This window comes from Pholis gunnellus, assembly GCF_910591455.1.
Source record: "Pholis gunnellus genome assembly, chromosome: 19".
NCBI lineage: Eukaryota > Metazoa > Chordata > Actinopteri > Perciformes > Pholidae > Pholis > Pholis gunnellus.
This window is the reverse complement of record NC_136546.1, coordinates 8,856,667-9,000,845: the sequence shown is the minus strand read 5'-3', so window position 1 is coordinate 9,000,845 and position 144,179 is coordinate 8,856,667. Positions and strand designations below refer to the sequence as shown.

The window sequence follows — 144,179 nt, the reverse complement described above, 5'->3', positions numbered from 1 at the left end:
CTCGTCAATTGTTCAGAGAGCATAAAGGGAAGCCTGCCGTTAAAAACCTAATGGTACCAAATATCTGTCAACAGCAAAATTTTACCAAAGGTGGCAACGATGAAAAGCTAATATTGGTCTTCTGTAACAGCTCTGTAATACAGGGTAATTCACTGACGTTCAGTGGTGGGTTTTTTTGGAATGAATAAGCGCAACAGAAGAACAACTATCCCACCACAGACGCTCAAACCCGACTGAGAAAGGCGGATGCTCACCGAGGATCCCAGTATCCCGTCCAGGCCAGTGGACTCCAGATGAGACGGTCTGACGGCTGTCGGGTGGCCCTGAAAGAGAGGCAGATCTTTTTTTTTTTATTAAGAATGATATTTTAAAAACAGCCTCATGCCTGCCCGCTACGCATCGGGGCATCAACACTGACACATATTAATATCACTCCTCTTCAGTGAACAAAACATTCAGGTGGCAGCTTCTGATTGTTAGCCCTCGCCGACCGTCTCTATCCCGTTTTAAAAAGACAAACGACTCCTGCTGCAGTTCATGTCAGTGGACCGAATGTTTTTGTAGTTCCCACAACTCCAACAGAGTGACGCATCTTCTCTCAAGCTGGTCATGTCGGGTGAACAACAGGAGTCACACTCTCCTCGTTAATCTTTCACTCAAATCATCTTAAGCTTATAAACTCAACCGTTTAGAACCAGGACCGTCATTATCTGGATACTGTGAGAAATAAGGAGTGGCAAACTTATGAGTATGTTCTGGATTAAACGTAATTTGAAAAGTAATTTTGTTTGTAAGATTGAGAAAGCTGACAAGACCTATAACTGTGTTGCTTTACCTATGACATCCTTAGACTTAGACAGGTACCTCGGTTTCGGTGATATCTCCTCCTTGAGGGATTAGTTTTTATCTGATACACTTATACAAAAAGCTAAAATCACACTGAGGACAAAGACCTGCTCACAACAGAGTCCTTAAAAATAAAAAAAGGAGACAGAGAACACAACATGCAAATGCAAATTCTGATACTGTGACCCGAGAAAAAGTGTGCATAAGCTAATGATAGCCTGCAAATAAACCCATTACAAAGTGTAGGAATGGCTGAAGGAGCTTTCCTGCTTTCAGCTAGTTAATAGCTTTAGAAGCCTCAGGGGAAACATTCATTTAATGGAGTACCTCACAATGGTAGAGGTGATCCAAGTTTAAGGACCATCACACTAACAAGACCTTAAAAATCATCGTGACTATAACGAGTCACAAGCCTTAATATTCACAGTCTGATAAAAGTCATCCATAAGAGTAGATACAGACGTCTGAATTTATGATGCTCAAAGCCAGCTTGTGTTGAGTGCAAAAGAAGAATCAGTAAACATGCTTCAAAACGTACACGTCTAGCATAATAGGTGACAAAGGTTAACAAGAGTGCAGTGTAGTCACAGCTCGACAAGTAATCTGGCAGTTGTTTTTAAAACACACACACACACACACACACACACACACATATTTCAATTCCTCTCTGTGGAGGTTGGCTGGATTTCCTGGAGAGCTGAGGAGGAAGCAGCAGCAGCCGGCGACTCTGCAGACTTAATATAAGTTCCATCTGTGTGGTCCCGTGAATTCATTTGATTTCGTGATTTGAACTCATGACAACCAACTTTAACGTTCCGCTTCCCACCAGATATCCCCGATCCAGTGATTACCGTGTCAGCCCCGACTTATAGCAACATGGTTCAGATCTGACAAACACAATCTGTGTGGACTTGACTTGACGGGAGTTCAACTGAACCAAGACAAATTCATATATAGAAAAATGACCTGGCTTAGAAGTTGTCACATAAACTGGCATACCGTGTTGTTTAAAGGAATAGCAAGGTAAACACTGACGTCTCTTGTAACCTGAAAGAAGATCTGATATCCAAGATAACGTGCAGCGTATTGTCTCATAACTGAGATTACATCACACTTGAGTTTCATATATTTGGTTTCAAGGATTTCCTCCCGGTTTTAACAGCTAGTCTGCTGAGTCATTGCCACATGTATTTCCAGTTGTATTCAACACCTGGTAGTGATTAGGGAGCGTGTTTAGCAGAGGTGGTAAGTGAAGTGAACATGCGATAAACCACTTACTGTCATCGGCTACAAGCGTAATGAGACCAACACTGACACGTCTCGTCTTGTGATCAGCTCGCTGGAGGATAGCAGTTTTCTCCATCATTACATCTAAAGCCTTTACAGGGATCCAGGGTCATGCTGCCACAGAACAAAATCTTGTATATATTTTTAATTAAATGCATCAATCTGGTGCACTTTGAGAGCAAAATTAAGAGGGTAGATCTGTTATCTTTGTTGAGCCGCCACAGCCTCGGTAATTCATGGGAAACACTGACGTGTCCACATTCAGTAAAAGTCAGGGGGGAAAGAAATGCATTTCTTCTATTTCTTCCTAACTTCTTATCATAATAAACAAACATATTCTTATATTCCACTCCTTTCCTCCAAACTTAAACAAATGTACTCCTCTGAGTAAACAGTCAGCTTCATCAGCATCCCTTTATGTGCCGCGCTATTAGCACAGACTGCTAACCTGGACCTTTGGATCGCTCCGTAGTCTGTTTCTGCCTGCTGGCATTCAGCCTAATGAGGCTTGCTAATGGTCCACGCATGTCCATATGGGGGAGACCTTCTCCTCTATGCAAACTGGAACACATGGACGCAGTTGCTCGGCACACACACACACACACACATACACACACAACCACGATGCACCGATGCTTAGTTGATGAAAGGACACGCATAACCCAAGCATGAGTCAACTTTATGCCAAACCTCTGTCTGGCATCCCATCACGCTGTATCACACACACACTCTCCATTCATCTTCCCCTGCTCGACAGATCTGCGCATGTTTTCTTGGGCTGGTGCAGCCGGCTTTAACCCCGTTACAGAACTACATTTTAGGTTTTCTGGCTTAGAAATCTGGAGTCTGTCTTAGGAAACAATAAGGAAATACGCAATGTGTAACGAGCATACAGACTGGAATGAGACATGCACTACAGTAATGAAGTGGAAAAGCTTTTGTTCCACTCTACCGCTTATCCTCGGTGGTGACTACTGCTGCAAGTCCTAACTTCCATTGAGTTCCCAAGGCCACACGCTCACGGGAACTTGTCCATTAGTCACGCTCTGTTAGTGTTACTAGTTAATGATTGGGAGTCCTGTTACAGCACATTTATAAAGCGAGGCCTCAGTCTGTTGGTTCACACGACACAGGGGGAGTTGGATGTGAAACCAAAAACACCGGTTTTGGACGGCTTTGTTTCAGAGATCAGGAGAAAATCCCAAATACTGTGTGTGATTCTGATAAGCGATGGCTGCTGAGCAGGCTAGAAAACATGGTGAAGCAAATTCAACTTAATCTAAATTATGTATTAAACATGACTAATTGCACGCAGATATTCATATAAAAAAATGCAATGGACTTAAGAGCTTTAAAAGAAAAACGGCATAACTCATTTAAGCTTGTCCGGGGAAGTACAGGACTGCAGAGAACTATGACCGATACTGTGACGGCTAGCTGGGAGACATCAAAATAGTTTTCGGGAAGGGCGGACAGATGAAGGCTCAGAAATGAGGAGGAGACGCAGGTTTTAGAGAGCGGAGGAAAAACGGAGAAAGGAAGAAAAAAAAGAGACGGTCAGAACAGGTCAGAGCTGGTGAAGCCATTGTGTGGGCTGGCAGGAGAGTTCATGTCTTAGGCCAAAGCCACAAGCTTCTCCGCATGCGTTTACACCGGCCCATGGAGCGACGCATAGGCCATCTTACTGCAACTTTGAAATTCGGAAATATCCTAAAAGATAGATCGATCTGGAAGTCTTTTGAACCGTGAGGCCTCCTCGAGAAGTTGCGATAAAGGCCGCATCGGCCACATCTTACCTTGGATTTAGAGACTATGTCCGCCAAGTAGAGTCAAGTACAAAATGTCAAATTCCAACTGTTCATTTCCTTCCTATTATGTATTCTCACTGTAGATTTGAAGCATGTTCCATCCATTAGCCATAAAACAATACCAAATATGACCAAAGAAAACGCAGTGATTAAGAAGAACGTGTACTTTGGCAACACGTTTTTTTTTAGGAGACAGCTTGACAATACAAATCATGCTGTCAGTGGTACACTGGGTTCAGACGGAGCATTGGCTCAAGTTGCAGGTCGTAAAAGAGACAGCGTCCAGATGTTTGGCAAGGACGCACGAGAACGCAGGAGAGGGTTTCAGGAGCGAGTTCTCTTCTCAGTCAGCTACTGACGGTCCTTATTGAGAACCACACTGGAAACACCAAATAATCTGAAGGGATTTGTTAGGCTGGCCTTGGATGTGCCATCATTTCACCGTACCAGTCTCTTCAAAAGAATGCTCCGAAGAGGCTCTGAGGAACAAAAGATGGCTGACACGAGAGACTGGAAATAATCTTCCTCACCGCGACAACCTTTTTTCCTGACTTGGTCTAATCATGGTGACTAATGAAAGTATGTGCCTCTGATGAGACGTGATGCAGACTGAGGAAGCATCCTCTATGAAGCCCCATGCAGGCGTTTGGGAGCGCTAGAACTTGCAGGAACTCAAAATTTCTCCGTGGATTCCATTTCGAAGCCACCGCGAGCCAGCTGAAGCAGCTTTGTTCCTTTGCCACCTATCCTCACTACATGCCCGTCCTAAACCTGTCTTTATTGTTCTGGCCACAGCTCTCCATCGAGTCTTAGCTGCCCTGCTTTTCACATTCCTCAGTCGTGGGGACGTAAGCTTCAGTTTTCCTCTCCCACACTCGTCAGCCCTTCAGAAAAACAGGGATCCGGGCTGGCGGAGCCGCTGTATCAAATCTATTTGTCGGTTAAACCTTCTTCAGAGTGGAGCCTGGATTAGGTCCGCTGCTGCTGCTATTCAGAGGAACCTGGCGTAAGCGCTCGCTCGCACTGAGGGCCAGCAAGCTCTGATGGGCCAAGCTATTCGTGAAGCTCTTGAATTTTGCCAGGAGGAGTTCACCCGACGACCACAGAAGCTTCAGATCTACTATCAGCGGGGTGATAGTGATTGGAAGTGTGTGGTTACGACTGCTTACTTGTGTCTATGCATCGTGTAATTTTCCGCAAGTCAACACACCGAGAGCCTATTGAGAGAGCTAATGTCAATCAAGAGTATTGAGGAGTTTAAGTGCTTTCTAAGCCAAGTATCAGTGCCATCCAGCCAAAAAAAAGACAAACTAGGATTAGGAACAAAGGAAAAAAGAAGAAAAGGAAGGAAAAGAAAAGAAAAAGGAGAAAGTTTGTGCGTGTCTGCAGAAGCCTGGGAATCATCTGTGCACAGAGGGAAATTGACAAAACGTGGTAAGGAAAAAAAGCATGACCAAAGTAGCAGATCCTCTGCTATGACTGTAAATCACAGCAGAACTGAAAGTCCACAAGCAGGGGATGGGGAGGGAGAGAAGGTGAGGTAATGAGAGGAAGAATAGAAAGTTATCCAGAAAAAACGAGCTAAAGCTGAGAAAAGAAGAGGGGTTAAGGGCCAAGAAGAGTGCTACAGAGGGAAATATAAAAAAGATAGAGTCCCACCTTGAGTTTACAAGTTCAACTGGAAAAAGCTTTCCATTCTCTACACTTCCCCCTCGCGAGCACACATATCAAAGATTCAGGTAGCCAAGAAAGTGTGTGTGTGTGTGTGTGTGTGTGTGTGTGTGTGTGTGTGTGTGTGTGTGTGTGTGTGTGTGTGTGTGTGTGTGTGTGTGTGTGTGTGTGTTGCGTCTCTAAAAGCCACCTGCACCTCACAGACCTGGAGCAGCGTTAATATTTAATCCTTGTGGTCAAAGCGGCTCCATAGACCAATTAAACTGTTCTGCACCTCCGTCTCGCCACAATCTGGCAAAGTACAAGCCTCGGCAGTTACCTCAAGTGGATGTGTAGGTCTGTGTGGCGTCTATTGGGAACCAACGGTGGGGTAGAACCTCCATAATGAAAGCTATGAATCACAGCTACAGTCTCCCCCAGCCACAAAGCTCATAAAACTCCAGCCCACAACAACAACAACACGCCGTTCTCTTGAGGTTCTTCTCTCTCCTAGCGTTTCACACAGTAAACAACAGCAGTGGCAAAGGGTTGCCATGGCCAAGCCGAGTCACCGTAAAGACTCTTGTTACGCCCCGCTACATTTCGCCTGCCACTTTGAGAAATATCTCCAAAAACTGAAAGTCTCAAGTCAGTGAAAGTGTATGAGATGAGGAGAGCGTATTGACTTTACAAGGCTGCTTCGAATGTACGGACTGGGAGGTATATACGTATAAACATAAATCATCCAATTGGAAAACAACAGCCATTTAAAATAAATAACGAAGAATGAATGAAGTGGAGCTGCTACTCAAAGACAACAATGCATGAGGGCATGGCGTCGAATACACAGTCGATGGCATGAACACACAGTGGACCATACAGCAGAGTAATGACCTAAATTGCCCTTTTCAAGTAATGAGACTCATAGATCCTCCCAATTCGAGCCCAAGGGGAACTGGAGGGTGGCTCGCTAATATCCGTAACATTGGAGAAAGTGCAGATAAATACTAGGAAATCCATCGGTCCTGATGGAACGGATGGGAATACTATACAAAAGTGCTGTGAAGCAGCTAAGCTATATATTCACTGAACTCTTTGAAGCATCACTGGACTTGTAAATACTTCCATGGTCATGGAAAGTGTCTAAAATAACTTACCTACCTAAAAAAGACAAATCCCTCTGAATTAAATGATTTAAGAATGATAATTTAACTTCTTAACTGAGATGTTTTGAGCAAATTCTTTTATCTTGTGTTAAATCTGAAACCCGCGGTCCGATGGATGCTTTATCATTTTCATATTTAGCAAAGAGAAGTGTGCAGGATGCAACAGTAACTGTTCTGAATCAAGTTCACAGACTCCTGGAGACCCCATCATCTCATGTGCGCATACTGTTTGCACATTTCTCATCTGCCTTTAATACTGTCCGGGCAGATCTATTGACAGTGGAGCCGAGTAGCATGGGTGTAAATCATACCCGCATAGGATGGATGTATAACTCCATCACTGAGAGGCAACAGTGTGTCCACGCCCATGGAGGACAGTCATCTGTCATCAGCACAGACAGGGTTGTGTCTCCACGCCTCTGCTTTTCATATTGTATACCAATGACTGTGTTAACCATCAGGACAATTGTACAACGATCAAATCTGCAGATGACGGCACTCTAATAGGCCTTTTAAGTGGCGCTGAGACGAGCTACAGAGCTCAGATCAATCACGTGTACAGCTGGTGTTCAGATCACTCATTGATTTTAAACATAAAGACGACAAAAGAAACGATCATTGATTTTAGCAGACACTCCTCTCTGTCCCCAGTGATCATGAATGACACCACCATTAAAAGTGTAGAGGAGTACAAGTACACGGGCACTACTATGGAGAGAAAACTGAAATGGAACGTTGTTCTCGAAATTTGACGAAGACTTCAAGATCTATCTACCAAAAAGGTGACAGGTTTGCAGCTATACATGCGTGTGTGTGCCTACATTAATGTTGCTTACTGATCTATGATATATATATAGTCTGCTGTATTTCGTCAAGAAGAACCACATGCTTTGTTTATTTGTCTATATGATAACAGATGAAACTGGTGGACAGCCCGTGTATCTAATTCTGTGTTTCTTAACAATATGATCTGATTCATATTGTATGATTCTCAATCAAATGCAGTGTTATTAACCTTAAGTGTGTTATTTCACAGGACATAAAGTCAGGAGGCAATGATAGTCAAGAGACGTGCGCCAACTTCCCAACCACACATATATACGCGTGGTGAGGAAGAGCCGCTCCTAAACAACACGTAGGAAAACGACAGCTCTGACATGGAGGTAAATAAGAGGGAGAGAGGGACGTGTGCATACGCCAAGGCTTTTAATCCTGACATCTGAAGACACAAGCAGAGTACTTAGCGGTTAGCCGAGCACTCTGTTCCCGCTCTTCTCTTTATTGTGTCGACAGTCTAAACAATCTTTTGTTGTGCGCTTAAAGGTGGTTCTTTTATTGACTCTTCATAACCATGTCTCACATCAATTTTGGCAAATATTCAGATGTTTTTTTAGATACTGTGTCGTTTGCTAGACCGTGCATGCACCATGAGACTAAACACCAGTGATCCCAAACCAGCTTAAGAGACCCACGTGTAATTTTTTTTGGTTTGATTGTATTCCAACAAAACTGTTGGCAGCTAATTAAAAAAGGTAAAATAATCTGTGCAGGATTTAACTATGTGTACACGTTTCTTAGAGGCCAACGGTTGGAGAGCAATGAGGTAGAAAATCTGCGCTTGTATTGATTAGGTCTAAACCGGCTGCGAGGCCATCGGTCAAAAGACGAGGGAGGCCCGATTGACAAGTGCATGTTTAATGGCCGTGAGAAACAGTGTGCAGGGGTTCCTGGGTAATCGCTGGTTTTAAGGGATGGAAGGAGGACAGGCGCTGCGGACAGCAAAGCCCTGTGACACTTTGACAGATGTGAGGCTTTGCACCTCCCAAAGGGGCAAAGCAGAGAAAAGGCCTTGGAAGAAAAGGCTTACTGCTAAGCTTTCTGTGCAGTGCCCTCAGCCCCACAGCTCAGAGCCAAAGGAAGGGTCAAGCCGTTGCTTGACTACAGGCATCTGGGGCTTTTCCTGGCAAAACAAAAACAATTAAGTGCGGGGGATGGATCTTCTTCTCCCTCGCATGCATCACTCTAAAACCCTCTACTGCTCGACCCTCTGCATTTACCCTCTTTTTCGTCTTCCTTCTATCTTCCTTCCCATTTCTCTCTACCCGTCTGCATCGTCTCTACCCGGTCCCGTTGCAAATTTGTGTGGCCATCTCACTCTCTCGCCCGGTCTCACTCCGTGCCCCACCTCCCTCACTTTATCCCACTCATTTGAGGGCTGAAACAGAGCTGCAGGAACTGCTTTGGCTGCAGATATACACAGAGGCAAAACGCTCCAGCAGGTCCAGAGAGGCCGGATCGGGGGGAAAACCAGCAGAAGTCCCTGTCGAGTGTTTTCAGGCGGTGCTGTTAACACAGTTTCATCCATCCATCCATCAATCACTCGAGGCCTGACTGTGTGTGGTCCCATTTCACCTTCAAAGAAAATTGTGCTTTTCTTTAGATTCCAATGAGTTGTGTTGCCATCGGCATAACAGAAATGTGATAATCAACCGGCAACTTTGAAAATGTTCACCTTTCCCCTATTACGTTTCCATCAATACAACAGGCACACCAGTAATAGATAGTATTAAACTCAAAGCTTTTCACTGAACATGCCCACCAAGCATCAAGAGTTGACCCTATTGATTTGGACATTTCCTTTGGCTATACAACACAAATAGATCACAGACGACAGTGCTGCTTTTCTTTCAGTGGTTATAGCGCCTCAATGACTAATGTGTATCAGGGAGCTTGAGTTTCAGTGTTTGTTCAAAACAAACTAAACACACTTGTATTTATTAAACGGTAAATAAAAGTGTGTCTGTGAGTCTCGCTCCAATGTCGTATCAGAGACACAGAGTCCAAGCTAAAGCGCGGACGCCTCTTCCTTTAATTACAGAGGTCTGAGAGAGCGGCATGATGAGCTTTTAATGATAGTGACTCCGATACCGGCTTTTTAAATAGAGCGTGCAAAGCGACGAGCCCCTTCCTGGAAGAGACACCTGCAGCGTATTATTCTGTTTTCAAGGTTTATATGTTACAGGCAGAGTCTGCTGAATGAAAAGCACCAGCCTCCTGGGGAAATTAACGGCAACGGAGTCTTCACAAGAGGTTCCTGTCCACAATCACCGTGTAACACATTGTCAACACAAAGGGGAGAAGATTGCACCAACTAGTGTAAGCTGCTGTTGTCTACAACACATGATGAAAGGGTGCATTGCGCCACTGAAGAGTGGCTGTAAAAGGGACAAGATAGCTTTAGATGTCAAAAAGAAAAAAATAAATAAAAAAGGCTTCTAATTACCGTTGTTAGAGCCCTGCATTATCGTTACACTCCAAGGTTCTGTCAACACAACAACCGTGCTGCCATGGCAACACAGAGGGGATGTCGGTGCTTCTGAATTTGCCTCTGATCCATACCGACTGCATGTGATCAGTGTCTTCGGGGGGGGGGGGGGGGGGGGGGGGGGTCAACCTGTTCATTGACCTGGACCCTGATCCTGATCCTGGACCCACGCTGGATGAGCGCAGGTGGACGCATCGGTCGGCTGGGCTGGCACCACTTCACCCATGGGCTGAACAACACAACACAGCTGGGTCCATCTGATGTTATGTAACGCAGCAGCAGCACCACCCCCGCAGGCCTCGTTCACACTACCCCCCCCCCCCCCCCCCCTTCCCCCTCCACCCACTCTGCCTCCCACTAGCGCAACATTGGCCGTTTTTGCAGGCTGAGGTGCGTTGTGATACTAGAGTGCTCCGGCTCCGACACAACCTGTGGGGATATTTGTGGAGGATTCAGCTTTGGAAAAAGAAAAAAAGAATATGAATATATATATATATGAAGCCCATGCATAGATGCATTGACTAGCAGCTTATTGTGTTCATGTTTTTCCAGCGATTCTGCCTTTACTTCTTGGACACACATTTTTGTTACTAAGCAATACTTGCTAAAAGTGGAATTGCACCCGTTGCCTGGCAACATTAGCTTATTGAATCTCGTGTCAGGAAGCGATGAGAACCCAGCGGTGCTTTTGAGCTACAACCCTCTGGATGCTCCTTTCATCCCCGGGTACAGATTGTGGCGTCCGAGTACAATCGGGCTATATTCAAGTCGTCTGATATCCCATTACATGTCTACACCTGGCCTCTCACAGTCATTGATGTAATCCAACACACAGCCATGTGTCCCCCCCCCCCCCCCCCCCCCCCCCCCGACTGTTCTCTTGCTCACTGACTGCAAAGTACAAGAAAAAGGCCATTTCTTTCAAACCGGTATGTCAGTGATGAGACCGTATAGTGCAGAGAACAAGAGAGGCGTGAGTGAAGTGAGTCCCTTATGAGATGTTAAAGGGCTTCAGGCAGTCTCTTCATTAAAAACAACCCTGTGGGCCCACATTGAAGATGCTTTACTCCTCAACCGGCCTGCTGTCGTTAGAATGAACCGCCCGGGCGGTCAACTCTCCTCCCGTGCGCCAGTTACTTCCTGATGAAAGAACCCCCGCTCGCTTCAGCTCACACGACTCGACACCCATAAACCAGCGATGGAGCCTTTCCTCCTCTCAGCTGGAGAGACCGGGCGGAGGCATGAGCTAGAAGTTGTCAGAACGCCACCGGAATGGATCAAAGCTCTGTGCCTTCGGTGACCCTTTAAAAAGCACTCTGACGCCATCGAGCTGCCCGCTCAATTTGAGTGGCTGGGTAATGAGGCAGCAGCAGATGCAGAGGAAACAGGTGTGTGAGGTTTTTCTGACAGACAAGGTGGCGATCACATGCTCCATCAGTCCAGACTGGGGGGTTGTTGTTGTTGTTTCAGCTGACAGAAGGTTAAAGAAATAAATCTGGGTTTGTGAACATTGGGATATTATGAAGTACACTTTGACACTTTTAAGGGCTGCGACTAACAATTAGTTTCATCATCACTTAGTCTAATTAGTTAATTAATGAACAGCCAACAGTGAAAAGTTTCCCATCATAATTTCTCAGAGCATAAAATGACATATTGCTATAAGGAGATAAAAGCTTGAAAGAAAACGTCTGAAATGATAAATCAGTTATCAAAATAGTTGGTTTGACTTAAAGATTAATTGACTAATTGTTTCAACTCTGTTAATCTAAAAGACAGAAATCACAGGCCGTCTTCACTGAGTGTGATTGGAAATAAGAGCACAAATTACATTTTCCCTCAGTTTACAGTAGGGCTGGGCAATATATCGATATTATGTGGATATTGTGATATGAGACTAGAAATCGGCTCATATTTTGGATATCGTAAGAAGTGTTTTTTCCTGGATTTAAAGGCTGCATTACAGTAAAGTGATGACATTTTACCAGAGTGCTCGAGCTATCCATCGAGTTCTATTATTTACCTTTATATCCACATCATCAGCAGCACCAATAGTCAACCCTACAACATCACTGCAGTGTCCGTATGGAGGTATTTGGTGAAATAGATGGCGATATGCGATTTCCTCCAGATCACCCATCAGGTCTCGTTTACAGGCCGTCTGAGCAGAAGCTCAGGAGGGTGAGCGAAGTTAGGTTTGCACTCACTAACCGACACCAGCAACACAGCCCATTGAAGCTGGCTTCTCTGTAACAACATACCACAGTGTGTGTAAGCCAACACACACTCCTGCCTGTCCAAATAATCATTAACCAGTTAAACCCTGAGTAAATATTTTAAGAACCTCTGTAAACTAGAAGGTAGATACACACCTCAGAGGTGGGGACGTAAACACACACACACATACATACGCAGTGTGTATGGGCACTGTGGCATGCAGAGTTCATTGTTCTTTATCATGTTGAGCTCGGATGAAGCTGAGAACAATGAGGTCGTCCCTATTGTGTACACGCAGCACTCTCTCACATTGTGCAGCATGCCGTTGAACACCCAGCTAAAAGCCTGCTGGGATGAACATAGAGGAAGGCCAAACACTTTACAAAGCCACCAACCTGAAATCTTTTAAACCAAACGATGGAAACTCGACTCGGGTTCTCGAGGCCGTCCCCTCTCAAAACACTCCCCTTCTTGGATGAGCACAGTGAGCAGAGAGGACCATGACAGGCCACTTTCCTGTTGTGCTTTCTGCTTCCCCCACCTGCAAGCCAGATGTTGAACGACTGGGCACTGTGAACTCATTTTTCTGGTTTAAAAAAGTTTATATAAAATCATCTGCAGGTCCACTTGAGTCCTAACTTCCAGTAGTTTATGTTTGTAGAATAGACACTGGAATCAGCGGAATAATTATATAATCTGCTTTTTGTTAGACCCATATGTAACTGAAATGCCTGTGAGTATTTGAACTATTGTTCAGACAAACACACAACATGAAGCCTACACTGTGAAAGCTATTTTTCAGTATTGTCAGTCCGGTCCCAAACATAGCCGAACAAGTGTCAGAGAGGAATTCCCTGCTGTCAGCATTCTCTCTGGCTTTGCGTCAGTACGTGGATCTGCAAAGCAGGAAAACTGTTGAGCGGTTCGGCCAAAAGCTGCTGCTCTCAGTACGTCAAGACGGATTTATGTGTTTACCTCTCTTGGCAAAATCCAAAGACCTCCTTGGAGCCCAGAACCCAAGCAAGATGACTTTCATTACGACGATACACCAGAGCTCTTTTTCTCTCTGGCACGCTGAGCGAGTGCTGGGGCTTTATTTTCTTAATGAAATGAAATTCTATGAAAATTCACTCAATGTGCCTCATTCTTCTTCAGCCGTTTACCAAATGCAACTTTTGTTGCATGCATACTTCAATCCAGATTCGTGCCATTTTGTACAATAATACTTATAAATAGTAGATGCACTGTTTACTGAACTGGAGGTTTCAAAACAAACAGAAAGAAGCTGGAAGACAGTCGGCACGAGAGTCGCTGTTAGCGAGCAAGCAACAAGAAACATCCATAAAACCATTCGCTGCTTCCTCTCTTCAAGGTTGTGAAGCCTTCACTGTGCTCTCAGCAAATATTCGGAGCATGCTGTAGTAAGTGAAAAGCACAATTTATACTGGGATACAATATATTAAAACTGATGTCAAACAAACGTGATCAAACCACGTTGACACAGTCTGGATGCGGCAGCTTAGCTTCATCAGTTAAACTCTTGATGAACAATAACAGATCACTCATCTGTAACAGCACAACATTGATCAACTATGGTAATTACAGCTGTTGTCAGCAATCTGTTTCTGTATTTTTAGTACTATACACAGGTGGTACATAATGACTCTGGTAGAGTTAATGAGGAGCATTGCTTATTAGGGAAAGCAGCAGTAGTACCAACAGACTGCCTTAAAACTCTTTCTTTGAAAAGCGTCACTTATAACTTATAACAGATTTCCTTTTCCTAATATCTTGAGCACAACACCACGTCTATGCCTAAAATGTGTGTTCCAGTGTCTGAACATAGTCCCTCCCTCCCAGGCAGCCGCATTACCAGAAACATCAACATGGCCACAAGATGATCCGTTTGGTTTGCTGTGGCTCGGCGGGGCCTTATAGCCGAGGACGAGACCTCAAACTGACAGTGTAATCGCAGAGGCTGTCAATTACAGCACACTTAATGAATCAATTCCAATGACGGGAAACCACTCTAACGCCACAAAAATAATCTCTCCGAGCCACTTATTCACGCTGTGGCGAATATGCAAAGTGTGGTACGACACACAACATTCCTCACATCTTCTTCTTCATCGTCGTCACATTAAAAAAAAAAGGCAGCCGCTTCAAAACTTACCGTCAACAGATGACAGCTTTCCCAAACGTCAAGTAGTTACGGTTTCCTTTAGATCAGAGAGGCGACTCCATCCAGCGGCGATGAACAATGACCCGGATGTGTTTTCCTTTCATCCTGTGCCTACTTGTGTGACTGTCGCCAGAAGAGGTTTTCCCTACAGCCACATGTGAGAAAAGCAAGTTAAGGAAATCAAAACATTTCACAAAGTCTGTTAAATACCTTAACATTTGTCAGAATCTAACTACTAATTGACTGAGTGAAAGACTGAATTGCAATGCCTGATTATACTAATCCTGCATGAATATCGCCTGTTTAAATACATCAACAATTCAAGAGGATGATCCTATTTCTGGAGCACACTTTTCGTTGGTAGTGCAGACTCACTGGCCAGCTTGGACCCACAAAAGGAGAGATGATCATAGGTTACAACAGCAAAACAATAACACGGATCATATAGAGTCTGTAGCATTCATCAATCATTCACATAGTCAGAGTGTACAGTACATGCAGAAGACAGAAGAGCTCTTTTCCCCAAACTGAACTGCATGCGTTATGTAATACAATTAACCATGCTCTTATTTTTCAGGCAACAAATTGAGTGGATGTCTCGTGCCAGCAGGATGCTTGGATGACAACACAGTCCCGTGAGGATGGGTCAAATGTTCCGGGGGGCATATGAGTGATGAGAAATAATTAGCCATGCTCCTTGGGTAACTGGATTGTTCTGGACAGCATGTTAGTCGGTGCAAAAAATGATTAAAACGTGATGAGTATTAATCCCCACTTTCCCAGGATAGTGTGTGTAAATGCATCAGCAGCAGGCTTGTTGAAAACAAGTAGCCTTTTTAAAAACACACAGCTACACAACGAACACAGCTTAGTGCCTATAATGTTAAATAAAATCTATCGGGTGAGCAGGATCTGCCTCTTCAAATACTTTGAGATCTGTTCCTGTTTACAAAATCTTTACTAAAATCTTTCATTGCACTCCACAGAACTCAGTTTACACTCAGAGCTGATGAAATAGCTCACAAATATCTTTCCAATCACAAGATGCCTAGTTGGCCTCGACTTAAACTATTTCAGTTAAAAGGTCCTCTAATCATAAAAACAAGAATGCCAAAAAACAGAGGGCATATATGGCTCCACTTCACGCAGAGATGGAGGGAGGAGACGGGAATAAAATCACAGTACATCTCTGAGAAAAACATAATCCCATGAGTTGCGAAAACGTGCAAAAACTCTCGAGGTTTGCTGCTCGAAGACCTATCCTGAACCTAACAGTCAAGGTCAAATCTTAACCATCTCGCGAGAGGTTCGCAATCCGTGGGTTACCTTCTAGACACGACCTGGGAGAGTTAGCAGCCATTGTCGTGGACACATGCAGCCACATCACCCGAAATGGTTACGCTCAAAAAGCACAAATAAATAACCATCAAACACTGAACAGAGTGCTTACCGTCGAGGCGGACGGTCTTAGTTTCTTGGGGAATTTAAGTCACAGAAATTGCTGATGTTTACCTGATAACATCTGAATAGAATGCGGGCTATCAGCGACATCAAAATATGTAGAAACCTATCAAGCTAAGCATGTCTTGTGATATCAATTACAATTCATTCTTGGGTGGAGACTAAGCGCAAGTTACCAAATATGAGTTCTATGTGAGCCAAAAAGGCCAAATCGTAGGAGAAATTCAACCTGGTTCCAGACTTACAATCAATGGAATCACATCTTCATCACATTGACACACACATCCCCAAAATGGCACAGGAGAAACAGCAACAATTAAAAAACCCAACAGGGTGAGAAAAGCCCTTCTGTCAGTAATACCAGCCAGGGCAGCCAACAGCAGCAACATCCTTCTACGCATCCAGCAAGACCGACATTCGAGAGCTCTGTCTGCTTGTAAACAGATGGCAAGGCAGTTGGTGGGATTTTCCGGCAATGTCCTCATACATGTTTGGGGATAAGATGTACAGTTGTCGTGCACAGTCGCGTTCTTGCGATGCCATCGCGGTGTGTGAGGGAGGAGAACATCCCGACACAAACACCCACTTCACACACAAACACACACCGCCTTGTGACCGTTCTGCAAACGATTCACAACAGATCACAACTAAATCACACTCACTGTATGAAAATTCCGAAGCAGACTTGTTGCAGGCATTTCGTTTTTTCTTAAATATAAAGTTAACACAACAACGTAGACTTTGCGTGTCAGAGCATCTTAGAGACCGAGAAGAGCAGCATGTACGGCTTAAAGGGCGAGAATAACAATCCTACATTTATTCAATAGCATAGTATTCTAATAAGTATTATAGCCGTTTTAGATTGAAATTCTGAGCCATCTAGGTACTTCTATCACCACTATCTTCAGGACTCATAATGGCTCGATACATCGAGTTGAGGTGTCGGAATCGGTATAGGAAAAGTTGGACCAGTACTTCTGTTGATGTTGTCCAAAATAGCTAAATATAGTTCGTAGTCTTTCCGTTGTAACGGTTGAGGTTGTAGCTGGTGATAAGGGTCCACTCTGGCTTATGCTATTGTAAGAATTAGGACTGCTAGCTAATGCGGAGTGTATTTAAGCGTGGCTCTCATACGATCCAGGCTGTTCTCTCTCTCTCTCTCTCTCTCTCTCGGGGCTCTCCATCTGTACAGTACGTTCCTTCTGTTTACTTCTGCATGGATTAGCCTGCCTAGTCATTGTTTCATGATGCTTTTATAGATTCGTTGCTCATCTGTCACAACTGAAATCTGGGCTTTGTTTTGTTTTTTATATAATCCATTCTGCTTTCACATGCTATAATCCAATTTTACAGCCCCAATTAAGAAGTTTCTTCATCAGACAAAGAGGAGAAATTTGAAAAAGAGAAAGGGATCCAATACAAGGAAGATTTAGCTTTTAAGTCCCCTCACCTTCGGTGGAACAGCTAAAATTAACCGGTGCTTATTGTGCCCTCTCATTCCTTCTCCGGCTGCTATGAAAGGCCCCGATGCAGCCGATGAAAGCCTCAACGGGGTTCCACGTTTATCCTCTGCAAAAGACTATGGATCAAACGAGATACGCAATTTCACATATCAGAGAGAACGCCACAATGGCTGCTAGTTGAAAGTGAAAACAATATGCCGGCTTGCACTTCATGTGTGTCAGAGCACACGGACCAATGTTTTCTAACGACGCCGCACTGGGGTCTTCCGGGATAAAATATTTAAAAATATAATTTGCAATCTTATCAATAAAACCACACATGCCCAACTGTCTGTTGAATCAATGGACTGCAGTGGTGTAACGGACCACTGTTGAGCCGTACGGATCCCCCCCCCACGGTTCAGGCACGCATGTGAACCACGGATCAATAACACAGTTTAACGTGAACCTTCACAGTGTGAAGTAAATGTTTTATAGACGATCGTTAACCGCCAACATTCAGCATAATAAACGATCAGGATATGTGTTCAAATGTAATCTGGTCAAATGTAGTGTTGGTGGGAAACTCCAGTAAATCCATTTTTTTGAGTTCAGTTGTTTTCACAAATAAAGAAATAGTCTGGAGCCTTGTAGAACAGCTGTATAATCAGACAACAAATCTGTATCAGGCATTATAGATCATCAATGATCGGCAATTAGTATCAGCAGCAAAAGAACATAACCAGGGATTTCTAAAAGTTATATTTACTCCCCTTTATCTTTTGTGCTGATCCGATCCGTGATCCGATCAGAACCGTGAGTTTTATGATCCGTCGCACCACTATTTAGCATGATAGAGTTCTAAATATTTATATGTTGCCGATAGCCCACAGTCTATTCAGATGTCATCAGGTGGCTGTATGAAATATAAATGCACAGCCAAAAACGTGGTGAAGCAGACTACAGGTGTTGATAATGTTCAGAGGTTGGCACAGATGGGAACTTTATCATTATCGGTGGAACTTTGCACCAACAGTGGCCTAAACAAAAACAAAACAGAAGCCGGTCAAAAGCCACAGAACAGCACGTCGCCCATTGCAATTAAACAGAATATATTCCAATGATATAATCCATCAAATCACACTTTATGATTAATAGTGATTCAATTCTGAGGGACAAAAACTGGTTTATTAAAAAACGGCGTATCCAAAAGTAGCAGGCGGAAGTAAAGCAGGTAATAAACACAGCTATCAGCTTTTTCCTGCCTTTAACAATCCACTATCGGTCTACTTTTAAATATGTTTGTATGATTGTAGTTTAATAAGTTTCATAAGCCAGCTTTGCTTTCACATTCATAGTGCAAATCAATATTTTCGCTCAAGCAAAAAGACCCAAAATAGGTGTATTTTCAACTTTCTATTCTCTTTTTTAAAGGCCTGCCTGGGAGCAAGGACCCTTGTTTTTGTCTTTGTTCCTGCATTTCTATCCTCCTGTTTTCAGCATCAGCCTTCACTGCAAAGCAACAGCCAATTTGTTCACAGCACAGTCGCCACTTGAGAGGGGAACTTGTTGATCCATAACAGCAGACTGTGACTCTCCCTTCCATCACCAGCCCCTTTTCTTAATGTATTCTGCCCGCCGTCAGACCTGACAAATAGACCACGTCCTGTTTGTAATGGGACTCGTGCTTATAATGGTCAGTACTATATCGCTGGCGTAGCATCCACGGGCCATCCTGGAGCGATTCTGCTTTTGCAATTGCAGTTGGCAGTGATGCATTACATCACTACATAACACTTTTCAAGAAGGTGTCATAATGTTCAAGTTAAGGTAGAAAAAAAAGAAAATGAAAAAGGCCACCTTTGAATTACCAGGACATGGTAGTTTTATTAAATCATTGTGCCGCACAGTGTGATCTATCCACTGTTAATAAGTATTTTCTTGATCTTGCATTTCTCATGAGACAGCCCACCCTAAGACCTTAAACAGAGGGAACTCACATTCCAAGGCAAGGCTAACGTGGGAGATCGTAAATCGTAAACAGGTAGAACCCTATTTTCCCGCAATGCATTGCACGTAGACAGCGAGCGTGCAAGCCGCCCAGCTTTGAGATTGAAATGTCCTCTTTTTGTTTTCCCTCACTTTGCCAGATTTATCTCGGTGCACGCTGCCAATAGCCTTGCCTGTTTCCAGATAGGCCCAGGCGACACATCAGAGGGCTTTTGAAAGAGTGACCACGTCCACGATCACAGTGCATCTGATGCAAATTCATCGCTGAAGATTTTTTTTGCTTGCAAGCACCGACTAAGGCCCTGGGAAAATCTCCCTTTGAAACTCCCAATCAGAGACCCTCACTGTGCTTACGCTGGAGAGGGTTGAAGCCGCTTCCCAAGACCAGTTTTCAGCTAACTCCAGGAAAACCAAACGGAAAGCTGCTCCACATCCAGAAAAAAAAAAAAAGAAGCCCTCTGATAAGCTTTTAGCTGCCCATCAGCAACCATGACAATTACTCCCTTTCCTCTTCTCCCACCTCCCCTTTAAAAATCGGCAGATATACGCATCTTACAAAAACACGTGCGCCTCCGCCTACACACTCCGTTTCAACAGCCTACTTAATGTTGTAAATGAAACACAGCCTCCAGATCTGCTCGGCCTTGGTATTCACAAGCAACCGCCAATGGAAGGGCACGAGAGATGTTCGACCGCAGTGATAACACACAAGAGGTTTCTTTGGGGGGGGGTTTCCAGGCACAAGGAGACAAAAGCAGTTGAAATGCCGTCTCTGGAGAGAATATGCCGTTGTGTTTCAGGTTGAGAATCTGACCCACCCTGGGCCGCCCCAATGAATAGAGATGAGATCTCTTTGACGTGTCCATTTAGGACTCGTCAAAGGAGGAAGCAGTGTGTGTGTGTGTGTGTGTGTGTGTGTGTGTGTGTGTGTGTGTGTGTGTGTGTGTGTGTGTGTGTGTGTGTGTGTGTGTGTGTGTGTGTGTGTGTGTGTGCCCCCTGGGAGGCTGAAGCTGGCAGCCTGGGGAAGGACTCCACAGGTTGAGATGGCAGAAGTAGTGAGACAGAGTAGCTGCAGGAGGGGGTGGAGAGGGGTACTTACAATAACAATCCCTCTCGGGGTGTCATTAGGGCAGAGGAGAGCTCAGACACATGGCCTCACCAACTTGCATGGAGTCTTAACTAATAGTGAGTGCTTTAACCTGAAGGATTACTGAGTTTCACCTCAAAGAATATAGTGCGTTCATTCTGTGGGACTTAGGCTTTATGGCACTTTTCATCACTTAAGTGTGGCACTGCTAGTCTACATAGACGGCCATTTTGATTAATGAGGCTGGTTTTGGCAGAGCACTGGGTAGAAATTACACCTTGACATTTGATTTCCTGCAAGTTCCCTCGGCAAGTGCACTGTTCTTCTTCTGTAGCAGATTAATGCACAATTAATAACATTTTAATAACCTAGAAGACTGGTTTGCAGAGAAACAATTTATAAACTTTCCCTGCAAGAAAAAGAAACAACAACACACGGTCGCACCTCTTCACAGATATCTGGTAAAACAGTCCAAATGTCCCAAAATCAACCCATGCGATGCATGACAACACATTGCACTGCAACAGTCGTGACTTTGCACGAAGAGCTCAACAGAGAAGAGCCGCTCCACCACAAGTGTCGTCGTTCACAAGTAAAAAAAAAAAAAAAGATGGACAGCGAGGTTGAGATGGACAGGAAGCAGCTAGCCATCCCAATTATACAGCAGTCACGCGGGGACTTAACCAAACAACAATTACCTTTATCCGATGGTCATTTCTTTGCAGAGTTTCCTGTTTCTTTAGGAGCCACGGTGTCTAACAATTCAAACTGTGTGCTGTCTTTGCAGAGAGGCATCGATGGTTGGTCGAAATCCAAATGTGTTAGCTAGCGACGTGGTTTGATGAAAGAGCTAGTTATAAAATACTGATATTAGCTGGAAAATACAGCGGTGCGTAAACTTTTTCTGGTGTAGTTTTCCCTCCCGAAGGTGTTACCTGAATATCCTCGTGTGGATCCCACGGACGTGTATTCGAAGTGAAACGCACAGACAGCGAATGAACCATGCACAACTCTGCTGTTCACCCCAAACTAACGGTGTTCATATCGCCTGTGTGTCAGTCGGGAGACCGACGGAGGAGAGAGAGAGAGAGAGCGCACTCACCTTTATTAATGTCCACCTTGTCGGCGCTTTGGAGAGGAAAAATAACGCTCTCGCTGGTCGGTCACCGGCATACACACACCGTCACGGCCGGTGAATATAAAAACGAACCGACATAAAGACTTCGTAGCAGAAAACCTGTGATTCTCTCCACCTCTGTGACTGTTGTTGTCCGTGCACTCTGCCGGACCGCCTCTCGGTTTGTTTCAAATCAGAAGTTCATCCAAAAGTTGCAGCGGTTCGCTCCGCCTCGCGACGACGATGAGGTCACCGCCTCTCTCTCTCTCTCTCTACAAACTCCTATGGGGTTATACTCTCGCGATACGAATCGCAGCGGTCTGATGAGTGCATGCGCGCAGTCTCGCGAGAGTGAAAGAAGAAAAAAAAAGGAAGCAGACGAGCGTGTAGCTGGTGAAGAGGATGGGGGAGAGAGAGAGTGAGAGAGAGGGAGAGCGTTGCTCTGGAAACAGAGTCGCACGGGCTTTTCTTCCTCGAGCAACTGGTGTTTGTGTGGCAGGTTGTGGTGTCGATGAACACAGCACGTGATGAAACCCCCGGTTTAGCTGCTATTGCATCATCTATTGCAGTCTGCATCCCCTTATAGGCTCTTGCAAAAAAAAAATACTGGACAGCCATCAGAAGTGACTAGCTGCAAGGTGTCCATTGACAAGATAACCCTGTTTCATGACGTCATAATAAGACACAGTTGTATTGCTTTGCACCCCCATGTAGCTGCGGAGTTTAGAGCAGTCCAATATTGAGCTTAAATGCTCATTCTTGACCTTGGAAACAGTAGTTTATGTCCAACAAGTTCAATATTTACTCACCTGTTTTGGTTTGCACCCACTCCACAAAGTGTATGTGACTTTAGCTGCTAGATGTTTGAATTCTTTACCCGCTATACTTGCTAACCTTCACTGCCATTTGATGCTGTGGATGTACCGCACAGTGGGTGAATCAGAATGCACTCACTGGGGCTGAAAATGTCACAAACTAATTAATTTTTAAAAGTCTTAATGAAGCGAATGGCGGTTAGAGATAGACAGCAACAATGACGCACGTATGTGAAAAGACTGATAAAAACTTCAATGCTGTAAGCCCGGCTTTGCAAATTCCAACTGCTTGCTTTCCTCACATACATTCATTATTTCAGCATTAATTTTTAATTAGATAAGAGAAAGAACAGTGGCCTAATTAAAGCAGCTCAGTAGGTACCAACATGAGGAGTGGGTGAATAGTATCAGAGTCAAAGGAATTCATCTTTCTCTCCCACATAATCACCTGCGAATAGTTGCAACCTTGTTATCTGCATTCTCTGTCTGCAAAGTCTGCCCGTCTTTTCTTCTCTATAATTATTAATTTTGGTCCCAGTGACGGTAGTTCATATTCTCTTCTTCGTTCAGTCTCTCCACATTCACCTCTCCTTTTATTTCTACTTTCCATCTATGCATCCATTATTCTAAAATGTCATCCAGGATTGCATAACAATCTAATAAAGACAAAGGAAAAAAGATTACCGTCATTAAAACCTCTCTATTCCTGTAGCTCTGTGGGTCCTAACACTACCCACCCCATTCTGTCATGGGGCGGATATTTGTGTGGGCGGTTTGAATTGTTCTCTGCTGAAAAACTGCTCCCGAAGGATTAGCTCAAGTAGTTTAATTGGGTTTAAATTCAGTATGGACTTAAAGCTATAGAAGACACCAACGATAAATGGCAGAGAAACTTTGCTGTTTGTCATGCCAATAAGAATATTGAGGCATCACTTACTTGGGGTGGCAGAAAATAATGTCAAATTCGAAACAACTTTATTCATCTACTGGTGGAATTATGAGGTTTATACTGCCTAAGAAGTGTCCTGTGTTTTTAATCTGTTTTTATTTATGAGAACAATATAACAGGATCTCTCTGAACACCCTCAACTACTACCACTTCATTATTAGATTAAAAGATGAATGGCACATTGATCCGCCATTCATAAGACTGTGCAAAGCAGAGGCAGATTATGCAGCCTCTTAAAATACTGATTTGTGATGCAGAGGAACGTCTGTGTGTGTCTGTGTGTGTGTGTGTGTGTGTGTGTGTGTGTCCTTCCTTATGTTTGCCAATGATGCAACAAACACTTTACTAGTCATGTCTTACTCTCAAAACTCACTTTCTCATTCATTTTCCCAGAGTGTTAAACTTATTAACTTGTTTTATCCAACCAACTAATGTATTAGCACATGGTATTATATGTACTATAGAGATGCTCCAATCCAATTTATTGTTGATTCTGACACCTTAACCTAAGGTATTTTCTGATGCGGAGTACCGATCTAATACGAAACTGATAATGGAGTCACTGACTTTTATTAACCAAAAAGAATCATGTTGAATTTTTATCGGTAATGTCATGGTCGATACTCCATCAGCTAATAATGTTAGTCAGGATACCGGTTTGGTGCATCCCCACCCATCCTCTTAGTTTACTTTTCTTTTCTTTGGCAGTTTGTGCACAACACAATCATTTCCTGATTTGACTATCAGGAAATGATAAAAGATACAAATCTGGAAATCAAACTCAATTCAAATTTGAAAACGTAACGATGAAATAGCCTCCATTTCCATTGTAGTGTCTTATCCAAATGTCACTTTGTTAGTGTGAATGTATAATATACTGCATACAAACTATTCTGTTACAATTTCTGTGTAGTTTGGAATTGGGACACAGGTCTTATCAAGCCAAACACTGTGTCCCAGTTCCATACTAATGTACTAGAAATTGGATTTCAATTAATTTTCAGTTTCAACAACGTATGAGTTGCTGTGACTTTTTCCTAATTTATTGTTTTTGCAGGTAGTATTACAAAACAGCAGTAAATTTCTGTTTTGTACCGCAAATTATACAACATGTGTCCTGATTCCTATTCATTCATTGATTATATCTTTGTTAGGTTTTCAGAATCTTCCTGGAGCTGTTTAACATGTTTTAAATATTTGTTTAATTATCCCTCCATTTCCTTTGTGCATTGCATTGTGGGGCAACAGCGTATATGTCAGTGTCTTTTCAACTAATTGTTACTTGAATATGCTTTTACAACATGGACATATTACATACTTAAAACTTGCTAAGTCTGTAGTAATTGCTATAAAAACAGAAGATAATGTTGCAGCTCCCACTTGTGGAGGCCTTTAATTGCATGAGTTACAGGGCCTGTCTTTGCACTACATCTTGGTCCGCACCTCCACTTTCATCTTTGATGCTCTCTCTTGGCGGTATGATGATGACTGATCCTTGGGGAAAGAAGGAATCTTAACAACGAGGGAGGCTGTTGTTGAAGCTCAGTCCTTGACCCCTACTTTTACGGCATGCCCTTTACATCACAGCATCGAACATTACGCCATCGCATCTGATGGTGACTCTGCAGCAGACGACTATTACATTACGCCTGAGACATATTAAGATGTCAAGTGGTGAAGGCAGACGTGGGGCGACCACCTATAGGATACATGACCGCAGTAACCCGGAGAGGGAGAGCGGTGGAATTCCTGGCTCTGTTGCCCCTGGAAGCAGCGGAATGAAAAGAATGGGCCCCATTCACGAAGTTCCACTCAAGCGGCGCTCCTACAATAATAGAGATTGACATGAAGAAAGGGGACAAGTTGTTTTCACGTACACTGGCTCTTTTGTCCCCTTTTCTGAGGGGCCATTATGCAGACAGTGTGCTCTTAAAATAGACAGAATTTGATGCGCTTGTTTTTCGTAAGTGGAGACCACGGTGCCTTGATTGGAGTGTGTGTGCAATTAGTGTTTTACGTTGTTATTGTGAGAGTAAACTGTCAGGCTTTATTCGCTATAGGCTGAGGAATTGGCAGACAGCGTCGGATGCACAGGAGGAGAGAGGCAACTGATGTTCAGTCCAATCGCCACTTAAAGAGAAAGCAAAAGCTCGGAGACGGACAACGTTTGCATCCTGTGAAAGACTGTGGGACGTTTTGAGCAAAGGAGATACTTTATGTGCCACGCATGCCTAAAAGATATCATCAAATGCAAAGATTGAACACGAAAAACACAAAAAACAGCAAAATCATCACTTGTATGTTTTAATTGCACCAAACACAAAGTACAGCTGAGGCTCATCATTATTTTTGCAGGTATTTCGTCATAATCCAAAGTATCGGACGAGCTATAGATTTGACCTGATGATGGCTCTAGATGAAACGATGGACGGATGATTGGTTGGAGGTGGCTTGTTATCAAAACAGCTCAGGATGTTTTTTCGTCTTACCCGTGAACGTTATTGAGTGTGAAGCCGGGGAACTGATGGGTGAGACGTTACTGGGTTTGAAGCAGTTAGAGCCAGACAAATAAACCACTCCATCACAAGCCCGACGCAATCTGCTTTATTTGAACACGCCTTCAAGTCTTGTCAGCCAAGTTGAATGCCAGTTGCTAAAACAAACATAGTAAAGACAAGACCAAGGAACTGTGAATCATCAATTATTTACTATGTGTATATTTTATGGGTGCAGCTTCAACTATACGCCAGAAGCATATTGAATCTGTTGAATAGGAGCAAGCAAAATAGAGAGGCAGACTTGTACCTTTATCCACAGTTTTGTTATTATTTTTTTGTTTTTTTTCATGAAATGTTGCTGGTTTCTTTCCTATGCAGCTGAAGCACCTTTGTAGAAGTCTTTCTCCAGCTCTTCACATGTTCAGTCTTTTGACGGCTGCAGTGACAGAGAGGTCTGTCTCATGGGAATGTGAGTTATATGCATGCTCCACGCAAACTCCATTACCAGATATGTATTACTTATTAGGAGACTTATATATTAAAGAAAGTGCACTGCTAGAGATGAATATGTATATATATATATATATATATATATATATATATATATTGTTCTCCATCTCCATCTTTGCATTTGGCAAAGACACAGGTGGTTTCTCAGAGGACTAACATCCAAGCTGCCTGTCAAAAGCTGCGCTGCACTTTCATCCTCGCGATCCCGGCCTCCCTTTGTAGAGTGCAAGAACTTACACAGAATTATTTTAAGATATGTTTGAAAAGGCGGAGGCATAGACAGAATTCATGTTCAAAATACCCCCCCCCCCCCCGATTTGGCACTGCAAACACACACACCTCCCCAAGAAGAACGCTGGAGCAGTGTGACTCACGCTGGTGTGAAAACACAGCGGAGAGGTGGGAGGATGACGTCACAGCACCCAGAAGAAGAACAAGTGCTCTGGAGTTGGACCATGTTCAAGCATGCACACAAGGGCACGTACACACACACACCTATATATATATATATATATATATGTATACACACTCCTCCTCTGCCACCTCCCAATCGCACCATCCGCCCCCGCCACACGTGGACACAAACGGTGAACATTTCCTGACAATAAATAACGTTGGATGTCCTTAGGAGACACTGGAGTTATGTTTTTGATTTCAGTTTTCGTATGATGAGGGGGGGGGGGGGGCAAGCAAGCCAATGGTTGGCCAGGATACGGACACGCTCTGATTGATTTTGGGGGCCGAGGTTGAAAAAAAATAGATTAAAAAGGAGAAGGTATACCATCCAACTCAGATGCTGTAAATCTCCACCAGTCTCTATGCGTCGATGTATACGTATGTGCATTCGGTATATGTTCAAACCCTGCTGCTTGGGCCCGGCTCCAGCGTCTGTGATGATAGCACAAGTAGAAAGGAAGTGTGATTAATTGTCAAACAGAAATCCCCCCTCATAAATACTGCATGCAAACGCACATGCTCAGTGTTTGTAACGCGATTGAAAGGAAGGAGGCAGGATTCAAGCTTGATCTGTGAGACAAGTTGCTGATGCTGTGATTCACCAACAAAAACACATTCCACCATGCTCCCGACAAGCTTTTTTGTCTTCCTTGGCTGATTAAAAATAGACGAAAACACGCTTGAGTCATGCAAAGATGGTCATGCAAAGACGATCTCAGCTCAAGTCAATTTCTGTTCTGGAGCTTTTAATCATATGGCATGGTCTTCATTAGCGGATAGGAAATTGCTTAGTAATCATGGAATTGTAGATGTTCAAAATCCCATAAAACCAAAACAATGATTTAGAGGATGCTCCAAAGCTCTTTAGAGAAAAGGGGCAATGCAGAGCTGAGTGGGGTCTATTGCTGTTAGAGACCCTTTTTACGTCGCACATTCACTGTTGATTTAAAATATTGATTAGAGCGGCTTTAAGAACTTTCTGGTTACCTGTGATGTGATGTAATCAGAGCAGTCAGGTGTGTTTCTTTGTGCATACTAAGGTGGGATGAGAGAAGTGATTCATTTGCATTGAACTGGCTCTGCTTTGCTCTAAAGTGCTCCTTGGAGTCCCCTGATTCTTAAATGTGTTAGTCTACATTAAAGGCCATATGGGCAGAAATAATAACACCATGGACCCTGGAGAGATTTGTTCACTTCTTGTGTTGGTGTCAATATCAAGCAGAAAAGATTTATTTTGGGCTGCAGTAGAAAAGTCAAAAGAAGAAAATGTATCATGTGATTTATATTTACAGTAATATTTATTAACACTTGGCACCTTTGTGCACAGGCCTAATATCACCAGTGGCGGGTCGTGGATTTTATATCTGGGCCTTCAGTGCTGTTCTACACTTCTAATAACCTCATTATGACGTCACATGCAGAGTGCAGATACATGAATGAACATAAGGTGAAATCTGATTGGATAAAAGCTCTACTTAGCTGCACTGGAAGCAGAGCAACTGAGGAGCACAGTAGCTGTGCAATGAGAAAATAAGATAATGGATAAAATATTTTTATAAATTATAATACATATAAGAAAAAATTAAATGTATTTAAGAAAAAATATTAAATTATAAAATAGCTATAACTTTGTGATTCTGTTTAGGCCAGCAGAGAAGGCTTTGCAGGCCCTGACGGCCCTCCACTGAATATCACCATATAAAGTTGATATGCCAAAATGTTAGCAAACAGTTAGCTGCAGTAGCCTATCATCCAGGAGACAGAGCCTCATTGGCATTCACTTGGACTCTTCTGTCTCTGATTTAGTCTCCACCAACTACTGAGAAAAATAATTGTCTCTTTAGCTACTATATATTATATGCTTAACTATGTTCATCAGCTTGTCGCTAACATTATGTGTCCAATACTTTGTCTTGGACAGGTAGCGCACAGAGCTTTTTGTCTGCTGAAAACAGCTGCCTGCTGGGTCTCCACGTCTCTCAAGGAAAGCACTGGATATGAACTGAAGAATTACACTTAAAGCTTTGATGACAACAAGAAAGTCGGGCGGATTGTTTGTTGATTTTGTAGGGAGATGTTTCTGAAGCAGGCAACCCCTTCCTACTCCTTTTGTTTTTCAGATATTGTTAAGGAGGATAGATGGAGGTGGTTCTCAAGAACACAAGTAGCTTTAAAAAAAGCACAGTGCAACCACAGGTGGCATGAGAAGATGGAGGACAACATGATTCAATGTAAGATCTGGCTGTACAAGAAACCTTCCACCTACACTGCTACATCTGAATGTGTGATTTTGGTTGGTTGGGTCTGGTTCTGGCTTGGCAGGGTGCTACAGCAGTTAATTAAAGCTGCCAGGCATCTCTTCATCAGGTGTCTCCTATATCTCTTCATCAGCTGTCTCATATGTCTCATCACCAGGTGTCTCATATGTCTCTTCATCAGATGTCTCATATATCTCTTCATCAGCTGTCTCATACGTCTCTTCATCAGATGTCTCATATGTCTCTTCATCAGATGTCTCATATGTCTCTTCATCAGCTGTCTCATATGTCTCTTCATCAGATGTCTCATATGTCTCTTCATCAGATGTCTCATATGTCTCTTCATCAGATGTCTCATATGTCTCTTCATCAGCTGTCTCATACGTCTCTTCATCAGATGTCTCATATGTCTCTTCATCAGATGTCTCATATGTCTCTTCATCAGCTGTCTCATATGTCTCTTCATCAGATGTCTCATATGTCTCTTCATCAGCTGTCTCATATGTCTCATCATCAGCTGTCTCATATGTTTCTTCATCAGATGTCTCATATGTCTCTTCATCAGATGTCTCATATGTCTCTTCATCAGATGTCTCATATGTCTCTTCATCAGATGTCTCATATGTCTCTTCATCAGATGTCACATATACAGTATGTGAATACCTGCAGGTGTTTCAGGATTTGGAGTGGGAGTGTAGAGAAGGCCTCTGGTGGTCTTCGCATGGAGTTGTCATCTTGTATGGACACTTCATTGTGCTGATTGTGACTCTAAATGTACTATGTTGTCATCTCAATAGGATTAATTTAATGATTTGTTACAATTGGACACTAAGCATTGACAATGTTATCTTGCTGCCCAGCAAAGCCCACATATATTTAGCGAACCATTATACTAATATGTGATTATTTCTCATGTTTAGATTTGCCTGTGGTCACAGATAATGTTGTCATTTCGACACAGCAGGATTATTTATCATCACAAAAGCATCCTTTCATGATCAAATATACATTTCATGAGCAGAGTGGTCTGTCATTATTCAAACAATGGCGATGACAGAATGATTTGTCATATCACGAGAAAACATCCATGAAGCCAAGAAAGCAACCTTATGACGATAGAAGGAACCGTATCGTGATCTTTAAAGCTGCACAATCAACATTTTTTATGTTAACAATGAATTAAATTAACAATTAAGCCTTTTTAGTCTCTTTTAGCTAATTGTTTTGGCCTGCTGATTTCACTCTCATCATACCTCCGGTACCTCCGGTTCTGAAAAGTGAAGCTGATGCGATGTGCCTTAAGCTTGCATTCTTTCTACTGTAGTGGATAGTAGTGGGTAATGGACAAACAACAGCTACGATCGGCTATGATTAATTCTTTCATTGAGTCGCAGAAGCTTGTGGCTGGCCTGGAGGTGATGTCAGGACTTTTGGATTTAAAGTTGCATTAAATTAACCTTACACAGGTATGTCTAATTATTTACTCTATGTGCCAGCTGGCCAGGGGACCTCCTTAATGACAGAACTGTACAAGCTAAAGCTTGTATGGCGTTAAGGTCAAGAGTATTATGTTGTGTGTACATAAAGGAACTCTCTTTACTGTAGTCTGTATTTGTCCTTATCAGAGAGCTTGTCTGTCTTTCTTCTTTTTTTCCCACTTTCCCACACACAGACACAGTTTTATCACCCTGACTCCCAAACAAACACTCCCATTCACTGACACACACACACACACGCACACACCATATGGCCGAATGTCAGACAGCTGCAAAACCTGGAGTATTGTGGCGGGGGATTGTGTTGCAGAAAATGATGATGGTGATGATGTGTGTGGGTGCTATGTGTCAGTGTGCGTTTTGACTTGTTATTCTGTACGTGTGTCCGTGTGTCACTCAGCCGTGTGACAGATACTGAGCTGTCATATCTGACAACCAGACAAACAGTTCAGCATGCATATTCATCATTATGCTAATTTCACCCAGAGAGATTTTAATGAGTTCACAACATTAACAACTCAGATGAGGTGATGAACAAAAGCTTTGCAGCTTTTTTTCCCTGTAATTCTCACTGAGAAAACACCACAACTGACGACTAATTACACATTTATATTACTATGAAGTTTCTGTGTGAACTTCATTGTGTGTGGGGTACTAAAACATTCCGTTTTTAAAGGGGTTTAGGAATAAAGTGGACCTTAGTTTATCTAAAGTATTGAAGTTATATTACTAAATGTGACCACCAGATGGCAATAGCATGATCTTGTGGTGACTAGTGGTTATTCTATAAGTGACTAATAATTCTCTCACTATGACACAAGTGCCTTACACTCTAAAAGCAGACTTTGACAAACAAAACAAAGATAACTGAGTGAATCTGTCATCTAGTGGTCAAATTAGGAAGTGACATAAAGGTTTCTGAAAAGTCCCCTCCCCATCCACCATATGATGATATTCATCCATAGGTTGGATGATAGGACACAAAATAGCCTACCATTGGGTTTGAGTTTGCCATGATGTTCAAACACTGGTTCAAAATGTATGCATGAATGTGGATGATATGCACAGCCTTTGTACTATAATGTGCTGATGTTATACAAAGGACATACTGTGTATCTACATCTCATATCAAGGGAGCACCGGCTCTCGACACAACCAGGACGACGGCTCTTATATCTGCAAGTATTTACTCATAAACATCTGACATCTTATCTCAGAGAATAACATGTTGCATTTTACATGTTGCATGTAATATATTTCCACAAATACAAGTTGAAGTAGTCTAAAAGAAAGAAAAGTAGTTCTCGAAAACAACACAGATACATTGTGTATCTAGAGCTTAGTCCAGAACATCATTCAGTACAACATACTGCCATTTCACACTGTGCACAGATTAACAACTGTTTTGAGTAGCATTTAGTATTATTAAGTTGCAAAAAAACTAAATGTAGCCAAATTTCATCAAGTGGTGGTGATTCTGTTTAAGTCTCAAACAGGCAACTCTGGTCAAATGCTATGCTTGTATGGTCAGTTGTCGATTAACTTCATTGAAGTTGCAATAAAAGAAAGGAAAGAAGAGCGGATCGCATGCAAAACCCTCGCTTGTCCCCTTTTGAAGTGTGGGGGGGGTAACTGGCATCTCTACTGGACTCTGTACAAAACAGCGAGAAAACTACAGAATGACCAAGACATTATTATCTTCACAGAGGGAATATTTCGGACCAGAATATCACTGTGGACTTTTTTATACAGCCCTCTAATAATACAATAAATTAATGTCGTACCATCATGATTCTACCAATCTACAATGCTTTGAAAAACCTGGTATGTACAATGCAATGAGCAGTTATCAAACTCTCTGTGCCATATGCTATTTTCTGGAATAAACAAAGACTATAAAATGAAAAATATCTTCAGTTTTGCTACAGGGAAATTGAATAATTTTGCTCTCAATATTTCCCTCAGTCAACGACTTGTACAGGCGTCATTATCATCAGAGTGTATGTGTGGTCTTACATGGATGATAATGCAAGCGGCAAAACGTATTTACTTAGCCAATATTTGCATAAAAGCAATAAAAGGAAAGAATAAAATTGCTGCATATATTTAGAATCCTTTCATCGCATTAAAAGGTAGTCATTGCAAGTGCAACTACAACCAAAAACAAACACACAAGGAAAAAGAGGTCAAAACATCATAATTTAACACAGGACAACTCTCCAGCGTGTGTGTTGTTTTCACAATGCACGTAGCACCCTCTTGTGGTCAAATGCTCACACTACATCTAATGCATTCAACAGTAGAAAGGCTGAAGGCTGTGTGTGCAGCGGCGCCGATTCCCACATAAAAGGAAAACACTGAAGCGGCGGATGAAGGCCAAATGGAATCAATCACATTGTTGATTTGCAAGGCAAGCGGCCCTATGATGAATATAAGAGACAGCGCTCGGAAAACAATGTGAAATACAACGTTGTGAAAAGTTTCAAGTCAGTGGTGGACGATTCCAAGTCATTCCCAAATCGTATACATCTGAACACTGTACAAATTCTGTAAGAAACGATGATACAATCTTATCTTTGTGTTAAGTCCTTTCAACTGTATGTCAATTGCAGAATTGGTAGAGGACATGGATTTGTATTTGGTTCCATCCAGGACACACTGAACTGAGCAGGAATTAGTGCTTTTAGACAATGAACATTCTGTCCCACTGAGGGAAACCTTGACATTTGGACCTTCAGTTGGTTAATCCACCACACACTTGGCACTCTGAGGCAAAATGTTTCCACCTTTGTCCTTGAAACTGCTCTCAAATGGCTCGTTGGCATTTTTGGCACGTGACACGGAGGAACATGGTTGGTTTAAAAAATTGCAGCTCAGTGTTCCTCTTTGTTCCAACTAACGACAAAAATAAACCCATTTTGCCTAGAGTGTGCAAAGTGTCTGGTGATAACAGACTATTCGATTTTAATTGTTTCTTTAACACCAGCAGCCTTTGCCTTGATCGCCCGCCGCACTGTCACAGAGTCCTTCCTCTTCCTCCAGAGCGGCAAGATTAATCTCGTCATTAGCAGACATCCGGAGAAGATCCAGGTCCTTTTTATTGGCTGCCAGCACCTGTTCAGCCAATCGTGTGAAAGTCTTGGAGGGAAACACAGACACAGGTTGAGAGAGATAAGATGCAGTCATTATTCAAGGTAAGGCCTTATGACTCAGTGGTTAGAAGACTGACACAAGGGTTGTGAGTTAAAGTCCTTCAAATTCATCGTCTCAGTGCAATGACATTGAATTTAATCAAATCTGATCAAGTCATTTCCTCCTATTATACAGCCATGACTGCATGCATTGCATTGATCGTGTTCCTACTCCGTACGTGGTCATAACATGTCGTGAGTTCAGATCACCTCACCTCTGTTATATTTTGGTTGGTGAAGGCACTTGTCTCAAAGAAGTCCATTCCGTAAGCCTTGGCCAGCTGCAAGATAGACAACAGTGACACATTCACTTTGGTCTTTTTTTAATTAGAAGCAGAGACAACCGACACGTTATTTCCTTTCGCACAGGTGCAGTGAGATCTGCTGGCTTCGATTTTCTCGACAAGCATTCACCCGATCGACTGAGTGAAGTTGTTTGGATGAGCGGTTCTTGAGGTTCTTTGATCGGGCACTGCACCAGTATGGATGAACTGTCGTTTGTAACAGCACATAACTTCTGTCTAAAACATGAAATTGTCTTCCATTTGCAGATCTAAATAAACAAGGTATAATGTGTTAATGCGTGAGCTTTAGAGGTGCTGGAGGGCATCATTTTGACATTTATAGAACTCAAACTGCACCTAATGGCTTCAAGCTTTCAGTGAACTAATTTAACTTCAAAAACTAATTGTTTTTCCAACCACGCCAAGGATCTAACACTCCATTATGTAACAGAGCCAGTGATTGACCCACCTTGATACCTTGCTCGGTGGCCACCTGCCTCTTGTCCACCTCATCCGACTTGTTCCCTACGAGGATCTTCCGGACCTTCTCGGGAGCGTACTGCAGGGGTTTGTCGTGTGAATATAAAGGAATAAAGAAAACAAAATGAAAGAGATAGGGAGAGAGAGAGAGAGAGAGAGAGAGAGAGAGAGAAAGATAGAGAGAGCGAGAGAGATTTCAAATGTCAAGAGAATGCAGAGGAGAGAAAACACAGCGCTCAGGAAATGAGACCTAGATTAAAAGTAAGCTGGAAGTGTGCCAAGATCAACAGAGTGTATATTCAGACAGACCCATAGAGGAAATTAGGTCCATCATGACTAAATTAATAGAATAAAATCATCTGGGAAACGACAAGGCAGACAAGATTGCTTCCTGAAGCCTTTGAAGCTGATAGAAAAATGTGACCGCGAGAGGAAAAAAAGGTTCTCCTTCCGATGACTACACAAAATATATGACGACAGATATTTGAAAATAAAGATGGAAGATCAACATAGCAGAGCGTAATCTGTCAGGCCAAAGCATTTGGTTTTTATCAGACCGTTTCAGGCAGCTGTTCTTTGTCAAGCTGAGGCCTCTGCACAGTAAGTAGTTGCTGCCTTTTCTGCTGCCTGTTGATCGTAAATCCCCAATCTCTGTGACTCACCTCATCCACATCACTGGCCCACTTCATGATGTGCTGGAAGGATCGCTCACTCGTGATGTCATACACCAGGAAGATTCCCTGAAGAGGATTTGAAAGGATTTTTTTTTTTTTAAACAGACGAGAAACGGTGCATTTTAAAGCATGCTTAAAAGGGTTCTCGGTTTCTTGATACTTAAAAGCAGCATTTAAAAAAATCAATATATGTGGAAAAATCAATACTGTATAGAAACCAGACCACCACTTAGAAAGTTGGAAGCCTCTTCCAACAATGTATTTTGTATTGTAAGCCACTGGTCCATCCTGCCAGTGCCAGTGGCATTTTTGTAACACAAAACAGGAACCGGACATAATTTCATTACCAGTTTCTGGTAAATGGACAATTCGATTTGTGCCAGTTTGACCTATTTAACAGCCAAAAGCAAATGCAACATTCATACAACAATGTCAGCGTGGAGGTGGTTGTGTTTGGCCTGGAGAGCTTCTCCCAACATCCTTTTAAAGCGGCTATGTAGCAACTTTGATCCATGAGAGCTCCCTTTAAAAGCATCTAAATGGTTCATTAAAGCACCTGAAGCGGTGCCAGGTATGAGGCATATATCAACATCTTGTAGCTCTAACTAATCTAATGTCAGAAATGAATTTGATTTCAATTTGTTTCGCTACCCTGTAGTAACAATGTTTCACTAGAGTAGAGGTCAGCTACCTGTGCTCGTCTGTAGTACTGCTTAGTGATGGTCTGGTATCTTTCTTGGCCTGCAGTGTCCCTGGAAAGACAACAAGCATATATGAACGTGAACACACACACAGATTATAATATCACAACATGATCAGGTAGGTAGGCAGGATTTTATAGAAATACTAAGGTCTGAAATTGACCTGACACCTAAAATGTTTAAGTATTTAGATGTTCTTGTCACTGTCCAATGTAAAGCCTGTATCTTGTTGAAGTGGTTCGTTTAGCCATGCTAGCGGCGGGGCTTTAGGGATGGCATTGTCGTCTTTTGGTCCAGACTGAGATATCTCGACAGCTAATGGTCAAATGGTTCATGACCAAAACTAATGACGTTCCCATCGGCCTCAGTACTGTGTTTTAGTTTAGTTTAGATGAGCAAACGTTAGCATGCTAACAGGCTAAATTGAATGTTGAACTTGGTGAAGCTCACCTGCTAAACATCGAAACGTAAGCATTGTCAGCAGTGAGCATGCTCAAATTCACCTCTTCATCTATCATTGCCTGACAAAGACATTATAATAGAATTCAGGAAAAGCCCACAGTTTAATGAAGCTAACGCTAGTAGCAGGTCCGTGGCGTGACACGAACTCCAGTCTCCTGCATGAAAGTACTATTATTTTATTCACCTAAAAAGTAGTTAAATGTAAACACACACAGTCTAAAAGTACTGGAATCAGTTTGCAAAATACTATCAATAGGAAAGTTTGTCATTGTAGAGTTTAAAATTCCTCCAGGCAGCAAAAGAAAAGCAGTGTTGGCAATGGTAGCTACAGCCCTGAACATGATCCTGATAGTGACGGCATACTTACAAATGAAAAATATCCCCTCGATCAGAGCTACTGTTGTGTAATATCTACCAACATTTTGTTAATCTCCTGCACAAGGCCTTCCAGCGAGGCATCCTATGCCACTGTCTTACCATATCTGTATCCGTACTTTGATACCATCTATTACTAGTGTCTTCATTTTGAAGTCGACTCCTGTAAGAGAGGAAAGATACGGTAAGGGAAACATAACATTCACAGAGTCTAAATGTATTCAGACTAAATGTTCTGGGTCTTCTCAAAAGGCCTTGCACTCAGTAGTTGACTGAAATCAATGAACCCGCCGTGTCTTTTACAGACAGAGGGTCAGCGGCATCTGCTGCAGCTTTGTAACATCATAGGGAGGATTAACGTCACGCCTGTATAATCAGCCTGTTAGGAGATTGGGCTAATGATGCAGCGAGCCGAGTCCTCGTTCAGTTCAGTTCTCTGCATCGATCACACAGGAGTTGGAATAAGGGAGAAGGGCAAAAAACAACACAGAGGAGGAGATGAGAGCAGAGCTGAGATGAGATGGGGAGGGGGTCACGCTCGCTTCAGGGATCTTTGATCTATTTCAGATGGTCGAGTGTGATATAGTGTATAGACAGAAAATCACAGGCAGCAGCGCCAATTTCTTATTTCTATCAAGACTCATCTTGTGTTCATTTCAAGGCCAGAAGAGATATTAATATACCTGAAGAGAGGTTGCAAATGCTTATTAGTTTGGGCTGATGCTGAAGTGTTTTAATGCTTTTATAACTAAATGTAAATCCATATGTTGATTACTAAACCCAGAAACGTATTTTGTCAAAAGACCATTGAACATTTTAAGTCTCTATACTACATAATCCTACAATTTATATTATAACAAGTACAATTCGTGCAGCACATCCCCACTTCTCTGAGAGATCTTTCTCGGCACACAAACCAAACTCTGCATCATTTATTACGTTAAAATAATAATTCAAGTTTTAAATGATTTGTTTGGTAAATGGCTTTGCCTTGTTGTGTCAAGTCTTCTCTACACTGCCAGGTATGTCATTCTGGTGGAGAATTCGTAATCCTTTTTAGTCACCTCTAAACAATCAAACTTCGAGATATTAGTAAAATAATAAAATAAAATAAAACATCAGATCAGAATATAATATCCAAATCGGCCTTAAAAACCTCAGTGTAGTTTTCAACCAACAGCAGCACTTTTAACTCTAAAGTTCTGCTTTTTAAAGCAGCATTTTGCTGAAAAGGTTAGACTTATGTTTAACCTTTTATATTTCTTTGGCCATGCAGGGCTCCATTGTATCATCATCCTTCCATACCGATGACATGACCGTGTTCTCCTCAACAGTATAGTTACCAACTATAATAAACATTAGCAATAATAAAACATATTCGTCTTCATGAGAGACACTCATAAATAAATAAAATATATCAGTTTGACCATTAACTCTGCCTCTACTGAATTCTTTAGATCTTGTCTTTTCTCCATGACGGTCTCCTCAGACTAATGCATCCAAGTCGTTAAAAAGCAAAACCACAGGCTTCTATAGACAAACACTAATCCCTGAGAAATCAATTAGCAGTTCATCCCAATTAACCTGACACTCAGCACCCATGTGTCACAAGCCGGCATCGCCCTCAGAGAAAGACCGACTTGAGTCCAATCGATTCCCATCAGAACTGCCGTTTGTGTTTGTTTTATAGCTGCGTTTCTGCAGAAACAGCTGACAGATGAGCTACAGGCTGGCCTGGTTGGTTTTAGTGTTTGTTCAAAAGGAGCTGGAGTCAAGGGGAGACTCCGCGGAGGCTGGAGCTGCACCGACTCGACACTCATTTAAGTCGTGAGGCGGCCTTTGCCTTTGACTCGAGAGCATTCAGACTAAGTGAAAGGTCAGCATAATAATCAGTGGCTTGCTTTGGCCGAGGCTTGAGACGAGATCATGAAAAAGAGGCCGACGAAGAGTCTTCCTGCGTCACTGTCCAGCTGTATTAGCGGTGTGTAAAGCTCCAGTCAGATGGCATCCACGCAAGCAACATGCTTTAAATAGAAAATGCAGATATGGACTAAAGGATTCTTCAGCTGTACAGTGTGTGTCTACAACAAGGGGGTGGACCAAATCTGCAAATTTAAGAAATAAATCAAGATGACTCCACAGGCAAGTCTTATGAGGATAAATAAAAAGCAGCAAGTCGCCATAATGAGCGTCTTTTCAGTTATATTTACAAAAAATAAAGCACTACAGCCCACATTGTCTGCTTCCTGCTGTTAAACAAATAAGGTTGTATGGGCACCCGTCTGATTGCTCCGCATTGTTTTATAGCAGTCGAGCAAAATGAGGCTCTTTTATAGAACCAGGTGCTCCTAACCATAGTGCAAACAATGACCGACCCAACAGGCTGCTATGGAGGTATACAAACATGTCTCTTTATTAGAGGTTTGATATTTAAATTGTTCTGCGTGTTCCCATCACAACAGCAGAAGTCCCACTTGCTGCACAATTTCTCAAACTGCATGAGAATTTGTGTAGAAAGTCCTAAATGTTACTGTTACAGGAAAGATTAGAGGTGTGTGTGTGTGTGTGTGTGTTTGCCAAAAATGTTTCATTCAAAAGCAGCTTTCCGTGTTATGGTGCCACTATCTGGAATCACTTAGACGGGTCTGCAAGGTAACAAACTCCTCTCAAACTAAACACTTAAATGTACTTTCACTGCAAACCAAACCTTACACCTCACACTGGCGGAAGTTCAAAGTGCCAAGTTTAAGAAATATGTCAGTCGTATTGGCTTTAATTAATAAATCACAAAGGCTTGCTTGAGAAAAAACCTCATTCGTCCCTCTCCTCTTCAGAGGGAACTGTGACAATGGAGACAAGCACAACGTGCAAGAAGAGACGTCAGTTAATTCAACGTGGCAGCCTTCCACAATCAGCAGTGTGAAAGCCATGTAAAAACTAATGGGTACACACCCAAAATTGACTTGACAAATTAGCAGGAGGACTGTGTTCCACGATACAAGACGGATTAGGCGGTGACACATGCCAGTGTGCTGTAGGTGATGGCGACAGGCTCACTAATGGATGGACGGACGGATGCTCTGTCACTGACACCAATTTACTGGGGAATGTTCCTGTCATCCATGACTATCATTACTAGCAGAGGACAGCCAACAGCTGTCAACAGCTGCTGTCTTTAGGGCACAGCAGGACAAGGGACAAACTTCTTTGTCAAGTGAAAAACTTGTGATCAACCTGGACTGAATAGTTAAGCCTTGTATTGACCTCCTGTATGAACTCATGTGTACAATGTTTACTGAGGTTATAAATCAAGTGAGGGTCATTTTCTCATACACGTTTGGCAACCAGAGGAGTCGCCACGTGCTTGTTATTCAAAAATAATGCCTGAATCTCTTCCCAAAGAATCACACAAAGTGAAAACTAAGGGGGGAAAACATACAACATACAAACTTGAGGCTTTACTTGAGCCTGACTGATGAGCCAGTCAGTACAGAAAGGCCAAAGATATGTCTAACAAAGACCTGATTTATCAGCTGTAAGACGTCCTGCACTGTGCACACCTTTAAAGATTGATTTAAAAGCATAGCAGATGAGAGGAAACGTGAGATCACGCCATTTATGTTTCTAGAAAGCCAGGAGGAAGTCAAGGCTAAGACAGCTGATTTCTTTGATAACTCTTTATGAGATGTGTGGTGGCTGTGTCCCAAATGCCCAGCCCTTTAGACTAATGACTAAGTGTTTGACCAGACCGAGACCACAACACCACTGGGATCACAACCAGGAGGACAGCTGCTTATTGAGCGGTGATATAGGGCAGGGGCTGGGCTCGCACTTCATAGGCGTTGTGACAGCCAGGAGCCTTCGAGGAGTCCGGCGACGACACCGCCGAGGTAAAGGTGAGGAAGATTAAACCCGGCAGAGTGACTGAACAGCATTAATAAATCATCTCTACAGCTGCTCTTTGCCAGAGATATGAGCACTCTCTGGCCCAGATGGAAGTCTTAACAGAGTGACCTGTTAAAATGAAGTCTCTGATACTTGCATGAGTGAGGGTGTATCATCAGAAAACCTGCTGCCAACGATTCTGGAATAATCCTACGTATAGCCAGGTGTATTTAATGTTATCTATATTTCAGAGTATCCTATTTATTGTCAAAGGGCCTTGGTGGATCAACAATGGTGGCTTTGCATGCAGGTCTCGCTCTGTGGGTTCGACTCTCTTTTGTGTGGGAAATTCTTTGATAGTCTGAATACGCCTGTAAAGACTATTTACCATATCAATTTAAAAAGCTGACCCATTGACCTGTGGTAGAATGCAAAAAAATCCGTACAGGCCGCGAGAAAGCTGCGTTTAACATAAACGCGAAAGGAACATAAAACTCTCAAAATGCTAGATTATAGCCCAGGACACAAACAACCCTGGAAAGAGTGGACAACCTTGTGCTGTCATAGTTTGAGCCGAGCACCTTAGTTGCAAATGAAGCAAAACCTTGATGCTACAGCATCCAATAATATTTTAGAGGATAATGTGCTTCAAACAGACCCTTTCCATAGAGAAAAGGTTTTTCTGAGTTTGGCGTGATGATCTGAAATGACGTTCTTGTGGCTGAGAGGGAGCCATATACATCATCACCCTGTTTGCTCAGCGTATGAATTGTTTGGGTTTATTTTCATCCATAACTGCAGGAGGTGCTGAATAAGACTCTTTTCATCCTCTGATATTTATGGATAAACTTGAATCAACCCCCCCTATGGGTGAGATGTCCCAGCAGTTCTCGAGATAATTAAGAGCAAAAACTGAGCAAGTGGACTGTAACAGAAACTGATGAATTATGGAGCTACCCGTGAGGGGGACATGGGAGAGAATTTATATCCCTCTGTGACCATGAAGGTTAGGAAATTATTTATTGATCCTCCGCAGGAGAGCACTGATGGTGGTCGCTTATGATCTCTCTGTCTCGTTGGACTTTGTTGGGCTTGTTTAGTCTGAGGAGAGGAGCTTGAACTATCACACGTCCGTTACAGTCTGCTACCCACAACTATTCGGCCGAATGCCAACATCTGGACTCCATTGCCTCGTGAGCGCTTACGCTGCAACAAAAGCACAAACAGATCACTACGTGCAGACAGGCTTGCAATTTAATGAACGCGACTCTACTGGGAGGAAGTGTCCTGTAGAGCACCATACAGGTGCACGACTTGAAATAGCGGTCTTCGGTCGAAGTAAGCGTTATGAGCATATATCATTACTGGTTGGAGCAGATAAAAAAGCCTTTTAAGTGCAGTGTGACGAGGCAGAAGAGTCTAAAACTTGAGTTTGAGCCTCATGCTGTGGATGCAGGGTGTTTGCAGGAGTTCACTGAGAGCTTGAACATCAGAAAGGCTTTGAATTCGCCATAAAAGCATCCACGCAAACACATTAGTGGGTTCAATTATTATGTTCAAATGTAAAATGTATAACCACAGCCTTTTTCTTGCAGCTTTTTTCGGGCAACATCTGTCTGCAAATCCCAGCCTGACCGCCAGCTTCATGATTTATTCCCTTGACCTTATTCAGACAACATATCTTTTCAACAAAAAGTCAGCTATCCATCAAAACCAGGAAGAACATTCCCTGACGTCAACTTCTCACATGGATATCTGTATTGCACCTTTCATCCAATTACTGTAATGTCATAAAGTAGGTGTTGCCGCAAAGAATAAAGGAGCTTACTGGGAGAAAACGTCTCTATTAACTAAACACACCCACAAGCATACACACACACGGCCGCCCAGTTGCCACAGAAGAAGAGATAAGAGACACAACTGTAGCAGATTAAAAATAAAAACAACGGCTTACTGTACATCCTTATTTCCATCACCTCAAAGTGAAGCCCGGTAATGCGCCTGTCATGCTCTGAATCCTAACTATGGAGGGAAACAGACTGCACATACAGCCCATATTAACTATGAGGAGAGAGGCCGGCTCAGCTTTGCTGAGTCAATAGTCATCTTCGGGTACGTGGCAAATCCATGACCAAAGGTAGGAAGAGGTGTTGGTTTGCTCTATATACACTCTGAATTTAAAGAAAGAGGAGCGGCATTTGTTTTCCTTTTTAGATTAGTCATTTGGTCAATGCAACGTCATAAAACATCAAATGTTTTTCTTGAAAACAAACTTAAATCGTTAAACCAATTGTCAAAATTTGGTTGCGGGTTCATTTTCTGACGAATCCACTCAAGTCATATATTTGTTTCATAATGGTTTAGCAGGAAGGACTTGAGTCTGAATCAGGGGTTCATCAATAATGATTTTTACAAACATCACGCCAAATAATTTGACTTTGTCTTTTTTTGTATAATGATTACAGTGAAACTGAACATGAGGTTGTACTAATTCTGCTTATTACAACGCACTGAAATAAAACTGTCAATCATTTTGATCAGGAGCCCCCGAACAGACCCAGAGGCCAGTTTGGTCAGATGCAAAACGCAACATATTCCCAATTATGAAAAGTGTCCCTTTGCTGTTATTTTTTTTTTATGGCACATGGTTGCACTGGCAGTGCCAAGTGCTGATAGTTGGTAAACTCATATGCATGGCTGCTAAGTGTTGGACCCTCCTCCTCAGAGCTACCCCAACCAATGCAATCACGCTGATCTTATAGTTAACACTCTTTATTCCGTGTGAATACACTACTCTGTTTGAATCTAGACAAAACCTCAATAATATACGCATCAAATCTATTCAGTGGAATTTAAACAGATAATTCAATGACCACAAAGAAAGGGTGATGCGCAAACGACATCAACAGAAAACGTTTTTTTTTTAAAAGACCGTGCAAACGAACGGGGTTGTTAATTAACGCAAGTGATTCATACAATTAAAATAATAACTCCTGGTGGTAAAGCAGAGTCTTACCGATGGTGGAGATGTGAGACGGGTGAAATTCGTTGTCCGTGAATCTGCATAACAAACATGTTTTCCCAACCCCAGAATCTCCGAGGAGCAGGAGTCGGAAGAGCACATCGTACTGCTTAGCCATGGTGTTGGATGTAGTGTTGAATAAAAAAAGAAAAGCCCCAGTCAGCTAACTCAGTGATGGATGACCGATCCCTCCCCGCCCGCATCCCATGTCTGCTCAAATGGTCAACATGAGGCTTTTGGCGACGCTTCTTTTTGTTCAGTGACGCTGGGTCGGTGGGTGACTAAACAGGGATGCTCCGGCTTCCCATGCAGCCTCCAGCTTCCAGTGGGTGCGGTGGACCATTGTCAAGTAAGACCCGATGAGGAAAGGAGACTTCCGGCGGTGCTTTCCAGCATAAAAGCCTTGGGTTCTTGAGAACATTTTAATTCTGTGGCACAAAAGAGGATTGGATAAATGTTTTGGTAGCAAATTCAGTAACAGCACGACGTATTTCTTTCCCGAAGTAATCCTTATGAAGATATAACTTCATGATTATCATTTGCAATATTAAACATGTAAACGTTTTACCCTATTCAGAGGTTTTAATTGTGGGAGAAGAGCATGCACATATTCACATATTTTATTTACATAATGTGGCGCGCAGAGTGTGGCAATGAGCTGGCAATATGTTCATTGCATCTGTGAATTTAATGTATATGCCTATATTTGGTAATTTACATGTCTACCAGTATCTAAGCGGTACTTTATTCATTCAAATGATAACTTACTTACTTACTTAGTTAATATTCTTTACTGTTTATTACATATTTATAATACTTGTTTTGATCTTGTTTTTACTATGTCTCTTGTTTGCACTATCCACTATGCTGCTGTAATCCTGTAAATTTCCCCGCTGCAGGACTAATAAAGGATTATCTTATTTTATCTTATCTTGACTATGTCCCATTTCTCATATCTATTCTAGTTGATAAAGGTCACAGCATATTTTTGTTACATCTGCTTATTGTAGGCCTACATATCATCCGCTTTTGACACAATGTTTAATTGCAGCATCTGTACTTTGCATCCAACTGATCAACACGACTATCAATTTATTTATTAAATTACACAATGGAAGCACAGTGTATAGTAGCATAGTAAAAGCCTTATAATTAGAATTTGACTGAGGGCCCCTCTACAAGATGGGACCTCGAGATTTGGTAGGCTACTGTTGCTGTCTCACATTTTTATTACTATTCAGTACACGCTCTCTCCAACATCAGATAGTGTTCTAGCTTTATCTCAGCTGGCAGCCAAACCCTCTTGCACCCTGCACATAGTTGTGTGCGTGTGTGTGTGTGTGTGTGCTTCCTATGAATCAAACCACATCTCAAACATCGACTCAGTGTGCAAACTGTGATGATTATGGTGCCAAATGTTATGTAATACGTTTTGTTTTTGAAGGACATATATTTTTTATACTTACAGGACATATTTCTTTCTGATGCATTAGAATTATGTTTATAGGTTAGTTTTGTATTTGCAAAACAAAATGCATTGGTTTGTTAATGCTTATTTACAAACCACACTGTTTGTTAGTGAATTGCAGGGCATTTGTAAAACATATTTTGTTTGTTTGCTAAGTTTTTGCAGGAAATTAGCTCTAAAGACTTTTGAATATATTTTTTTGAAGGCAAAGTCAAACCACTTCCGGTATTGTTTTGTTGATGCAAAACAGATTAACGGTAGAAATAAAGCGCGCGGTGGACAGGCTTCTTTCGACGTCGGTGACATAACACCGATTAAATACAACATGTACACAGTCATTAACATACTCGTTAACCCATATTTTATTATACACCTCACGTCGAACACGTTTACACGAGGCTGTGTGTATGAGTCGGGTATCAGTGAATGAGAGACGTTTGATCCCTTGGAGACGCCGTAGCGGGTGTGCGCGCAGCTTCCGCCCACTCCAACCCCAGCAGGAAGTGAGCAGAGCCAAACTGAGCGAACTACAAAACTAGCGGCATCGCTACACGTCCCACACCCCTTGCAGCCAACGGGTCCCACGATCACCATGGACGGGTTTCCGACGCCTTTGCGGTGCTTCAATGAGTGTCATTCCGCAGAAAAGTTTGTGGATGACGAGGTGGAAACTGTGACTTCAGTGGAGCAGGTGAGCGCAGGCACAGATTAGCTGCGTTAGGTAATGTGGCTAATGCTAACACTGCTGCTGGCCAGTCTGGATGGAGGCGCGTCTGGAAAAGTGACAGAAAATTCAACTCTCACACACTTTGGTTCCTATTGCCACGAATAATCTCACAGATTAGAAGAGTGATCGATACTTGTTAGCGTCCCGTTAGCTAGCTAGTTAGCAAACTAGAACTTTTAGTTAGCTAGCATTGTAATGTTACCTTAATGAGATTAGGTATTAATTAAATTAGCTGTTGGCTAAGCCTGAGACGACGGTCCATGTACATTAACGAGACTCAGAGGAGAAGCTCCAAGTCAATTAGATGTGTTATGGTCTTGAGTTAGTGTGGTTGAATTCAATCACGGCCCACTTAATTAAGAGACCCCAGAGAGAATAGCGACAATACACAGATTTATTGTAATCGGCATATTACTTTTTTATTCATAGGGGACAATGCATGTTTGTCGACATTGAGATTTTGAAGTAATGTTCAAGTGCTGAGGTTAACTTAATTTCCATCAAGTTGCATGTTCATGTAACGCTACAAGCGGTGTGGTCAGGTGGTCATGTCATTGTCGGACTCAGTCCCCTGTGGCTGTGTTTCAGCAGGACGCTGTCTCTGCACACCTGTCTGTAATGAACCTGCCCCACACCCACAGTGTCTTAAATAACTGTGCTCTTCTGGGAACACAGTTATTTAGAGGCAATGGCATACATCCAAATAGTTTGGAAGCACAACTACTTGAAGCCAACATTGTGTTCTCTGTCACCCACCCAAGTGCTCCGCTAACAGGTCGCCACATCACTCCTACGACGTCTCCCGCTCCGTGGTCCGCTCGCTCTGGCCGGTCCCGCTTCTGTCGGCCTAATTGGTTCCCCGCGCTTCCGTTCCGTTGTTCACGAGGTTCAACTCTGCAAATTCTCCCTTTGCTACCTCTAATGAGCATGTTACACTTGAAACACCTCGTGGCTTTAAGCCACATCAGGAGGGCTCGGTCTGTTACATTTAAACATCAGAGGCCTGCTCCCAAATATCGACTATAACCAAGTTTTGTTATATGAAACAACGTGGCCTTCGCCTTAAGATCCCAAGGCTGCCTCTCTGTCCACAAAATCATCTTTTGCTCAGAGCTCAAGAAACATGAACACGTTATGTTGGACATAAGTCTTAGTTGGGATATGCATGTGACACATTGCAAAGCTCTGGACACTGAATGCCTCCTCTGAGTCATTGATAATGGCGATCTTAACCCGGACCGGATCTCTGACATCTCTAATAAATTAAAAGCACAGTGCCTGAATACTCTTAGCGTGTCACATTTTTAAGTGGTATTGCTGGCAGACATGCCCCTTTTTATAATAAATAAATACAAACGGATACAGTCCTTGGTTCTCCCCACAACTCTTCAATGTCATCCACAACAACAGAGACAAAGCCTGGCCCAAGGCTAGATCCAGTGGCTCCTCTTAGGACTGGTTCACCTCTTGGCAACATAGAAGCATCTGCACCTGCACGATAAGGAAAAGGCTAAATCCAATGATTTTCAGCCGGCTCTCTCTGCCTGCGACAGTTCCACTGAAATTTCCGGCTCACTATTTCGTTGTTGGTATTTCTCGAGCTCACAAACGACCTTCGTCATGACTGTTGGTGTTAACGCGCTCCTCTCTTCTGCCCCTTTTTTTTTCTTTTTCACTAGGAAAAAGTGGAGCGCAGCATTGAAGAAGTCATCAGTGTTTACAAGCAAATACACAGCCTACCGCAGTAAGTATGCAGAGAGAACGGTATGTGTGCGGCACAGGCAGTGGTTGGGTCTGAAGAGTTTTGAGTTTTTTCTCAGATTATTTCCCCCCCTTGTTCACCTTGACCTTTACACACAGCGTTGTCTGAAGATAAATCCTTCTGTAATAAAACTTGTGCCCAAGCTACATGACATCATAGTGAATCATTTCTGTTCATTTTAGGTCCAAGTTGTTTTAATCTGATTCAATGTATGCATTATACAAAAGATCTAAACCAGTGTACCACTGGAAAAGTATTTAAAATCCTAAATATTCAGCATAAATTAATAAAATATTGCTTCGTTTAAAAAGGTGCATCCGTTTTAAAGCGGTCCACCAGGAGTTTGAGAATCCTCTAGGAGTGCAACGCCAAATCAAAAGATGAGTGGATCTGCATAACCTATATGTACACAGAGGAAAGTTGGGCTTCAGACATGTGACTGTGTGACATATGATCTCAGCATATCATGCAATATGAGCAACGATGATCACCTGTTCATAGGACTTGTAATGCTGTCGAAATACATTTACCGCCATTAGGAGAGACTTCTGCTCATTGGCTGTGGCTGTTTGGGACCACTACCGCCTGCTGTTTGCCTGTAGAGATGGCCGCAGGGAGATGCATGTTGTCTAAAAGGTGTGTCGATCAGCCCACACACACTTTGCTGTCAGCTGATCATCAGTCCCCTCTTAATGGGGGTGACTCATCTCATTTCTATGACAACTGCACGGACCTGAATGTCACGGCTGTAGCAGCCGATGAGGAGATGCTCTACAAGAGAAACTAATGGAGCGGTATTCACGCATTTATTTAGTAGCGATCACCTGTTTTTTTGGGCTGAACTCTCGAGTTCAACACAGCATCTTTTCGTTCTAACGAGAAGTCGTCTCGCACGAAAGGAAGGAGACCCGGCGTCGGGTTATGTTCTGGCCGGGTTGCTCGCCATCGTTTTAGCGGTTTAATCAGAAATGTGCTGAAGTGGGGGGTTTGTCTTTTGGAGTTGATGCTGATAAGTAATATTTTTCCACCCACATCTGCCAGATCAAATATTGATTTCTGTTAAAAATCGTACAAAACAAAGCACCTTGTAATTATGATTATTTTGTAATGTGACAGTGGTATTTAGTAGAGAGAGGTGAAGAGTAACAGCCTTTATATTTTATATTGGACTTCTTCACACTGCCATGGATCACTTCAGTGGAGAAAATCTCTCCTTTTTGTTTTACTGAAGCTTTTTAATTCAACCTAAAATCAGCCCCCGTTACAGCTCCTGACTCATTTAGCAGAGTCAGACACAATGTGTTTTAAAAGTCTAACGTGTGTGTGTGTGTGTGTGTGTGTGTGTGTGACAGTAGAACGTAAACTTCTCCTGAAACCAGAAACACAACCGAGGACACAACCGCGCCCCGAAACAACGTGGAATAAAGTTGAGAGGGTTGGACGTATTTATTGTTTAGCCTCAGGCAGTATTTGCTCTTTCTCTCTCTCTCCTGTTTTAAATGTTAGTTCTGCTGAATTTGACGGTGAAATTATGGTCTCTGACGGGGCACAGCCGGGGTGGGCGGACTGGCTTTTAGCTGCTGAGCGCCGGTCTTGTTCTCTCTTCCGATTTGTTGTCGTGTTGCAGGATCGCAGCTATGAATCCCTGGCCAGCGAGCTGTGACTAACCCTTTTAAAGGTAGAGCAAGTAATTACAATCGTCCCAGCAAACGGTGCGTGAAAAGGGCAGGCGGTGAATGGGACCGGGTGGGAGGGTCAACTGTCTTTGACTCACTGACACACATGCTGTCAAACACTGGTGTGTTTATTACATTACTGGTGCATTATAAGTGAAACTTGTATTACATTTGTAATCACATTTTCAGGAAATGTACATTTATTGATTTCATTATTTGGTGCTACGATACCGTACCGTTTAAATCAAGTACTAATGCAACATGCCGCAGCATTAGGAGCCCAAGCTAGTTTCCTGTTTCAGTCCCTGGATGGACCTTTTATGCGAATGCACAAAACTCACAAAAAAACAACAAGAATATACAAAGCAATGTAATATTCTGCATTGCAGTATCTTTTGAATTGGGTTTTATGTTCCTTTTTTCTTGGTTGTTCTTAATGAGGACAGACCAGAATATTTTCCTGCTAATAGAAAGTAAAAAGCCGAGGAGCCAAAAGATATAGACGGATAAATACAAGAAATGCTGACACCTGCGGAAATGGTTGTATTATTCTGCTTCTCTCAGATTTTGTGGAATAGTTTTCAAGTTTTGTTTTTTAAAAATATTCACACAATATAAAAAGGAAAGCCTTACATGTGAAGATTACCTGGTGGACAACCGACTGAATGTTGTGTTGTGACTTGAGGTATCGCTTGATATTCAGAATGTGTGGCCAAGAACCCGCCTCTCTACAAAGGCTGTGAAATGAGTGTTTCTGTTTCTCAGAGGTCTGTTTTTGACATTTACTTCCATGCTGCTGCTCTTTTTTTTTTTCTAATCGCTGCTTCTGTCCTGTGTTTGGTCTTCAGGCCAACATTGTTGCGGGAACAACACTACCAATATCTCAAGAAGGGCTTACGTCACCTATCGGATGCTTATGAGGTACGGTACCACACGGGAGTAAACATCTGTCACGGCCATCTTGCAGCCATATCGGCAATGGAAATTACAATCCGAGTCATATTTTATATATATATATATATATATATATATATATATATATATATATAAATATAAAATAAAAAGAGCACAAACGACGTCAAACTACTGTATTGTTTTGATTGTAAACAGTGAAAATAAGTGGTGTGATTATTTCTCTGCGTCTTTTATCGTTTTCCTCCTGAAGGCTGGGCCTCTGCTGCTCTGTTTACTGTCGTCTCCGTCTGACTGATCTCACTATCTCGTGTACTGCTGTAATTGGTCATCTGATGCCCATCTGATTATGTGCTGTGTGTGCTGTGTGTGCTGTGTGTCTATGTCCGGGTAGTGTCTGGATGCTAGCAGACCGTGGCTTTGCTTCTGGATTCTTCACAGTCTGGAGTTACTAGAGGAGCCCATTCCTGCTGCCGTCGCCTCAGAGTGAGTCACACACACACAGTACCACACACAGTACCACACACACAGTACCACACACATTACCACACACAGTACCACACACTCTACAACGAGACTCCTACCGAGGGGCACTGCCAAAGACTTTGTTTTATTTATTACACAGCTCTCATAATTACTAGAGCAGAGCAAATGTAGCTGCAACGAAAGATTGCCGATAATTAACTGAAGCAGCTGCACACAAACTGTCTTAATGGCAACAATAGCTGTAGGCTTATTGTGTCATATAATATAAGTATATATATATTACAAGTGATGTAATGTGAATTCTCTACCCACATGGGATTATAAGACACAATATTTACACCAATCCAAGGGAAGTTAAGGTGACAGTTATTTCCAACATGGCTCCAAGGTGTTAAAAGACATTTTTACTGGAATAAAATAAACCCTTAAATGATCATATAACGAGCAGTAGTCAATTTATTTTGTACATTAATATTAGTGAGGGTTGTGCCGTTAAATAATTTCTTGCCTTTGTAGTTTCGATAAATATCTTAATTCTCGTCTGTAATCAAGCACCCACTTAAATCAGTAGTGACGTTGATGTGAGAAGGAATTCAGGTTTTTTTCCTCCAGTCATCGTTATCTTTGTGACGACGCGAGTGTGCGTTATCTCAGACGAGTCTATGCAGCTGTAACTTCAAATCAGTGTTGCTTTTATTGTCGTCTGATTAAATTACTGGCCAGTCGGAAGTAACACTCGGCAAACCCCGTAGCGAGTAGCGATGCCAAGCTGCCAACCCACACACTCATTATTACCGCGAGGTCGTGCCAACACACCGGCTGGCACTGCCCAGCGCCAATGTAACGTTCTCTCTCTCACACACACACACACACACAGGAACACACACACACACACACACACACACACAGGAACACGAACACACACACAGGAACACACACAGGAACACAGGATTCATAACAATGTAACCTACAGCAGATTGCTTTCTCTGTCCCATGAAATGTTCACTGTTCTCAGGTCAGTATCGACACCGGGCGGACTGGTTGGCAAAGGGTTAATGTAGGCTTCTCCTTCCAGCGCAGTTCTCGTGGATCGAAACCGCTATCGTGTTTTCATGTGTGACAAAAAAAAAGCAGTAATTAAATATGTAAGAAGCACTTAAACATCCTCCGTTATTTGATATTAAAATATGAGTAGAGTGACATTCAACTGTCCATTACAGCGTCTGTGTGTCTGTGTATGTAGGATTCAAACAACTCTTCGGTCTTTAACTTCTTGGTCTTCTTCTCTCCAGCGTGTGTCAGTTTCTGTCTCGCTGTCAGAGCGCTGCAGGCGGTTTCTCCGGAGGACCGGGACAACACGCCCACCTCGCGCCCACCTACGCTGCCGTCAACGCCCTCTGCATCATCGGCACAGAGGAGGCCTTTAATGTTATAGACAGGTACGGCGTCCCGCAGCGCAACGTTACAGAACTCCGAAAAGTTTCAAATAGACTTAGTGGCCAATAGCTAGGTGATTGTTTTGATAGAAGACTCCTTCATACTTGTCTGGATGCTTCCTATGTTGATATTGTAATGTGAAAATGCAGCTTAGTGTCAAGACGGTAGGACAAAAAGTATAATCTGAGACTCTGACAAACGCCGTTAGTCTATAACAATCTGAACTTCTGGCTGATAAAATAATGTGCAGTATTTACAACGTCCCCTCCCCCTCTCTCCCCCCCCCTTTGATGTTTCTCTCGCCTCCCCTCCTGCTCTTCGTGTCTCCGTACATCGGCCGTCTCCAGGGAGAAGCTGTTAGAGTTCCTGATGTCGGTGAAGCAGCCAGATGGCTCGTTTGTGATGCACGTCGGAGGAGAGGTGGATGTCAGGTGAGAGAGCGCTACCTCCTCCACCCTCTGTTGTCTTTTGTTTGTTTCCCGCACCACACAGGAAGATCCATACATCACCAGAGTCTCCGTCACAATTAGGAGCACGTTTGGGATCCACAATGTTATTCCTTCTTGAGTTTTTGCAGCGCGGCAGGCGGCACATTTGGTGTTTTCACCGAAAAAGTAGGACATTTTTTTTAAAAGTATGTCTCCCTTTTTTATCTCTCTTTGCTTTGTGTTCCCCTTTGTTGTTGATAAAAGAGGAGAAATACCCACAGCTCTCTTGCGTAAGTGTGTGTGTGTGTGTGTGTGTGTGTGTGTATGTATGCATGTGTGTGTGCGTGTGTGTGTGTGTCTGTGTGTGTGTGTGTGTCTCTCTTTGAATCTGCTCTGTGTGGTGTTGGATTTTTTATTTTGTTTATTAAGCAGCTTTGAGGTATCGTCCTCGGTTTCAACAGAGAACTTCAAAAGCCAAAGTTACTGTTTCACTCTGTTATCTGCTGCCAACCAGTTAATGTTCTGCCGTCATTCTGTATTGTTGAAACTCTTTTCTTCTCAGACGGGTTTGCTCATCTGTCGCTGTTCTGTAAAAAAAACCCCAAAAAACAGTTATCGTAACCGATCAAGAACTATGAATAAACAGCCTCGTTTTAGCAGGATTTGCTCAAACCCACTGAACATTTAAGGACAGGTCCGGTGATATTCATATTATGAAATACCAAAACCAGCAATGAATGAATCGGACTAACGAGCATCGTCTGAGTTCAGATAACACAAGTGTATATTTCGTTTCATGGCCCTGAATGTGTCCTGCTAGCGAAGTCTGATACTCGGCTAAAATGACCAGTGTCTTTTATTTTTGAAAGAACTCGACTGTATTCCTGATCTCTGGAGAGAAGCTCCACGTCACTGAGCATGCTCAGAGGCGTGTTTCCAGGTTACCACTGGTCATGCTCGCAGGAATAAGCTGTCAGTCTTTGGACAGACGGACGAGACTTGTTGGATAAACTCACTGTCGTTTCTGGTGCCTTCAAGGAGTCTTATAATAAAGATATAAGTTAAAAGGCCAGGATGACAGATTACACACATAAAAAAAAAGATGTTCGTATTCGGCCTGCTGGCAGTCTAACAATAACAAAATGTGGATGATGACGTGCAAGTGTAGGAAGAGCAGACTTCCTGCTCTCTCTCTCTCCCTCTCTTGATCCATATCAGCCTGTGTTTTTCCCGTCTTTATAGGAGTGCTTATTGTGCCGCTTCCGTGGCGTCGCTCACAAACATCCTCATTCCCAAACTGTTTGAGGACACGCCCAACTGGATCCTCAGGTACAGCCCACCACAGCGGCTCTATTGTTGAGTGTATCAGAGAGCTGTTCCTCCGTAAACCCGGGGAATGTGTTTTTCTCACCCGTGTGGTTTCGTTTCCTTTGGCCTCCAGTTGTCAGAACTGGGAAGGAGGTCTGAGCGGAGTGCCGGGTCTGGAGGCCCACGGCGGCTACACCTTCTGTGGCACGGCTGCACTCGTCATCCTGGGCAAAGAGCACATGCTGGACCTCAAGGCGTTGCTGGTGAGGAGCTCCCATCACCTTTTGGGCCCGTTTTCTTTGCTTATTCATCAAAAAACAAATGAGTATTTAAAATGGCATCAAACAGGAGAACCTGAGGGGCTACTGGGCTCAGACGCTACCGAAATAAGATCGATGTGCTGAAGCAATATCCCTTCTGCAGGCTGCTCAAGCAGATAACACACAGCTGTGATTAAAGAAGAATACAATGTTATAACCCAGAGGCGGTCTGATAAAGCCAGCTGGAGACCCATTCTGTGCTGACATAGTGCAGCGCTTTGGTATTTATTTTGCTTATTTAGAAAAGGGTTTGTCCCGCAGCTTAGATCCAACATCTCCCGTCTTGCAGAACCTTTTAGAGACGTAGCTGTAGGCGTTCATTGTTTGTTTATGTTGCCGCCAGGCTCTTGGCATATTGGAAGTCAAAGTTTCCATCGGGATGCTGCGTTGATCCCTTCAGGGTAATTCTCTCTCGTCATGTGCCGGCTTCCAGAGAAGTAAGAGGGCAGAACCGCAGCCCTGGAGCTTTGGTTTGGCCTGAGTGTCGTTGTGCAGGGACTCTGCAGCAGGCCTCGGGCCTAATGACACGGAAGCTAAAGGGTTAATTGAACAGCTTGTGTTGGCTGCGTTGGTTTCTTTTTAGTCATCGTTCAGGAACACTTTTGTAGGATTTTAGGGGGATTTATAGAGAATATAAAACTCGTATCAACGTTTTCTTCGGTGTGTAATCACCTGAAACTAAGAATGGTTGTTCTCGTTGCCTCAAAGTGAGCCGTTTGTATCTTCAGCATTCATTTTTGTTGCAATCTGCGATCTCACTGCTAGATGCCACTAAAGTCTACACGCTGGTCCCCCCCCCCCCCCCCCTCCTCAAAGAGCTCACAGCTTTGTGACGTTGCATCCACTCGACACCCGGCCGGTTAACAGAGCCCGCCCTCTGAAGTATCCTCTCTTCCCTGGAAGTCCCAACCAGTTTAGGTGACGTACAGTCATGCAGCATTTGAGTGGGTGTGAACAAAAACAAAAGAAGCTTTTTTTTTTTTAATCGAGTGAAGCGGGATGAGTCACGCTGCATGAAACGGCTCCAGTTTCGTCCCTTGAGAGAATTTAATTTACTTTCAAAAACCTGTGAATGACGAGGCGAACGCCCCCGCTTTCATTAAACAAACGCCCGGTGCTTCATTTGAAATATGGGAAATTTCACCGGCATTGCCGAGAACAATATTACATGTCGCCCGTCAGGTACAGAGAGGAGAAAACAGAGCAGCATAGTTCCCACCGTGCAGCCGGGCCAATGAGTGATCGGCCTGTCTGTAAAAGCTAGAACATTTGGATATTTGCATGTTACAGCTGAGTAACTGGTGAAGTTGAAAGCATTCATTCCTACGTGGTTCACTGTGCGATTGTTTAAAGTGTGTGTTTGTCGCGTGTGCTCCTCAGCGGTGGGTGGTCAGCAGACAGATGCGATTCGAAGGAGGCTTCCAGGGCCGCTGTAACAAACTGGTGGACGGCTGCTACTCTTTCTGGCAGGCTGGACTCCTGCCGCTACTCCACAGAGCCTTATTCAAAGGAGGTACTGTGTCTCTGGTCATAGCAAAGTCTGAAAACACACGGACCGGACTCTAGAAAAAGTATAGCTACAAATGTAACCCTTGCTTATTAAAAAAAAGTGGAAAATAAACAGGATTTCTCTCCTGAGAGTCAACTCAAAATCAATAACAAAATGAGATTTTTGCTCACAATAAACCAAGAAAACCTCCTTATGCCGGTGTTCAGTGTAGTGTACACACGGAGGCCTCCCGTAGTGCGTCTCTCTTTGCCGACTTGTGTTTACTGTTGCTACACTGAACCGATGTTGTTGAGGTAATTATGGGCTGGTCATTTCCAGATTTACCGGTTTCTGCTCCCCAAAAAGGACATGGTCATGTTTTTTTTTAAAGACACTGATCATCACATTTGACTGTAAACGAGGTGTACTTGTAGCAAGCACTGCTCAGAAAGTGCATCGTACAGTAGAAAATACACGTGTCGTGTTTGTGGGCATCAGAGTAACAGAGTAGTGTTGAGTCTGGCTGAATTGTGTCTGTGCAGGAGAATCGGAGCTGAGTCGGCAGCGGTGGATGTTCGAGCAGCAGGCCTTGCAGGAGTACCTCCTCCTGTGCTGTCAGAACCCAACAGGGGGCCTTCTGGATAAGCCTGGCAAGTCAGTACTGCACCATCTGGACACACACACACACACACACACACATTAAGGGTTGGTGTTAGCTCTCCACAATGTGATTCACATGTTGTTCTTTTCTCACACACATCCTTTTACGCTGTCCGGCATCGTGTCCTCGTGTGTCCAGATCCAGAGATTTCTACCACACGTGTTACTGCCTGAGCGGCCTCTCCATAGCGCAGCACTTTGGAAACGTGGACCTCCATCATGAGATGATCCTCGGCAAGGAGGAGAACAGATTGGTGAGACTGCAGCGCGGCTGGGGGGGAGGGAGGGAGGGAGGGAGGGAGGGGGGGGGGGGGGAAACGCCTGAACCAGGGTGGAATTTATTCAGAAGTGGATTATTCACTATCAGGAATGGATTTGTTTTCATAGAAATAAATTAGACCTCGGTAACTGCTGAAGATATCGGCAGTTATGAATATTCTAATCAATATCTGCCTACAAAACCCCCCCCCCCCAAATGTTACACACTGTCCCTTTTAAGTTACTATTTTATATAGAAATGGATCGTGTTGGAATAATGTGGTGATTGTTGAACTGCTGGGCTGACTTTCTTTTTGCAGAGTTCTTCTTTCAAAAAAGTGTTCACGTTGATCTTCACCAGGAAAAGTGATCACAGTGGCCCAAAATTCATAATCATATTAGTCCAGCTCCTCGTAGACTTCTTTATCACCAAACAGCTTGATATGTTTAGAAGATGTAATGGTTGCAATAACAGAGTCTAATCTGCACGTCCTTAAAATATAAAGAAATTATTCCAAATTAAATTAACTCGACGCCTTTTTAAAAAGTCTCAGCTGCTCATTTTGCCTCTAATTCACCCTTTTATTGTCTCACCGTGTTGTACATTTTTTGATTTTTTTTTTTAATCTGCCATTTATTTGAGGTATGCAAAAGCATTTTTCAAAATGGATTGAGTCAAGAGAGCATGACGCGGTTCCTCATTATGCACCTTTGAATGCATGCCTTTCATTTTCAGTGCGTGACTTCACTTCCTGATCGGGGTACATGTTTATGCAAATGAGAAAGGCGACGCACTGACAGGGTTGTTGGTTGTGAGAGGGCATGTGGTTTTACTTTAAGATGTCAGTGGTGTTGGTTTCCTGTTGTATTCCTGGCAATGACAGTAAGCCTGCACCCCCCCCCCCCCAGACATACATATATCATCTCTTTAGATTATAATACAGAATCCAGGAGCCAACCAGTAACAGCAGTGGGTTTATCACATATTCAATAGAAGTGTGAGCATTATCTTCTTTCTTTTTTTTTTTAAAAACTCATCAGAGACGTGTTGATTCAACTCTGGAAAGTTTTGAGGCGGCGTTGCAATGTTGTGTCCCCTTACCACAAACTATAAATACAGTGCACCGTTTAAAGAAATTAGTTTTTGGCAGACTAGCTTCATTCTGAAGAAGTCAATGAAACGTCTCCGTGGATGGTGAACAGTTTACACTGTACTGTAATTAAAGACGTACATTGTGAGTAATACTCAAACTGTAATTACACTCCAGCCTGATGAGATAAAGCTGCTGGAAAATGAGGCCACTTTTGAGCCAAAGAAACGGATCATGAATAGGAGCAAACAGAAGACGTTATGGTACAGCTTGAGTTTTATTTGTCCCCTCGTTCTGTCTCGCAGGCTCCAACTCATCCAGTTTACAACATTTGTCCGGAGAAGGTGGCCAAGGCCCTGCAGCACTTTCACCGGCTGCCTGTCCCAGACGATGACGGAGTGTCGGACCCCGCCGCTGCCTCCAGATCAAGTGACCGTCAGTCCTAGTTAGTCGCCGCTGCGTGTGAAGCGGCTAACTGACTCAAAACAGCAGGCGGGGCTCACGTAGACGAGCCCCCAAAAACCTTCAGACGGTGGACCGTCAGTAGAAGTGAGGGCTGGACTTTAGGAGTTTTCCTGAGTAAAAGGTCAACAGCTGTGTGTGTATGTGTGTGGGGGCAGTTTAGCATTTAGCTGGATTTTTGCTTGCGATGCCGAATGTTTTCATTGCCTGAAAATAAAAGTGAAACGTTGAGTTTGACCTCAGTTAATAAACCTTTGTATAGAACTTTTCATGGTGTTATTAAATGCTTTACGACTTAACGGTCGACCGTTAAAAAGAAAATCTATTTAAATATCTTTTGAAAAAAACTTAACTGACTCCAGTATTTTAAGCTTCAGTATATTTAAATTTGATTATTTGTAGTTCAACAAAATAAAAGATTCAGTGCATCTACTAGATCCTTTTTATTTTCCATAATTTCTTAATAAAACAATTTCCTGAACTGAACCGTTTGTTTTTGCTTTGAAAAAATCTAATTCTGTCAAACTTCCCAATATCTTAACTTATCTTTTCGACGTTGGTTTCCAGACGAGTGGCTTTGGGGAACTGCTCCATTTAAACCAAACGTGCAGAACAGAATCTGCTCACTGAATTAAAAATTAAAACATTTGTCTTTTTTGAGGTCAGTGTGAGCTGTTAGCGGGAAACACAAACAATCTCTGAAATGAGTTATAGTTAAAAACTAAACCGGTGTAAGCGGAGAATTGTTACATAAAAGTGCTAAATAACCACAAGGAGCACGTTAAAGGATAAAATAGTTTATTTTATAGTCTCATAGTAAAGGTAGGCCTCAACTTGCAAGACAATTGTTGGCAGTATGTACAACATACTTGTAATTTCCATGGAATGGAACCGGACAAACAGACCTATTACACTAATTATATCCTAAATGGAAATAAAATGGAAACCATATACATACACACGTTTCCTAGACACGCAAAATGCTTCCTTTTTTTCCTTGGGGGGGAGATTCAGCAACATTGATTTTTACCGTGTAAAGCACAACACATCGACAGGGAATTACTCTGATTCCTTGCACTGCAAACGACGGGAGCTACCTTTTGACATTCAATACCTATTTCATACCCTTAAGGAAAACTACTATGTGACAAATTGGCATTTCTCCATGACTCGTGAGATTACTACAAAATGCATAACATACTTTAGAACTTGAAAACATCCAATCAATGCTCTTTATAATATATAAAACGAGATGCCTAATGTATTCAGCCACCTAAAGTCATTCACTACTTCAAGCTAGAGGACAAAATACGGTACGAGTTTAGGAATATTCTCCTTCAAAACATCAATTTCAACAAAGGAGTCATGTTTTCTTTTTTTCTGTTTTTTTTAATCTTGTGATCACAACAACGTGTCAGGCAGAAAACATCTGCGATCCAGTGGGCCTGAGGTGGGTATCACTAACGTTTGCTTCAAAGCGTCTTCACATTCTTTAGTGGAAAAAAAGTACGCTACAAATGTTTAACTTTAGTTTTTTAAAAAGGTAAACTTTTCTGGGACGATTTATCTAGGTGTGTGTGTGTGTAAATTCTAAACAGATTTTTTTTTAATCAAGAACAAAAAATAAAACCCAAAATATATAATATAGCAGTGCTTGGAGTACGCCAGGAGCACCCTTCCCCCCAAAAAAAACAACCCGGGGAGGAGGAGGGGCTTTATTGAGGGTACAAAAAAACGCATCACGTCCTTAAGTAGCCAAGCTGCCTCTTTTTGGGTTTGGGATTGTAGATGTTGTCGGGGGGGGGAATACCAATGACGGAGAACCAAAGAAAAGAGGAGGAGAGGGGTGGGAGGAGAAAAACCTGAAGCTCTCTACATGGGTTGAAGCAGTCATCTTCCTCCCTCCTGTTCTTGGAGATCAGGTGGAACGGGAGACAACTGTGGCGGCGGTGTCAGGAGGTTAGCGGGGTCATGAGTCTCCGGTGTGAGCCCACCCACATGAGGAGGGAGGACGAGGAGGGAGGCTGGAGGTGGTTGTTGATGGCATGAGAGGGGAGGCAGGATGGGTAGATGAGCCTCGAGAGCTTTTGAAGGCTGCGTTTCCTCTCATCGCCCTCTGTTGTTGTGCCCCCCCCCGCCTCCTCCGACCGTGACCAGGTGTTAACTGCCCCGCCCCCTCTAGCTGGCCTCCACGCGCAGCTTCTTCCTGTTGGGCGGCTCCTCGGCCTCCGACTCGGAGCTCGAGTCGGAGCCTCCGTCGAACGCCGACACGGCGCTGCCTTTGGGGTTGGTGTACAGGCTGCTGTCAGACGAGGAGTAGCTGGCCTGGAGCTGGGCGGAGCCTTTCACCTTCTCCAGAGCGCGGACTGCAGGGACACACAAGAACCAACGGGGAGGAAGACGAGGAGGAAGGATTTCAAAATGAGTCAGGGGAGGATACAGATGCAGATAATCTGGGAATCCAAAATGGATATTAGGCGTGTTGCCCCATCCATCTGAGATTTTCTCTTCACGTCCACAACCATAAACTACTACTCACCAAAATCAACAGATAACATGTGTGTGTAAAAACAATAGTCCAGGTTGGTTAGGCTTTAATTCAGTCCTGCATGGATCTTTAAGAGAAGACCAGTTCTAGAAGCTCTGCTAAGCTAAGGAGGGGCTAACCGTTAGCTTTCACTTTGTCTCATGTTGTGGCGGCACAAACAACTTGGATGTTGAGATTGTGACTCATGTTCGCAAGCCAGCCACCCACATGCTCTTGTATCACTACAATCACGACAACAAACTAAAACAAACAGTGAAGCATTTTCTATTCCCTCCTCGCTCTCCACTCTCGCCGGCTGGAGGAGGCTCACATTTGATTTGCTAAAACTCAAAAACCTCTTCCGATGAGGTCATCAGAGTCCCGGCCACTATCGGCAGGCTACAAATATTGAAACCTCACATCTGCCACACACTAGCGCAGATGTTCTGCAAAACAAAACGTGAGGTATCATCAGTCTAAACCCAAACTGAAGGACAGAGAGACTTGGTTACCTTGCTGCTCCAGCAGAGCGTTCTGCCTCTTCAGGTCGTCGATGTCCTGCTGGTGCGTGTGATTTTTTCGCCTCATGTATTGGATGTACTCTGTCGCTTTGTCTAGGATCTGAGCACGAGACGCCTGTTTGGCAGATTGCCGTTAGTGAAACATGCAAAGATTGCTGCAGCGACAACACGTATACACAGTCCTCGTCATCACACATCTTTCGTAGACATTCATGCTCCTATCGTTAAGCTGCAGACTGGAACAACTGGAGAAGAAACGTTACACGTCACTGTGACGTCACACTAAAGCACTCCTGCAGCCGGTTAACTAGCTGCAGATCACTTCTCATTTTCTATCAATGCCAATGTGCTATAAAGCTGCCCTCGTGTCCATGAGCAATTTGTGTTGGACTTAATATCAGCAGCAGTGCTCATTAGGGCTGGGTACCATCTGTATCAATAGTGTTTTATCTTCTAAAACAAAGTCCACCTCCTGCCATGTCATAAAGACGTATTTAAAAAAGCGTCAACTTTCCCAATATAAGAAGAGCAGAGACTCTGTGCAGGAGAGGGGGCGGAGCTTCTGGGCTCTGACCAGACATGGAACTCCAGCCTTCTTTTAAACTCACTGCTTCAGACACGTTTGAGTCTGTGTAAGTATTGAGCTTTGGTACCCAGCCCTAACATTCTCTCCTCAGTCTGTTCCCTAAACTACACTAGAGCTGTAATAGCAGTGTGGTCCTGGGAGGAGCGGTGGGGGTGAAGCACCGAGGCAGCTGTAACCCAACACTTCCTACAAATGATCAGCAAACATCCCTCACGTCATCTCTTAAAACCCCCCCCTCCCACACTGAGTCAGAGTCATGAGCTGGTCCTTTAGGGGAAAATAACACAGTGTGTGTGCCCAGTTACTGAACCAGCTCTCCAAAACGCTCTCAATGTCAAAACAGGAAGAGAGCAACAACATGTCCTCATAAGAACTTCCTGACGCTGGTCCAAGTATTTAGACCGTCTTGCTGCTTGCAGTCTGCACTCATCCACCATCTTTCCTCCTCCCAGTCCCTTCAACCATTTCTCTCTCTCTCTCACACACACACACACACACACACACACACATTATGAAGGAAGTAAAGACATCTGCATCTGTTTTAATCCAACAAGGAAAAAAAACATTAAAATGACATCAGGACAGAAATGCACTCATCCATGCACAACATTTGCAGTACAGTTCACACAACAACAGGTGATACGTCACCCATTAATAAAACATGTCAAAAGTTTCCTTACGTGAGAGCCGGAACATCGTGTGCCTGGAGGACTGGCAGGCTGAGCTTTGCCAACCTTTTCTCCCTGCAGGGCGGGGACAGAGTCCCGGAGGCTGTGAAAGCTGTCTTTGATGTGGTCCCTACGCTTGCGCTCCAGGGCATTGTGGTGTGCCCGTTTGTCTGCCTGCAATGACAAGAGCCACGCGGCCTTTAGACGGACAGCAGAGCAGTGTGGGTAGAGGACAGCGGGGGTGTCACAGGTCCGCCTACACAAACGGCTCTGCTGCCACAACAACAACAACTGGCTCTGTAGTCACTCAGTGTCACAAAAGAGGTCATCAGGGACCCGGCTACGGGTCATTTTCATTATTGATTAATCTGCAGACTATTTTTCTTGATGAATTGCTTAATCCAACAGATTTACTGAGGAATGTCTGAAGCCCAAAGTGACATCTTTATAATTGCTTGTTCTGTCCGACCATCAGTTCAAAACCCAAATATTTTATATTTACTATCAGAAAAAAAGACAATTTACGATGACACGACGGGAGAACATACAGGTCTAACTCTAGTTTATACCAGTTTAGCATAAACAAAAGCTCATCCTTAATGTAATGACTCTTGGCTGCATTCTGTTTTTACTTTTACATTAATGTTAAGATTGAAGTTTTGAAGCCTTAAACACTATATTAACATGAGTTCTTGTGTCAGTAGTTGATGGATGTTGTTATTTGGTGGAGACCTCGTAGTCCACGACACAATAGAGGAGGGAAATAACTACCGTGTAGAAGCTGGTTGTAGTCAGAAAATAGATTAAATTTAAATTTAAAAAACTGCACCGTTACAGCAGCAGATGTGTCTCAATTCACCAAAACGATGCAGATTATTGATGAATCAATGTGTTCGGAGGATGTTACCCGATTAATATAAGAGGCCAACGAACGGACCTGCCGTATATTTGATGTTAGCATTTTTAAATTGTCTCATTAAAAAAATATATTATGTTAAAATTGATTGAAAACTGACAAAGGGGAAACCCTAAACTAGCTGGCAAATAATCTGCACTCTCCAACAAGACTGCACACGACAACAAGACTATTGAGATTAATCCAACAATCTCACATCTGACTCAAAATACATGTAATGACAGACAATTGTGTAATTAATATGCCGCCTTTTTTTTTTTTAATTCACGTTAAGCGCAAGAGTTCACGTGAAAAACAAAACCCACAAACTACTCACATGCTCCTTGTCTTACTGTACTAACAGATAAACCCTCAGAAACTCATTTTAAACTCAACTTTCATCACTCCAAGTTCCTCCTTCTACTTGACCCCCCCGACCCCCTCCCACACTGCATTTCTGTCCCTCCTTCTCTGCAGGAGCTCACAGGAGTGGCCGTTCAGATTCATGTCCGGGCCAGAGTCAAGACACTCGAGTCATTAGAAGGGGTTAGAAGGTGGGCGGAGGAGAACAGCACATTCTGAAAGACTACATCGAATGATTTAAACAGTCGTAGTTTTGTAGTCCAAGATTAAAGGCTGCTAAGAGGAAGATGTTGGTTGATGTGCAGGATTCTCCAGTATGCTCTCTACATTACAGCGCTTTAATCATATTACCACAGCCAAATCAATCATATATGATTTCAGGCTGTTTCACATCAAAATGTCCAAGTTAAATAACCCAATCCTCATTTTAAACGTCCCCAATAAACACGCAAAGGCTCATATAACAGCGCCTAACAGGCTCAACATTTCCACCACACACAGTTTAATTGTAATTAGACTGTAAAGGCATAAGATGGCTGCCGTGATCACATGACCAGAGGCAGCCGGCAGATCAGTTTGCTGCCTGCCGTTCGACCTGTTTTTAGGCCAAACCACCGCGGCCTCCAATCACGCCCGACTCTGGCCTAATCCACGCTGTCGCCAGGCGGGGAGACGTCAAGTCTGGCGCCCAATCGAAGCCGGCACAAGCGCGACCGATCATCTCGCTTCATACGCCAACAAGGCAAGGCCCGATTTGTTTTATACCAGCAATGAAACGGCACGCCGGTGTGGTCACGACACAGGAGAAGTCACGTGACCTGCCGTCATCCGACTCCTTCAGTCCAACGATCACGACAAAAACTAACAAAAAGAAGTAGCCACAAGTGAGACAACACGCAGGTTAAGACAAGCCTGCAGTGTGTCATGTGTTTGGGGGGGGGAAGGCCAGCGTGTTACGTGTGACTCAGCTACCAAACATCTAACAAAGACAAGCTCCTGTTGAGCAACGTAATGCTAGAAAACCAACCATCAGACTAGATGACACGCATCTGAAACTGAAACCGTAATAAAAAACCAGCGTTATCAAAATTCACTGCATGTAACTGACAACTCCCTGCTTGTGATTAGTCGCGCTGGCATGGTGACAGCTGCTCCTGAGGCCTGTTGCACAAGAGCCACAAACCATCCAGGAGAGCCCAGTTCACTAGAACCACGTGCCGCCTCCTCCTCCTCCTCCTCCTCCTCCTCCTCCTCTTCCTAGCATACACAAAGCAAGAGAGGACGAGGCTCCACTCCCTCCATTAACCCCGGCACAAACAAGCACATGACTGGTATTGATGGCATGTGCAATTACAAGTCTGGCTGCCATTGTGATGTGCATGGTGTCAGTTTAAGGGTTAGAAAGAACCCGTGGCGTGATATCTAAAGAGCAACTGAAGACACTAAATTATAATAATATACAGAATACTCTTTAGACTTACGTTTTCAAGTAGTGTTGATCACATTCTGTGACACACACTAAACACTAAACACGCATTCGAGCATGTGATCGGCTGAAAACTAAGACTTGTTTTGACTCTTAAAACACACTTCTCACATCGAGCGCGGTACTTTATATCATTAATCTTCGTAATTAAGATCCAAGAATGTATTTAAGCACTCCCCCTCTGGAGCTGCTCTGTGTGCAATTACTTTGCAGTCATGGACATTAAGTGCCCCGGGTGATTTAACGTGAACACCGAAGACTACTTCTGAATATCACTTCTTTGAATATTTTCTAGGTGAATCACCCAATAATCTAGAATAACAATGTTCTACAAAGCGATAGCAACTTGCCATTTAAAACGTTCCTTTTCTTACAGAATTCAACTATTCTTGACGCAGTGTTTCATGAGATGTTCATGGAAGAGGGTTCACACAGCAGATGACACATGTATAAATGTGTGTGATAGGTGTGGCTGTTATGTAGGCCGTCATCTAAAACCGAATGGATTACAAGACTAGATGCATCCGGATCTGGGCGGTTTATCACCTCTACTTAAAAATTGTGTTATATGGATAAAATGCTTAATCATGGTATATTTAGTTATACACCAAAATAGCAATACATAGGCTACATTCTCTGATGGACGAACGTACCAATCAGACAGGAGGAACTTCATTAAAGAAAAATATCAGAATAATTACACGCCGAGAACTCACGTCAGCTAACTTCCCTTCTGATCTACTTCCAGCCTTACACATATAATCCAGACTGATGTAGCTTCTGTTTCATTGCACGAGAGGTTTATGAGCATCTCACTTTAGGATGAAGAACAAACAGGTTCACTGATATCAAATGACCTTCATAACTCCAGGTAATTCTACTACATGTTGTGGTGCCTTCTTAGCTAACTGGTATGAACTACGGGAGTTGTTAAGCACATCAGGCAGCACGAAAAACAGATGTCCAATTACCCAAGTTATCAGCCATCATAAAACCGATAGCTTTAGCCGGCTGCCTGAGAGGACACGCCGGCCGGCCGAGCGGCTCCCTCCGTTCTATTCAAACCCGACCACGACACTTTACATAACTGCTCCAGGTGGAAGAGCTTCCTGGGTACTGATGCCCGTCTCACACATAGAAGAAGTACGTGGAAAACCTTCCTTCACTAAAAACAACATGGTAAACACCAATAAAGCAGAAGCTGCAGCGGGGGGAATGACACCACTGGTGCAAAAAAATAAAAAAAACATAGCATAAAATCAACAGCATGTTCTGTGAAGCTAGACTCCAAATAGAGCTGCAACAACGGCTGGTTTCATTTTTGATTCGATTATTTTAATATTTTAGTCTATAAAATGCCGGCGAATAGTGTAAAATGTCCCTCACAGGTCCTGATAATCCACTGGGACTTATTTAAATCTTGTTTTGTTCAACCAACAGTTAGGAAGCCTAAGGATATTAAACTTACAGCAATGTCAACTCTCACATTTGAGAATGCAAACCTGTGAATTGTAGATGGCTCTGACGGTATTTAAGCGATTATATAAATTGTTGCCCGTTTTAGCTTTCCAGGACATAAAGCAGACTGTCGGTATCTTATCTCACAAACCCACTGACTGTGTAGGAAACATATTCAATATCTGCCACACCGTGCTCACAGATTTTATTTCAATGCTTGGCTGAATGATGCATCACTTTTTATCGAAATCGCAATTTGAAAAAAGTGCCATGAAATTTGAATTGTACCGCACACAGCCGACTCGACGGTGTCTTAACAAGCTGTAGCAAGTTTAAGTTGGCTGCCTTTGACGCTATTAAATATTTCCCCAAATAATTCAGCTCTATTTATATACCTGCAGATTTGAAAGCTCCTTGCACAAGACATGTAGCGATGGAGGCAACTGTCTGAGTCTGAGTGACACAAACAGCCATCGGGACATGCATATTTTATAGCTTCTGTAATCAAATGATACTAAGTGAACTGAAATCAGGTTTAGAGTTCCTCAAGTGGCTCCGTGACGACGCAAAAGCAACCGGCATAAGAAAAATAAATAAACTATTTCTATCTTAATATCGCTAATGTATATTCTAAAATGTAATCCTATTGATCCCTGAATGCCTTTCTGCACTCTAATGCTGGTAATCTGGAGGTAAGTCGTCGTGTTGTGCAGCCTGTGTGCATCAGTGGCGTCGTGCAGCAGGGTGGTGGAGGAGGAGGAGGTGGTGGTGGTGGTGTTTTTTTCCTCTCGCGCCGGTATGCGATGCAGCTATACGTCATTCATTTAGGCTGCCAGCCCTTTAGTGGGCCTGTAGAGAGAAGATGGCTCTAATCACTGGCTGCAACACAGGAAAACATCCCGCAGCACCTCCTTCCTGACACGGAGGCTCGTCCGAGATGCAGGCGCGGCTACACGCAACAAGCACCCCTCTCTTCATCATCACCCTCATCGTGAATGCGGCACGGATGCAAAACGGTCTCTCTCTTTACGGAGATGACCTAGATGTGTAATTTGCACACACACAAAAAAAAAAAATGATCACGAGCGGAACCCCCCCCCCCCCCCCCCCCCTCCCCCGTGGTGTGAGGTGAAGCACCGCGGGGGGGAAACGACTCGGAGAGACTAACCGACCGCCACCGCTCACAGAGAGATTTGTATTATACCAGGAAAATAATAAACATGCAACAATAAAGGCTTTGTAGCGGGATAAAGCTTTGGTCTATATATAGACGTCGTGTCACCGTCTCCCTATGGCCGCGGACGGGCACGGTGGGGGACACCCTGCAATGCACTACCGAGGAACAATCGCTACACGTAACGATATAAATGCACTGTAGTTCAGTGCCACAGAAGATTACGTGCACGAATATTAAATAAAAAAATGTAATGTGTCACAAGGCAGAAATAAGTACGTTTGAGCAACATCAACCTCCACAGAACGACCGTATCGGTCGATTAAATACCGGACAAAAATAAGCAGAATGTGATGGATAAATCAACTTTACAACAACAGTGAAACATTTCTTAAGATTGGAAGAAAAGAAAAATCCCCCAGCATTACGCACCACACAGTGATATCTCGGTGAGTCTTCCTGCAAAGAAACAGAACAAAAAGTACAATTGTAGCCAAATTCGTCCAGCAAATCTCACTGCCTCGCTGAAGTCACTACAAAGTTAAATTTAACAGGTTTATAACGCTCTGAAGCGAGAAAGGCTAGTGTTGCGTTTCAGTTAGCAAGAAGCCCGATAAAAACACACACACACACACTTATGAAGACAGAGGAGCTAGCAGGCTTACTGGGAGCTAACGCTAGCTGAGCTAGTTCAGCTACATCGCCAGCTAGCTACATAACATCCGTAAAAGGCTAAAAGTGGCCATACTCACGTCACTATCGACTTCGATATCATCGTTATCACTCATTCTTCGATAAAATGGGCTAGTTTAAAGGGACGCGTGGCTAAAAAAACAACATGAATCAGTTTAGCACCGACCGGCGCTCTAACAGACAAGACTGCTAAACGCTCACGTTCTGTTTGGACAGAACCGAGGTGGACTCTCCACGTGACTACACTCCACACACACAGGTACCACTGCGCAGCGCGGATGCGCAACATCCCGGGGGCGCGTGGGAAATGTAGTTTCTCGGGCAATTTTTTCCGTCTATCTTTTAAAAAATGTGCCATTTCTTAGTGATTTTTAAAGTAGATTCATTTGAAAAGAGAGATTAATTAAGCGATGAGTGGTTTTCACATTAGTACGTTCTTTGATAATATCAAGAGAGAAAGCAATGTTTATTCATAAACTACAATATCCAGGAGTCATTTAGTTTGCATGCAACGTCACAGCGTCTTTCCCTTCAGGGGCATTGTGGGAATTGTCGTTACAGACATATTTGTATGCCGAAAAAGCTAAATAAGGCCATGGCTGAGACACGTGGATTTTAAGAATGCACTCAAGAAACACACGCACGCACACACACACACGCACGCACGCGCGCACACACACACACACACACACACACACACACACACACACACACACACATACAACATGCAAATATGCACCTATCATGTGTTTTCTTTCTCTTTCCACCTATAATTCAGGTTTATTTACTGATATTTATTTTTTTATTCACATTTTTCTTTCTTTTTCAATCACAGTCCAAATCCATAGAGCTGTACTGCTACAATAACATGTGTTGATCTAAAACAGTTATCAATCAATTGATCAACTCAGCAACAGAAAACCAATTTGCTAATATTTTGAAAATGTATTAATTATTTAAGTAATTTTTTTGGGGGGTGAAAAAAACCAGCACTCTGGGAATCTTGATCAATATATTTTTACTATGACTATTTACTATTTATTTTTACTGATGTTTCATTGACCAAACAATTAATAGAGAAAATTATCCCCTACTAGGGTTCTTGCCCTAAACATCTGACATTTCGGCTGGTGATGCAGAACCTTTACACAAACACGTGCCTTTAAGATGATTTTATTTCCATGTAATGGTGGATAAAAAAAAAATGCCTTATTTAGTCTGGGGACTGGTCTCAGGACACATTGCGAATAATCTGCTCTGGTGCTTCCCTTCTCACAGAATTGTGCTGTAGATAAGGAGCTTACACTGTGGATTATTTTGCGCTGAAACAGTGGATCAGTAGTAGTAAAAAAAAAGCTGGGAGCAGCCTCATCTATTCCCCCAGCAGGTCAAGAGGCCACAGCAGCTGCAGGCGACACCCTGCCCTCCTTGCAGACACAGAGCTTTAGACCTGCACTGACCTTGATCCTACCATCTCTTCTCCCCTGCCAATTTCTCACCCCATCTACCATTTCATAGACTGCATGTCCTGCAGCAGCAGAGCCAAACGGGGTCACCCAGAAACGTGGTCTGGAGCAGTAAAGTCTACGTAAAGGACGACAACACAATAAAGGCCATGGCTTTTAATAATGCATCCGCTGCAGTGAAGCCTCTCCATCTCCACGCGATGACAGCGAGAAAGCATCTAGCCGTATTTGTGCTCTAACAAATCGCATTTGGAATTACCTCTAGGGATGGGTAATGTAACAGAACAAATATGGTAATGAGGCAAAGCAAAACAGAGACCAAGATTTTTCATGTTGGCCGTCTTGCCGCACCCTTAATGCTGTTCCACCCCCCCCCCCCCCCAAGGCCTGAGCTGAGTTATGAAGTGTTTTCAGTCAATAATATTCAAGCTGCAGGGAGCTAAGGCAATGATTAGCTGTGGCCGGGGCAGGGGCAGGGGGGGGGGGGGGGGGGGAATAGTAAAAATCCAGGTATGTTAATAAGCACTGGGCTGTAATTATAGCGAGGCTGATCAGTCCAGGTAGAGCCTTCCTCCCCTCCCCCTATGACCATTAACATGCCCTCCTTTTGTCCCCTTTCATCATATTTCAGACTACACTGGAAGGGCCAGTTTTTTTGTTTTGTTCTTGCCATTGTTGTCAGGGCATGACTTATGAAAGGGAGGGAAGGGGAGTCGGGGGGGGGGGGGGGGTGCACTGGCAGATATACCATCAGATTAAGGGTATAGAATACTTTCTCTCTGCACATAAAGTGCCTTGGGTGAGCATATAGTCTAAATGCAGTTCTGTCAATTACAACACATGCAGTCCAGGCAAACAAATTCACAAGAATTTAACTTCCAAGTGTTTGGTAAAAGTATCCGTTTCGCTTGCATAGAAATACAAACCGATGCGTTTAAGTGCCGTCACTATCACCGTTTTGTTGTATGACCGAAGGCTCTGATGAGGCGTAAACTACAATACTTCATCTATATATTTACAGTAAAACAGTAAATTCTCAGGAAATAAAAGTAGAGTTGTGAAAAGAACTTCTGCTACATTATTTCAAATACTTACTTGTGTGTAAGTTAAACCTCTTTTTTTCGTGTGATCTTTGTAGGCTGTTGTTGATGATGTGGTGGTGAACTTGACATAGATATCATTTTGTATGTATGGGAGATCTTAATTCATTGAATTGGATCTCTTGGGGTTTGGTGTTTTTAGATTCTAAAGAAGTATTCCTGCCTTCAAGAACGCTGCTGCTGTTTATGTGTTGGAACCAGTTTTACCAGTTTACTCAGACTATTCTTTATCCCATTGTTGCATCGAGGGATGACAGGCGCTGGGTTTATTTGTCACTAGGGTAGAGACTTATTTACACATTCAACTCTCTATGACTCAGGATTATTCACCAACAGGTCAACCTTGGTCAGACCTTGCAGTCCATGAAGTATTTCCACTACACCCTAGATCCCTTTGAGAGATTCGCTACATGTGGATGTGAAATTTTAGAAGATGTCAATCCCTGCTCCACCTCCTTTAACCCCTCACAACACCCCCTCCTACATCCTTGGCAATCTCATTGCATGGAGGTTAATTCTCTGAAACAAACAAATACATTTTGTGACAAGCTAAAGAATATATTGAATGTATATATATTATTTTAAACAATATGTTTCTTTGGCCTTGGCTATTAAGTCACATTGTGTCCCACAACACAATACACCTTTTGATCTGCTGAAAGCAGATATATTTTTCAACTTTTATGTGCTTTTATCCCCAATTCAGTTGTATCAGATCTGAGGAGTGAACGCTGTAAACCTCTCTCATGTAACGCTCAAGCTGCAGAAATCAACAGTTGCACTAGATGGCACCTGTGTACAACCAGTAGCCTCCATGTGTCATTTGTGACCAACAGAAAAGAGAGAACAACCACAGGCTGAGTAAATTCTGTTCCAGAGAGAGCAGTAGAGAAGAGTAGAGGAGCATCTGGCCCAACAGGTAACAACACAATACATGAAATATGAACAAATCGGTCAGTTTTACACTTCTAGCAGCTACGTGTTTGTTTGTCTGGTGAATCCTCTCAATCGCACACCTATATCTCCAAGAAAAGGTGTGCAATTCTCACCTTTGGAGCAGTCGAGAAGTCAGTATGCAGTTGAGTGACACATTTATGAAGCTGTGGGGTCTTATCTGTGTTTGTGTGTTGTATTTTTTATGGGTGCAAAATAGATGAGAAAAATACTGTGAAGGCAATTTACCTGCAGACAGCATGAGAGCATGCCAGTCGGGAGGATGTGGTTGGTTCTCTTGGCATCGAAGCACAAACGACGGGGAGGAAGAAAGCAAACGCCAGATTTGAGCGACTTGCTGCAGAAATATGTGTTTTTGGTTGGAAAGCAAAAATATAAAACAAGCATATTGTAAAAGTAAAAGTGTTTGCGTCTCTTATTCTGTTTGAAATGACACACATCTGGAAATGGCTCATCGTGATCACTTTAATTGGATATCTACAGCAGAACGCATGTTGTATATATTTGAAATGAAGTAAGATTACTGATGAAATCGTGTTATTGAAACATGCTTCAGGATTTCTTTCCAGACTTCTTCAATACTTTTAATATTGTCAGCCTGAGTGTGTTTTACTATTTCTCTGCTTTGCATTCCTCAGGGTAACAACAACGTGATAGCGACACATCTGTATATAAACTTTGAATAAATGGTTTATAACGCACTAAAATGTAGTTGTAAGCATTTTTTGATTATAAGACAATTACATTTATTTCTAATAATGTGAAGATCACACATATCTATCAAGTTATGTCTTTATAGGGTATTGAATTTGTAAGCTTCTTGATTATTTAACCAAAATATGAACACATTTGGAAATACAGGGTCGTAGCCATCAGTGAAAAAACTTGACTTCCTTTATAGTTGGAGTTTATATGTTCCAGACTGTACGGCTAAACTACATTCACTGTCTGGTGAAAGATTCTCCAGATCATAAAGTGTGTACTTTGAACTGAAAGATAACGCACGCACCGCAGAAAAGCACTGCTTTCTAACACAACAGCGACCCGTCTGCCTGTTCAAACACAAGGAACGCTTCACATAAAACAACGCAGAGCACACAGAAGTATGCAGAGTTATTTATTAAATCAATCAAAGTAGCTGACTTCAGGATCTCAATATTTCTGTAGAGGACAGAGTGCATGTTGCTTTTTCTTCTTATCTAAATGACCACAATGGTTGTAAGATTAAAAAGAATAGTTTGAGAGATTTGGCAGCACTTTCTATGACGTCTATATCTATAACGCATCGTAATATCATGTGTTATAATCTGCTTATAGCACAGTATAATGGTTATAAGCACTCACTCGCGTCGTAGGTATGTTTTTAATGCGTTATAAACATGGGCGCCGTAGAAAGTGCGACTGAAAATGAACTTTGGTGACTGATTTGGTCCGCTCTTTTTTATAAATGTGTTTAAACTATGAAGAAATGTAAAAATCGTTGTGGCCACTGGATCTATTACGTCTCTGTGTAACTTTGTCTCCAACACATTGTGCTTTAGGATTACATCTCACGAGCTGCTCCGACATGGAAGACTCCCTGGACGACACGTCGGATCTCTTCTCCGATCCGGATTTGTGGGGAAATCAAAGCTCCTCGTTCAACATGACGGCTGCCAACAAAAGCTCTGTTTTCGAGGCCGCCGTGTCGCCGGTGATGAATAGGACCATCAACGTGCTCATGCTAATCATTGTTTTCATCACGATGGTTTCGATGGGATGCACCATGGAGTTGTCCAAGTTGAAGGTGACTTCACAGATGTCCATCTGTGTTTCTGTGATTTACAGACAGGCTTTACCATCATGTCGAGATGTCTGTACTAAAGCGTCTTTTTCCTTCTTTCCAGCGTCACATAGTGAAACCTAAAGGGGTGGCGATAGCAGTGCTGGCACAGTATGGTGTCATGCCTCTCATAGCATTTTGCCTGGTTAAGGTTGGTGTTCCTTTATAATACAAAAAAAATACAGGAAGTGTGTGAGGCCTCCTGCAGTCTAAATGAGTGTACCTTATTATACTGATTTAAACAATATTAATGCCGTTAAATCTATTTGTTCTGATCTATTTTCTCACATCAAATGGCAAATGGTTATTAAGCGTACTCACCTGGTTATGTTTTTTGATTGTTTTAATCGTTTTTAATGATCATTTTGATCATAAATTGTCTATCCAGCCTCTCAATGTAGATTTGATCTGACGCTATCGTAAAATGTTTAGGTTTGCTGGTCAAACAAAACAAAATGTCACTACGGGCACTGAGAAATTGGGATGGTATTTATCTGGACATTTTGTAGACTAAATTGAGAAAATATTGATTAACCAACAGTGAATATATTTGACGATGAAGTATTAGTCCAAGTTACTTACCATTCATCTGTTCGATATTATACGTTTTTCTAACACCCTGCACAAAACCCCTCTCTTGCATTGCTGTTTCCTTTACTTCCACATATGTTCAGCCCAGGCATCACTATTACACATTGTTTTCAGTAACAGAGTCAGGCATCCAATCACTGTATGAATTCATGATATCGCTTCACTCCGTAGGGCTTCCAGCAGACTGGAATCACGGCTGTGGTGGTCATGATCTGTGGCTGCTGTCCTGGAGGAGTCCTCTCCAACATCATGGCCCTGGCTCTGCAGGGAGACATGAACCTCAGGTGCACGCCAACAACCTGTTTGGTAGAGCATAATTGTTCTGACCAACAAATATGCTCAGAATCAATATAAACTGAGGTGACGTCGGTGGCTCCTGAACCTTTTGTGGGCTCAGTAGTATCAAGTATACTTGAAATGATATCATATCACTGGATTATAAGCATTGATGCATTGATGTGTAAGCATGTGGCAGCTGGTAGAGGTGGGGTTAAACACCAACCACAACCTGTGTCCATGTGCTCGTGCCTGGTTTCATGGAGCTGCAGCAGTTCATGCTGGGTCAATCAGAGCAAACCCTGTGATTTAATACCGAGTGGCACGCTGAATGAGTTGAATGACCTGCAAGACATCACCGGCCTGATCATAAAACTGTGATATTATCACAATAAGGTGATGCCAAAACCCTTTACTGTCAACCGCTGGGCCGTTCACCCCATCAGACACCTTATTCATTGAGGACGACGCGTGTTGTTCAGGAAATGCCTGCTCTGATATCGGATGTGTGAGGGTCTTACCTGGCATACAGCTGTTCTGAAAGGACGGCTTGAGGCATTAATGAAGGCACCAACGATCAAACAGATTCCTGCAGACAGTGATAAATGTCTGCAAAAAAAAGCCTCACATGCACACCCTGGAGGCTTTAATGTGCACAACACCTCACATATCTGGCAACACACTGTCAAGTTTGCTGCAAAACGATGAGAACGAATTTAAAGTACTACGTCTCATTGCTTAGCGTGCAAACACTGGCAGGCGTTCTGTACATGACCACAGACAACGTAATCTAGTAGTTTGTAAGACAAAGCTTCAAAATGTGTGGAGAAAAACATTAAAATCTCTTACGCCTGAGTTAACCTCAGACCTTATGTCTAATCTAAACAAAAACACATTGACTTGGAGACGAGGGAACTGCAAAGACGCTGATTCATCTCCAGGTTGTAGGACTCATTCCTGCAGCACTTTACTGAACTCTACTGTACTCAATGTTAAATGGAATTACAGATGTTTTTGGGGACTTTCTTTTCCATGTTAGCAATCCGAGGTTCAAAGTTTATCCTTGACCCTGGAGTAGCTGTTCATATCAAAGGCTCTGGAGCATTTTAACCCAAACAAAAAGGTCATGGGTCACCAAACTAATAAGGACACACTGTGTGTTTCCCCTCAGCATTTTGATGACGTCCTGCTCCACGTTGCTGGCTTTTGGCATGATGCCTCTACTGCTCTCCCTCTACTGTCGGGGCTTCGACCTGCAGAACGTCGTACCCTACGTCGACATCACCATATCGCTGGTCATGATCCTCATACCCTGCGGCATCGGCATCCTCATCAACCACTACAGGCCGCAGTACACCAAGACCATCACAAGGGTTAGTCAGTGCATACACATAGAACTTCTGCACCGTGCGTGGCACTCAGTCACGAGCACTAAAGACATATATCTCAAAAACAGATCATAAATGTATCATTTCATTCTCATATTTTACACATTTTGTTAAATAAGCCACAGATCTCGAGTCCACGGTACTAAAGGAACATGTCAACACAGTGTTTCCAAAAGCTGTGGATGTCTGTGGAGCGGTGTGTCACACGTGGATTTCAATATAAACCAAATTAAAGGCAAATAAATCGAATGTGTCACCTGTTCTGCTGTTCTCAGGTGGGCTTCACTTTCATGGTAATTGCTGTGTTGGGGGTCTTCGTCCTTACCATCTTTGCAGTCGGAGGCTCAGTCCTGACGGTGCTGTCTCCTCCCCTCATGGCCAGCGGCGCTCTCATGCCCTTCATCGGCTACTCCTTCGGATACGTCATCTCCTGGATCTTCAGACTCAACCAATCGTGAGTCATTTGGTTGAAATATATATCGAGACGGGTGGTGTTAACCATGTCAGAGAATAAAGAGCCTTCCTTAATGTGTCCATGACTTATGAATCAGGGAGAGGAGGACCGTTTCGATGGAAACAGGCTGTCAGAACATCCAGGTGTGCTCCACCATTCTGAAACTGGCCTTTCCCGCGGAGGTGATCGGCCCTCTGTTCCTGTTCCCCATGGTCTACGGGGTCTTCCAGGTGGTGGAGGCGGGGCTGCTCATCCTGGTGTTCAGGTGTCACCAAAGATTCACACTCAAAGAGAAAGGTGAGACTGACCTCGGGCTTTTAACGGGTTCATTTAAAGGGGTACTGTGAGCACCACACAACGTGGTTTCGGTTCATTCCAAGTTATTTCTATATTCTGGTTGCAGCATCCCCAATGTGAGGATTTGCTGAATTCCTCTGTTTTTAAACAGTGTAATTAAAATATATTTGGGTTTTGAACAGTTGGTCTGATAAATCGAGCAGTTGTCACCTTGAGTTCTGAGAAACTTTCTTTTCAGACACCTTGGCACCACTGATTTTCTACACTAAATAATTAATTGGTTGGTTAAAAAAACGTGAGTGAGTAACACAGACTGATGCAGGATGAAGTCATACCACTGTATCCATGGACAAAATACAGTCACATCACTTGATGTAGAAACATTTGGAAAAGAGGAATATAGTTATTTAGAATAACAAATGAGGTTAGGAATAAAACTGTTAATCCTCAAACCAGTGAATTAAAGCTAATAAATACACAAATAAAATGTCTGATTATTACTAATAAGACGTTATAAGAGATGTACTGTCCTTAAACCACTGTATTAAGAGGAATACATAGAAAAAATAAATAGGGGAAACAATTCTTATCTAAGAAGAGGAGTCTACAGTACAGTCATGTTTAATTATCGCTAAGCACAGAGTGCAGTTGAGGCAGACGGGTATACAAACAGACATGTTGACTTATTCAAGGTGCTAGATGAAAAAGTTATTTCAGGCTATCATACAGTATGTGACCTCGATCAACATGATGCCAGAACAAACTGCGGGGCTTTCTCTACTGAAGGATCTGGGCATTGTGCAGACATCCCACGTTTTTGTTGCAGGAACCTGAGAGTTCATTGTATTCATTGTTTTGGTCGTGTCATTTACTTTTATTTATGTTATTTAACATATTCCAATTCCAATGTCTGAATATTCGTACTAATTAGAAGTCCATTGCTTTTTTACAAAATACTAGTTTTTTTCCAATTACTTCTGGAATAATATATCATCTAACATAATATATCATCTTACTGTGACCGTGCTAACATTGTCTGTACAACATTTGGTGCCAATCCATTAAGTAGATTAAAACATTAACTATCCTCAACTATCCAAAATATTACCTTCAGGAAAAACTCCCAAGTTTATGTAGTGCAGTAAGAGGAATCATCTCAGAAACATCTAACACAATTTACTTCAGAGTCTAGTATTTCACCAATCATTTTTATATATTTAAAATGCGGAATCAATGCACCTGAGTCTGTTGTATTAGCATAAAGCTAATAAAAATAGTTTGCATTTATAATCTGCTTGTCTGCCTGACCTACAGAGAAATACCAGCCAGCCATCACTGAGGACCAGCACAAAGAGGCCTCTGCGGAGACTGTATGATGGATGCATCTTAATACGTGTCAACACTTTCTGACCAAAGTGTCTCCTGCAACTCTAGAAACAAATGTACACTGTGTGCACAACTATTAGGCAAGTTGTATTTTTGAGGATTCATTTTATTATTGAACAACTGCAGAGCTCTCGGTCAATCCAAACTGTTAATAAAACTCAAACCTGAATATTTAAGAAAGCGCAAATAGACATTTGCCACATTTAAAAAAAAAAAATCAGTGACCAATATAGCCCTCCTTTTCAATAACAGTAATAAGCCTTCCATTGTCATTTAGTTGCATAATCATTGTGCACACAGATATTCTCCTAATAAGGCCAAAACCTCACTTTTACTTTCTTAAATATTCAGGTTTGAGGTTTATTAACATGTTGGATTGACCGAGAGCTCTGCAGTTCAATAATAAAATGAATCCCCAAAAATACAACTTGCCTAATAATTGTGCACGCAGTGTAAAACTGCAGGACAGACATTTTTTGCCAAGTCCTTTTTGATTGCGAGTGGCTCAAACATGAATGTGTCTTTGTACAACAACTATTTTTCAATAAAAATCACAGATGAACAAAAAAAGTAATGATTTAGTTAAAATTGTTTTATTGTTTCAGTCCACCATAGAAACGTCCATCATATTTTTCACTGAAAATAAAATCCTTACGTACAAAAATGTTGCTTTTTTTTTCCAAACTCTTGTCTACAAGTTCTTTTAAACCACAGTAACATCAGACACAGTACCTACACGCATTCTTGGAATTACATTATACACATACTGTATGTAAAACAAAAGTCAGCTGTACACAAAACCCCAATCCCAAAAATAAAAATGTAATTACAATGCTAGAATAAACTGCATCCTTTAAACATTTTTAAGTGTTGAAATTAAAGTGTTGACCTTATCCTCAAAGTAGTTTTACATCTCCCATCAAAATAAAAGTGGACAGTCAACGGCAAGAAGATGTAAGATCCATCACATTAACAGTTTATTTACTGTACAGCTGTTGAACTCTGTGCACATCTGTACAGTGTTTCTTGATACTGCCAATGCCAATAATACAACTCTAAATTTTGATCAAACGAAAATCACATGCAGGCATCCTCAGGTATAGATATCACACACACACACACGCGCACACACACACACACCAGCTGTCCAAGATACAGTAGGTCAGAATACAGAAAAATGAGGCGAAAAACAAAAATGTGGAAATTGATTAAAAGTTCTCCAACCGACGAGCAAAAACAAGCAAACGAATCGCAAAAAAAAAAGTAAAGAAAGTGGTCACACGACTTATCAAAAGCATCGCAGTACTGCCAAAAAAAAAAAATACAAATTCCCTCTTCAAAGTTTTTAGTGTAGAGTGTGTGTAGACTGCTAAATTTACAGACCCAATCACAGTGAAACTTGACGCTGGTTCACTCGGGACATGTGAGGAGAAACGACGGTGCAGCAGAAGAGGACCTGCAGCCTCGACGGGTGTAAATGTATATATGGAGGATGACGGGGGACACATCACTGTGAAACAAATGTCACCCGCTTACAGTATTTAATTTTTAACGCCCTATAATTGCAATTGAATATATGAATGAATATAATTGTTCCTGTCTGACAATGTGTCGGTGTTTTAAATGTGAAAAGCTTCAGGATTATTATGATAATCCAGACAGGAGAGAAGAAATAAACTTGAGAAAAGCTCTTGTCTCTGTGTTCAGGAGAGGTCATGGGAGCTCCAGATCCTGCTGAATCAAGTCGTTTCTACTGCTGATTCCCATTAAACGTAAAACGCAGTGTTTAGCGCTGGCTGTCGGTAGAAGGGGAGCGAGAGCGGGAACGAGAGCGGGAGCGGGACACGGAGGCTCTCTGGGGTGGCGGAGAGGCGGGCGGGGTGGCGGACTTGCTCGTCTTGGACGACCGTTTGGCGGCCTCCTTCGATTTGGAGGACGGGGAGGAGGCGCCGCCGACGGGGGACACGCTGGGGGAGCGGGAGCGGGACCGGGAGCGGGAGCGATTGTGGGCCTTGTGGGCGGGGCTACGGGAACGCCTGGGGGAGCGAGATGGAGAGCGACCACGAGAGCGGGACCGCGAGCGAGAGGAGCTCTCAGACCGGGAACGACTTCTCGACCTGGGAAATAACGAGAAGAAGAACATTAGGAAAATTACACATTTACAAAACACACAGCACTACTGGATCTCTCTCGCCACGGTGTTTGTACAATTAATTTATATAGCATCAATGTGTATTATTGAATTAAATCTATTTATTGTAATAAACCATGTTCTTCACATATTAGCAGGTTCTCATTGTGAGTAAAAAGGACAAATGAGTGGAGAGTGGAGGCCATCGCCTGTGTGTCATGGTGGAAAGAGAAAACAGCTCACCTCTTCCTGGTTGCCTCAATGAGCTTGATTTTCCTGCCATTGATTTCCTTTCCAGACAGTTTGTCCATGGCGTTTTTCAGATCGCTGCCAGAAGCAAACTCAACAACTCTGTGGAAACAACATGAGACCGTATTAAGTACAATCGTAGAGAAGCTTAATATGGTACACGAGACTCATGCTGTGATATTCATGAGGGACTCAACGTCAAGAGAGACGGTCTTACCCTTCGTTGAGTTTTGGCCGGTGTGCGTCTGCAAATGTCACCTCTCCAGCTTGTCTCATGAAATCTTTCAGATCCTACACATGTAAACATCAGTCAACTCACGGAGAGGCTCGGGACACAAGCACAGTCAGAGACACATAACAGGACTGATTTACCCAAAAAGAGAGATGGTTAGATTTTCTGAGAGGACTACACAGGCTACTGCAGATAAGGAGGATGAGTCCAAGAACCTCGGTGGCCGATTAATCATTGAATATTGTGTGTTTTATAAAAGAACTACAACAGATTGGTAAAGATGTAATGTTTGCCAATTTAGATATCAACCAATTTTCACAAGCGCTATTATCAGTGTACAGGTTAAAGTATTTGCAAATGCTTTGAGATTCTTGGACTCATCACAACTACAGAGACATGAACACCATCTGCATGAACTGAACTGCAGTGGCGCCACTTGGGCAGCCTTTGGCACCAAGAGCCCCATTTTCCCTGGCAAGGAGGGCACAGGGCTCCATGCCGGGACCGCCCCGTCTCGGGCACCCTGCCTCGGTAAAGAGAGTGAACAGGGTGGAAGAGAGGAAACTACTACCTGAGAGCGAAACCCCTTGGGGTGGGCCGCACGGCTCTCCGAGCCCACCATAACCAGATTATATCCACGGGCACCTGGGAGGAATTCTCACTCTCTCTCTCTCGTGATGTGCGGGGGAAGGGAGGGGGGAGATATCGATCGACCGAAGCCCCTCAAATTAACGAACCATCGGTCAATACGGCACCACCATCGACTCTCGCTCTTTCCTCTCCTTTCTCTCTGCCAACTCTCTGTTTCCTCTCTCTCGCTCTCAGCCACACACCAGTCGTCCCCCTGCCTTCAACAGGGGGCGTTGCGAGCGAGCGAAGGGGCCGACCAGCACTTCTAGTGTGGAGCGATCGCTCACATGACCAGCAGGCGTCAACTAGGAGTAGGACAGACTGGCTGACACCAGAGGCTCAACCCAGACAGAAGGACCCAGAAGGGGCTAACGCCACCATAAGCGACCTCTTCCATATGACACAACAGTCAGGCTGGCAAATAAAGGGGTGAAGAATTGGTTAAAATTTTGAAAAAAAAATTGGAACAAATGAAGTGTGTTCTTGTTGTTATTGCTATTTGAATCATTACATAGCTGCATGAGACGCAGATTTAATAGGACATTTCTAAACAATTTAGGCCTCATCACAATAAAATAGATTAAACATTAGCAAGTTAAGCAAATGATCAATTGGATTCCAGAGATTCTATGGTTTTTAGCAGTATTGGAATCTACAATTGCATGTGTGTATTGTTGGAGGCAGACTGCTGGAGGTAATAACATGTGTGGTGTTGCTGATTGTAGAGACTTGTGTATGATAATGTTGCATTACTAACCTGCCAGCTGACTCGAGAGGACAAGTTCTCTACGATCAGGCGGTTCTCAGTGCGCATCGGCGGAGGGTTTCGGCTGAAAATGTGAAAGACACTCAAATCAGTTGATAGACGACATGGTGGGGCTGAGATACAGACTGAGGAACAGAGCGCAACGGCTTTCATTAGCTACTTGACAATTATTTAAAAAAATTTAAAAAAACTTTGTTTAGTTAGCTGTACTTGCACACATGTTCCTTCCTCATTTGAATGACATCGAGTGAAACGTATCTGCCTGCCATCATAACGCAGGTGACCTGTTGTTACCATAACTATGGGTGGTGTGACTACTTTACCTCCGACTGTTCTGGGAGCCGCGGCCATAGCGATCAGAGAAGCGGCCTCCTGCACTGCCGCCGCCGCCACCACCACCACCACCACCGCCTCCTCCACCTCCTCTACCACGGCCGCCACGCAGACGTACGCGGGCGTGCTCAATGGTCACCCTGAAATAACAGGAAAAACTTTGACCAAATACCGTAGAAAACAGGTAACAGCGAGAGGAGAAACAATTCATATCAAATTCAGTTTTTCCACATTTTTATTTGCATTCATCACAAATTCCTACCTTTCATTGCACAGCTCTTTGCCATCAAGCTCATAAACAGCATCTTCAGCATCTCTGGGGTCATCAAACTCCTACAATAAACAGAATATAACATTTACAACAAGTTGTGCTTTTTCAATCAGAGATATATATATATATATATGGGCTCCATTTGTAAGGGACTACCAAAGCAATATATAAATGCAAGTGGGGTAACATTTGCTGTCTAAATTCCTGTTTTCATTTCGTCATTACAGTTTATTAAATTTATTTATTAGCTTGAGGGTGTAAAGTAAATTAGATCTAGTCCACAATTAAGGACACAGTGAATGCTTTATAATTATCACGTGACAGAGAGATTTTGTCTCTCGCTCATGTAACGTTAATGTGTGGGTGTGTCATCCAGATGAATGTGGAGAAAAATAAAGGCTAAAGGCGGTAAATTACTCAATGTGGCTAAACGCACAAATGATTGGAGATGGGCTGGGATCAAAATAAATAAATATAATTTTGCTACGTTTTTTTAATGTATAGCTGGCGGACATTGAAGCGGTCCTGACTAATTTCCATGAAGTTTCGGTGACTCACCACAAACCCGAAGCCTCTCTTGAGGTCGATGTCTCGGATGCGGCCATATCCTTTAAAGAATCTCTCCACATCCTTCTCTCTGGCCGAAGGACTCAAACGGCCGATGAAAATACGACATCCGCTCATTGTTGATGACGTTGGTGACGCAATCTGCAAACAGACAAGTTACCGTAAATACATTGTCCTCAACGGGTGTAACGTTATCTAACACGGAGAAGGATAAATTACGTAGTTAAACATGGAGCCGTTTAACAGCCGTTTAACGGCTACGTTTCTGTTAGCAAGCTAACTGTGGGGCCTCGCGACCAGACGTTAACGCACCCAAGTGACGCGCTGCTTTTAGCTAACGGCACGCACACACACGACAGATAACGTTAATTTTAACAAAACGATAACTGCATGGCGATGTTACGCTGCATTTTAAAATGTGCACTCATACGTTTGAAGTAGTCCTGTTGGTGTTTTCCTCGCAGGCTGTCGACAGTGACCGCAAAAATCAAACAAAATGGAGCCTCTGCTGTTCAGGGAGGGGGCACGTAAACGCAGGTCCTCCTCCTTCCTTCTTCTTCTTTTGCTTCTTCTTCTTCTTCGTCTTCTTTTTCTTCTGCTTCTTCTCTGAAAGATTACCGCCACCTTCTGGAGTGAGTTAACGTTAGCTCCTACAGTGCAGGGTACCCTTTTGTTTGTTATTGTTGTTTCGTGTGACAAATTGTGATTTTTTTTTCAATATGATTAAGTGAAATGGTGAATTCTGAAAAATAAATACAAATAAATTAACTCCCCCCCGCAGCATATCTTCAATATTCTTTTTCAAATAGCTTCAAATAACAAAGAAGCAAATGTTTTCTCATCCAGAGAAATATCAAAGGGACATTATTGTTCAACATAAAATGAGTTCTTCCCTTTTATGTCTGACATTTGAAATGCAAACAACAACAACAACAACAATGATCATAAAGTAATTAACAGCTATTGCAATATGTATGTAACTCTGTCAACGTTTTTACCTTGTGTTAAACTCAAAGACATAGTTCACATAGAAAAGAACAATACAAGTAGTCAAGTCAACTGCAAAGGACCACTTACTCCTCGCTCGCCACATTTATCACATTCTCCATAACATAAAAAGACTCCATATGTTTACCTTTAATAGAGTAAGTCATCTTTTAACAGAGAACTTTGGACAATTATTGAATTAAATTGATGAAATGTGTTTCTTCTTCCAAGCGAGTGACAAAACAGTAAACAAAGGTTGGGCAGCAATATCTTTCTTGGGTGTCCATCAGAGTTTGGGTTAACTGTTAAATGCAGCCTCTGCGCAATATATTCCCGAACACGAAAAATGCCGAAGTATGGAGAGAGTCACTCATACTAGTTTCCATTAGTGCTGTTTCTAATTGTGACCACTAGGTGTCACTCAGACCCAATGTTATTGTACAGAGAGGAGGAAGGGATCACATATTGTACAGCAGCTATAGATTAAAAGGACCCAAAGTCACAAACAGTATAACAGCAGGACAAATAATAAACAACGACAAATTCAGCCAGTAATAACCTTTTCTTCTTCTTCTTCATAGTTTAAAAGCACACTTGGTTCTAAGAAGTCATTTAAAATGTGCTATGGCTTTAAGGCTCCACAGACATTATGCAGTCAAATCAAATGCAGCAGCATAATCCAGGAAGCAGTTATGAAAACGAAATTAAACTACGACCACAGTTGACCAAGAAAGCTTCTCTTTCGAGTAGTAAAAGATTGATTTTGAATTGATGGAGCAGACGGAGCTCCACCTTACTCAGGATATATATTTGGTGAACGTTTAATGAGGTACTATAATGTGACTGATGTCGTACTATATACCTGAAGGCACACTAGGAATACCTTTAGAGATATTACACTGAAGTAGGCTAGTGTATTCATTCAAGCTGATACGGAACAGTAGCAGGGTTTTCATGTGCAGATGGTTCAAATCTTCCGGGACCTAATCCAAAGGAAGCCATGGACGACAGTTACTGGAGATGTGTTACCACCTGACCTCATTTCAGTCTGAACATGTGAACTTTACCTCAGTTAGAGACACATTTTCCTAGAATGAAGCCTGACATGGGCTTAAATAATGACACCTCGTCTTCCACATTCAAAAGAAAGCTTTAATTAGAAAGTTATATACACACACTGTAAAATTAAATTAAACTTTATACAAATATTAAATTACTATCTTCACACCCACTGCCATGTACAGAGGAAACAAATCAAAGCTGAAAGCATTTGAAACTAAGAATCAAGATGTGTACTTTTATAACCTGTCATTTTTCAGGGACGCAACACCGTACAACAGTGCTTCTGAATGCAAAGGTAATTTCTGTTTTTTTCTCTTCTTTTTCGATCCCATAATATTGTAATGCCTTGTAGCAAAGTAGAAGCAAAAGAATAGTGAAATATAGGTGCTTATAGGTTCATCATCATCATCATCACAGTCGCTGTAAAAGCTCGGGGAGGACAGAAGAAGAATGGACATTCTCTCAGTCGTGTCCACAACAAAAGTAAACTGATAAATACACAAAGACAGTTTTATGCATAGAATAGAAAAGAACAGAGTAAGGCCATTTGGGGAAACAGAAACTGTTGCAATATTGTAAAGCAACCAACGAGGAGGCTTAAGATTATACAAACAAAAAAAAAGAAAATGTACAAGTCTAAGGCAACATTCTGTTTGCATTAATAATGTAGCCATTGACAGTGACAGACAGCCGCAAACGCCAAACTAAAATCAGAAGAGCAGACTCTGGGTTTTTTTTCGGAAGCTTGAAAAGCAATTCTCAGGATCCTCCGGAGCCATGCTGTTTCCAGGGTTACCAGCTCAACCACCGAAATGTTTCAACTGGAGATGAAAACAGAGGATGATTTCAGACAACGCACCGTGATTCTCTCGTAACATTTCTGCACTTGGCATGAGGAGGGTGGGTGAGTGTAGGGCGGGGGCGGGGTGCTATATAAGCAAACTTTAGCATTACACTGCAACCAGTTGCAGTTGTGTCCATGACGCACTAACGTGGAGAGTCTTCAGGTTCAGAGCCAGTTCCTCTGGAGGGGATTTGTGTTTTCCAGCCATTCAGCAGAAAATGATAAATATTCTAGCCGGAGAGCAGATGAATAATACACACATTGTGTAGTGGACTCGTTGCCTGAAGGGACGCTGGTTTGTTCATGTGACTTATTCAATGCTGGGAGGGACGTTTTCCTTTGCTGAAAGACGGGGGACATTGTGAAGCCAGTCTCTGATCTGAAGAGCGGCAAGTCAGGAAATGGCTCTATCGAGGCCGACCATATGAGGACATGAGCTCTCCTGTCTGGCTGACGCACACACACACACACACACACACACACACACACACTCCCACACACACACACACACACGCAATCAGCAACTCAAAGCAAACTGAGCAACACACCAATAAATACAGGGAAGAAAACTAGACACGCACAACCCTAAAGTTTAGTCATGTGCCCCATCACCACATAGAACGTCTCCTCAGCTTTCAGACTAAAAGTGAAATGATGTCTCCTCCTCCTCCTCCTCCTCCTCCTCCAAGTAAGATGTGCAGCACGGTTCTGGAACCAAAATACCAATCATTCCCACTCATGCGACAGAAGGAGCACCTTCCAGAGAGTGGGTGCAGCTGGCAGAAAAGAAAAGGAGAGGGTCTTTTTCTTTTCATAGTTGTGATATGGTACTCGCTGCACCCTGCTTTTAGCTCTCGTGAAGTGGTTCTAGATCCCACTAATCCATATGCTAGACACCGCCCTGATACTCAGAAAGAGAGAGAGAGAGAGAGAGAGAGAGAGAGAGAGAGAGAGAGAGACAGAGAGAGAGACACACAGGGAGACAGAGAGAGAGAGAGAGAGAGGGAGACAGAGGGGGCTTCATGCTTCATTCAGAGTGCCACCGTGCTGTGACAGCAATAACTAAAAATCAACATGCAGCATTCGCAAAGCGGGCCACAAAAACTCAGCCGTCACTCACAACTTTTCAAGTACAGCGGGAAGACAATTGTGAGCGCCACAGCGTCAGGAGCGAACATCACAAGTTGGTTTTTTTCCTTGTATCCGCAGTAATCCCAGACAAGAGTCGACGTGTCTCCATTGCTAGAGCCTTCTCCGATGAAGCCTCTGTGAGCGTTGTTGTGTTATAGAGAACTACACTCTGGGAGGAGGCAAGTGTATGGTGCAAACATAATCTAAAGTACACAACCTTGAATCAGTATGTATGTTTTACATAGACATAGGATCTACAGGATTTATGCTGAGCTGGCACCACTTTATTTAGTCCGGATTGTCTTTTGATCCGGTTGCTGGGTCCAGTGGTGCTCCATCACTGCGAGTATTGGTTTGTTGGCTTTGCGCTGCATGGGGAGTAATGGCAGAAGAGGTTGCGTGGGGAACGGGGAATAGTTCTAGTCTTTTCTCTGCTGGCTGCTGAGGGGGAATCGGGATGGGGGGGGGGTAGAGTAGGTTGACAGCAACAGTCATGTCCTGGTCAGCAGTGAGAGAGAGAGAATTCGGGCTGCTGATGCTGATAGCAGGCTGGGAGGCTTCATGCTTCCTTCAGCAGGGGGATATCTGCAGGAGAACCGAACATACACGTCAGAATAGAGAAGTGGCTCTAGAGTCAGCTGTTTACCCAACACACGGTCATGTAATCCGTTACATCACATAAAACATTCCCGTGTAACTGGCCTTGATTATGTCAACCAATGGAATTACTCTTGACAGGTTTCTTCACAAGCTCTTTTGCAAAGGAGTTTAAAATAATATTGAACTGTTCACTGTTCTGTTTATTAGTACTATGGTGAAAATCACGTTACGGGTCCTTACCAAATAGGTGTACGTTCTGTGTTTATGTAAAAATCAATAATGCTGATGTCATTATCTCAAATTGGCATCGGTCGTCTGTTTGTTACAAAGGAAATGTGTGGAATAAGCGTTTTCTCTTACCGTCAGAAAAGTCGTCTGCAGAGGTGACAGAAAGCAGACTGTGCTGGTCGCTACTCTCAGAGTCTCTACGGAGAGGTAGGGGGCCCGCGCATGCACCCCCAGGGTGCTCTCTAGCCCATGATGATGAAGAGGAGGAGGAGGAGGAAGAGGGCGCCTGATGAACCAGCACCGTCTCTGCATGACGGCGGGAGGAGGAGAAGGACGACGAGGAGGACGTGGAGGGGAGACAGAAGTCTAAGTCTCTGTTGTGGCGTGTTCTGCTGGCGCCTTGGCCTCCCGCGGCTCCCTGAGGAAGACCCTCGGAGAGCACGATCGGGACCCGAGACTCTGGGGGAGCCGGAGGAGGAGGAGGAGGAGGAGAAGGAGAGGGAGGAGGACCGGAAGCGCCGCCGGGTCCACCGCTTCCGTACACGGCCTCTTCGTAGGAGGGCAGCGCCACCTGGACGCCCTCGACCATGATGGAGCTGGACTGGCCCGAGACTCCCTGCTCCCTCCTGACGGTCAGAGAGAGAGAGACGGAGAAAGAGTGAGACGGACATGTTGGAAAGAGGTGGATCACGACAGGCAGGATGCAGGCCATGTGTGTCGCAGCAGAACCGCTAAGAGGAGGTGATTAGCGTCGACTGGACAATCCTTTTATAGTGGGCTGCACTAAGCTCTCGGGCCGACAACACAATCAACAAGAGTGCCAATGAGCATTAGATCAAATCATCGAGGCCGTTTTTATCACAGAGCCGGTTACTGACGCTGACGGGATCAACTCCTACTTCTACTTTCATTTCTCAAGTATTTAAGAAATGCCAACTTGTAAAACTAGTTGTAAGGTCTTGTGCATCTTATGTGGGCAACTGTTTCTTATGAAACTACTTTCAACCCAAACTGAGCAATAGGTGTGTCCACAGAAGGAATGAAGTAATGTAGGAAACTAGAGTCTCTACTTGTAAACAGCAGAACCAACAACTGCCGGCTAGTTAGTATACCAAGTGATCTTCAATTCATTTTAGAATTCTAATATGGTGACGTTTGGTATGCATTTGGGGTGAGAACACAGTAATGTGTGTGTGTGTGTGTGTATCTTACCTGTTGTGATGGAAGGACTTGAGTTTTGGTTGTACAAGAACAAACAGCACCACTAACAGCAGGATGAGGGCCACAGAGCTAGCTGTGGACGCCACGATGGACAGAGCGGGTATACCCAGCGGAGAGCTCGGCTCCTTGTCTGACGGGCCACAAGAAGAGACGGAGAGGAAGTGAAAATGTGGTTCACATATTTCCACTTACATCAGCGAAGATATAACACAATTCAAAAAGGTGAAAGTTATCCGAGGCGGCCGGACCTTGCGTGAGTCGGCAGCTGATCTGCATGGGGCCGTCCCACTCGCCGTTCTGGCAGGTGAGGAACTTGTAGTCTCCCTTCAGAGCGTACCCCTCGTCACAGAAGTACTCGATGACGGTCTTCTGGGTGAGGCTGTGGCAGGGAGACGGGTGACAGCGGTAGCCCCCGTTCTCTGGCTCAGTGGGGGGGGAACACACTGGGAAGAGGCAGATGCGGTAGAGGTTTTAATAAGCGTCGCTGTTGTTGTGTACCCGAACATGTGCTTGCTGTTATTTCTACCTGTGGTCAGGGTTGATTCCTGTGGTTTGAATGCTCATATTGAGGGAAACTGCCCAGTGTTCCCTGCTGGATCTCAAGGACATTCCTCACTATTGGTGCAATGATACTATGTAACACTGAACTGATGCGATGTTTCAGTTTTCATGCAGTCATGTGTGTTAAGCGCACACATGCACAACCTAAGACATCAATAAAGCTGTCTTTTGAGGAAGTGAGAACATGCAATGCAAATGAATTATTCCGGTTGTAATAAATGTTTCCTATAGACAGACACATTAGGCCTCCATGTGAGCATACTTAGCAAAGAATGGCCATGCACTGCTTTATATTTCATTGAAAACAAAAAGTAAACAAAATGATGTTGTTGTGAGATTTGTTTCGTGTGTGTGTGTATTTGTGTGAGACTCGCTCACCGCTGCTTCTGACACAGCGCGGAGGCTGATGGGACCAGGCTCCAGAGCTGGTGCAAATGATGGTGGTGGTTCCATCTGCAGTGTAGCCGGGCTCGCAGCCATAAGTCAGCAGGGTGCCCGGGGGAAAGGAGCCACGGTTCGCTTCGGTCTGGTTCAGCAAGTCTCCGTGCTGCACGCCGGGGGGCCGCGCACAACCTAAAAAAAGAAAAGGTGACAAGAATAAGAATTAGCCGGCTGATAGAAGACCTTTAGGTTGGACTTATGATTGTGTACCGGCAGCAAAATTGGGATCATATTTTAATTATGTGAGGTAACAAGGTAATTATAAAAGCATGTAAGTAAACTAAGCAGCGTTACAAAACTGCCTGTAGACAGGATATGAAAGAATTTATGCAGGGATTGAAATGTATTACAGGCCTGCTGGGGCTACAAGGACAATTTGTCTCACATGTGGCCTCGTTCTTTGACGCATAATGTACCAATATTATGTCAAATAGACGGAGTATTTACGACCACTAATGGGGCTCGTTACGGCTCCATCACAACCTTGATGATTTCACTATTACAGTAATGTGGTGCTGCTGGAATATTGTGCTGTTCTATCATTACGCTGGGCTCCTCTGCAGGCAGCTGCCATCGGGTCAAACCGCTTTTGAGTTTCAAAGTTGACAGGTTGAGCTGATAATTAAAGCTCAGAAGTATTGTTACGTGAAACTACAGGCTGCATTTCACACAGAAGCGCTGTATCAACATGACGAGTTAGGTGGAGACAGCCATCACAAGGAGCTTCATATAGATCAAAATTTCTCTCCTGTTCATTAAAGTGTCTTAAATCCCAGGCCAGCACTGGGTCTATTTGTCCGGCGGTGGGACAGCATCTTCATTTACTCTGCTCCAATGACAGACCCGAGGCTCTAAGCCAGCCAATGAAGACAGTACGAGGCAGAAGACCTAAAAGATAATTGGGCTTTGATCCACCTTCCCACGCTCCATCTAGGATGTTGCAGCGTCACGCCAGCTTCTTGTGTCTGAGTGAGTGTTTCTTCTCAGTACGAGAGTATCGGAATGTGTGCTGCACTCCCACAGCTCCAAACACTGTCCACACACACACACACACACACATTTGGTGCAGCAATCTGGAGAGAGCAGAGCATCTAAATCTAGCAGGACTGACATAACATTGTAACACCTGTGTAAACATGAGACATGACAGCTTTGCTTTACTTTCAGTATTACCGATCTTAGAGAGTGGTCAACAGACTTGCCGCTTTTATTACTGCTGATCTGGATCATATGTGAAGTGGTTATGCAAGACTTTGGGCTTGGCTTCAGTGGGAATGTTTCCAATTAGAAGGCCACGGTTACATTCGCCTTTTCAATGTGACTTTTGTGATCGGATGTGCAATATCGAGACTCAGCTGTGTCGCCATGTGTCTCCACTTGATACTTCAATGCAACCAGCCTATCAGATAGTGATCAGATATATTTTGTAGGGAAAGGAGCGGCTGTAAATCGGTGCATAATTCAATTCCTAAAAATGTTTCGTTGTTTTTGCTTCTTACTCTTCCTCCCTGCAGTGTTAGTAATCAAGATGCTTTGCTGATCCGATGATATACACATTTTCCTATAAATTAAAGTCTTCAGCTGTTTTGTCATTTAAAAGCTTTTATTTTGAAGCAGCCAAATCAGGAACTGGTGGGATTTCATAAGCAGTAACTTAACAGGACTCAGCTGTGCTCCAGCCCCCGGTTTCCTCCCATCCTCGCTCTGCTCTCACTAGGAAGAGGAAGTCCCGTTCAGGGAAGGAGACTTAAGTTTGATAAATTGTCCGGATTGTGCCCACATGCTGTCCATGCCTCACTGAGATCCGAGCCACCTCAGCATGTGGTCCGGCTAATCGGATCTCAGCGCGAGAAGGAACCGATCTTAAAGCGTAAAGACATGACCGTTAATGCGTCCTGGCTTGATCGGATGAAAGACATTTGCATTGAAAAAGACAAGTGTAACCAAGGGTTCAGTTTCAACGCTTAAAAACCACATGAGCCATTAGATATGAAATAATATATTAAGTCCGTCAGGATAAGATTTATCGGTACATCTTATCTGATTCATCAAATTGAATTACACGATCAACGCTCAGTGATTTCTCCTGGTAAGGCCAAGACATCAGTACATTTAAAACATCCCCACAATAAAGAACACTAATGACCACACGGCTCGTTATTTAATCCTTTGTCGGAGTATTTATAAAATCATATTAGCCGCGGTCTGCTGCAGGGCCTTATCGCTGGCTTGACATAAACAAACACGGGCAACACTGCAAACAGCCACTTTGTCTTGCCTCGTGTGTGTGTTTAGAGATTGAGAAAGAGAGAGAGACTATTTCCACAGCAGTGCCTCCAACATCCTCTAATCTCCGGGAAGAAATGTCGCTCTAAGCTGGCAGCACAAGATTAAAAGCAAACACTCGAATGTGCGAGCGCCTACTCATCCAAACACACAGACACATTCAACACCCACAAAGACGCTCCTAGGACTGCGTTGTGCGACACCAAAGGGTGTCATATTGAATTCAGCTGGGGACAGAGCTGCTGTGTGCTCGAGATGTGTCAACACTGCTTACTACAGGTATACTATGAACTAATAGTTTACTACTAGTGCAGATATTTGGCCGGTTCTACTTTCTCTATCACAAGATACTTTGTTATAGGGCTACAACTAATTATTATGTCTCATTATATCTTCTGGATTAATCGATTCATTGTTTGGTCGATAAAATGTCAGAAAGTAGTGAAAAATGGTCATTACCCAGACGTCAAATGACTTTAATTAACTATCGTGAACGACAAGCTGAGAATAGTCACATTTGAGAAGCTGGGACCAGAGAGTCATTTAAATAACTTGAACATAAAAAACATTATTAAACATGCTGCCAGATTAATGTTTTTAAGTTAATTAATCAACTTATCATTTAGGATTTAAGATTGAATAAAGAACGTATAGCCTTATATACGGCATGTCAAATCACCCATTTAAAAACAGAATTACAACTATTTTGATGAAATCACAAAGCAAAGAATGAGATTTCGGAGTGCAGCGATTCAGCTGTGAGATGTAGAGAGCCCCATTGGCAGATCAACTGTATTGATATCGATTACAGCCACATCAAACCATCTGGTTTAATAAGATGCAACATACGCACGGTTTGTGCGTTAAAGCGGTATTAATCGTTCTCACTCAAAACACATCCCCGCTCATTCCCTCACATGCAGAAACACTATCTGCTCACCCACATGTCGGGACGCCATTGGACACCGTGAGCTGAGCAGTTGTTGGCGTAGCTGCTCGAAGGCGACTGAAGGCTCTCCGAGGAGGAGACGGTGTTAATAGAGGTGGTAAAGGTGATACATTGGTGACCCGTGGCTGGGAAGCAGCAGGGGACAAAAAAGGGCCTCAGGGGGGGGGGGGGTTTAGGACAATAGCTGCTGGCCAACCAGCCACCGTTATGATCTATCGTGGTGCGCAGGAGGCCGTCAATACAGCTGCAGAAGACAGATGAGTGGTAACAGCATTCATTAACTGACTTTGAATGGGTTTCCTTATCTGCAGGAGTGTGTCCGAAATAAAAGGCATGTGCATGCAAAGTACTTGTATTCATTTTCATACAAACAGCTATACAGCAGTGTTTTTAAATACCAAACATAATGCATGTATTTACGACATTAGGCATATAAAACAAAGGCTTCTGTCAGAGTGGAGTAAACACTGTGTGATAGGAGATAATAATGAGGGATTACTGAGACTAGAGAGCGGGCTCCAGGTGGAAGAACATGCAACATAATCTGGCTTTAACTCAAAGAGAGACAAGATGTGCAGCAGTTGCACAACTACAAAATTGGACAGGCCAGTTTCTCTTGTAGCGTCACGCAAATCCACTGTTGTTTATATCGTTGTTAAATCAATAAGGGACGGCCTTGCGCTAAGAAATAGTGACAGTTAAGCTTCACCTCGCTCTAGGGTTATTTCTTATAGAGAGATCGGGTCGCAGATGTCACTGAACTGAACCACAGAGCTAGTAAAATGTCAATTTTGAATCTCTTGGTCCTTTCGCGAAAACAAACCAGACTTCTCCTTTCTCATGCCAGGACAACCTTGTGCTGCCTGTACCAACCAGCCAGTCCCACCGTCGTAGCTCTTCAAATGCCATTCGGATCTACTGAACTTACACAAGTACCAGTGGTTAGCGTGGCGTTAAGAAATTCCACTACAAGCCTTTACCTGCCGGGAAACACACGCAGCCAGGTACTTAATTACAGTGTGTGGAAGAGCACAGTGCACCCGTATGATTTTAAATAAATACAACATCCTCGTCACTTTCAGGTCAATGTTGGCAGCAGTAATAACAACACTATAGCTGACATTAGCCGATAGATAAAACACTAAAGTGTCAGTGCGCCTCTAGGTTATGTTACTATGCTGGTCCTAATGTCGCGTTTCATTAGTTAATTACTCGACGCTTCAATCGACAGAAAAGCAATTAACAACTACTTTTCTAATCAATTCTTTGTTTCAGTCATTTTCCAAGCAAAAGAGGCCAAACATATTCTGGTTCCAGCTTCTCAAATGTGAGCATTTCTGCTTTTCTCTGTCACACGTGTTCGTAAACTGAACATCTCTGGGTTTTGGACTGTCGGTTGGACAAAAAATAATACGACACACAGCCCAAATATAGACTAGATAAGCAGAAAGGAGCACTCGAGACTTCCTTTGCACACTACATCCCCTGAGAATAGAACAACTCATTCCTAATTCAGCTGAACAAAAGGAAACAGAGACATAATATGAAAAGATAAAGACATGTTCAAAAAAAGTGGAATACGAGACAGATATATAAATATATTAAACATAAAAAAATGACACTAGTTTTGCAAATTAGCAGGAAAGAGAAAAGGTGAGGTTACAAGGGGGGGAGGGGAGAAACCGTCGGCATCGAGGAGCGCTGTGGCCCTGAGCAATTACACGGCGAAAAGAGACGTGTCGTGGCAGGTCGACCAATACTTGTGCGAGTGAGGGAGAGGCTCCATACGACAACAATGGCCGCCGTCACACACAGAACATACCGTACTGTGGGCTGGGCTGGACTCTGTTACAGGAAAGAAGGAATGCTGGTTCAGTATCCAGAGATGGGAAGAGTGGGTGAGATTAATAACCTCGCTTGTCACTCCCTTTTCCATCGCCCCTCTCAGCCCAGATTGAATATTGGCTTTGGAAAAACACACAAGAGGAAGAAAATAAAAAAATAAAAACCTGATTAAAGCACTAAGCAATGCCAGAGTGGATTTCAGCACGCCATGTTTTGAGCTTATGAGGAAGGGAATGAGTCACGGTTAAACACAAGCTGTTCTCCCACTGCTCTGATGTTAAGAGCAGGTTTTCGAGAAATGCAGAAAACAATAATGTCTAAAACACGAAGTCACAAGTGCCTCATGAAAGCTAGAGGGAAAAGGCGAGAGAGGAGAAACATACATGAATTAAAAAAATGGCGTTTTCAGGACGTGTCAAGAGATCATCCCATGTTTGCTTTCAATATCCACTGAAGACTCGACCCGTGCTTCAGATTTGTCATATAGAGTTGAATAAAGGTCAAACTATTTAGAAATCTTCTGGGCACACGACTGTAAGCTGATCAAAGAGCTTAATTGCTAAAAGGTTGGAGAGAACCTCCATGTAGTGTGGGAGGACAAGGCCCGGACAGAGCGGCCGTGAGGCGGGTCGCTAATCCCGACATCCAGCGCCTTGAGGCAGTGCCGAAGGAGACTCAGGCTATAGGGGGGGGGGGGGGGGGGGGCGTTAAAATCCCATGCCTTCCTCCGATGTGCCTGCCTGGCTGTGAATATCTCCCTTTCTCCGTCTGTTACGGATGGCAATCGCCTGCTAAGCGCTACAAGGGGGGGGGGGGGGGGGATTGAGGAAAACAGGGGTGCGGGGGGTGGGGCTTTTAGCCCTCTTTGCTCAGGCAAATTAAAATTGTAATTATCCTCTATTACAAGCTGGGAGCGCTCTTACGCAGATCAGATACTGATGACTTGTGCAGCCAGCTGTTTGGCTGCTCTATAGAACAATAGGCCATAAAAGAGGGTGTGTTTTCCAGTGTGTGTCAAGAAGCAGGGGAATGTGTGTGTATGTGTGTGTGTATGTGTGTGTGCTAAAGGGGGAGTTGTGTGTTGGATTAAAGCTAAACACCAAGAGGATGATGATGCTCTCTTTGGCCTGGTAAATATGTTTTGTTCCTTTGTAAGCCTCTCGTCGAGTCCTCTGTTGCTTTTGATGATGTCGCTGTCGTTTTTGGGCCAAGGGTGTTTTTGTTTTTTTGCCACGTTCCCGTCTCTCCCGCTAATCCGTGGGATTTTTAGCCAAGCTGTTGTTATTAGAGTGCAGTACATTTGGAGCAGAGCCCACAGAGGGGAGGTGTTGGAATGAATAGGAGGAGGGGTCACAACTCATTGCTGCCATCAGTGGACAGTAGTTGCTGAAAAGCGATTATTTTTTGCCTTTATTGGACAGCTGACGGGGTAGTTGAGGACAGGAAATGGGGAGAGGAGAGAGGGGAATGCAACAAAGGAAGTACAGTAGGAAATTAAAAACAAAAACAGAAATGATTCACCGGTAAAAGACTGGTTTAATAGAATAGTTTCAGATTTATGATATTCAACTGAATATATTTGGGGTTTGGACATTTGAAGACATCACCATGGGCTCTGGAACTTGACATTTCATCGTCAATAAACAATTAAATAATAGAAACATCTGTCGGTGTAGCGCAATACAGTTCAATAGCACCACAAACTACAGCCTTCAACATTATCATTCAGGTGAGTCAACACTTCATGGAGGCAGGATTTACTTCAGGACTGTTGCATTAGACTGCAGTAGTTTTAGATCGGTGCACCGAATAAACAGGCAACTGAGTGCATGAGGAACACGGCCATTGAAAACATGTTTTAAATCATTCCGAGTGCACTTTCCAAAACCCAAAGGTGACGACAACAGCCCAAAAACCCCAAAGATATCCAATTTCCAGTAAAATGACACAGAGGAAAGCAGAATGTGGTGCAAATGACACATCTGGGTTAACGTGGTCTCCCGAGTCCTAAAATATAAAGTGACTAGATTGGTGTGTAGTCTGATAGAAGATCCAACATTTGACAGTTTAAGTCTCACCTCAACTATTCCAGTGACAGTGAAACTATAAATTATTACAAACTGCAACATTTGAGAGCAAACTTCCTGCACTCACTTTCGTTCTTTCACACATTCATACGAACATCACAGATGAGCTTTCAGCGAGAGACACTTCACACAGGATGAGGTGACACAACTCGCTGCACGCCGACCTGGGTGAGTGACACGGGACGCTTAATGTCTGGGTGAGCGATACCAGCAGTGTCATATTCTACAGTGGGTGAGCGAGAAGTCGTCATGCTGTAACACACACACACACACACACACACACACACACACACACACACACACACACACACACACACACACACACACACACACACACACACACACACACACACACACACACACCAGCGGCCCAACTCATTTCTGCTTTCATATATGTTGTCCTCTTACACAACAGCTGGTAACTGACTTAAGTAGAAAACTGAAGCAGATTTTGTATAGCAAGGGGAAAGGTTATGGGAAAGAAAATGGGCAAAAAAACAGCTTCTAAAAAGTGGACTTGTGATACTGTAGGGCAGAAATAATGCAGAAGAAAGCTGAAACCACAAAAGCATTAACCCCCTTTTTTTTCTCCCCAAAAGTGCCGTTGTTCCATCTCCAGGGCCTCTGGGGGCAGGTGGAGGGACCTAACTGAGGAGGATGGGGGGAGGAGGTGGAGGAGGATGAAGAACAGGGAGGCAGTGCTGGCACATTTATATAATAGCCCGAGTACACACAGATATAGGCGGACACTTTACCCACTATGCTTAGTGTAGGTTGCAAGTTGCAAAGGGGGGGGTGGTTAGGGGGTTAGACAGAGCAGTGACCAACAATGTGATTTCCACAGTAAACCGGAGGTTTGCCAGAAAACATGAGTCAAACATCTGCGGGCTTCCAAAAGAGAATTTCCAGAGAACTTAGCTGTCCACTCGCCTCTTCCTGCAGCTGCAACACACCGCAACACACACACACACACACATACACACACACAAGATACACCCAGGGTGAAGGAAGTCTCTAAACAGACAGAAACATCCTCACTCTCCCCACCCATTCCTCCCGTGCTGCTGCAATGCATTCAGAGAAGCCACGTGTGCTGCGTTTACACCCCATTGTCCCGGGACGGGGCACAGTGACAGATTTAAGCAGCATGCCTCCAAATGGGACAACAGAAAACTTTGCATTTGAAGGGTTAAATATGCATGAGAGGCCAAAGTGGGCAACGGGGGTGGGGGTGGGGGGGGGTTATCACCATTGTGTGACCCTCTTTTCAACCCCTAACATCCAAGCACACACACACGCACACACACTTTGCCCTCCAGTAACAGATGGGTGGATGTTAGCGAAGGTGAACAGTGAGCTCCCCCTTCTCTCCTCTATCACCCTCACTGTTGAGGACAGCTGGGAGGCAGACATTCCTTCTTCTCAGCTTTCAGAGGAAAACAAAAGAGTGTGTGGGACCCCTCCTACAAGCACGTGCATGTGTTCAGACACACAGACACACACACAAAAACTGTCAATGTAACTGTGGGCTGATCATATTTCGGCAGCTTGGACGAGCCAGCAGATGTATATAGGAGCTGAGCCTGGGACATTTGTTGAAGGTGAAAGTCGGGGAGATAATCCCAAACCTGCTTACCAGGGCTGGCACGCTGATATAGTGGTAGAAAAAGTGAAGGGAGGGCAGTTTTAAGTCTGTCGAGAGTTGTAATAGTGTGGGTATTTTTTATTTTTTAAACGCAGTGAGACTAGGCTTAGTCTGCAGCTGGGGTTTCTTTTCTGGCAAATCGCATCTGTACCTGCGTGCTTGCGTTTGTACTGTGTACAGGTTCGCTGCAAAAGCACAGCACATACTGTCCTACAGGCAACACAACAACAGGGAGGGAACTTTAAATGGAGCAGTCATGCTGCAGCGAGCAGGAAGATTTATAATGGGATTAAGGAAACTTGATTGTGGTGATTTATCCCCGTAAGAGACAAAGAGGCAGCGGGGGAGAAAAAAAATGAAAACTGAGACGTTGTCCCACGCTTTGCATTACATCCCCCATGATTCAACAATGCAGCCACTGTTATCGTCACCCTAATACAGTCCAAGTGAACTTCAATAGAGCAACTGCTCCAGCAAGTCACCAAGAGGGCGAACAAATGGCAAGCAAGTGAATAACCTCTTTAACGCATGCCGACTGCTCCGCTGGGAGAAGTGGAATGCTGTTTGTCGTCAACAGTGGGTTCTTACACGCCAACAGGCTGTGTGTTTAGTAGAAAGTAAAGTCACCTCAATATACACTTCAGAGTACTGAAGACAGCTACCGATCTCCTCAAAGGGAAGCCAATCAAAGGACATACTTTCCAAAGTTAAGTTCAGATACAGCCAAGTGTGTTTATATTGTTGCTCAGGCTGTCCTGGGGACAACCCGGCCTTTTTCCCCGATATATCGTATCGGCTCTATACTTTAAAGCCTGATCCTGAACCTTTGTGTGCTCTGGTTATAGCAACTGCTGCTCCCAATGAACACCAATGAGAGCATGTGAACAGCACAAAATAGCAGTCAGCGATTTAAATTCACACATCAGCGTTAATTAGCAAGATGCTAAATATTAAGTTGGATGTGGACGTACCCACTTACTGGCATCACTACGTTAGTTCTACTGAAAACAGTACTGCTGGGATTAGCAACAGCCTCGACCTGCATGTGGCAGAGACTAAACTTTACCCCCAAATATATTGAGTTCCTGGGAAACTATATTAGCCTGAAGTATAAACAAAGTGAGATACATCAACACTCCTCAGTAACTTGGACCTGTGCGAGTGTGAAAGGAAGCACAGCACGATAAACAGACACTGAATACTGAAATAAATGTGGCGACTTAGAAGTCGTCAAGCATCGAGTCAACAAATACGTCACAAGCTATTTTCAACTGTGCGATGTAACTACAAATAATCTAAAATCGGTGACTCAAGCCCATCTACGGTTCCAAACAGTGGCTTCATCTGACACACACAAACACAAGCTGTTAGAGAGAACATGTTTGAAAAAGCTGAAAGGATTAGCATTTCAACAGACCATTTATGAAATGCAGCTTTGATAATTGTTTCAGTTAATTATCAATTAAAAACACAAAATATTTGCAGATTGCAGCTTTGCAAATGCTAAAGCTTTCCCCATTTATTTCGTTATTACATTTTTTTATTGAATATACATTCAAAGCTTATCTTCTTAAATCTACAGATCTGTACAAATAAATACAGGTGAGACATACATGCACGCTTCTCATAAACCCTGACACAATTATCCAAATAGACTCCAGTGTAGCCTCTACAAAGACCGTCGCCATTTGGCTGCTGCTTGCTACAGAGAGCCGGTTACAGATGATGTAATAAGGACAGAGGGCATTAGAGTGGAGCTAAGCCAACTGGCCACTAAACATCCCAACACTCCATCTAATGGACTGGTTTCACGTTGGGTTGGGACTAGACAGAACAAAACAGGAACTAATGAGCGGTAGGCAGGAAGTACTGAATGTTCATTTGGACGTCCTAGGATGTATAATGTGTGTAACCTTTAGTCTGACAGATTTTGACAGTGCCAAAAGGGTGTAGAGATGCCACGCTTTAAGTGAGGAGCCAGACTCCAGCCTACGATTCAGTAACTACTATCCCTCACAGCTTCGTTGGCTTTCTAATTCTGCCGATTGCATTCCCGCTTCAGAAATCACAAAGCGATGTTCATCTGTGATGATTATCTTGAACAAAACGTGTAAGTATCAAAAACTTGTGACAATCCAATAATCCAAAATGGAAAATAACTCATCGGCTGTTTGTCGAGGGAACCCGTGCGATGCTAAACTTCCGAATCAGACAGCGACGATGAAGCCGTTTCTGCTGAAACGCACTCAGTTAAAGAGAAACAGCTGTTCGGCACATCCACCCATAACAACATGAAACACGGATGCAGCCCGGCCCCTCGACCTCAGATCAAAATCAGATCAAGTGGTTTACTTTATTTTACAGCCCGAGACCGGCGGTGTTTGAGTAGCCTACACGTTCCTTTATACGCTATTTAGCAAGTAAACTAGAAGACGTTTTGACGAGAGCTTCTGACAAAGCTAAAGTTAGAAGCTAAAAGCTGAGTCAACAGATTAAGGGCTTGTGCGTGTGATGCCGTACAGTGTTGCCACATTTCCCAACGTCTCGTTACAGCTGCGGCACGTTGAGGCCTGTTCGTATGCGTATCCACTCTGTACTTCCATGTGCATTCCTAGCAGGAGAGAAGCACGCTAACCGGGAACATGTCGGTCCAGATGTGACAGTTGCTGCCCTCGACCGAGTTGTTGTGCTAAACACGACGGCCTTGCAGGCAGATAAAAAGGAAAGCACAGTAAAGGAGCTTTACTTTAGTAGTTGCTGTCTCACCGGAGCATTTCTGCTGGGTTGGAGTTGTAATTTCTGTGTTAAGATAGTGCTACTGCAAGCCAAAAATATACTGCTGCTTCACATTAAAAGCATAGAAGCGGCATGAAAGCTTTTATTGTGAAGCAGGCTACAGTGAGAGCAGCTTTATTCGTCAGCAAGGTTAGCGAAGAAATGCCACCTCCTTGATCTATAAGGCTGTCTTTCTGAGCCTTCTGTCAGCTTAGGGCGTTACATTTTCCCAGTGATATTACAGTTTTTTTCAATTGCTAACAAGCAGTGTTCAATACTGAAACCACATGTTCAAAACTCTTCACACATTCAGCGACACACAAGTGTCTACGGACCAAACTGTGAATCATTTTTCATTGCTTTCAGACAAAATGCATTCAATCACTACATTTTTCAAAATTCACAAACACTTTTGTCATTCATACTCCACAAACTGCAAAAAACTATGTATTTGCAGGACATTTTTCATATGCTAACACACTGCTTTCAAAACTGATAAAAGCACATTCAAATCAGAATGATGGCAAATTTCAAACATTTCTGCAGTAATTATTTTGAAATATAGAAAATGAATGAAAATGAAATAATAATCATTCCAAGCTAATTGCAATTTCAGCTCAAAGCCAGCCCAGGTGTCTTGCTTTAGTCTAATTACTATGTTTCAGTAAAAGGGGATAGCTTGGAACTGATTTTGTTTGGAAATATGGATCACAGAAGACAGGTTGGTGGGGAAAGAGGAGTGGTACGAGGGAGAGTGCGTGGAGGACAAAGGAGAGGAAGACCAAGAGCGGTGATATCGGATGAAATAAGGGCCACAATTATTGACCATGTTGTAAACCATGGTCTCACTTTGAGAGAGGCCGGTCTAAGGGTGCAACCTAATCTGCCCCGCTCAACAGTTGCGTCAATACTGTAATACAAATTTTCCGGCAAAACAACAGGTGAGATGATACATATTACAGTACAGTACAATATGTCTAAATTTCAAAATAAATTTCACAAATAAAGTACTATATTAAAAAAAGAAAAAATATTTCTGATTCATTCTTGTTACATACGTATGCTTTAGTACATTCAATAAATTAAAAATCTGTGATTCCATATTGAAATACTGTTTATGTGAAAATTCATTCTAACTAAATAAAAGTTCATAATTTATGTAATGCTCCCTGTTGCTAGTGTTTTTTAGGTCAGTGTGTTCTGAGTGACATGCATGTTTTCTGAATGAGAATTTGTTGCCAGTGATTGGTGGAACGAGCTTATTTTGAGACATGTATGAAGTGTTTTGTTGGTCTGAGTGAGTTTTGGAGGTTAGATTAACTGTTTGGCCAAAATGAATCTCGGTAATGCAGACTGTATGAAGAGTTTTGAAAATGTGGTTTCAGTATTGAACACTGCTTGTTAGCAATTGAAAAAAACTGTAAAAGGGAAATGACAAAAGCCACAGAAAGCTGGTTCGATGAATGAACCTCAAGCCTTCAAATTGTCATCAAGATATCACCAATTGGTTAGAAAAGCATTCATGGCGGACCTGCGTCACGACCTGGTTGCTCACAGTCTGACACAGCGTGGATGCCTCAAACGTTGTGCGGGCATGTGTGTAGGAAGCTCGGTGCCTTATGTGTAAGCAGGTGAACTTGTTTGAACAGGATGCTGCTGTTGAATAATGGTGTAACGAAGAAAAATCAGCCCACACTGTTTCAGTGGGCCTGAAAAACACACATGAAAGCGGAGAGGAAAGAAAACAAGACAAAAACAAAGAAAATGGGAGACAGAACAGAGTGAAAATGAAAAAAAAAGAGATTAACATGAATCTGTCTTTGGCACGATTTTAAGAAGACGGCTTGTCAATGGGAATACAAAACTTAAAAAAAAAAAAGAAAGAAAGTACAAAGATGGTTGAAAACAGAATGAAAGAGTGAAGACAAAAACGAAACAAAAAAAAATGAATAAAAGACTGAAAGAACTGAAGCAAATGCAACAGAAGACAGGAGAGGCTGGGGGATATATTTAGCAGCTCATTAGTCAGAGATGTCCTCTACTCAGCAGGCTGGTCCCTCAGATGAGGCCCTTTGGAAATCATTATGACTGCCTGCTGCTTCAGACAACCACACACATTTCACAGAAAAACAATTTACAAACTGCCTCTCTCCCCCCCCCCCCCCAGCCTTAATGAAGCTTCAAAATAATCCTCGAGTTCTGCAGAGAGACCCCAGAAACAAAGCTTTAAACAATGCAAAGTAGCATGGTGTTTTTAATAATAGCTGCATGGGGTTTTTTATCATTACAGTCACTGCATTAGCATGACAAATAACCAGTGAGAGTGTGGCTTTTGAATGCTCCGTATATCGCAACTTGTACGTTATCATATTCCACCCGTTTGCTGCCAGTGCTACCGCTTCCTACTTCGACATTCATTAACCTTTACGATGCTTCACCTTTCACCAGAGGAGAAGTAACAAGATGGTGATCAGCGCACTGCACGCACAACTAACCCAACCAAGAATATCTGTATCCGACATGAGATACCGTCACCCCAAACACAAATAAAACGAATGAAATGACAATCAAAAAGAAGCTGACACTAATCTTGGCCATCTGGGATGTTCACCAAGTAATCGACCTGCCCGTTCAACCCACCACAGTCTGGAGAGTATTAGAAGGAGTACTTCTTTGTCTAAGGTTCCCTTGCGGGCCCGGTTGGGTGGGTGAGCCGTTAAATGACGCTGGGTGATAGCAGAGAGTGATGGCTCAAGTGATAAACACACAGGTAGTGAAAGGCTGATGGATTTCGACCAGACTGCCTCTAATGGCCGGAGCCTTTAAGAGAGAGAGACAGAGAGAGATAGAGAAGAACAGAAACACCGTTCAAAAGTGACTGTGCAGTGCTCAATATACTCTCTCTCTCTCTCTGAGAGTTAGCAGTCCTAATTGCAGACTGGTGATCTATTGGAGCGGCAGCTTGCTGTGGTTTGGCCTGTGGTTTCCAACCCCCCCCCCCCCAAAAGCCCTCTTTGTTCTCACATTTCAGAAAAGGAGTCGGTAGCCAGCGACGGATTGCTTTACTCCTGCCTGCCTTCAAACTGCCTCGCTAACAGGACTTCAGGGGACTATTCTGAACAGTTAATTGCACAGGACCCATCGTTTCCCTCCCTCGGGCGGCACTGTTTGTACACACAGCCGATCTAGCGAACTTTGTGCGAGGGCTGGCCATCAACAGTGTGACACACACACAGACACGCACGCACACGCACGCACACGCACGCACACACACACACGCACACACACGCACACACACACACGCACACGCACGCACACCATTTTGTTTGGCTACAGAAAGCAACACGTTTCAAAGACTATACAGCTGTTTGAAGATGCCTGAAGTAGGCCAAGGCTCATTCAGATATTTTTCCTCTGTGGTCGGAGCAATGACGCTATGCTAGCCACTGGAGTCTACTCTGTTATTAAAAAAAAAAAAGAAAAAGAAAGGGGGGGGGGGGGGGTTGTTGAGTCTTTTTCCTTGAGCTTGACTTTCGAGAAAACACCCTCATGTCCTTGAGTTGGTCCGATACACGTGATGCAAGACCTGCCAAAACAAAGGGATCTGTATGTACACTGGGCCTTCAACCAGGTGGAGAAAAAGTGTATTCAACTCGAGCCAAGAACGGACAACAATCGATTGTCAAAAACAAACACAAATCCCAGAGGAAATAAGAAGGGCAGCTCTCTGCTCCGTCTCTGGCCGTCCTCCCCCTGCTCTTGACTTTACCCTATGACTCCACTTTTTCTTCCAGGCCGGGGGGAAAGCCATTTCCCGTTCTCACACATGTACATACATAAGACGTCGGCACCACACAGAGCCCACAGCAGGCCTGCTTGTGGGAGTCTTCTGCTCCTCGCCGGCACTCTCCTGTAATAGCTTTAACTCCACTCCAGAAGACAATGGAGTTTTTTAGACGGAGTCGTTTATCCGTTTAAGTGGACCCACAAGGACGGTCAGAGTCCTCTTTTTTTTGCCTCCTGACATATAACGCTGTTAGAGCAGAAAAACACGGCGTGTGATCCATGTGAATAGACCCTGTGGCGCTCAGAGTTCCCATCTTTATTACTATGTCAGTTCTGACTCACTGTCTAGGTCCGCTTCCCCTGAAACAAACCACAAAAGGCTCACTGTGAGGCACTGACACCATATTAGGAACTGAGCTCTATGAGGCCAACATTAGTGGGGATGTCAGATACACTCAGAAAAGACAAGTAATGTTTGCACTGTGCCCTGAAAACTCCTCCAGACTGTTGCCATTTATCTTGTGCATACACAAAACCCAGAGTGCCGCTTTGTTGCTGTGTTTGTTTACTGGCACCCTGCTTGAAAGCAGAGGATATTTTGCTCAGCATGCTGCTACTTCTGGAAAAATGTACGCGATCATTAACACAGGTCATACATTGTAACCACAAGCACAAATTTAAGCCATTTACATGAGCTAAGCAGCTACTCCGCTGGTAATCTTGTTTACATTGAACAGCTGAACAACAGATAAGAAAGACACGGCTCGGACCGTGATTGGTTCTATAAATACCTCTGCTCCAAAAGGCTTTGTGACTTCTCCCTAACTGAGCATATTGACAGGTACACAAAAGGGAAGCCATCAATACGGAAGCTCAAAGCTGTTCCTTTCTTTGTTAAAGACACCAAACAATCATGAGCGAAGAGGCGCTCAACCGTTGCCGTCTTTCATCCTGTCTCTCCATCTTATTTCCCATCACTTAAAAGGTAAAAAAAAAAAAAAAGAATCGAAAATAGGAGTTTGTTGCCGCTCGGTGTCATCTCTGGTGTTTAGAGCTTTGGCTCTAGTATGCAAATGCTGCAGAGTATATATTCTAAGTCTCCATTTCTATTCATACAGCACGCTACTCTTTGTATGAGTCTGGAATCAGCCTGTCAGCATTGATAACATTTCATATTCATGAAATTTTCCAGAGCAATCGCCATCCCTGGAACACGCCAAGGGATCACCTCTGTGAATTATGTATGCCGAGCAGGGGAGGGAGGCCGGCCAGTGGACAGAACTGATAACATGATGAGTACCTTACCTTTATGGTAATAGTTCTAATTATAGATTATATTTCATACTTCCATGTTGTAAATGCTGAAATACCCTTATTTGTTGTTTTAGTATTGCAATGGCTGAAATGGTATGTTGTCATACATCCCATTCATGCTGTTTGTATTCATATATTCTTATCAATAAGCATTAAATTGTCATCCTTTGTTGTGCGGTCTTTTTCTAAATCTTCCATTCCTCAACACAAGCAGCTTGTGATGTGTGATTAAATATTTAGGTTCACACTACACTGACTGAATTCTGAATTCCCTCATCAGATATCTGAAGTTATGTACTCAATCATAAGCAACCGGTTATGGAAGTGGTTGTAAATAATTACGTGCTTTTTTTTAATATATAAAACTATATTTGTTTAATACAGGAGAGCAAATATCAGGAGCGTTTTAAGACCCAGAACTGTGAGTCAGCCTGAATGCTGCACTATAAGGAAGTGATTATGTCACAAATGCACTTGACACTTTGACAACACCCAAAGCTAACCTTTGTATTGTTGAACGCTCACTCAAAGCACCGTCTGGAATTTTCCATTGCGTGCTTGAAATCTAGGTTAACGAGAACACGAGATACTACAGGTATCGATAAGAAAAACAAAATAAATATATAACAAATGTCCAGGCAGATGTCTTCAAGCATTCAACGAGATAGCAGGTCTATAGGCATTTAAACATGCCAGTGGAAACAGTCCTAGTGATGGAGTCTGGAGACCCTCCTGTCATTTTACATCAGCTGACTGGCAGTCTGAAAGGCACAGGTGCATCATGGGTACTGGAAAAGAAGAAACGTGTCCCTATGTAATGCACCAACTGTCATGAACATGGTGGATACAGGGTCCGTCTTTTGACACTGAATCATGTGATTTCATCATGTGATATGTATAAGATCCACAAGTAACCAGAGTATGTGGAGCACACACACGGAAAGATACACACACATATACACACAAATACAGTACACAGAGCACGTGGGTTGTATGTGTGTTGGATGCAGAACGTGAGTGTGATACCAGCCCCTCTGGGCTCCACATGAATCATGTGTATTACATAAGAGTTAGAGAGAGAGAGAGATGATACACTCGGGATCAGCAGTGCCCTCCCCCTGTCCATCCGCCCGTCTCTCACAGACCGCTAATCCTTTCTTTGCCGTTTCTCTCACACATTCCTTTATTTAAAGGCATTAGAGAGAAAGTTGATCAATTAAAGCTTTAAAAACATCCCAAAGCCTTAAACCACCCCTCGCACACATTTACTTATTCACACATACACAGTCTGCCTCCACTCTGTGGCAAGGACATCTGGCACATTTCACAAGCTGGCTATGTGAGAGGAGTGTGTGTGTGTGTGTGTGTGTGTGTTTGTGTGGGGGGAGGGGGACTGGAACATTGGATAGCTGAAGTGAAAGGAAAGCTGGCACAAGTGAAGGGTTCAACGAGTACATGCCATTAACATTGTATTCCTTAAGAAAGAAACTAAAAAAGTGCACAAGCTCTATAGGTCCTGTGGAGGCTGTGTTACCCATGTTTACTTTTTTTCCAAGTGTCAACCAAATTAAAAAAAATATAAATATTTGTGGGGCAATAAACAAAGCTTGCTCGTAGAGGTGTAACGGACCACTGGTCCGTCCGGATCCCCCCTCGTAATTTGTGAACCGCAGATTAATAACACAGTTTAAAGTTAACCATCACAGTGTGAATTAAAGTTTTACTGACGATCGTTATCATTCAGCAAAATCTGCCACCAGGACATCGGCTTTCATGCTTTTCTAGTAGCCGATCTCTGATGATGTTACATCGTAAAGAACCAATCTGTGTTTAAATCAACAGGAGGAGAACTGTAACGATGGCAGCACCACTAACGCCAACGAAGGAAGGCTCCGTTCGGTTACATCATGATGCGTTCAGGCTCTGTTCAGTGAAAATGAGTATTGGGTGAAGGTAAATTATAACGCGATCATGATGTGTTCACATGTAATCTCGTAAAATGTAGTGTTGGTGAGAAACTTGAATAAATGCAGTTGTTTGGAGGAGATGTTTTCACTTTAATATAAATATTTAAATGAATTATGAGCGGTTTACACTAGCTCTAAGCAGCTTATACATCATTAAAACTACTGACGACACTATTGGTTTTAATCCATACAAATACAATCTTTTATTTCCTTATCATGTGATTTGTGTGTTTTTATGAAGAAGAAAAAACATTATAGATGATATAAAAGATTAAACATTTAGAATATTTGATGGTTTACTCGGACTTCAGAGTGGTTGAAATGATTTTTGGGACGGTGGCAAAAAATAATTAGTCTGGAGCCTTGCAGACCAGCCAATATGGATCGTAAATGATCAGCAATTAGCAAAAACACATGATCAGGGATTGCTAAAAGTTATACTTGCTCCCTTCTTTTCTTTTGTGCTGATCCGATCTGAACCATTTTATGACCCGTTGCACCACTATATGCTAGCCATGGCGAAAGCTCTCAGAGGACACTAAATGTCATCGCTGATTAAAACCTTATGACAGTAACGCGACCGCAGACAACATCATCTCTCTGTTTCACTCAATAGTGGAAGGAGCGGTTGTGACTCATTAGGGCAGTGAATGGATTCACAGGGTGGGTGGGGGGGGATCGGGCTCTCAGCTGCTGCCGCCTCGGTGGCAGAGCATCCTCACAGACCCAAGGGTAAAGGAAGCCAATTTAATATAACTGACCTGCAAGATGGGGGGGAAATAACCTCAATCAATTCCCAAGAGACGGGCGAAGATGGCGGTTTAGTCAACATGTATCATATGGGAGCGGAGACAGCGAGAGAGAGAAAGATGTGTGTGTGTGTGTGTGTGTCTGAATCTTACCTGATGCGTGACCATTGGGGAGCAGGGTGAAGAGGAGGAGGAGCGCGGAGGCAGCCAGCCTGTGGGCTAGAGAGGAGGAGGCTGAGGAAGAAGAGGAGGAGGACAGGGCTCTCGTCTGAAACGCTACCATCCCATTGCACATCTTTTCCTCTGGCGACCAGCGAGAGTCCTCTACGGCTTAACCTGTCCAGACCACATAGAGAGGGAGGGGGGGATTACTATCAACATTCAGCGAGGATTATGTAACCAAACGCAACACAGAGAGACGGGAGGGAATAGAGCGAGAGATTTAAAGACTAAAGGGAGAGAGAGTGACAGACAGAGAAAAGGCCATCTCGGCATGTCATCAAGTAGCGGTTGGGTTCCTGATAATAACAATGTGCATTTCCTACTCTCATACTTCTGCAGCATCCTAATATTTAAACCACCGACAGGCAGACAAACGGCAGTTTTCCAGCGTTCTTTTTTGAAAGCAACAGCGGGAGAGTTTCCTCTGATCTCCCCTCGACCCCAGCGTCTTGGCCCCGACACAGGATCTAACTAAATAAAGCAGCCATTACGCTCTGCTGTAGATGATGTACCGGGGAAACAGATCCCTGCTGCTGCTGCTGAGGTAGTAGGAGCATTGGGGGTAGCGACGCTAAAAGTGTGTGAGAGAGTCAAAATAAAACAGGGGTTACCGTAGCTTCATCGTTGAATAAGTCAAACTTTAGGACTCCCTGGTGTTGGGGTGGCAGATCTTTAAAAGACACGCGTTAGTGTATTTATTGGTCATTATTAGTTTGTTAATGCATTTACAAATTTACATAACCAAGGAATTCCTCAAATGTAGTTATTAAAGTGTTTCAATAAAGAGGGTACAGTACTTTACAGTTGAATGACAAACAGATGCCATGCCGCCGTCTGCTCGGCTGTGATGCAACGTCGCCATATGCTGCACGCTGTCATAAGCCACCGAGTGTGATGGATAATATATTTGATAACTTCATCAGGCGCTACTTTCTGAAATACGGCCTAATAACAACATCACCCAAATAATAAGCTTCTGTTTGGTCCTTGCCCCACTCGTTACCGACTGGCAAAATGTTATGGTTCCATTTGTCAAAGTTCTTATCTAGCAGGTGCTGGTATCTGTTGTAAATGTTAAATCAAACGTCTCTTCACAAACCTCTGTGCGATACCACTGAAAGACGAAAGCATTTGTTGGTTGATTGATTGAGGGGGGACACAATGAGACTTACACCATCATTACATTAACGAGCTGCAGGTGCAGTCTTGATTACGTTGCTACAGAGCGATCGGGATGCAGTAGCAGTAGTTGGGTTAGCGGTGGAACTAGCTTGCTGGCAGGCAGCATATCCTCAAGAGAGGGCAGAGGGCCCATTACAGTTACTCAAGGCTGCTGAGCTAATGGCTACAGTAATGGCACGGCTGCACTCAGAGAGAGCTGTGAATTTGATTGCAGATCTGCTGCGTGGCCGCTGCCACCGATGACCCGGAACTACAGCGATGAGGGAAGTAAGTGTAAACACACACGTGCTCATTCGTGGTTTGTTTTTTTCGTATCTACCTGTGCTTTCACATTTGCGTGTCCCGCACGAGGTTTGAATGATCAAGATGCTTGAAATTGGCAGAAATAAAACACAAACAGCAGGGCCGCCTTCTGCCTGCCATCTCTCTGATGTGCGGTGGAGAGGCATACCTGCAGGTGGCCCACGCCAGCGGGCGAGAGTGACGCAAGCCACATTTGGCAGGACAGTTTGGGCTCTGCATTGAGCCAAAGGGCAGGCAGTCAAAAACACACGCATGGGACCTGCGCCAGCCATTTGATTCATAGACACTTTTCTCATTCGGCCATGTTGGGATCAGCGCACTGCTGCTGAGGCCCTGCGGTAACTCAGATGACGATGTGCCAGATGAACGTCTTATAAATTTCGAGGACAAACAAAAGTCACAGCCGGGACAAAAGACGGAACGCGTTTTGTTTAGTGGTACTTGTTGGGATGTAAATAACCACTTGCGATGGCATTTATAATGCGGGGCTGACCTCCTGAGAGAGCCGAGGGCAGAGTATTGACCGGCCGGTATGTTTGTAAAGTGAAAACTTAAGCAGAATTAGCCCAATTGCATGCACACAAGAGCGACTGAGAAAGGACAAAGTCATTAACTCTGTGCTAAGGTAGCCCACAAAATACAGCTTTCCAATTAGCTGGAACAAGACAGCTTGGCGCATGAAAGGATTTTTATTTTGCAGATCTTTTAATGCACTGACTGTGAGCTCACGCATTTAGTTTGACAGCAAAAGCACAAAAATACTTCAAGTATGGATGTCAACTTTATAACTTTCAACTGTGTGGGTTTCCTGATGTTGAGCTCGACAGATCGCATTAAAGACGGTGCTGCTATTTTAAACTTTTAGTTTATGTTTCCTGGAAAAAAGACTTGAGTCTAACCATGTGAACAAACACGTCCTGTCAGGAGCTGCATCTGGAGATGTAACATCAGTTTACCTGATCACAATGTACAGCCTGTGGTGCCATTGCTGTATGTACAGTCAAACGGTGCGTGTTTAAATAGCCATCAGTATCATTTCAAAGCCATTCTAAATGGCCGACATCCAAGCCATCGTTGCAGTATGACTGCTCACAGTTATATTAGTGTTACTGGAACAGGATAGTGGACAGAATATGATACACATCTTATCAAACTTGAAGCAGCAACTGAAATACAAGCAGAAAGCTAATTCATCTAAACTGACTCGACAGAATTGCTTAAAAGAAATTTAAAAAACATGTAATGACACGTACATGCTGTCAGCCCATACACCCAGATGTCGCAAGAAAGTCAAACACGTACTCATACAAAAGAACAAGGCAACTTCCTTGTTTCCTGGATTCGCCCTTTTCTGGGTTCTACATACCTGTTAACTGAATATCTAAAGTTTTTAACTGTCAAATAAACAAGACAATTGAAGAAGTTACCATACTCAACAATGTAAATAATCGTTAGTTGCGGGCCTGAATGTCATTGCTAAAAATAGCAATGCTACTTGTCCGTTGTGTAGGCCATGTTTGGGCCCATTTCATTAAGGAAGTGGAGGTTTTTATAGCATAAATACTTTGTCTGTTTAGGCCTCCACTTCGGGGAAAAACTATGCAACTTTCCACTTCAGACACCAGTGAGACAAGCAGCCAGCCAGCATGCTGCTACTGCAGTTTTTCAGCTGCCCGAGGCTCCTGGAATGCAAAGGGAGCCAAGGAGAGCAGCAGCGCAGGCATGTGTCCGGGAACAGAGAGCACTCAGTGTGCCAAAGAAACAGCCGGGAGGAGATTTCCACCCGATAGACCCGAATGCTACTGCGGCTGCTAGAGCCCGCCTGGTCCTGTGGAGGGAGCCCAGAGATGGGGCTCTGCATGGCAGCACAGAAAGGACCCTTTGTTTAAAAAAAAAAAAAATGCATGTAGTGCTAAGCCCCTCAGCGACCAAGCATCCCTCTGTACCGCCGCAAGGGAAGGGGACAGAAACAGAGTGAAAGACGGAGAAAAGCAAAAAGGAGAGAAGTAAGATGAAACAAGAGAGACACTGTCATGTCATATTGACATCGGTGAAAGGGTGGGGGAAAGCCAGGGATGGGATTGAAGCCAAACGCAGTGTTCTTATCTGTACTCACAAGATGTTTTCTCTAAGCTATGTTGTCAAACAGAAAAAGGCCTCTGAATGCTGGACTGGGACTTGAAAAAACCTCACTGCAGTCACACAATGAGTTTTAAATTGAGAGCCATTAAAGCTGCCCATTGTGTATCTGCTGGTCCCTCTGTGAAAGCCAGAGTGTGTACAATGTGTAAGAACAAAACAAGTCAATCGGAAACAATGCGAGTCAAATGAGCGATTCTTCTGACACTTTAAAAAAAGAATCAGCTCTGATGAGTTCTGCCGTGAGAGACATCTTTAGGTTTGAATACGGCTGCGGGACAAGTGAACGCACACTACCCAGCAGAATAAGCTGCCTCTAAATATATCATAGGGTATAAAAACATTGTGACGTGTCAAGAAATAATAAAAGCAAAACATCAACACACTTAAATTATTGCAATTGCCACGTAAACTAAAAAGGCTGCCATCAAAAACCGTGTTGGCATAAGGCACAAAGTGGATCACTGACTAAGTGCGAACAACTCACTGTTTGGTCAGCGACAAAGTAGCCGACTGTCTGGAAAATGTTCACTGACAGTGGGTTTTATAATAGTGGAGAGTTATTTTCCAGCGATGGTGATTTATTTTGTTGAAAAGAAGAAACACTTTTGGGGATTGGAAATATGGTAAAAAATAGCTGTATATGATATAGAGCATCATATAATACAGGTAATGCAGAAAATCTAAATGAGAAATAGTTTCTTTGTACGCTGTAATGGATCAAGTATTCAGGCAGGATTGTCTGGTTTTGGCTATAACCCTGTCATATCATGGCAGTTCACCACACTTATGCATAAAAACACAACTGACTAAAGTCCAATCTTACCATAAAGTAGGGATAGCTGCCACAGTATAAAGAGTGTGGCAAATACATTATCATCTCGTCCCCACCCGCTCTCACAAAATCATGATCAAAACATTGGTTTGGACTCATGTTAGACACAGGACACCAAACTATTTGCTTAGAGGGAAGTGTAGTCATATCTTCCTCTCTTATGAAATGTACATGTCATCTTTGTTCTCCATTATGATGATGAAAAACAGCTCACCTTTGGACTTCCCTGCCCTTTGCTGCAGCATGTCATTTCTAACAAGAGCGAATCAAACTCTTGTTGGGACACAAAGCGAGGGAGTGGGAGATTAAGAGGTTACATCTGAGCAAGGCGGGCCCTTAAAAGTAAATAATACTTCTCCGCAACTGTATGAAACGTGGTCAACTGCCTTCATGGCAGCTCTAAAAGCAAGAGTCACACGCTTCGACACGTGCAACTGTACAGCGAGCTATTTAAACAAAGAGTGTGGTGGGCTGCCAGGACTACAAACACGCACATACATCGAGGACAAAAACAAAGACAAAACCAAGGCAAACTCATTCTAACAAAGTGGCTACACATACGATTGTTAGGTATTTGTCTCAGCTAGTCTCACACCATAAATAATTCAGAAAGCCGATTGTGTTCGACAATGTTTTGTACTCTGTATTACTGTCCACCTTATGTAAAATAAATAACAACAATACAGTAACGCTACAACTGTTAACTGAGACTAGATGAACTACCTACTAGAGCCGGTTAATCGAGTGTATTGTATCTCTAAGCACTTTGTCATGCAAGGGTGTGTTATCCGATAAACAATTAACGCCAACAGAATACGATAATACACGTATCGTAGCGTTTATACACAGCGTATTAACGTGTGTCACTGACCACGGCTAGCTTAATTAACAACACACTTAAGCTAGTTAAGCTAGTTTATAAACACACAATTGACAACTCGTTTTTCTCCTTGACAAATAATTAAATGTTGCTGTAGCGTAGGGAACATTCCCCCTGTTTCTAATAGTACAATAAAGAAATACAAACGGGGAGGAGAGAGAAAGACAGATCTCGTAGTGGCCTATTATGTGTGCTTAGCTTGCGAAAAACAGGCAAAGACTCACCAACGTAAAGGTTAACCTCCTCTCACGGCTTCACACTCGATGCATTGACGGTTGTAAACATCGACACACCCAAAAACCAGAATGTGGCGGAATAATATTTAAAAATAGAATGTTTTCGTCGTCTAGTTCCGTGAGTACTGTCCCGTTGTTCCTTGTCCTCCTTGTTTTAGGTGAGCGGAAACACTCGCTGTGAGAACTCTTACCAGCTGCCTCGCTCTCGCGCGGTCTCCATGGCTACCTCGTTAAAAAGGGCGGATCCTAATCTGTCAAGCCAACCACAAGGAGATCGACTTCAAAATAAAAGCACAGCATTTTGGTGTTGAGATGGGGGGAGAGACAAAAGAAATCAAGAGATACACGACAAAGAAAAATACACCAACACTTAGAACAATAAAAACTGCAAATATCCTGTTTAAAAATTGAATGCATTATGGTGCATGTAGAGAATTTTCCTATAGAAATAATAACCTCAATGTGTGATGTAGGCCTATTTACCTGTTGACATACAAATTAAATGAATAAAATACGAAATAATATTCCATAGACTTTGGATATATTTATAGTTGTGTGTTTTACTTTTTTCTACTTGCATCCTGAGCTACAACTGTGATGTGTTTTGTCTGCCACTGCTTTGTCTGAAATACTTATCTGCAAGCACCTATAGCTAGCTACACCACCTGAAAGGTTCTTACTGTTATTGTAATATCTCCTTCATATCTGATATCTTTTCAGTTGGATGTCTTTCATTAGATCATCTCATATGGTTTTTCTTTGTAGCTGTGGCTGCTGGTAAAAATGCATCATCACAGAGTGCATATGCACTAAATACACCTTTAGATGACTAGCTTCTCAATACAAAAGGTGATGAATAAATAGACTGGTGGTCTAAATGTTCTGATATGGTATGTGTATATTTCATCATATGAAATACATTACTGCAATGTATTTACACAATGTGCTTGAATGAGTGGGTGGAAGTCTCACTTTCATTCACTCAGAGGGGAAAGAAAGTGAGATCTCTCAACCCTCCAAACCGCAGTTCACCCTGCACTGTAACCTTGCAAAACGTTGCATCACTGCAAAGAAACACACAAGAAAAAATACTTATTTAGTCCTATACCCACATATAGTTCATAAAGTATTTGGAAATATCTGTGTCATACAGCTAAAGATCAGAACATTTTTGAATCAATCATGTCTTCCACAAAAATGAAGTAGTTGTTCGAAAGAAATGTAATGTGTTATTGATTTTTCTGGATCCATGAAATATGGGAAGATATGGTGACAACATAAGGTTTATTATAGAGAAATGTTGAGGAAGATATAAAACTAATTTGGCTTTAATGTGAGAATAATTTAATCCATATTATACAATAATCTTTCATTTATGCTCTTAGTTTCACTTCACATAGAAAGTAATAGAGGCCTTTAAGAAACTACAGTTATATTATTTAGCAAATAATCTAGTTCATTGTATTTTTTTAAAAGATATTCATGGTATTTGTATGGTTATTCAATTTGCATTTTACAATTGTATGTGATGTCCTTCTACTTTTAAATAGTTATCGCATTGTCCTTTAAAAGTTGATCTAAATAATCTGTCTCTGTAGTTGTTATGATGTTATTGCACTAGGCGAATGGTGCAAAGGTCCACTCCAGCCATGTGAATCACAGCATGCTACGGTTGTTGGTAAGGAAATGCATATGCAATGACTACAGAGGTGCTACTCCAAATGAAAAGATGCATTCTAGGGTTGAAAGGTGCTACCATGCCTCAATGTCCAAAAACAGATCACTATTAAAACCATAACACAACATTTAATTTAATTGGCACAAACATGATTGTCAGATGTTTACAACTCTGTTGATCCTACACAGCTGTTATTAAATCCACTCTTATTTTAATGTTGGTTCCCTCTTTGATTTCTATACATTCCCTCCTGTCTTATTTCCTCTCCTTGTCTATAAAGGATTCCTCTCTCTTCGTGATCCCAGAGGGTTTGAATCCCTGGCACTGGCCAACCAATGATTAACTAGATAAACTCCTGCTAAACACCTTGACATGTCACTGAGTCCTGCAAAGAACCTCTGACAAGACACCCACAGGTCTAACCCTGGAGATGAACAAGATTCTCCAGAACCCAGTGTCCTTCCATTTTGCTCATTAATATGAAAATATATGCAGCAATGGTGGTCCAACTAATCAGATAATCTATTCCGTAGTCGGCATGTGTTGTAAATAGTTTCCTATCACATAGGCTTCTGCTGTCTTACTGTTTACATGCCGATAACACAAGAGCATGCTCCAAATACCCTGTACTGTGACAGCAGAGCGGAATTAAATGTTAGTCTTGTACAGGAAGGACGTCTTAACCTTTAATGCTGTTCACTCTGAGGCAATGCTGACATCTAGTGGCTGCTTCATCTCCCTACACACATGTATAGGTTCATGAGTCAGTCATATTATTTGGCAAATAATTATTACTTTTTAAAAATGAAATTATTAGCCTATTTGATGTTGTCTTTGATCATAACACTGTAAATTCAAAATCTTTCGCTAGCGCACCATTAGCAAGCGTCAACTGGTCAAAATATGGACGGTTACATTCCACAGGGGGGGTAAACCCCTGCTTTCCTTGTCGTACTGCCACACATTTCTCTCTAGATTTCATTTTTATACTATTTTAAAATACTACATTGGAAAGTAATGAACACACAAAGTGCACTTACTAAACAAACAAACTGACACCAAAGGCAGCTGATCCAAAAAAACGGTTTACCCCTTTTTTGGCAAAGTAGTTGCGACCAGTAGTCTTCCTGTAGTAGTTGTCGTTTAAATTTCTTCCGTATACAAACTGCTTCGTAGTTGTACAGGTAAGATCATGCTTTTCAGTCATTTATTTACATATCGATAGGTATTTACTGTATGACCCGAACTAGTCTAGACCGACTACTCGTCGCAGGTTCTTTTTACATTTGGAGACTAGTGAGTTATTTTGACCTTTTACCCAGTTGGACACTACGGTGTCCCTGAATGAACTCTTCATCAACTAAAGACCCTCACAGCATTTCTCTGTGAGCTAATTTACAGAGACAACTCCATCACGTGGTCAATTCCAAACCATAGCGTGTTGTTTATAACGTCATTGGTCTGTCGTGTTTCCGTGATTTTACTGATTTTAAACCATGATTTCTACCTGGGTGACTCAAAAATCCATCCATTCATTCATTCATTCATAGAGAAGTACACAGTCCCTAAACCAAACAGTTGGTTCAGTGCTCTATCTCGCAGTTCATTATGTTGTGACCGGGTTCAACTAAAGGCACCACAATGTGAATTTAAAATGCTCCAAAATGTAAAACAGGGTTGGTGGCATGTGAGAAGATCTACTGAAGTTCTATGAATTTCAATTCCTAGGCATATAGGTGCCTGAGATAAATATAAATATACATTTCTGGTCCTAACAATTAAGTAATAAAAACAAAACCATTGTACAAAAGAATCAATTAATTAGCTTACACAGAATATTGCTGTGCAACCTCAAATACATGTTCAAATATTTCAATTAGAAGACAATTAAAGATTTGTAAAAATCCAGACAGCAACGTTTCTCAGTTACACTATTTTGATACTATGAATATGTTTAATGAATGAGAGGATATTTGACGGAACTGAGGCACACATAGGTGTATTTTATGTGAAGACTAGACATTAATTTCATTCTTTATTGCCTTGGCAGATGCAGTGACAACATAGATGCACCAACAAGACTAGAATAAAGGCTTCAGGGCTACTCAGGCCATTACAGTGAGTCACTGTTCCCATTTCGAAGAGCTGAAATGGCTTACTCACAGATCCGCCTGAAAATTCTCCCCAGCGTTCGCTGTCTCTTCGATAAACTGGTGCAGGTAAAAGTAGAGGGACTCGCTCCTCACAAACAAGTTCAATTGAGATCCAAGCTCGTTGACGACAGAGGGGTGACTTTCAAGGCTTCTGCCCTGTACAAAGCAGACGAAGCCGGCCTGGTGGATGTCTGCCGCGCGCCCTCTCTGGGAGGAAGTTACACCGGAGTGGAGCCCATGGGTTTGTTTTGGGCCATGGCGCCGGAAACCCTACACAGTAAACTCCTGAAGAAGAATGTGCTAAGCCCCACAGTGGTGGAGATAGAAGCACTGAGTGCGGAGACGGGTGAGGTCTTAGCCTCTGAAACCAACCAGAGGGGATACATGACAGAGGGGATGAGGAGAGTACCTGTGCAAGAGGGAAGGATACGGGGAGTCCTCTTCGTACCACCAGGTTAGTTGTGATCTGTAGATGATTGCTGAGAGGTAGGAGACGTGTCAGTGTTCTTCTTAACTTTACCGCTCCCTTTTTATTTTTTATTTTCTCCAGGAAAGGGTCCGTTCCCAGGAATAGTGGATATGTACATATTTGGTGGACGTCTTACTGAGCCCAGAGCCAGCCTCCTGGCAAATAAAGGTTTCGTTGTCCTGGCACTGGCCTATATGGCCTACGAGGATTTACCAAAAAACCCTAAAAGGTTGGATCTGGAGTACTTTGAAGAGGCTGTAACATATCTGAGGAAACAGCCAGAGGTGAGAGTTGGAGATTGAAACAGTAAAGATAATCGCGTTTATAATATTTGAATGTCCAGTTTATCTTTGCTTTGTGACGCAAATATTGTTTTGTATTTATTGAGAAAAATGTGTCCAATTAATCAATAACATATATAGTGAGAATGTATTAGATACATAGGCCCATATTTGACTTAACTGTGTCAATGTTGCCATCTACTGGCTACTTTCTGATGACACAAAGATATTTCTAGAGCTAAAACAATTAGTTGAGTCAGTGAACAGGAAATTATAACTGATTCTTTAATTCCAGCTTCTTAGTATGACAATTTGTTCATCTTATGTGATAATAAACTTGATGTGTTGACATTTTGGACCGTTTGGTTAGGCAACATTTTGTTTAGATGAACCAACTAATTGATTAATTGGGAAAGTAATCTGCAGATTAATAAGTAATGAAAATGATCGTTAGTTACAACCCAAGTTTGTTTGTGCTCTGGTTCCACATAGAATTGAAGCATTGTTGTTATTTACAGGGATACAATATTCTAAACACGATTATCAACCCAATACCTTTCTGTGCAGGTCAAAGGTCCCGGGATTGGCATCCTATCAATTTCCCACAGCGGCGGTTTGGCGTTGTCCATGTCTTCATTCCTCTCTGGGATCTCAGCGACCGTCTGTATTAATAGCTGCACTGCAAATACAGTGATTCCTTTACACTACAAAGACACCGTTATCGCTGGGCTTCACCCTGTCATGAAGAATATCAGAATCACTGACTCTGGGCTTGCAGATATACGCGATGTCTTATCTGACCCGTCCTTGGAAAAGAACAGGGCCTCATTGATTCCAATTGAACGTGCCAGCTGCCACTTCCTGTTTGCTGTTTCTGAAGACGACCACAACTGGAACAGTGGTTTTTTTGCCAAGCACGCCGCCGCAACGCTGAGAAATCACGGCAAAGAGCATTTTCAGGTGGTAACGTACCCTAAAGCCGGACACTTTTTGGAAGTCCCTCACATGCCTCATTGTCCGTCTGGGTTTCATGCAGCGGTTGGGACCGAGGTGGTGTTTGGTGGGGAGCCAAAGGCTCACTCTGAGGCTCAGCTGGACCTGTGGGAAAGAGTCCAGGAGTTCTTCAAGAGCCACTTGGACAACAAGGGCACTTGTTAGCAAGCAATGCTGCGGCAAGTGTATCAAGCATCCAAAATTGGCCGTCATCAGCAATGCTTAACCTCGCCTGTAGATGCTCATGGAGGAGGTTTTCAAAGGGGTATTAAATGATACTGTGTGAGTATTCTTATGGTGAAGCTTTGGACTCTTCTCGAGCTGAAACAAGCTCGACATACTTTGATTCCAACTGGCTTTTTTTCTCCCAATAAGCTTCAACGCGTCACACGACACAAAAATATGTTTTCAGATATAGATTTTTTTCACAGCAGATATGTTGAGGAAATCACAGGTGGAGCTTGTACCGATAATAAGGATTCCTTTGTTGTTGTAATGAGCGAGCATGCACAGTGGACCTTGATGCATCTAAATGGTTTGGAGCCGTCACTACTGTTTTTTTTATTTTAAACACACCTCTTTGGTTATTTGTGTTATGGAAAAGACCTGAGTTACAATGTAATGTTATAATCAACTCACTTTGATAGGGATCATATTGTGACAATGTTATCACCGCTTTGCATTGAACAAAATGATTCTTTTACTGTAATTCTGTGCACATTTGCCACAACATGATAAATATATACTGTATATTGACATCAGAAAAAAATTGCTAATAATGCGAGTAGATTGATGTCAACCATATTGGTGTGAGTGTTGGTACGCTTCCTGTTCTCTTTGTTAATACTCTGATGTCACTGTTGTTGGGGGTTTACTAAACTAAATGCACAATAAACAATTTAGATGATGAAGTTAACGTGTTGATCTATATGAATTACAGTCTTACTCTAAGCCAATTAGTATCCTCTCATTGTTTCGCACTGTATTCGTGATGCTTCCTCTTACACCGAACTGTGACATTCATTAGTCTCCCGGAATGAGTCACTTGTGTAAATGTTGGTATCTAGTGGCGGGCAAGCCTTCCTATATTTATCTTTAATGTCTATTACACATAATGGGATGTGTGTTTTGTCACATACAATATAATATATTTATGAAAGATTGTGAAACAAAAAACACATGAATCCTATTGTTCTGGTTTTATTCCCCTGTGAAAGTTCAAAACCTTGGAATTTTACATGAAGGGCTTTTGTCTGTTTCAAAGGGAAGTGAATGTACTTTGATGATGTAAGCTTTTCTCTTAGGGATTTTATGAACAATGTAGCCTGCATCAAAGAAGGGAGCGTGATTCTGAAGTTGGAGACAAACACGTCTCTCTCGGTTACATCCACCTGGATGAATCAAGTCTTTATAGAATCTGGTGCGGACATGTTTGACGTCCGTCTAAATCACACCGTGGAGGAAAATACTTCATTTGTTGAGCCAATGTCACACAGACATCTCTACTGATGAATGCTTGAACATTGGAATACAGGGAACGTTCTTTTCAGTATAATAAGCATTATTACCTCTAGAGAGGTTTATTTTTGAGTATATCTATGTATATCTATGTATATTTTCTGTACAATGGGTCCCTTGTCGGCTTGCACAAAGTAGACAAACTCACTGTTATTAATTAAAACCTAAAGTAAATTGTGAAACACTGTTTTGCTTTCCAGAGGTATGTCCTCTCCTATTTTGGTATTTTCAGCAAACCAAAGAGGAATGTCACGAGTTCCTGTGAGTGGACAGTCTGAGAAAGACAACATCGGGGGTTGTGGTTGAGATTAAACCCCATGTTATGTCTGGTTACCTCAGTATATCTGAAAACAAGCTTCTATAGGTTTTATGAACAGTGTATACCCAGAGACCCATAACTGGGTCTCTTTGATGCATTATATCTTCTGAGGGTATGACTGATTTTTGTCTGTTTAGAAAATTAAAAAAAAGTTGAACCATCTTTACATCCCAACAGCATTACTGATCAGCGTGTAGGTTCTCCCCGTGCTTGTCAGACTCAGTGGAGTTCCTCGGTGCTCTATGAAGAAGAAGAGGAGGGGCGCCTCCTCTCCGGTCTTGCACCTCACGCTGCGCGATATTCAGTAGCAAGGTCTCTCCACACCAGTCAGTCTACCAGTTCCCAGCCTGTGACACAGCGCGCAGCCCGAGCACCAGCCTGACAGACACAATCTTTTTTTCTTTCTTTTTCCTGGACGGCTATAGTGTTTTCTCGGCGCCGCGAGCTCGTTTCCCGGAACGGACACTTCGCAACCCGGCGTGGTTTTCCGTGCACCGGGTGTCACAGAGCAAGCATCCTGCTAACCTCACTGCGCACGGATCTCAGTGACTGATTTCTGCCATGCATCCGCATTGGGGGATTACGGGTCATGCAGCATAGGCTTTATTATTTCCCTGTGCTTTGATCCATGCTCATTACACCATGTTTTTTCCTGATTTGTCAGAGATATGTAGTGACAGAAGATCATTTCATTGTTGGCAGCTGCACGCATTGCCTGCCTGTGTCTGTCTCACATCTTCACTGACATCTCTGCTTGCACGCTGTGTTTTGTAGACCCCCCCTCCTCTCTCCCCTAATATTTTTTGGGGAGCAAGGCATCTCCATCATCCCCACAGAAAATGCCACTCCAATGCTGGCCGCTGACATCCCGCCAGCCTTCTTAACAAAAAACAAAAATAAAACGTCCGGATCGCGGGGTGAACCGACATGGATAGCGGGAGCCGGGCTGCGACGGTCGGAGATGGTGCAGCCAATTTCACAGCAGCCCGCCTCTGGCTGGATCCCCTGAACGCTTCGAGTCCGCCGACGTGGTGGGACAGCAGCCCGCCACGCGAGGGGTCCGGGCTGGACGAGCAGCAGCGCCTCGTCCGAGAGCAAGCCTACCGGGACTTCACCACCACCATCCAGGTTTTCATCCTCATAGGTTCGCTGCTCGGTAAGTCGCCTCGAACAAATTTACACGTATTGTGCACGCTCGACAGAAAGGCCCTAAAACCCTCCTAGAATCATGCAGACAGGGGAAACCATACTCTCGTTTTGTTAAGGCATCCACTATGTATGAGTCAGGCGATCCTCGTGGGGACACCCTTTCTACTAATTTAGATATCTCAGGAAATAAGCAACACCAGACAACTCTTCCAAAAAAGTTGCCCAATCATCACAACCTGAACGACTTTAATATGAAGCAATATGGTGTCTTCTGTACCAGCATGTGAAAAGATGGTCACTGTCTTAACAGCTGAATTGGATTGTACATTTTAGTCAGCTTCGTCTTGAACCTAAAACACATACTGTGACTTAAAACAATGACAAACAACAGAGAAAACTGTCAGTTCTAAAGAAGATGTAAAGCTGTTGGCAGTGATAAAATAAAAAAAGTACTTACCCATCAAAATTGTTGGCATTTCGCAATTAAACCATTGATCAAAGTGCATACTGCAAACAATGTCGTTTAGCCACATAGTTTAACTAAATAATTCCACAATGATAATGTTACTGTTCGATATTGTTGAATTGTAAACATCATAACCCAACAGCCCCTTACACTTGGAAAAAGCTGGGATGCCCTCTCTCAAAACTCTTGCCATTGTCAGTCATCCCTAAATGCATGAGACTTTACTGCACATCACAGTGTGGGATGCAAGTCATTTTCCTGGCATGGTGAGCTCATTTTTATACATTATAATAATTACATCTTCAAGCTATACCAGGTCAGACCCGTTGTGCGCGTCCTCCACATTGTCATTAGAATGTGTGTTGTTGTTTTGAAATTAAAGGGAAGTCAAGACACACAACAGGTCTTTGGTCATTTTACAACATTTGTGTCAGCGGCCTTGTTCCTATAGCACTGTTGTATGCACTGAGGAGTAAAATAGCGTATGATGACTATGTGTCTGTTTTTTCATTCAAGCTGCTAACTTGAATATTGGATATTAAGCAGAAGTGTTACATAAATATGTAAATTAACAGATTCAAGAATCAAACATGGACTTAAACAAAAGTGTATTCGGTGCACGTTGGCACAAGCTGCGGTGGTAAACTTGACAGGTGTTAGCTACCTAGTTCACCATGAAATTGGCGAAATTTACCGTACACATTTTCAGCCTCTTTCAAGCCAAATCTGTACTGGCTCCATTTCAAATATTCCTGCTTCTGCCAGTAGAAGCACCGGCTGCTGATGATGGAAGAGAGGAAGGAACCGTGTGAATTGATGGGCCTCAGTCTCACACAGTTTGACATCCCCTCCATCTCATCGGCAGCCAGAAAACATAATCCTCCTGCTTAAAATGAGCGCCGCACACGAATGTGTTATTTGTCACAAATGTGGCTTCTCGCTGCTCAAAACACACTCGGCCATGATTGCTAGTGCTGTTTGGAAAAGTATGGACTCAATCACTGGCGGCATAAATAGTTCACTGCGGTGAAAGGATTGAAACAGACTCCAAAAAAGGCACAAAAACAGAAAAAAAGACTCTGACTCTGTTCCACCTCCTGCTGTGCAGTGCAATGTGGCAGGGTCAGGAAAGCATGACATGAAGGCCTTTTGGCAGCATTGCTCAAAATGTCTACTTTTTCCTCTGTATGTTGTGTATATGGCTTGAAAAACAAAGGATATGTATTTTCCTTTTCAAACAACACAATTTAGATGTGCAAAATGTAAAATAAGAAGGAAATCCAGTACGTTACTCTTTTAAAGAGGGTGCTGTCTTAAAGGCAGAGGTTCCTACAGTACTTGAACACACCGCTGCAGGATGTAAATAAAGCATGTAATAAACACAGGCAGGAACCTTGAACATTTTAGCAAAGAAAGGATTCAAGAGTGATGCAGTGAAGTTAGTGTTTTCTAGCAAATTGTCAAAGCCACTGTTTGAAGAATTAAATAATGTTTGACTTTGGCGCCCTGAGTGGTCGCCCCAAGAAAAACAGCAATACAGACTGATACATATTTTTTTAATATTAATGATATTAACACGTGTTGGCCTTTGCTAATGAGACAATAATCTCAGGCGAGTGAACTGAAAAAGGTGAGCGTTACTTTTACCGTGACACAGAGTGTATGACCATTAAGTGTAGAACCCAAACTAATATTAAGGATTAAATGCATCAAATACCCGAATTCTGAACTAAAATCTGATTTTTAGGAACAGTCACCATTCAAACAGCCACTGTTTGGCAAGTCATTTCATTCCACCCATACAGCAAAAAGAAATCAAAGCAATTTCATGAGCAGCAATGAATAATAAAACTGTCCAGAGGGCTGTCTTTGAGTTTTTGGTTTTCATGCCACTTTTCAAGATGTCAAAAAGGGTTCTGTTGATATGTTAAAAGCCAGGATACATCATCAGACAGCACTTATTATCAGAGATGCGCAAGATATGTTGGTTTCATCATGTAGGTCATTTTGTTTTCCTTATGGGGAGAATTGCACTTTGTGTTGGTGTTAATCTCATGTTATTATTATTTATATTTCCCCATTTTACTCCAAACATAGATTTAAGGCAGGAAAAGAAAAATCTCACCCCACACTTTCTGATTATTCCACACTCACTGGCATTCCCCTAAAACACACTGATTAACTTTGGACTAATTTACTTTCCATTGAACTGTGGAGAGAGCGAGGCTTGCTGTTTCCACCTTCCTCCGGTCTTTATGCTAAGCTAGGCTAACAACGTCCACCTTATTTAACGCACAGACTATTTCCCAAAATGTTGAACTAGTCTGTAAACTATCAGGCTAATATTTTCCCCAATAAAGCATAGATCAGAGTGTGACTGTAAATCTGAATAATGTGCCACGGCGTGCGAACACCATCTAATTTGACCGAATGTAATCATGTCTGTGAGGAACGACAGTACGTGGATATCTGGCTCTATATTTCTTCTGTTGGTTTACCATTCATAAATAAGTCTCATTAAAACTAAAGTAAATGTAACACCACAGGGATAGAAGAAGGTGTTACGGGTGTTAATAATGTTTCACACTTTGAATTGTAACAGCTACTGCTACTATGTTTGACACCTGGATGAGTCGATCACAGCAGCTTGTTACCACCAAAGCAGAGATGACACAACTTGCTCTCATGTGTTTGAAGCAGACAAACAAAACAAGTTTGAAGTATTTTGAGTTTTTCACGTCGCTGCCTATATGGACTGCCATTTGTTAAGTGGAGAAAAAGCAATCATGTTTAGTGCTTGCTCTTTCTCCCCAATGGCTGCATTGAATATGGTTGCCACGGTGTTTCTCAAGTGCCAAGTGAGTATTTCAGGCACAAAGGGACAAAGTGATTTTACAGACGGCGCAAGGACATATTTTATTAGTTAGTTACAGTTATGTGAAGCACTTTGCAACCCAGGACTTGAAAAACGCGACACCAATTTAAAAAAATGCTACAAATGTTTTCAAAAAAGCACTTACTTAATGTTTGTGTACAATTTTCACACACACAAATGGCATAATGTATACCATAATGGTTATAAAGGATATCATGAGATTACTTAATTAGAATCTGAAAAGAAATGGACACATGCACTCTTTAGTGCTGTTTGTTTCGGTGGTAAATGATTTAAAATGTGCGTAACAGAGCATGTGTTTGTAAAATGAAACACTGTGTTGGAACTGTGATCCCAGTATACCACTTGCATTGCAACCACTGGGAGGGTGTGACATCACACCATTGCACCTGTACCAAAGTTAGACTCTCACTTAGACTCAGCAACTGTCAAGAGCCTCTCTCTTTGCACTAATATTAACACTGAAAGGTATCACTTCTCTTCACTTATGCAATGAAATATCTCAATAACTGTTTGATGGATCGACATGGGATTCAGTACACACATTCATGTCCCTCGCAGGATGAATTGTAATAACTTTGGGGATCCCTTGACATTACATCTAGCTCCATCTTCAGGTAAACGTTTCATTTTGTCCAATACTTTGGTTTATGCCCTGCAAAATGAGTGACATTCCCATCAACCACAGCTGTACTTTGTGATTCATGGTAAATAGCATATATGAGCATACTAAACTAAGATGGTGAACTCTGTACTTGCTTAGCATCGACATGCTAGCATTGTCATTGGGACCACGTTAGCACTTAGCTCCACTGTTCCTAAGTACAGCATCACAGAGCTGCTAGCTACAAAGTCTTAGTCTTGGTTACTTACCATATCCACAATCTTTTACTCAACCTTCACTAAGATTTAGTTGCCTTCCTCTAACAATACCATAACCATGCATATTTTTGCCATATACAATCTTTCCCTGACCTTAAACATACCGTGCTGGCCATGCACAGATATTGTAGAAAGCAAGAATTTTCGAAACATTTGCCATTGAAAGCCATCTGGGGGTTTTGCACAATCATCTGACATTGATATTCTAGCCTGACGGTAGCAACATTTTCCTGAAAAGGGCCTCTTCTGACTATGCAAATGATGACTTTTGGCGCTGAGAAGCAGAGACAGACGGGGCGTGACGCCACCAAACGGAGGTCGGATGGATGCAAAACATGTTTGACGCAGAAGACTGCTTTCAACATTGGCTTCTTATAACCATTACCATGGTCCTTCCCTACCCAAGTCCTTATAAAACGGTAATTTGTCAGCACCGTCAAACACTGTTGACAATAGGGGCGCACATCAGGAAACAGACACATGGGTTGTTTTGTCTTTTACTTTGGAGGTGTGTTGCATTGTCCATGTTTCTGTCCTGAAAAGACGCGTATTTGTGCTCATTTTATGATCCCATTTGAGTCGGCCTCACAGAATGCAGAAGCTGAGCGAAGGCTGAGCATTAATTACCACTACATTAGGGATTCCCCGAAATACTACTCCTGTGTGCTGCTGTGAAATCACACAGTTGGACACAAGCAGTCAAGCACACCGTGTTCCCTCAAAAACAGCTTCCTCCAGCTCCATCTAAAACCTCTCAGGCCAAATTCAACAACCTCATCCACCATAATGGATTTTTATATCTAACCTTGCTCTTATAGCTTTTATATCCCAGTAAGCTGCTGTAACCACCTTTCTTTTTCTTGCAATTGACGGTGAGTGCTTGTATTTCCGACTGTGTCCTGAACATTTATAGACATCAGAAACAAATAACCTTTGAAGTAATAACGTATAGTTTGCCTCACCAGAGAACATCTCGCTCCGTCTCCCACAATGAGAGCACAGCTAACACTCTGTGGGTAATTACATTTGGAGAGGCTGGTTCACGTATCCCTGTGTGACCTGACATCAGCAGGGAGTATGAAGTTCATCTTTTTAAAACCTTATTAGCAATCATTACGGTCTCATTGCTCCACATTTTGGAGGGACCTGAACATTGAAAAGCCACCGTTTCAACATTGTATTTTATCTGCAGTAGTTCATAGTGTTGAGTGCTTGTGTGCAAAAATGCAGCAGATAATCAAACATTTCTCACATATCTTGAAATTGTCACGCATCAGTCTACGCAAAATCACAATTTAAGACAAAACACTCTTTATTTGTCTTTTAAAGAGATACTAATTAGTAGTAATGTGAATTCTTATTATTAGTATTACATTTTAATCTGGCTCAAGTTGCAGGAGTACATGCTGCACCTTATGTTTTACTTTTTCTTTTACCAAAAAACACTATTTTAAAAGAGCACATCTGTTCAAACTGACTGTGATCTGGACATTTATATGTCTGCAGGTCCGAAACGTGTTGTGTTTCCTTCTGCAATAAGATGCAGGTCAGCACAGTTCAATATAAACAAGGTCCTCTTGCAATGAGCAGAGAACATTTTTTTTCTTTACTTGCAATTAATACTTTCCAAATGTGACTTTCTCCTAAATTTCTTTGTATTGGTAATTGTTGAACCACCCTGAACATGTATTATCATTCTCTTCCCTTGCTGTATGGCGCAACATTTTTTATTGTTTAGGCCTTAACGATGCACCAGTTCATAGGTAAATCCAATGATGTTGCATAGTGTAAGATGAGGAGCTTTGAATCAATGCGTATATTATATTATATTGTTAAAGCTTTACGTCTCACTCCTAGTTTATCCAATCCTTTCACTCCTTGATTTATTCTATCACAGTCTCTGTGCTGGATGGACGTGAGGAAGACTTGGTAGATAAATCATCAATCCATCTAGGCTAACTCACATAGATTAGACGGACACACACCCGTCTTTCATACCAATGGGCAATTTAGAGTCTCCAGGCGACCCAACTATTTCCTCTCTGAACTGTGGGAGGAAAATGAGGGCTCAGAGAAACCTAAACCGTAACAAGCATGACATGAGGATACAGAAACCTCAAACCTTTATAACGGTTTTAGTTGTTAACAGATGCATTCGCACCACAGTCCGGAGCGATTTCCTCCAATTTGGAAGGGTTTCCTTTCTTTACTTACATTCAGTTGGACAGGTGATGACAATAGAATTAAGGTGCCATTAATAGCACCAATATAGATTTTGGTACTTTTACACAGTGAAAAGCTAAAGACATTTTTAAAGAATAACAATAAATGATATAAATTAACAACTCAGTCAGCATTCCTGTATCATTAAAAAGCCTCAAAATAATCCTGTCTGAACTGATAATCTCTTTGGTTGCATGCAGTCATACCAGATTACTCTACCCAATAAATATAAGATATTTAGTTCTTTTTTTGTAAACCTTTTAGTAGTAAAAAGGAAACAACAACAACAAAGGTTTTGAAATCAGAAGACAAACTGATTATTCTATATAATTGTTCCCTCTTCCCCACAGGAAATGCCTCGGTGTTGTGGTGCACCTGCTGCACAAACGTCTTTAAATCCGTGACCAACCGATTCATCAAGAACCTGGCGTACTCGGGTATCTGCGCCGGCCTGGCGTGCGTTCCCTTCGACGTGGCGCTCGGAGCCAGCCCTCGCTGCTGCTGGTGGCTTCACACTCTGCTGCTCTGCAAGGCCATCAAGTTCCTCCATAAGCTCTTCTGCTCGGTCACCGTGCTCAGCTTCAGTGCCATCGCACTCGACAGGTCAGTGAATCATACACACAGTTAAAGTAGACGGAGATGATACAGTCGTAGATTACTGTGGCTTTTTTTTGAAGAAGAAGTCGATTCTCCGATCAGTTTATCAACACATTGCTTGGCCGAGACATTCTCTTCCTGACTTGGAAGTACAGACATCCACGCTGCACAAATGGAGCAACATCAAACTGGGGCTAAACTCTGGAAGATTGTTTTGTTGTAGGGGAGAAAGCCTTTTCAATTTCCATCTACACCCTGTGGCGTTGACGAGAGGCGTGGGGTCGATGGAGCATGTGAACGCCACGCTGAGCGGCCGTGTCCCAGGCATCCCTGCAGCGCTAAAGGCTGCAGCCAAAAGCAGCCTGAGATGACTGCTACACACACACACACACACACACAGATGCTGTTGCCAATGCTGATCATGCCTTTACTGATCAGGAAAGTCCAAGCTAATTAAATTGACAATACTAAACCCTAATCTCATTAAATGTATCTGTTTGTTGTCTAAAACTTTAGAGTATTGAGTTAAAGAAAAAGAAAGAATCTGTCTCAAAAACACAATATGTGAAATCACAGGATGTTAACTTCTTATGTGATTCAAACCACCGAATTCACAGAGGTATTACCTTGCCGGCTAACTACTGTAGCTATATGCTAACACGCTAGTCAGCTGGGGAAATTCTAGCACCACAAAAAAGCACCAGAAAAGCTCTCCTCTGTAGCGGTCACTTAACAAGCTAGCTCAGTCACTAATGGGACGATAGGTTCAGACAGTTCAGACATTCGTACCATCGACTCCTGTCTTATAACTAACAGATATGTATACTAACAGATAACATAACACCAGCGTGTATTCAAATCCTGCAGTTTCCTCAAACTGAATCAGACTATATCAGAAAATGAATATTGGATGACTTCAGTACATAACGGCTACTGCACTGATAAGCCTCATTCTCCATCATTTAAAATCAATGAAAAACTTCATCACACCACCGACTACAGTACAACACATGTATGTTATTTTTTATGGGCGAGTGTAGTCAGATTGTGCATTGTTGCAGCTTCGCCTCAGCCTCAGTTTCACTGCTACAAAGATGTTTTTGCCTCCATAGCAACTAATGCAGTCAGATTGCTATCAAACCGATGAATTATTCATTTTCAAGGAGGGCATTCGAGGCTGTGTATGTACAGATGGGCTGAGACTGCAGCAGTTATCGGCTGGTTAACACACACACACACACACATACACTAGCGTTTAATGACGAAGAGACACTCTAGACAAATAAGCAAGTCCTTCATGTGATTTGTTTAATTTATTACTAAGGAACAACAACAGGATGATAGACAATCTGCATATAATATTATGAGTAAGACGGACAAAAGATCTAGTTTGTAGGTGTGCTATGAAAAACAACCATACAACCTCTACACTAGTTAATATACCACACATAAAAGAAAATTACAGATTACAGATTTTTATCTTGTCATTCAAAGATATTTTTTTATTGATTACATTTTTTGGGGGGATTGTTCGCTAGCTTTTGATCGCTTGAAAAATGTTCATTCTTTATATAAATATACAGGGGCAAGTCATATTAATAAGCCTCTTTAATAGAGTAAATATATCATAAATATATTGAATATACAGTAAAAAACAAAACACCATACATATGTTAAAAGGCACAAGGATACATTTGGTGTCTACAGATTTGACGAAAAACAACTGGGCCTCTTTCCTTTTTTTTTTACCAGTATCTCAGCTTATATAATCGGTGCATGCATTTTATATTGTACTCTCTTTCCAGCAAAACCACTTGAAGCTCTACTGTGGTGAGAGGTTCAGTTTTTTCAGTTTAAAAATAGTGGAAATGCATTTTCAGAGCAGGATACAGATTCCGCTCTGGATCTGGGCAACTTAGGTGCGTCCACTTTACATTTCCATTTGTATTTCCGCGTAAATCATCTAATGAGAGATCTTCATAAGCTGAATCAGCACCGCTGCGTGCAGGCAACACTAAACGTTTTTCACAGCAGAAGTTTTGACTTGTCATCGAGAGAAAAGCACAGGTGTTACTAACAATAATAATTGATGGCTGAGTTGTAAAGTGTCTCAATAAGCCATGACGGTGGCAGATAATTGGAATTCAGCCCTCATTATTTAAGTTAATACCTGGGCTTTTTCAGCTGTGACCTGTCAAAATGTCCTCTGTGAAAAAGACCCATAAGTCACTTTTTTGTTTTTGTGTCTCTAGGTACTACTCTGTGCTGTACCCGCTGGAGAGGAAGATCTCAGATGCAAGATCCCGAGATCTGGTCATCTATATTTGGATCCACGCGACGGTGGCGAGCCTTCCTGTGTTCGCCGTGACCAATGTAACAGATGTGTACGTCACCTCGTCCTGCTCCGATGACCACGCCCGCTCCCTGGGCCACAAGGTGTACGTGTTGATCTACAATGTCACCACGGTGATCCTCCCCCTCGCTCTGGTCTTCCTCTTCATGCTGCTGATCCGCAGAGCGCTCAGCTCCAGCCAGAAGAAGAAGGTGATAATCGCCGCGCTGCGGACTCCCCAGTCCAGCATCTCCATCCCGTACGTGTCCCAGAGAGAAGCTGAGCTGCACGCCACTCTGCTGGCTGTGGTGCTGGCCTTCTCAGCCTGCAGCGCCCCCTACGGGGCATTGGTGGTTTATCGCACCATTTTGGCAGACACTGCAGAGCTACCCATTTCGCTGTACCTGACGGCCCTCTGGCTACCCAAGGTGTCCCTGCTCACCAACCCACTTTTGTTTCTGACTGTTAACCGCTCAGCGCGCCATAGCTGGCTGGACCTGCTGGCCAGGATTCACAGACGTTACAGCCGCCGAAACGCGGTCAGCACCGGGGGTCTGGTCTCTTTAGGAGCGGAGGGTGTGATCGGGGAGCCGGCGGGACTGGAGACAGCCGGCCGCTCTGGGAGCCAGCTTCTGGAGATGTTTAACATTGGCCAGCAGCAGATCTTCAGGCCCTCTGAGGAAGAAGGGGAAGAAGACGATGCGGAGAAAGAGATCCCTTGTCAAGGATCAGGAGGCAGCTCAGCGCCTAAAGAGGACCTCAAGGGTGGGTCGAGACTAGGAAGCTTCAGAGGGGAGGTGGTCACCAAAAAGGATGCTCCGCAGGGGACAGGGGGAGGGCTGGTCATCACCAAGGACGGGCCTCCTTCAATCATAGCACCCCGGGCCTCTCCGGTCCACACGTGTGCTTACGCCTCTTCATCTCAGGTGGCACCAGCTACACCCACAGAAGCTGAGGACTCCACACAGTTTGGTTTTGGACCCTTCGAGCTGCCACCTCAGTGGTTACCAGAGACCAGGAACAGCAAGAAGAGGCTGCTGCCTCCGCTGGGTAACACACCCGAGGAGCTGATCCAGACCAAACTGCCCAGGCCGCGGCCTGAACGGAGAATCAGCAGGAACAACAAGGTCAGCACCATCCCCACTGTCGACCCGTGAACTATTCTGGCCTCTGACCTGCAACACTGTACACAGCTCATTACAGGGAAGGCCTCTTGGGTTGGCCAGGATATTCTGGAGTCAAGTTGCTCAGTTAATTTGACCCCTTTTAGAGGTCCAGGTTTTTTCACTTTACTGCACACAAGCTAGACGCCTGAAGCAGTTTTCTTATTGGCAAGAATCAATTTCATATTGAAAATATTTACAATGCTGTGAGAAATGTGTCTGCTCATGATTAAGGACTCCTACAACGGCCGCATGATTATTGAGAAGGCAGATACCCTTTTGAATCGTCTTGTTTTGATGAGCGCTGGCATCAGTAGTTTAATGAACACTGTACAAATCCAATTATCCTGAGAGATGCACTGATACAAAATAATATATTTCCATATCGTAAAAAAATCAAGCGAGGACATTGAATCTCCAAAACAAAACATTTCGTACTCTGTTGCACTCGGTAAATGAACACGTCTAAGTGTCAGTCCTTTCACTTAACCCTTTGTGGGACTCTTTTCTTTTTCTTCTCAAGTCTCACTTTTGGATAATATTCAGATTTCTTCTAATGTGGTAGGTGTTGTTGTCATTTGTACTTTAAATGTATGTGGATTTGATAAAGAGGAAAAATGCAGATGTGTGCAAATACATGTGAAAAGAATGTGTTATTTTCAGAGTTTAATTGGTGTTCAGACATGTTTTCTGGAACACAAAGTGCATCAAATATACAGAAAAAATGAAGAATATTACAAATGTGCTTTGATAAGAATAACAAAAGAAAATCCAGGTCGGGCATCTTTTAGTCCCCTTCAATCAATATTATTGATTCCTCCCAGGTTTCCTGAAAATCAATTGCTCAATCAAATGACTGTAAAATAAAGCAAATAAGAGCAACACGCGCACATTTTTATATCACCAAATAGTCTGTGAAATGGTTTTCAATTTTCAATTTCTGGTACTGTCTGCTCTGCCTCCTTTGTGATGCATAATTCAACAGTAGCAGCTTCAACCTGAAGCTTTGGATGAGGTAAACAGAGCTGGGCTACACTTCAAATATTTGTCAAGTCGTAACTCCCTTCGGGCCTACCCACAATCCCCTGCTCTGTCCACAAAGGACCTGAATCTATACTGCATCCTACCCGTGCTGTTATCAGGCAGAATTGTGCAGTCATGCCTGACTGGAAACAGTCTCCATTGCTGCCACTTAAAAGCAGGAAAGAGATGAGTAACGTGTGTATTTTTATACGTCTGCTTTGGTGATGACTGTGTTAGGATGTTATTGAAGACAAACAGATAAACAGCACTGAGCCCAGAATGCTGCTGGTTCAAAGGGTGACACGAAAAGATCATTGATTTGTATCTGGTGTGAGTGTTTAAGAATACTCTGACCTTGCCTCATATTTATTATAGTATTGATTTGATTCAAGGCTTATTAAAACAATCTTTGACTCCTAGAACCATTAAGACCTTGACAACAGAGAAACAGTGCAGTAATGTGTCTATATATACAGAGAGGCTTCACATCAGTGAGTTTAGAAGTCATTGTACATTGATTTGCACAAAAGCCTTTACATTTCTAGTGTTAAGGGCCTTTAAACTTATTTTCTCAATCAGCTTCTTACTCTGAACGATGGGTTCCTATACTTGGAAACAAAAGTTAGAACGGTTTTGGTAATTTCACGACCTATTTCTTTTACTATTGATATTTCTGTCCTTGTTTTTCTCTCTGGCTTGAAGTGGGCGGGGCTCAGTAGGAACAAGGTGTGTTTTTGCACCACATGCTTTCACCCTCGTATTCAGTCAGGAATATTAATAATTACAGAGCAATGATTTTGATTTTAAGCGTACTTTTCATTGTATGTCTTTGCATGTTTTCATTTTTTGCTGATGACTTTTGGTCTTTGATGGAAAAACAAGCTCCATTTAGCAGCTGTGCTGGAGCTTTCGGTAAAATCACATGATCTTCATCAGCGTCTCGTCCAATAATCAACAATGATCTACATTTCCATGGCAACTGGAGCTCCATCTGAGCTGAGGAAGATCATGTGATATGATTGAACGCTCCAGAACAGCTACTAGACTGACATAGTCATGATATTTGTTTTTTACTGTCGAGAAATTGGTGATCATTTATAGTATGCTCCACATACTTGCCACATTTACAGTGATAAAATGCAGTATAATGCACCATAAGTGTAGCATCCTTACACAACCACTGCACACAGGTAAAACTCCAGTACTTAGGTTTTTTCTCCTGTGACTTTTCAGAGAAAGAAATGGTTTTCGTTGTGTTTTCACAGATTTTTTGACAAATGGGGCAGTGAACGTCTAGACGTATTAATAAGAGATCAGAGGCTTATTGCCTACGCGAAAGCTCTAATATATTCTGTCAGCAGCAACAACCACTGGGTTTGGACATCAAGCAGCATGTTAACTCTCAAATTCAGGTTCAATTCAGTTCATCAGAGTTTCTCTAAAACCAGCTTTTATTAGCTTGAACAGATCTCTCGTTAGCAGAAATAGCGGAGGAAATCAAGGTTGCAACATGTTACAATATAGCAAATTCTAGCAGCTGTAATCCAGACTGTAAAAGCATAGTTTAATCTTCTTTGCAGTCTGTGTAAGAAGGAGCACATGAGGGCTTTTCGAGCAGCAGAAGCAGGAGAACAAAGTCTCTGTTTGTTGTCAGCTTTGGTTGATTGTAATCCAAGCAGGAATTGTCGTCAGTAGGTTTTTTTCATGTCGCCACTGGTAACGTCATCCATGCCCCCCCCCCCTCTCAGTCCTCATGTCTATGGAAAGTCCACTATGGAAAATGGTATTGTATTACTGGTGCAGTCTTAAGCCAGTGCGCACAATCAATTCACTGATGTTATCAAAGAATAGAAGACAAACACAACAGGTAAGAGACAGGAAATTAACGAATTGTTCCGCATTTTGAAATAACAATACAATTTAATGCACAAAAAGATTTGAAAGGGCCTTTATAATAGATTTTATATTTTATTTCTAACAATTAATGCATTTTTATGAAAATGTTTTAATTGAGGTACAGGATCTAAAAAAGAAAAGATTGCATAAATATTCCTTTTTCAGACTAACTTGTGGAAATACATCCCAGTGGATTTGTTCCTCATTCTATTTATGCTAAAGGTTTATGCAAATCCATCCAGTGTGTATTTGAACTGGAAAGACTCCACTTGGGATGTTTCTCATTTGAGTTAGAGCATATTCTATTTAGGCTGTCTGCCATTTTGGCTCCAGTTTTGGGATGGATTTTCTCATGTTCAGTTCAGTCTGTTTACAGTAACCAATTCAATTTAACTTCAAAACTAGGTTTTATTATCTTTTTTTCCCATTATTCTTACCATGACCCAGCAATTAATCAGTAGAGATGCCAAACTAGAGCAAAATGAGCATAAAAAAAAATTGTTCACATGAAGTTAAAGTGTGTAAAATTACAATAGCCCATTGACAATCACTCTTGACACAGTTGGTAGTGTGCTGGTGAAGAGGTGAAGGGGCACTCACGGTAATGACAGCAGAGACATAACAGGTAAGCTGGTTTCATAAAGGGCAGTTTACACAATTTACAATAGCAAAGAACTTTCCTCGAATAGCATTTTAATTATCCATACAAACATTTTTTCCTCATGATTATAGCATCTGTCTGTGCCTTTTTAAGAATATTTAATTCAAAATAAAATATTCTTATGAGCATTTTCTGATCTATCAACTCTGCGGTTAAGCTTTGGTTAAATTTTAGCAAAACGGTGGTGGATGTGACTCGTTGAGTAGAGCGGGTTGTCCTGTAAAAAGACACTGAACCTCAATCTGCTCCCCGGGGATTCACAGCAGCCCACTGCTCCTAAATGCTTAGGATGTGTTAAATGCAAAGGTCAAATTTCATGCGTACCAATGAGGATTAAAATAAAGTTCAAGTTAAGAAACAACTACTTGGTTAAGGTCAACATTGAGGGACGCAAACAACTAAAGTTTGATGCGTTACAACGTCACATTACTTCTGCCTTCAACAACACTGTCAAAGCCTCCGGGAAGTCGCTTGCTACAGAAAATGTAACATAACTTGTTAAAGAAAGTGGAACAAACAACCGAGGCTGTCGTTGTTCTGGTGAGAACAGTCTCGACTTTTCAAGATCTATGTCCTTGTGAACCTGTCTGTGTTCGATATTCATCTGGGACTTCAAAATGTTCACAGCAAGACTGTGACCAAATCCTGCAGTGGTGGAAGAAGTATTCAGGTCCTTTACTTAACTAAAAGTACTAAAACCACGAGGTAAAAATACTTACTGTCTGTATAATCAGGGAAATGTACTTAAAGTATTAAAAGTAAAACAAATACTCAATGCAAAATGGCCCCTGTGACTTATAGCCTAGGATTTGTTAAATCACATTATTATTACTCATGCACTAATGTAATAGCAGGATTTCACTGATGTAGTTGAGGTGGAGCTCATTTTTAACTACAGGACCACAGCTAATGAATATTTGAATTAATCTGCTGATTATTTTGAATCAATGAATCAATGTATCCTGCACTCTTGTTCACATTCATTAACACACATTGAAATCTTGCTCCCAGATGCTGAGAGCCAACAGGGAAACAATAGTGCAGAATAACATGAGATTGGTTCATTCAAATGCACAACAATAATGATAATTAAACATGCTTCCTCTAGTCAAAGCTTATTTTCATTATAGAAAAACAGGTGACTGATTCATTATCAGCGCCGTGGATCCATTCATGAACAACAAGTTCACTTACTGGACTTTCAAGTAGATGCAGCATGAAAGAGTTTTTAACAACTTGATTTTCTTGGTCATCATTAGTCGTAATAACTGGAAGTCTGATTTAATCAGCATGGTTGCCAGGCAACAGGTAACCCAGATGCGTTAGCGCAGGTTCTGTAGCAGCTCGTGTTTCTTCCTCTCTGCCGGCTTCAAACGCAGAGCTGAGGACAGTTCAAGTGTGAGGCGAAGGACATGATGTATAATGATGGAGTGATGTAGGGTGACTCAGTGCGAGCAAAACCCTTTCTGTTCATTTTCAGAGCTCCGCGGCATTTTATTCAAAATCAGTTTCTCCTCCATATAACTGAGCTCTTTTTTTAAAGCAGCGTGACATTTTGTCTGTTTTCTGGTGATTCAATTGAATTCAGTTCTGAGAAACAAATCTCATGCAGACAATGACGGAGCTAACACGCTGATGTTTAGCAGGTATGACGTTTTCCATGTTCCCCGTCTTACTTTAGTGTGTGTTAGCATGCTAACATTTGTGAATTAGCAGCAAACACACAGCCCAGCTGAGGCGGATGGGAATGTCATTCATTTGGCAGATATTTGGTTATAAACCAAAGTATTTCATACACACAAAATGTTTCACTCAATGATGGCGCTAGATGAAAACTCAGGGGATCGCCAAGATGATTCAAATTCATCCTGAAGGGAACAGTAATGTGTGCACCATATGTCATCTCAAATAGTTATTGAGACCAACAAAACCACAAGTCAACTGCATTGCGGTGTCAGGAGACACCTCAGAGTATCATCAAATGTATTAGGATTCATCCTCTGGGGAACATGAATGTCTGTACAAAATTGCAAATAATTGTTTAGGTATTTCAGTCTGCTCCAAAGCAGGCAGATAAAACACACCGTTAGCTCTCTCTCTCTCTCTTTCTCTCTCTCTCTCTCTCTCTCTCTCTCTCTCTCTCTCTCTCACTCTCTCTCTCTCCTCATGAATGAATGCAGCCCCATCTGACAGGTTGAAGGAAGCTGTTTGAGTGCCTGAGGGCAGAGAGACCCAGGTTTTCTTCTCAGCTCCGCTCACATTGTCTTGACAGTCCGGAGAAGAAAATGTAGCGAGTCACAGTCGTGTGCTTCTGCAGACTTTTTGTATTTCACATGAGTTTGAGTGAGTCAAACAATACCCTCTGCCTGAAACCCACTAGCAGCACATCACTTCGAGCGTGTGTGTGTGTGTGTGTGCGTGTGAGGGCAAACCTGTAGGTGTGAATAATGTGTGTGTAAGGTGTGATCACTGTTAGTGTAAGGTCGTCTCGACACTGGTACTCGACCACATCTGTGAAAGCTTAACATTCATACAGCAGTGTGTTCTAAATGCTTCAGGATGTGGATGAAATCCCGAAAATAAGAGAAAAAGATATACATATTATATATTCAGATTGATAGTGTGTACATGACCTCACAGCTCAGCCGGCACCTGAAAGCCTTCTGACATCTGATGTCCTAATACAGGAAACAAATACATTCACTCGATCTTGATTACAACTTTATTTCCTTCTACAAAAAATAAACTCGAATAATGCAGCAAATGTTTGTACAAACATATTTTACTTGATTAGTTCATACTGTTCAAACTAAAGAAATTGCACCTTTTGCTGTTTGCTTTGTCAGAACTCCCTCCATTGTCTGTCGAGTGGTGAATGAGAGTAGGCCATGAGAGAGAGAGAGAGAGAGAGAGAGAGAGAGAGAGAGAGAGAGAGAGAGAGAGAGAGAGAGAGAGAGAGAGAGAGAGAGACAGCGAGGAGGAGCAATTACCTGTGCTGGTGAATGGCGATGGGCAAATATCCCCATGGCAACCTCTACCCCAATTCTCAGAATAATGGTGATGATGGTGAAAGCAGGAATAGACCGACCTGTTATGTAATCTGTATAATCTCTACTGTAAGATCGTTCAGGGAAAATACGTGCCTCTTTCATGCTCCCTCACAGTTTGCACTTCATGTCTCCGGAAATGTGATTTGGATTTGTGTGTGGAATACTGATTTCAAGTATCCTGTTGATCAGGTGATCACAGCTAAAACGTGTAAAAAATGTCACCATTAATTAACTGTTAGCGACAGACAGACAGAGAGCGCGGGGCAGGACCTAACCTGAGCTTTTCCTGGCCTGTCAGAGGCGTTTAAGAGATCATCACTCCTCTGGGAGTCCGGCGTTCGCCCGAGGCGTCTCCTGCTCTCTGGGGCTCTTGCAGGGTTTGTGTCAGACCGGTAATTCCAGGAACGACGACAGCGAAACACGTCCAGAAGTCTAAACCAGCCTGCTTCAGGTGATGAATGTGTAAATGAGTAATTAAGAGGGTGAACAGAATCAATTATCAAAAGTGTCAGCAGATCAATATCAGGTGATGCTGACCTTTGGTCTGAATTTTATATGCACTGCAGTTGCTTGAGCAACGTAGTCGTTGGTAAAAATATGGCATTGTGTACGTTTCTGCCAACCAAAAAAAAAATGTATCATCGGACTTTGCAGTTCCAAATGCTGGATCTTGTAGATTTAACTTTACTGTCACACAGCCTGAAGCCAAGTTTACATTATCGTCCCCATATTCAAGAAATGTCTCTTCTGCCTGTCCACTCTAAAACATAAAGCTGGTGTTTCCAGATTCATCCATTCTGGAAAAGCTCATGATTAAGTGTCATTGCCTTACAGACAGACGGCCCAAACAGATAGTGTGAACATAGATCTTTATGAAAAGGTCCTGAATACACTAATGTGGATGCATGTTGCCTTCAAACATTGTTTTAAAAATGTGCCTGGTTATTGTGGTTATTGGTTATAATATTATATAGGCATAGGTTGGACATGAAGACACAAACCCCTTCGATTGGAATGAAACACCAAAAAAATCACACCAGCATTAAGAAGTTCAAAACAAGCTTGTAAACTGCATTTCAGTTACATCACCGCGTTTAACAGTTCACATGTTCCATATAGCTTCATTTTAATGTGATTTTAAAGGCTTAACATTTTTACTTTCTCATTACATGCCGAAGCACACGGTTGACCTTTTGTCCCGAACATGACTGTAATTCTTAATTCTGCTGTGAGCTCCTTCCTCAGACATTCAGCACTCATGGCACTAATGTAGTGTGACATTTCATTTTCTAAATTGGTCTACTTGAGCAGAAACATTGGGTGGCATGATTGGGTGTTGTATTTGTTTCAAAAATTGTAATTTACCTGACCTTTATTTAAATAGCCTACCTTGTTACAAGGTACGGAGTAGACTTTATTATCCCTGCAGGGAAATTCAGCAAAACGGTAAAAACAGGACAAACAGATGATATATATACATATATAAAAGTATATACTACTGCATTATATAGTCCAATAATACACACTCTGCTCTAGTGTGTCATTCATATTGCAGTTAATGAGGCGTACCTCAAACTTTAACTGATACAGAACTGATCTGCTTTAAAGAAAATGTTAAAAGTATAACATTTTTTCTTATTTTCCTTCAAAGAAATCTTTCTAGAAAAGCAACTGCACAACTAGTTGTAGACAAAAAAACACAACAACATTGGTTCTGCCAATAGGGGGCAGTAGTGCCCCATAGGAAACACTTTTTGACCATTTAGTTTCTTTCCATTTAATCTCGGCAGCCAAAGGAGACATCGGACATGTCTTACATATTCTCTGCAGACAGAAGAAACCGTGCCCCGCACTCAAATATGCCATCATCAACACTTGGACATCTGATTTACAAAAGATAGCGTAGATAAGTAGGTAGCAAAACCGTTAAGTGTTGAGGAATGTAAACTGGGTTAGAGAAAAGCAGTGATATTCCCTGGTCATGCTGCTGGAGTGAGAGACGGACGTCTGGCTGTGATGACTAGTCACGATAACAGGCCGTCCCATCCTTCAGGCACTTTCTCCATTCCTGACAATTAAACACACGCTACTGAACAGATTTCACACACAAGACGGGCACATTATCATGTTTATCATGTTTATCATGACATCGGCCATCAAAGCGTCAGTGTTCTGGGGGATTTAGAGCAGATTCACATGTGGAATGTGAGCAGCAGCAGCAGCAGCAGCATGATGGAGAGGCAGGCTGACGTGCTGACAGACGCCCATCAATCTCTTTTACCGGCAATGATCACAGACAAACACAGCCTAGCAGGTGTTTGATGGATGTCTGTGGTTAAGACGAAACCCTTTACTGTGTCTTGAACATGACATCTAGGTTCAACTTCATGCATAACATTCACAATCTCACATCAGCTGATTGAAGCTAAATGTTGAAGATGATGACGGATCAGTTCATATAGAAATATGTCAGGGTGTGCTCTTCAGGCTGAATTTAAGCAAAATGAAAGATAGTGCATGTGTAACTTCAGGGCCTATTTATTAATACCACATCATAATGAAATGCTACGCCCATACACAGCCGAGCCATGTTGTCAAATACATTCAAAGCAGGAAGTTGTACATGCAGTCAAGGCCCAGATGTATATGTGCAGCTTTAATTTGTCTTCCATCAGCCGCTTTCCTGCAGTAACACACTGACATACTGATTCTCTTCCCCTCCAGAGGCCCAGT

General features: G+C 42.7%; 8 protein-coding genes and 1 long non-coding RNA gene across 10 annotated transcripts; 4 read left to right on the top strand and 5 right to left on the bottom strand.

Moving 5' to 3' along the window:
- Positions 1-253: 253 nt before the first annotated feature.
- Positions 254-21,723, bottom strand: LOC306711801. The gene is made up of 3 exons (XR_013767529.1): positions 21,584-21,723; positions 14,473-14,626; positions 254-323 (listed from the first exon to the last, which is right to left on the bottom strand). It is a non-coding gene; the product is annotated as an uncharacterized lncRNA (long non-coding RNA).
- Positions 21,724-33,556: 11,833 nt separating this feature from the next.
- Positions 33,557-43,772, bottom strand: rab15 (RAB15, member RAS oncogene family; the record flags this gene model as incomplete). The annotated part of the gene is made up of 7 exons (XM_079180603.1): positions 33,557-33,718; positions 33,987-34,052; positions 34,525-34,614; positions 35,198-35,275; positions 35,901-35,961; positions 36,850-36,910; positions 43,649-43,772. The coding sequence occupies 7 exons, from the start codon at positions 43,770-43,772 to the stop codon at positions 33,557-33,559; spliced, it is 642 nt and encodes a 213-aa protein (XP_079036729.1).
- Positions 43,773-45,644: 1,872 nt separating this feature from the next.
- Positions 45,645-58,613, top strand: fntb (farnesyltransferase, CAAX box, subunit beta). Its single transcript, XM_079180592.1, has 12 exons — positions 45,645-45,813; positions 47,529-47,593; positions 50,136-50,208; positions 50,594-50,685; positions 51,978-52,124; positions 52,470-52,553; positions 53,793-53,879; positions 53,992-54,121; positions 55,559-55,691; positions 56,210-56,321; positions 56,467-56,581; positions 57,982-58,613. The coding sequence occupies exons 1-12, from the start codon at positions 45,715-45,717 to the stop codon at positions 58,120-58,122; spliced, it is 1,278 nt and encodes a 425-aa protein (XP_079036718.1). The 5' UTR covers positions 45,645-45,714; the 3' UTR covers positions 58,123-58,613.
- A 306-nt stretch (positions 58,614-58,919) lies between these two features.
- On the bottom strand, positions 58,920-68,727 carry LOC306711880 (protein max-like). Of its 2 annotated transcripts, XM_079180953.1 has the most exons (5): positions 68,569-68,727; positions 68,249-68,275; positions 62,453-62,614; positions 61,178-61,301; positions 58,920-60,504 (listed from the first exon to the last, which is right to left on the bottom strand). In XM_079180953.1, the coding sequence occupies exons 1-5, from the start codon at positions 68,602-68,604 to the stop codon at positions 60,317-60,319; spliced, it is 537 nt and encodes a 178-aa protein (XP_079037079.1). In that variant the 5' UTR covers positions 68,605-68,727; the 3' UTR covers positions 58,920-60,316. The 2 variants fall into 2 exon arrangements, with proteins under 2 accessions (XP_079037079.1, XP_079037080.1); XM_079180954.1 differs by lacking the exon at positions 68,249-68,275.
- A 3,222-nt stretch (positions 68,728-71,949) lies between these two features.
- slc10a1 (solute carrier family 10 member 1) lies at positions 71,950-78,692 on the top strand. The gene is made up of 8 exons (XM_079180085.1): positions 71,950-71,994; positions 73,571-73,815; positions 73,916-74,002; positions 74,614-74,726; positions 75,890-76,091; positions 76,382-76,560; positions 76,658-76,857; positions 78,172-78,692. Exons 2-8 carry the CDS (start codon positions 73,597-73,599, stop codon positions 78,231-78,233), a joined length of 1,062 nt encoding a protein of 353 aa, XP_079036211.1. The 5' UTR covers positions 71,950-71,994; positions 73,571-73,596; the 3' UTR covers positions 78,234-78,692.
- Positions 78,693-78,814: 122 nt separating this feature from the next.
- On the bottom strand, positions 78,815-83,975 carry srsf5b (serine and arginine rich splicing factor 5b). The gene is made up of 8 exons (XM_079180092.1): positions 83,853-83,975; positions 83,414-83,563; positions 82,847-82,917; positions 82,575-82,724; positions 82,243-82,315; positions 80,841-80,914; positions 80,618-80,725; positions 78,815-80,360 (listed from the first exon to the last, which is right to left on the bottom strand). The coding sequence occupies exons 2-8, from the start codon at positions 83,537-83,539 to the stop codon at positions 80,030-80,032; spliced, it is 933 nt and encodes a 310-aa protein (XP_079036218.1). The 5' UTR covers positions 83,540-83,563; positions 83,853-83,975; the 3' UTR covers positions 78,815-80,029.
- A 1,572-nt stretch (positions 83,976-85,547) lies between these two features.
- On the bottom strand, positions 85,548-115,886 carry susd6 (sushi domain containing 6). Its single transcript, XM_079180232.1, has 7 exons — positions 115,686-115,886; positions 110,054-110,236; positions 90,435-90,629; positions 89,744-89,938; positions 89,487-89,625; positions 88,407-88,900; positions 85,548-88,031 (listed from the first exon to the last, which is right to left on the bottom strand). The coding sequence occupies exons 2-7, from the start codon at positions 110,193-110,195 to the stop codon at positions 88,006-88,008; spliced, it is 1,191 nt and encodes a 396-aa protein (XP_079036358.1). The 5' UTR covers positions 110,196-110,236; positions 115,686-115,886; the 3' UTR covers positions 85,548-88,005.
- A 2,631-nt stretch (positions 115,887-118,517) lies between these two features.
- Positions 118,518-122,175, top strand: acot20 (acyl-CoA thioesterase 20). The gene is made up of 4 exons (XM_079180606.1): positions 118,518-118,559; positions 119,426-119,982; positions 120,079-120,281; positions 120,846-122,175. Exons 2-4 carry the CDS (start codon positions 119,526-119,528, stop codon positions 121,434-121,436), a joined length of 1,251 nt encoding a protein of 416 aa, XP_079036732.1. The 5' UTR covers positions 118,518-118,559; positions 119,426-119,525; the 3' UTR covers positions 121,437-122,175.
- Positions 122,176-124,035: 1,860 nt separating this feature from the next.
- Positions 124,036-134,810, top strand: gpr176 (G protein-coupled receptor 176; the record flags this gene model as incomplete). Its single annotated transcript, XM_079180480.1, has 3 exons — positions 124,036-124,264; positions 131,075-131,327; positions 133,574-134,810. 3 exons carry the CDS (start codon positions 124,036-124,038, stop codon positions 134,808-134,810), a joined length of 1,719 nt encoding a protein of 572 aa, XP_079036606.1.
- Positions 134,811-144,179: the final 9,369 nt, after the last annotated feature.

Coding starts and splice junctions, on each gene's coding strand:
- slc10a1 (XM_079180085.1), top strand. CDS start 73,597: ATGGAAGACTCCCTGGACGACACGTCGGATCTCTTCTCCGATCCGGAT. Junction 73,816..73,915: donor TGGAGTTGTCCAAGTTGAAG/GTGACTTCACAG, acceptor CCTTCTTTCCAG/CGTCACATAGTGAAACCTAA. Junction 76,092..76,381: donor ACACCAAGACCATCACAAGG/GTTAGTCAGTGC, acceptor TGCTGTTCTCAG/GTGGGCTTCACTTTCATGGT.
- acot20 (XM_079180606.1), top strand. CDS start 119,526: ATGGCTTACTCACAGATCCGCCTGAAAATTCTCCCCAGCGTTCGCTGT. Junction 119,983..120,078: donor AGTCCTCTTCGTACCACCAG/GTTAGTTGTGAT, acceptor TATTTTCTCCAG/GAAAGGGTCCGTTCCCAGGA. Junction 120,282..120,845: donor ATCTGAGGAAACAGCCAGAG/GTGAGAGTTGGA, acceptor CTTTCTGTGCAG/GTCAAAGGTCCCGGGATTGG.
- LOC306711880 (XM_079180953.1), bottom strand. CDS start 68,604: ATGAGTGATAACGATGATATCGAAGTCGATAGTGAC. Junction 68,276..68,568: donor ATATCGAAGTCGATAGTGAC/GTGAGTATGGCC, acceptor GTTTCTTTGCAG/GAAGACTCACCGAGATATCA. Junction 60,505..61,177: donor CGCTCTGCTGGAGCAGCAAG/GTAACCAAGTCT, acceptor GTGTCCCTGCAG/TCCGCGCTCTGGAGAAGGTG.
- susd6 (XM_079180232.1), bottom strand. CDS start 110,195: ATGTGCAATGGGATGGTAGCGTTTCAGACGAGAGCCCTGTCCTCCTCC. Junction 88,901..89,486: donor AAGTCCTTCCATCACAACAG/GTAAGATACACA, acceptor TCTGACCGTCAG/GAGGGAGCAGGGAGTCTCGG. Junction 88,032..88,406: donor TGCAGACGACTTTTCTGACG/GTAAGAGAAAAC, acceptor GTTCTCCTGCAG/ATATCCCCCTGCTGAAGGAA.
- srsf5b (XM_079180092.1), bottom strand. CDS start 83,539: ATGAGCGGATGTCGTATTTTCATCGGCCGTTTGAGTCCTTCGGCCAGA. Junction 80,915..82,242: donor CCTCTCGAGTCAGCTGGCAG/GTTAGTAATGCA, acceptor TTACATGTGTAG/GATCTGAAAGATTTCATGAG. Junction 80,361..80,617: donor ATTGAGGCAACCAGGAAGAG/GTGAGCTGTTTT, acceptor GTTATTTCCCAG/GTCGAGAAGTCGTTCCCGGT.
- fntb (XM_079180592.1), top strand. CDS start 45,715: ATGGACGGGTTTCCGACGCCTTTGCGGTGCTTCAATGAGTGTCATTCC. Junction 52,125..52,469: donor GCCTTTAATGTTATAGACAG/GTACGGCGTCCC, acceptor GGCCGTCTCCAG/GGAGAAGCTGTTAGAGTTCC. Junction 54,122..55,558: donor TGGACCTCAAGGCGTTGCTG/GTGAGGAGCTCC, acceptor TGTGCTCCTCAG/CGGTGGGTGGTCAGCAGACA.